Source organism: Macaca nemestrina, chromosome 14 (genome assembly GCF_043159975.1).
Source record: "Macaca nemestrina isolate mMacNem1 chromosome 14, mMacNem.hap1, whole genome shotgun sequence".
Lineage (NCBI taxonomy): Eukaryota > Metazoa > Chordata > Mammalia > Primates > Cercopithecidae > Macaca > Macaca nemestrina.
The window spans coordinates 54,841,537-54,985,715 of NC_092138.1; positions in this window are offsets into that span (position 1 = coordinate 54,841,537).

Sequence of the window (144,179 nt, forward strand, 5' to 3'; positions counted from 1 at the left end):
TAAAAATGTCCTAGAAACAATGACCAGTGCAGAAGCAGTTGGCTTCCATAACACCAATAATGGACCTGATACGTCATTTCCTATTAGAAGAAAGCAGAGCTTCATGGAGCAACAGTTGGTTCTCGCTGTGGGGCAGAAACTATACAATAATCCTGAGACATCTTGACATACAGTTATTTAAGAAAGATCTCCAAGATATAAAAGGACTCTGGACCTCTCCCCAGTATAAAAGCATTACTGAATGAAAATAACAGCAACTTATTCTTCCATTAGGTTTGTTCTTGCATTAGGTTAAAACACATAGTACCTAAAGTAAGAATTTAAGTTCAGACAAAATATTGACAATAATCAATATGTCCTTGTTAGTAATTTATTTTTTAAAAAATTTTGCTTTAAATTCTGGGATACATGTGCAGAACGTGCAGGTTTGTTAAATAGGTATATATGTGCCATGGTGGTTTGCTGCACCTATCAACCTGTCATCTAGGTTTTAACCCCCGCATGCATTAGGTATTTGTCCTAATGCTGTCCCTCCCCATGTTCCTAACCCCCTGACCGGCCCCTGTGTGTGATATTCCCCTCCCTGTGTCCATGTGTTCCCATTGTTCAATTCCTGATTATGAGTGAGAACATACAGTGTTTGTTTGTTTTTTTGTTTTTCTCAGTTAGTTTGCTGAGACTGATGGCTTCCAGCTTCATCCATGTCCCTGCAAGGGACATGAATTCATTCTTTTGTATGGCTGCGTAGTATCCCATGGTGTATATGTGACACATTTTTAAGAATACACTTCTGTGACAAAATGCAGGCTAAATTCTCAAAATATGAAAAACGTTGTGCATTCTGGACCAACTCCTAAAAAGAATGCTTAAGTATTTAGGAGGTGGGGTCATTGCTTTCACACAATGAACACCAACTGATTTTTAGACCAACTTCAAGTTAGTTGTTTATCAAACCATTTTGAAAAGGTCAGTTTTTGTGTTAGTTTTGAATTCGCATTATGCATCAAAGCAGTAGTTTATCTGGTACAGGTCATAGGATTTTGATATATTGTAAGAGAGATTTTTTTTTAAAAATTTCTCTAATGAGGCACATCTAGAATAACAGAAAGTTGTTTGTGGTTTCTGGGATTAAGCTAAACAAATAATGCTCTCCCTAGTGATTACCTATCATATCAAAATCTTAATGAACAACTGATATAGATAATATAAAGGAGTTTTTATCATAGTAGAAAACATTCATCTGTTATATATTCACAATAAATTATTAGACATCAATAAACCTATTGTTATGACAAGAATTTAATACAATGTATAATTTTAAATGGTCACAGTGAATGAACAACTGCCACTTCTAAGGCCCACCCACCAACTCAATCCAATTGCAGGAAACATGGATATTTTTATGATTCTAGTTTTGCAAATAATCGTAATATTTTTAAAAATAATTATGTGTTTACCTAGAACCCAGAACCACACTAACAGGCCCTTGGGAAAAAAAAAATCTTTCTAGCATTACTAGGTTGAGGTTTTAATCAAAAGGAGTTCAGAAATTGTGAATACCTCAGTTGACTAAGGTATAAATATTAATTTCTAAATATTAGAAGTAGCTGAAAAGTAACAGAAGTCTAGTTCATTATTGATCTCATGATCAATCCCTGCTTACTCTAGAAAAATCACTTTCCTATCTATTGGTAATTTCACTGCTTTATGGATTTGATGCCTCCTTTAATATCCCTATTGATAGCTAGATCAACACTTACTTATTTATAACTATACTTGTATTGCTTTACTTTGTGTACACAGAAGTCCCTTGAAACCTGAACACTTAATCATTCTCCTATTTTTACAATACTAAAGGGTTAAATGTCGCTGGAGAAGAACCTGTGAAATTGCTATAAAAGTTAGCAATTAGAAAAGTGGTCAACTTGCTGATATCTTCCAAGTAACAGTTGGTTATTTATTTTAAAGCATCTAAGAAGTACTCTATTGTTTATCTTGAAGCCTAGATATTTCCCATGTCTATTCAAATGTAAATACAAAGATTTATAACACATGATACCAAACAATTCTTACCTAAATCTAGCATCTTCTGAATCATATACTCAAATTTGACAAATGAAATATCATTAACCTAATGTAAATCCTCCATTTTCTGCATTGACATAAGATAAATAAAAGGAAATCCCTTCTACCAGATATCGTTTCAATCCTAGTAAATTTGTTCACACTCATGTCCATCTGGGGAATGTAGACCAGGCTTGGACTTAAGAAGATAGAACATGATGCATTTATAAAACTAGAGTTCCTAGATTAATACACTCTCAGCAGTAATTTGAAACAGAGAAAAAAATCATCCAACTAATACAATTAGAACACACTAATACTTGTCTGTACGTGGACCAAAAATGTGAGTGGTATTTGTCCTGAAAAATCATATTTTAAGCCTGAGCTTCCATGGCTACGTATGTCAAGTATATAAGATCTGCAGTGTTAAAACCAACAAATAGAAAGCTATAATAAAACTTAATCAAAGGCCTGTTTTACTTAGACATCCAAAACCAAAATGGGTTACCCAAAGTCATGAAACACAAAGGTAAAACTAACATTTAGTCTTAATTTAATTAACTTTAACTAACTTTAGTTGCTAGTCTTCCATGGAGCAGATTATATACATGACCAGAAGATTTAAGTTTTGTGTTGACATCAGATGACAAGCCAGGAGCTTGGGTTTTTTTTGTTTTTCTTTATTTTTGTGTATTTCTGTATGTATGTGTGTTTTGAGTTATTTTCTTTGGTTAATTGTTTTATCATAATTAAAATTTTAATCAAAATTTACAAAACGTAATTTAATGAAAATGATAGATTGTCATAATAAAACTTTACAGTAAAAATTCAGCCAATTGGTTATTCTGAAAGCTTGACTACTATTCAATCAATATGCTTCATTCAAAGAAAAAGAAAAAAAAAACCACTCAGCAATCACAAATTTCTTTTTTTTAAATTATTATTTTTATGGAGGTAACTTCATGTGGTACACAGGGATCACCCATTTCGGTTGCATATACTTAGTTGCCTGAGAACTGTTGCCACAAAGACTCCCTACACTTAGGCCTATTTTCTTTGGCTTCAGTATTAAGGATCACTGCTTTTGCAGATTGTGTTTCTCGTTTATCTGTATTTCATGACCAATCTGTCTTAATTCTGTTTTAACGGCCTCCTGGTCTTCTTAACTAGTGAAAGAGCTGAGGCCAGGCGTGGTGGCTCATGCCTGTAATCCCAGAACTTTGGGAGGCCAAGGTGGGCGGATCACCTGAGGTCGGGAGTTTAAGACCAGGGTGACCAATATGGCAAAACCCCATGTCTACTAAAAACACAAAAATTAGCCAGGAGTGGTGACGGGTGCCTGTAATCCTAGCTGCTGGGGATGCTGAGGCAGGAGAATTGTTTGAACCAGGGAGGCGGAAGTTGCGGTGAACCGAGATCAAGCCATTCTTTGTGCTCCAGCCTGGGTGACAAGAGCAAAACTCCGTCTCAAAAAAAAAAAAAATAAAAATAAAAGAGTTGAGTGATGGTACCTGTCTTTGACTCAAAAAACAAACGACAACACAAACAAAAAAACTTGTCATGTTTACCATATTCTGCAAAATTTTCAGAAACTGAGTCTACTTCCTCCTCATAACCAGGTCATCAAGCCAACAGTTCTAATGACTAATACTATTTTCATTTGGCTGTAAAAGGAATGATCCAATTGTCTTTTCTGTGTCTGTTTTCCTTGCAATAGTTTTTCTCATATGTACCTGTGTCTGTATTTCATTTAAACTTGTGGTTGAAGTTACCTGACGTTAGTGTTCTCTATATCTGTAAGTGAAGGAAGTCTCATTATTGTACCAGACAAAAAATAATTAGATTTTATAATGATGTGTTTTTATGTGTATCCTTCACATAGCCCCTTTGAATATGTATGGATTGTAGGAATTTGCCAATATATACATCATGCTTGTGTTTAATTAAAACAGACAGATCAAAGGAAGGGAAATGTATAGAAAGAGGTAAAAAATTAAACAAGTTTTGATTATAGAGTACAAAGGTTGTTTGGCTTGTGTAATAACACTTGTATGGAGATATTAGGTGTCGAGTTTGTACTGCACTTCATAAATTCTGAATTACTACACAAGAAATCTGAAAAGATGAGTGCATCAATTTTAATATTTCTATCTCAAGAAGTTGAGACTCCCTATAGAAATGCAAAAAGAAGTCATGTCCAGAAATGAGAAAAAGCTTACTGGACGAATTACACTCTGTTAAATATTGAACCTGAGCTTCTAGCTTTACTCAAATATGACAAATTCTGGTACTACAGAAAATGGCACAAATCAAATAGGAAGAATTTCCAAGACTAAGAACACTCTTTGATAGTCAAGTTCAGAAATATTGGCTATGCTCTTCAGAAAAAGGCAAGCCCAAGTCTCGTTACTTTCCTGCGAATTTGCTACAATTATTTTGTCGCGAGAGTGACATGTTTCTGAAAAGAGTGCTATGTCTTTGTTTACATCCAGGAAGAACTGATAACTCAGATTACAAAAACTCTTAAATTTGAAGGAGTTATTGTTCTAATTGACTTATAAAAATAAATAAGTACTAATAACTTAAATAAGAGATAATTCTTATAAAAAGAAGAAACTGAGCTTCTAATGACTTAAATATCTTGGCCCTTTAAGAAAAAAAAGTCTCATTGAAAATACCTGTCAAGAAAAAGTAAACTGTAATATCTATGGCAGATGCATAGGTAAGAAAAAAAAGCAACTTAATATTAGGCTACCAAAAAATATTCTTATCTTTAAAACCACTTAATAGTAAATAAATACCAAATCATATAAAAGTTAAAACTGATACCAGGTTTCCATTCAGGGTGAATTCTTGGACATGATCATTTGTTTGGGTTAATACATTTCATCTTGAAAGCGTTATATTTTATTTTATTCAATACATTCTTTTTCTCAGAAAGCTTTAGTTTGATTCCTTTTTCCTATAATTTATTATGCTAATTTTAACATTTGTTTTTATTTTTGTTTTTATTTACTCAAACCATACTTCATACTATGTTTTATGAATCAAAATACATCAAATTACTTAGTGTCATAATACATGTAAAATACACATATGCTTTAATAAATTAAATGTTTTGCATTGCTGTCTTCAAAATGTATTTATTCTTAGGAACTTCTGACATGCTGCAAGCATGTGGATTAAGTAAATCTATATATACCAGATATATAAAATTTTAAAGTGCCATCTTTCTGGCAAACTTTAATCAAAATAATTATAAAGAACGTGCCCCTCAGGCTACAATGGTAAAACAAGACCTTAAGTTAATTACTTATTGTGAACGTTTGAAAAATCAGATAAAATATGTAAAACAACTGTTTTCAGACATTAGACAAGCAAAACAAGACTATGATATTTGTGGAAGGGAAACAAATAAAATGAACCCATCAGCAGCCCAGGCTTTCAGACTGGAGCTGATCACTTCTTGGCAGTAGACCCAGGTAGGGAACTTACACAGCAGAGCTGGCATGGGGAACTGAGATGTAGACAGTAATGTGGGGAGGTTGAGATGCCTGGGAGTTTGGGGGCAGAATAATTCCAGAGAGTAAGGAGATATATAGAAAAAGAGTTCCAGAAACCAGTGATTCAAATAAACAATAAAATAATAAAAAGTGTCAATGAATAATGTTGGAAGTTCATTAACAAAACTGAAATAGAATCTAAATTAAAATAAATACATGAAATGAAAGGTCATTAGAATTATGACATTCTTAAGGTCATTGCATTTTTTAATTTTATTTTTTATTATACTTTAAGTTCTAGGGTACATGTGCACAACATGCAGGTTTGTTACATAAGTATACATGTGCCATGTTGGTGTGCTGCCCCCATTAACTCGTCATTTACATTAGGTATATCTCCTAATGCTATCCCTCCCCCCTCCCCCAACCCCACAACAGGCCCCAGTGTGTGATGTTCCCCTTCCTGTGTCCAAGTGTTCTCATTGTTCAATTCCCACCTATGAGTGAGAACATGTGGTGTTTGGTTTTCTGTTCTTGCAATAGTTTGCTGAGAATGATGGTTTCCAGCTGCACCCATGTCCCTACAAAGGACATGAACTCATCCTTTTTTATGGCTGCATAGTATTCCATGGTGTATATGTGCCACATTTTCTTAATCCAGTCTGTCACTGATGGACATTTGCGTCTGTTTCAAGTCTTTGCTATTGTGAATAGTGCCGCAATGAACATATGTGTGCATGTGTCTTTATAGCAGCATGATTTATAATCCTTTGGGTACATACCCAGTAATGGGATGGCTGGGTCAAATGGTATTTCTAGTTCTAGATCCTTGAGGAATCCCCACACTATCTTCCACAATGGTTGAACTAGTTTACAGTCCCACCGACAGTGGAAAAGTGTTCCTATTTCTCCACATCCTCTCCAGTACCTGTTGTTTCCTGACTTTTTAAGGATCGCCATTCTAACTGGTGTGAGATGGTATCTCATTGTGGTTTTGATTTGCATTTCTCTGATGGTGAGTGATGATGACCATTTTTGCATGTGTCTGTTGACTGCATAAATGTCTTCTTTTGACTAGTGTCTGTTCACATCCTTTGCCCACTTTTTGATGGGGTTGTTTTTTTCTTGTAAATTTGTTTGAGTTCTTTGTAGCTTCTGAATATTAGCCCTTTGTCACATAAGTAGATTGCAAAAATTTTCTCCCATTCTGTAGGTTGCCTGTTCACTCTGATGGTAGTTTCTTTTGCTGTGCAGAAGCTCTTTAGTTTAATTAGATCCCATTTGTCAATTTTGGCTTTTGTTGCCATTGCTTTTGGTGTTTTAGACATGAAGTCCTTGCCCATGCCTATGTCCTGAATGGCATTGCCTAGGTTTTCTTCTAGGGTTGTTATGGTTTTAGGTCTAACATTTAAGTCTCTAATCCATCTTGAATTAATTTTTGTATAAGGTGTAAGAAAGGGATCCAATTTCAACTTCTACTTATGCAGTGGCATGATCTTGGCTAACTGCAAGACCTGGCTCCCAGGTTCACACCATTCTCCTGCCTCAGCCTCCTGAGTAGCTGGGACTACAGTTGCCTGCCCCCACGCACGACAATTTTTTTTTTTTTTTGTATTTTTAGTAGAGACAGGGTTTCACTGTGTTAGCCAGAATGGTCTCGATCTCCTGACCTCATGATCCATCCACCTCGGCCTCTCAAAGTGCTGGGATTACAGGCATGAGCCACCACGCCTGGCCCACACCCAGGTGATTACCAAAGCCTGGCAGAGACACAACAAAAAAAGAGAATTTTAGACCAACATTCCTGATGAACATCGATGCAAAAAATCCTCAATAAAATACTGGCAAATGAAATCCGGCAACACATCAAAAAGCTTAGCCACCATGATCAAGTGGGCTTCATCCCTGGGATGCAAGGCTGGTTCAGCATATGCAAATCAATAAATGTAATCCAGCATATAAACAGAAACAAAGACAAAAACCAGATGATTATCTCAATAGATGCAGAAAAGGCTTTTGACAAAATTCAACAGCTCTTCATGATTAAAACTCTGAATAAATTCGGTATTGATGGAACATATCTCAAAATAATAAGAGCTATTTATGACAAACCCACAGCCAATATCATACTGAATGGGCAAAAACTGGAAGCATTCCCCTTGAAAACTGGCACAAGACAGGGATGCCCTCTCTCACCACTCCTATTCAACATAGTGTTGGAAATTCTGGCCAGGGCAATCAGGCAAGAGAAAGAAATAAAGGGTATTCAATTAAGAAAAGAGAAAGTCAAATTGTCCCTGTTTGCAGATGACATGATTGTGTATTTCGAAAACCCCACTGTCTCAGCCCCAAATCTCATTAAGCTGATAAGCAACTTCAGCAAAGTCTCAGGATACAAAATCAATGTGCAAAAGTCACGAGCATTCTTATACACCAATAACAGACAAACAGAGAGCCAAATCATGAGTAAACTCCCATTCACAATTGCTTCAAAGAGAATAAAATACCTAGGAATCCAACTTACAAGGGATGTGAAGGACCTCTTCAAGGAGAACTACAAACCACTGCTCGATGAGATAAAAGAGGACACAAACAAATGGAAGAACATTCTATGCTCATGGATAGGAAGAATCAATATTGTAAAAATGGCCATACTGCCCAAGGTAATTTATAGATTCAGTGCCATTCCCGTTAAGCTACCAATGACTTTCTTCGCAGCATTTGAAAAAACTGCTTTAATGTTCATATGGAACCAAAAAAGAGCCTGCATTGCCAAGACAGTCCTAAGCCAAAAGAACAAAGCTGGAGGCATCACGCTACCTGACTTCAAACTATACTACAAGGCTACAGTAACCAAAACAGCATGGTACTGGTACCAAAACAGAGATAGAGACCAATGGAACAGAACAGAGCCCTCAGAAATAACACCACACATCTACAACCATCTGATCTTTGACAAACCTGACAAAAACAAGAAATGGAGAAAGGATTCCCTATTTAATAAATGGTGCTAAGAAAACAGGTCATTGTATTTTTTAAGAAAAGAATCAAAATATTAACTTCATTGACTATCCATCTACTCAGACAACTTTTAAACACTATTTTGTTTTGTATTTTTTCATCCTATCCAAACTATTAGCCAAGACTCCAAAATTCTGCAGGATAGTATAACATTTTTCCTAAAAACAGTAACACAATTCTTATTAGCTGTGGAAAATTCTAGATAGAACATAGTAAATAAGTCTTGCCCTCCACCTTAATGGCCCTCCCCATCCCCATCCATAATGCTTTGAATTTTAAAAAAGACTGCATTTAAGATCTACATTTCTCAGAAAACATAAATTTTCATTCACATAAATCCTTTTAACATTTATCAAACACTAAGGATCTATGAATCAATCCAGTATAAGCAATGCTATCAGTTGGCTATTTTACATGCCATACCGGCATGAATCGAATCATAATTTTTATTATCTATTCTCAGATTTATTCTTCCAAATACAATTTAGCATTCTTATAATTTTCATAATTAACATCCAAGGAGCTTTTCTTGAAATTGCATAAAATTTGATATTATGTACCTAAACAAGACACATGGTGTTGCTCCTCCATTAATTATATTTTATCTACCTTTGTACTATTTTTTTATTTTCTTAAATAAGTTTTTAATATTAAATATCACTCTAGCATATATAGTTTATGATTTGATAAGTAACATTGGTAATTTTTCTTATTTTGTTTTTTAATAGATACATAGGCTATTGAGCGTTGTAGGTACATTTTTTTAACCAGAAAACATACTGAATTCTATTATTATTCTTATTATAATACTATGTGTTTTGTGACAAATTACATGATGAATAAGGCATACAAAGATGACTACAAAGATGAATAAGGCACAGCTTATTCATCAACATGCTGGACCACAATGGGTGAAAAATTGAATAAAAAATGTGTTTGTTGAAGAATAACTTAACATATCTACATTTTTTCTGTGTATAATATTATCTACCAGAAATATAGACAAAGGTTAGTGACAATTTACATAGCCTTGGTAGATAAATTGAGAGGATGTGTGGTGAAAATACAAGACATAAGACAGAAGATCAGTATGTGTATAAGGAAAAGCAAAGTTGGATCCTACTGGAAAAGTTACATCATCTTTAAACCAATTTCCTCATTAGTAAATTGAGGATAATTGCATTTTCTAAGGTCGTCATAAATATAAAATTAGACTATACATATAAAAGCACTTTAAGAAAAACAACACACTCTTAAGGCACATCATTTTAGAAATGTCTGTGAAAGAGAAACAATTCGTTTATGTTCTCCTAAATTGTCACATATTTTCTAAGGTAAGTGATAATAAATTAATAGAAGAATAAGGGCAGATTTCAATTATTTCATTTTTCTATTTTTATATGTAATGCTTACTCCTTTGTGTGGAAGTGTATATTTATTAAAACAGCTTTTGATGTTCTCTGACCAACAGTGATTACCAAGCAATCAAATTTATTGAACTGTGGAGAAAAATGGATATTCTTGAGCTCTCTATAAAAGGTACAGTAAATCTAGTAGCTGTGTAATTAACTTATAATTATGTAAGCAATAAAGGCATAATTATAAGATTGTTAATATGTTAAGATTATAAGGAATTTTCTGGCATTTAATTAACATTTACCGAGGCAGACTACAGCAAATTAAATATCAATTAATAAAAATAGTGACATTTATTTAGATACTCTATTAGTTGTCACAATTATTAGCTTGTTATCACTGGCTTTTAAAATTCTGATTAAGTGTGTAAAAATCTCTATGATTTTTATGTGTTAAAAATCTAATTATATTAGTATACTATAATTTTAAATTGATTACACATAATATCTCAATATTATCTTGTAAATTGATGCATAATGGACATACACTAGTGTATAAAGCCAAATAAACATGTTCTCAACAGCTGAGCAATCTTACAAACCCTCTCTCTCTTTGTAGTACCCAATGTTATAATCTTAAAATTTAAAAAAATATTAAACCTATGAGACAATTTATGTCTACAGCAAAACACGAAATATGGCTCTTCTATAGCTGTTCTATGTCTCTGACGTGGATCCATGACTTAGAATACGTGCTTTGAAACATATAGCTGACTGTCTAAGATACATCTATGTAAAGTCTAGCTTAACTGTTTTAGTCTTAATCATCTGGTCCTAGCAAGTACATTGAAGGTGATAGATGTCTTAACTAGTATAAAATACACATTCCATCCATATTAATTCTAAACACTCACCATTCAGTTCTTTCATTCATAATTTCCAGTTACCAACATGATATAAAATGTTTAAGAAGTATACTAACACAAAAGCCAAAACCTTTGTAAAAAATAAATTATTCTTCCATTTGTTTGTGTCCTCTTTTATTTCACTGAGCAGTGGTTTGTAGTTCTCCTTGAAGAGGTCTTTTACATCCCTTGTAAGTTGGATTCCTAGGTATTTTATTCTCTTTGAAGCAATTGTGAATGGAAGTTCATTCCTGATTTGGCTCTCTGTTTGTCTGTTACTGGTGTATAAGAATGCTTGTGATTTTTGCACATTAATTTTGTATCCTGAGACTTTGCTGAAGTTGCTTATCAGCTTAAGGAGATTTTGGGCTGAGACAATGGGGTTTTCTAAATATACAATCATGTCATCTGCAAACAGGGACAGTTTGACTTCTTCTTTTCCTAACTGAATACCCTTGATTTCTTTCTCTTGCCTAATTGCCCTAGCCAGAACATACCATGCTCATGGATAGGAAGAATCAATATCGTGAAAATGGCCATACTGCCCAAGGTAATTTATAGATTCAATGCCATCCCCATCAAGCTACCAATGAGTTTCTTCACAGAATTGGAAAAAACTGCTTTAAAGTTCATATGGAACCAAAAAAGAGCCCGCATCTCCAAGACAATCCTAAGTCAAAAGAACAAAGCTGGAGGCATCACGCTACCTGACTTCAAACTATACTACAAGGCTACAGTAACCAAAACAGCATGGTACTGGTACCAAAACAGAGATATAGACCAATGGAACAGAACAGAGTCCTCAGAAATAATACCACACATCTACAGCCATCTGATCTTTGACAAACCTGAGAGAAACAAGAAATGGGGAAAGGATTCCCTATTTAATAAATGGTGCTGGGAAAATTGGCTAGCCATAAGTAGAAAGCTGAAACTGGATCCTTTCCTTACTCCTTATACGAAAATTAATTCAAGATGGATTAGAGACTTAAATGTTAGACCTAATACCATAAAAATCCTAGAGGAAAACCTAGGTAGTACCATTCAAGACATAGGCATGGGCAAAGACTTCATGTCTAAAACACCAAAAGCAACGGCAGCAAAAGCCAAAATTGACAAATGGGATCTCATTAAACTAAAGAGCTTCTGCACAGCAAAAGAAACTACCATCAGAGTGAACAGGCAACCTACAGAATGGGAGAAAATTTTTGCAATCTACTCATCTGACAAAGGGCTAATATCCAGAACCTACAAAGAACTCAAACAAATTTACAAGAAAAAAACAAACAACCCCATCAAAAAGTGGGCAAAGGATATGAACAGACATTTCTCAAAAGAAGACATTCATACAGCCAACAGACACATGAAAAAATGCTCATCATCACTGGCCATCAGAGAAATGCAAATCAAAACCACAATGAGATACCATCTCACACCAGTTAGAATGGCGATCATTAAAAAGTCAGGAAACAACAGGTGCTGGAGAGGATGTGGAGAAATAGGAACACTTTTCCACTGTTGGTGGGATTGTAAACTAGTTCAACCATTATGGAAAACAGTATGGCGATTCCTCAAGGATCTAGAACTAGATGTACCATATGACCCAGCCATCCCATTACTGGGTATATACCCAAAGGATTATAAATTATGCTGCTATAAAGACACATGCACACGTATGTTTATTGCAGCACTATTCACAATAGCAAAGACTTGGAATCAACCCAAATGTCCATCAGTGACAGATTGGATTAAGAAAATGTGGCACATATACACCATGGAATACTATGCAGCCATCAAAAAGGATGAGTTTGCATCCTTTGTAGGGACATGGATGCAGCTGGAAACCATCATTCTTAGCAAACTATCACAAGAACAGAAAACCAAACACCGCATGTTCTCACTCATAGGTGGGAACTGAACAATAAGATCACTTGGACTCAGGAAGGGGAACATCACACACAGGGACCTATCATGGGGAGGGGGGAGGGGGGAGGGATTGCATTGGGAGTTATACCTGATGTAAATGATGAGTTGATGGGTGCAGCACACCAACATGGCACAAGTATACATATGTAACAAACCTGCACGTTATGCACATGTATCCTACAACTTAAAGTATAATAATAATAAATAAATTTAAAAAATAAAAATAAAAATAAAAAAATAAAAAAAATTAAATAAAAAAAATAAAAATAAATAAATAAATAAATAAATTATTACATTAGAAAAAAATTAAAGAAAGTGATCAGGAAAACCAACAAAAGTGATAGGTAAAATACCCTTAATTTATGACATTGTCACATAATAAGATAAATGATTGATTTATCCTGAAATAAGTTCAATTTTACCAATACATTGTGTGCACATCTTCTCCCATAAGAACTTACTTGAAAGAATGCTGCAGTTGTATATATTTGAAAATCTTTTCTTTGAATGTATAGGTATGTATTCATTTATGGAAGAGTCAGAGAAAACCTGCAGAAAAGAAATCTATACAAGTTCGTCAAACAGAACTTAAGCACAAAACTTTCAAATCATATCATACTTACTAAGTTATCAAAAAACTAGAAAACAGAAATGCTCTGTTAGAATTACTTTAAAAATAAAATAAATACTTGATACAGTGTTCCTTGGACCATCTTAGTTCTGAGAGTTTTAGTTATAAGATATGAAATGTGTGAAAATTAGTAATTAAAATGTCAGTGTTTTTCTGATTAATTAATGAAACTGATGTTGACTGTGTGTCCCTTTTAGGTAAATCTGTGACATTATAAGAAGTTAAACATCGAGTGTTATCAAAAAAAAGAATGTGCTCATTGCTTGTTTACTTAAACAATATATCCTGGCCAAAAAAAAAAAAGGATTCTTCAATATTTGGCTGTCAGGAGGTTCTCAGATATTATAAACATTTGAACAGGCTGATATCACATTAAAATACAAACTCCTTTTCAACAAGAAAATAGTTTTTAAGTTAAGCTATGTTTAAATAAATAATATCAAGAGAAACTGTGATATAGCCAATGTATAGAAATATATTTTAAATTCTAAATCAATGACAAAATAATAAGCAAATGATTATAAAACAGAGAGTACTATCCCGGTATCTGAGGTATCCATCTTTGGAACTCTGTCTTTGAATTCAATTTTAACAACTATATAAATATTTTATTTATTGTAACTGACATTTAGATTTTGTGGTTCTTATAAACTCAACTGTTTTCCTTGCTAATATCTCTTTAAATGACTTAACTTAGAAATAAAATTTTCTGAACTAAAATTGATGTAATTTACATATTGTGACACAATGTGTTATTCTCTCATTATCTGTGAATCTTCCTGTCATATTAAGAGTGCTCTTTTAATCTGAAACATATCTTAAGGAATCACATGAATATTTTTAATTTTAAACTACTTTATGAGATGTGTTATCTATATAATATATATATGATATATATTACTCAAAATGTATATACCATTCTACAAATTTTTCTGAAGGAATGCCTGCATAATACCCTTTAGGACAAGAAATAACCCTGCTAGGATTTCAGGAGGTCTTGCATGACTTTTTGCAATTAAAATTACTTTCCTCCTCACTGGATACAACCACTGTTTTAGTAGCCATAGTAAATAAGTAAAATTTTTTTTTTGGTATAGTTTTGCCAATTAAGTATGCATTGTGCAACATTAAATTTTTGTATTTCCTTTTTTAAAAATATTTATGTAGATTCATATGTACTCATCTCTAGCTTTATTCAAATTATACTTGAAATTTTATCATTTTTGTATGTTATGTGGTTTTTCAATCCTTGATAAATATATTACAATTTATTCTTTCTCTTGTTTGAAGATGTTTTTATTGTTTCAAGTGTTTTGTTGTAATAAATAAGGCTTCTAAAAATATTCCTATACATGTTCATATGCAAGCATTTCTGGAGTAAAGAGGCAGGACTGGGTCAGTGGATGTATGTTTCACGTTAGCAGATATTGCACCACCATTTCCTAAAGTTCTTTTTTTTTACCAATTTAAATTCCCAACAGATGTGCATGAAGATTTTTCATTGTTCTATATTCTCAATAAATCTTGGTTTTGTGTCATTTTTACTTAATCCATTCTTTTGGCTTTGTAGTGGCATTTAATTTATATTTAATTTTTTTAATCTGATGAATAAGCGTTTGAATATCTATTAAAGTGTATGTAGTTATTTAAAACTCCTCATTTGAGAAGATCCTCTACAAGACTTTATCCCTTTTTTATTGGCCTTTCTGTCTTTTCTTTGTATTTGTGGGGATTCATTGTATGTGATCTGGCTACAAGTATTACTTGATATAGGCATTGCAGACGTCTTTTCACACTGGCTTGAATTTCACCTTCTTAATGGTACATTTTAATTAATACCAGGTCTAAATAGAGGTTAATATATCAAACGCCATTTCACATAGTATTCTGTTAAAGAAAAGTTCACTGATCGTGAATAGGTAAGTTTTCATGTAAAGCTTCATTGTTTTTCTGTTCTTTTTAAAATCCATGAAACATCTATAATTGATTTTTGTATATGATACTAATCAAGGGTCATTATTCCCTTATAAAAATAAGGGTATCCAATTTAACTAAAACCATTTATTGAAAAGGTAATTTTCCTCTTGTTACGCTGAAGACATTAATCTAAAAACTGCTTATATATGTTCCATTGGTTATTGTCTGTTCTTACAACAAATAACACAGCTTCTAAATCATGACATGGATTTTGATACTTAATTCTGTAATTTCTCCAGCTTTGTGTTTCTTCCACAAGTTTTCCTTGACCATTCTGGACTTTTGATTGGCATGTATACTTTTGAATGAGGTTGTGAATTTACACAAATGTACAAATTTTTATAGGATTTTATAATTTCATTAAGTGTATAGACCAGATGTATAACAGAGTTTTTAAATATTTGAACATTTTTTCAATTCAAGAAAATTTACTTAAGTTTATAAAAACACATAATTATATTTAGTATTTATAAGTGTAGAATTTAAATTCCTCAGATTAGTAAAGAGTATCTAAGATTAGGAACACTCCAAGGATGTCCGCTCTCACTACTCCTATTCAACATCATACTGGAAGTCATAGCTAATGCAATTAGACAAAAAAGGAAAAAAGAACCCAAATCAGTTCACTGGTGAGTTCTAGCAAACATGTAAAGATGAAATAAACCAATTAATTTTCTACAATCTGTCCTAGAAAATAGAATCAGAGCAAATACTTGCTAAATCTTTCTGGCCAGCATTACCTTAATATCAAATCAGAAAAATACAAGAAAACACTACTACAGACCAATAACTTTTATGAATATAGATTCAAATATCCTCAACCAAACATTATCAAATTGCCAATAATGTATTAAAAGAAATCTATACCATGTGGAATTTATTACACATATGCAAGGCTGGTCTAGCATTTGAAAACTATGAAATCCATTATGTCAACAGGCTAAGGAAAAGAAGTCATATGATCTCATATTAACAGATACAAAAAAAAGTTGGCAAAATTAATCATCCATTAATCATAAACCCTTTCAGCAAACTAGTATTAGAATTTAACTTCCTCAGATTAATGAAGAATAGCTACAAAAATGTTTACAGCTAATATAATGTTTAATAGTGAGGAATGCATGCTTTCCTGCTAAGATCAGGAACACATTAAAAAATATATAAACAGAGGAAGAGATATTTCATGTAAGTGAATTTGAAATCTCAATATTGTAAACATGAAAATTCATCTCAACTTAACCTGTAGACTCAGCGTAGCCCCAATCAAAATTTCTACAAGTTGTTATATTCTCAACTTAACCTGTAGACTCAGCAAATAGCCCCAATCAAAACTTCTACAAGTTGTTATTTTGTGCATAGCAACAAACTTATTCTCAAGATTATAGAGACAGGCAAAAAAAACAAAAACAAAACAAAACAAAAAAACCAGATAGCCAAGATAATATTTAAGGAGAAAAACACAGTCAGACAACTAATATGACTAATACAACAAGACTAATATAAAACTATAATAATAAAAACAGTGGTATAATAATGGATGATTAAACAAATATTTCAATGAAACAGAATAAAGAGCCCAGAAGTAAATACAATAGTCATAACTCAACACCGTAGAGATAATAATATATAATATTAGTCTTTTCAACATATTGGATCATGATATGAGAGAAAAGAGACTAGAATTGGGGATTATGATAACTGTCCTCAAACTTGCACACTGGAAATTAAGGTAACTGGATTAAAAAGCTTTTGTGCCTTTTCTAATAATAGATCATTTTAATAAATTAAAATATTGATTATTCTCTTCTACATAGTGTATAAAGATTAGAACATATTGTTAAATCAGCAGCAATCACTTCTTCCATATTTCCATTCTTGATTTTATAAGGCAATGTTTTATTTATATATTAACTCAAATTTTATCAGAGCAACTGCTGGATCACAGAAATAATCTGCCTATTATGACCATTTAAGAAAAAATGTTTCAGTGTCATCAGTGTAGAATCTGCTACTCAACATGGGTTTCAAATTCTTTCATAATTTGATGCCACACTACTTATTTGATACGCTTCCTCAATTCTTGTCAATATACATGTAGTATTCCAATTTAATAATACTTTCATAAATTACAAATCTACAGCACTGAAAAAGATTACTCTCCCTACTTACTCTGAGTATTCAAATTGTTCTCATTTTTTAAAAAAATAATAGTCTTACATTTTATCTTCTTTATGTCACATTATCAGGCAACTGTGGCTCTCACGGATTTCCCTCAATATTAATGTACTTCAGTAAATATTACTTAGTTGATTACCTCTCTTGCATTATTTACTTGTTTGTATATTTTTAATCTTTTCCAGAGTACATCAATAATTTCTTCATATTAATGCCATAGCATCTGGTCTACTTTGTCTTTAACAGCTCCAATAATTACATTGTACTTACACTAAGTGCTAAATATCATTTAATTTAATTAATGTTTGAATCCTCTACTAGTGCAGTGGTTTTTGTTCTGTGATTTATTGGTGAAAGACAGAAAATTCCCAAGAAACTTGTTGAAATAGATTTCTCTTGCCTACCCCAGATCTGTGAACAATGAAATGAGTCCCAGGGCTTTTTAAAAAGAGCCTCACTGATTTTTTTTTTATAAATATACTTTAAGTTCTGGACTACATGTGCAGAATGTGCAGGTTTGTTACATAGGTATACACATGCCATGGTGGTTTGCTGCACCAATCAACCTGTCACCTACATTAGGTGTTTCTCCTGATGCTATCCCTTCACTAGACCCCCATTCCCCAACAGGCCCCTGTGTGTGATGTTCCCTTCCCTGTGTCCATGTGTTCTCATTGTTCAGCTGCCACTTGTGAGTGAGAACATGGAGTGTTTGGTTTTCTCCTCCTGTGTTAGTTTGCTGAGAATGATGGTTTCCAGCTTCATCCACGTCCCAGCAAATGTATGAACTCATCCTTTTTTATGGCTGCATAGTATTCCACAGGGTATATGTGCCACATTTTCTTTATCCAGTCTATCATTGAGGGGAATTTGGGTTGGTTTCAAGTCTTTGCTATTGTGAATACTGCTGCAGTAAACATAAGTGTGCATATAGTAGAATAATTTATAATCCTTTGAGTATATACCCAGTAATGGGATTGCTGGGTCAAATGGTATTTCTGGTTCTAGATCCTTGAGGAATCGCCACACTGTCTTCTACATTGGTTGAACTAATGTACACTCCCACCAACAGTATAAAAGCATTCCTATTTCCCCACATCCTCTCCACCATCTGTTGTTTCCTGACTTTTTAATGATCGCCATTCTAACTGGGTGGTGAGATGATATCTCACTGTGGTTTTGATTTGCATTTCTCTAATGACCAGTGATGGTTAGCTTTTTTTTTTTTTTCATATATTTGTTGGCCACATAAATGTCTTCTTTGAGGAAGTGTTTGCTCAAATCCTTCACCCACTTTTTGATGGGGTTTTTTTTTCTTGTAAATTTGTTTAAGTTCCTTGTAGATTCTGGATATTCGCCCTTTGTCGGCTGGGTAGATTGCAAAAATTTCCTCCCATTCTGTAGGATCCCTGTTCATGCTGATGATAGTTTCTTTTGCTGTGCAGAAGCTCTTTAGTTTAATTAGATCCCATTTTTCAGTTTTGGCTTTTGTTGCCATTGTTTTTGGTGTTTTAGTCACGAAGTCCTTGCCCATACCTATGTCTTGAATAGTATTGCCTACCTTTTCTTCTAGGGTTTTTATGGCTTTAGGTCTTACATTTAAGTCTTTAATCCATCTTGCATTATTTTTTTGTATAAGGTGTAAGGAAGGGGTCCAGTTTCAGTTTTCTGCATATAGCTAGTCAGTTTTCCTAACGCATTTCATTAAATAGGGAATCCTTTCCCCGTTGCTTGTTTTTGTCAGGTTTGTCAAAGATCAGATGGTTGTAGATGTGTGGTGTTATTTCTGAGGGCTCTGTTCTGTTCCATTGGTCTCTATCTCTGTTTTGGTACCAGTACCATGCAGTTTTGGTTACTGTAGCCTTGTAGTATAGTTTGAAGTCAGGTAGCGTGATGCCTCCAGCTTTGTTCTTTTGGCTTAGGACTGTCTTGGCAATGCGGGCTCTTTTTTGGTTCCATATGAACATTAAAGCAGTTTTTTCAAATGCTGTGAAGAAAGTCATTGGTAGCTTAATGGGGATGGCACTGAATCTATAAATTACCTTGGGCAGTATGGCCATTTTCACGATATTGATTCTTCCTATCCATGAGCATGGAATGTTCTTCCATTTGTTTGTGTCCTCTTTTATCTCATCGAGCAGTGGTTTGTAGTTCTCCTTGAAGAGGTCCTTCACATCCCTTGTAAGTTGGATTCCTAGGTATTTTATTCTCTTTGAAGCAATTGTGAATGGGAGTTTACTCATGATTTGGCTCTCTGTTTGTCTGTTATTGGTGTGTGGGAATAGTTGTGATTTTTGCACATCAATTTTGTATGCTGAGACTTTTCTGAAGTTGCTTATAAGCTTATGGAGTTTTTGGGCTGAGATGATGGGGTTTCCTAAATACACAATCATTTCAAATGCAGACAGAGATAATTTGATTTCCTCACTTCCTTTTTGAATACCCTGTATTTCTTTCTCTTGCCTGATTGCCCTGGCCAGAACTTCCAATACTATGTTGAATAGGAGTGGTGAGAGAGGGCATCCTTGTCTTCTGGCAGTTTCCAAAGGAAATGCTTCCAGCTTTTGCCCATTCAGTATTATATTGGATGTGAGTTTGTCATAAAATTCTTGTACTAGCTTGAATTACATTCCATCAATACCTCGTTTATTGGGAGTTTTTAGCATGAAGGGTGTTGAATTTTATCAAAGGCCTATTCTTCATCTATTAATATATTCATGTGTTTTTTGTCATTGGTTCTGTTTATGTGATGAATTACATTTTTTGACTTGCATATGTTGAACCAGCCTTGCATCTCAGGGATGAAGCCAACTTGATGTGGTGGATAAGTTTTTTGATGTGCTGCTGGATTTAGTTTGCCAGTATTTAATTAGGATTTTCACATCAATATTCATCAGGGATTTTGGCCTGAAGATTTTTTGTTGTTTCTGTGTCTCTGCCAGGTTTTGGTATCAGGATGATGCTGGTCTCATAAATGACTTACGGAAGAGTCCATCCTTTTCAATTGTTTGGGATTGTTTCAGAAGGAATGGTACCAGGTCGTCTTTGTACCTCTGGTAGAATTTGGCTGTGAATTTTTCTAGTCCTGAGCTTCTTTTGGTTGTTAGGCTTAATTACTGCCTCAATTTAAGAACTTGTTATTGATCTATTCAGGGGTTCGACTTCTTCCTGGTTTATTCTTGGGAGGGTATATGTGTCCAGGAGTTCACCCACTTTTCTAGATGTTCTAGTTATTTTGTAGGGTATTTACAGTATTCTCTGATGGTAGTTTGTATTTCTGTGGAATCAGTGGTGATACCCTTTATCATTTTTCTTTTTTGTCTATTTTGAGTCTTCTCTCTTTTCTTCTTTATTAGTCTAGCTAGTGGTCTATCTATTTTGCTAATATTTTTTTTAAAAAGCAACTCCTGGACTCATTGATTTTGAGGGTTTTTCGTGTCTCTATCTCTTAATTTCAGACAAAATAGACTTTAAACCAACAAAGACCAAAAAAGACACAGAAGGGAATTACATAATGGTAAAGGGATCAATGCAATGAGAAGAGCTAACTATCCTAAATATATATGCACCTAATACAGGAGCACCCAGATTAATAAAGCAAGTTCTTAGAGTCCTACAGAGAGACTTAGACTCCCACACAATAATAGTAGGAGATTTTAACACCCCACTGTTAATATTAGACAGATCAATGAGATAGAAAATTAACAAGGACATTCAGGACTTGAACTCAGCTTTGGACCAAGCAGACCTAATAGACCTCTGCAGAACTCTCCACCCCAAATCAATAGACTATGCATTCTTCTCAGTAACATATTGCACTTATTCTAAAAATGACCACATAATTGGAAGTAAAACACTCCTCAGCAAATGTAAAAAAATATGGAAATCATAACAAACAGTCTCTCAGACCACAGTGCAATCAAATTAGAACTCAGGATTAATAAATTCACTCAAAACTGCACAACTACATGGAAACTGAACAATCTGCTCCGAATAACTACTGGGTAAATAACAAAATTAAGGCAGAAATAAACAACTTTTTGAAAGCAATGAGAAAAATAACACAATGTACCAGAATCTCTGGGACACAGCTAAAGCACTGTTTAGAGGGAAATTTATAGCACTAAATGCACATAGGAGAAAGCGGGAAAGATATAAAATCAACACCCTAACATCACCCTAAAGTACTAGAGAAGCAAGAGCAAACAAATTCCAAAGCTAGCAGAAGACAAGAAGTAACTAAGATCAGAACAGAGCTGAAGGAGACAGAGACACAAAAAACCCTTTAAGAAATCAACGAATCCAGGGGCTGGTTTTTTGAAAAGATTAACAAAATAGATAGACTGCTAACCAGACTCATAAAGAACAAAAGAAGGAAAAATCAAATAGATGCAATAAAAAATGATATCATCAGTGATCCCACAGAAATACACACTACCATCAGATAATACTGTAAACATCTCTATGCAAATAAAATATAAAATATAAAAGAAATGGATAAATTCCTGGACACATGCACCCTCACAAGTCTAAACCAGGAAGAAGTCAAATCTCTGAATAGACCAATAACATGTTCTGAGATTGAGGCAGTAATTAATAGCCTACCAGCAAAGAAAAAAGCCCAGGACCAGATGAATTCACAGCCGAATTCTACCAGAGGTACAAAGAGGAGCTGGAACCACTCCTTCTGAAACTATTCCAATCAATAGAAAAAGAGGGAATCCTCCCTAACTCATTTTATGAGACTAGCATCATCCTGATGCCAAAACCTGGCAGAGACACAACAACAAAAGAAAATTTCAGGCCAATATCCCTGATGAACATTGATGTGAAAATCCTCAATAAAATACTAGCAAACTGAATTCAGTAGCACATCAAAAAGCGTATCCACCACAATCAAGTTGGCTTCATTCCTGAGATGCAAGACTGGTTCAACATACGCAAATCAATAAACATAATCTATCATATAAACAGAACCAATGACAAAAACCACATGATTATCTCAATAGATGCAGAAAAGGTCTTTGATAAGAGCCTCACTGATTTTTATGCTTGCCACAGATGGGGCAACTGAGTTTCTACATTGCTAACACACAAAACTTACTTCTCATTTTATTTTGATCTTGATGAGCTTCAAAGAGAAAAGCATTCTGCAATATTTATTAAACATTTTTAGAGTCTTCAGACTAAATAACATGACAATATTAGCAAAAGCATATGTACTTCCATTTTCACGTTTTCTCAATTGATAACATTTAAAATATCATACACAAAAAAAATAGGAAACACTAGTAACAACCCTCCTAATTATCTCATAGTGCTGTGCTTTGAAGTCTACTTTGTAGGGTGAAATACTTTAATAGTTAAATAACAAATTAATTTTAAACAATTAAAAAATAGACCTGTTTCAAAAAAAGGATTCTTAAATTCCATGTATATCATTTTGTTCTCCTAAGCATCAATTTTTACATTAGGAGAGGATGAAACTTACATAAAATATAATTGGGGGAAAAATTAAATAACGATACACTTTCCAGCTATGAGGTTAATTTGTAATTCATACCTGTGCCATTCTGAAAGCCACTGGATAGCTTCATTCTGATATAAAGTCACTGTTCCCATAGGACTGGACATTTATATACCATAAATGAACAGCTGCACAATATACTGGTTTCCAAGGCTCACATTAGCACCACATTAATCCATGTATATTTGCAAATTGTTGTGATCATTGCTCAGAAATGGCATCAGTTGCAGCTGCAGCAATTCTGAAAATATTTCAGACTTGTGATGGCTGGAACAACAACACAGAAATTATAATCATCTGACATCCATCACCACTGCTCCTTCACTTGATTACACCAGTCAACAAATCCTGGGCAGGAAGACAGTGAAATAAGGAACAACACCAACCTCATATGCTAAAGACGTTTGGGTTCTTTTCTTTGATTCTCACCATCCGAATACTTTACCATCTTTCTTCTATTTTTGAAAACTGTATAATATACAAACAGAATCATAAAAATAAATGATTTTTTAAAGTGTCCACTAGTATGCTACTTTTTAAGTTGCATATGCTCTTTATGCAACTTATAAAGAGATTAGTATGCTCTTCTTAAGTTATTTTTAGTTCTTTTAAAGAACTAATTCAACCAGGATCTTCTTAAAAATCCTAGTTCCATGTAAAGTGATGTTGTTACTAAATATTATTCTGAATATGATTTTCAATAGAAACATACTTTCTGTTTTCATCCTCCCCTTTGTTTTCTATTTTACATTGACCAAGCTATATTTTCCTGTTACTGGAAGACTAAGTATTTTCAGAGTATAGGGTAGATAGATAGGATTTCTTTTTCAATGCTACTGTTTCATGTCTTATCTCTTTATATATTATAACTCACCAATTTTATACTGAGGGCTACTCTGATAATTAATTTCTAGACATTCCCAGTAGACAATTCAGCCTCAAACATTTTATTATGTCACAGGTTTAACTTTTGTGTTAGTATTATTTTTATCCTTTCAGACAAGCTAAGCAAACTTACAAAGTCCGACACTAAGCAAGTGCTTTTAGCCAATATTGAAAATATTTATAGAATACACTAATGAGTGCATATTTATGCCCAATCAACTATTATACAATACTGTTTTCCAAGTCAAGATTTAATTAGACAAAAAATCCCAGTGTTTACCAATACAGAATCTTCAATTGGATGATTCTTGCTTATCTATTTTTCTGATCACAAACTCCACATATTATGTCTGAATATCCTTAGATTTTAAGTGTAATAGTTCATGTCTTATGCATGGTATTCTGTCCACCAGATTTTTATCTCTTAATAAGATATTTCAAATAACATTTCCTCAAGGAACCCATTTAAAGTGTATAATTCAACTATTTTTTAGCAGATTTACAGATCTGGGCAACTAACCATTATCAAAATCTAATCAAGAATATTTTCATCACACTGGTTTTTATTCTTTTAATTGTGTCCTGTACATTGGTGCTGCCATTGGTTTCCACTCTTTTACATCAACATAGTTTTATTCCCACCTGACTCCTTTAGGTTGCCATTGTATAATCTCTTTCTCTTCTCTCTCTCTCTCTCTCTCTCTCTCTCTCTCTCTCTCTCTCTCACACACACACACACACACACACACTACAAGCCCAGTTGTATAGTTACATACATATTACTTTATTCAAATGTTTAAAATAATTTAGGAAAAGAAAGACAAAATATATAAATATACTGTCATTTACTATTTTCTACATACTTCCCTTTAGCACTACTCTGTTTTTTTATGTGGCTTTAAATTAATGTCTGCTTTCATTTGTTTTGAAACTTGAAGAACTTATTTTTCATGTGTAACAGATCTGATAGCAACAAATTTTATTTCATCTTCATTTTTGAAATATTAATTTTTTAAAAATTTAGAACTTTGGATATGTCACCCACTGCTTTCTTCCTCCATTGTTTCTGTTGAGAAGCCAATTAATAGTATTAGGTTTCCAGCTGCATCCATGTCCCTACAAAGGATGCAAACTCATCCTTTTTGATGGCTGCATAGTATTCCATGGTGTATATGTGCCACATTTTCTTAATCCAACTCAAACAAATTTACAAGAAAAAAACAAACAACCCCATCAAAAAGTGGTCAAAGGATATGAACAGACATTTCTCAAAAGAGGACATTCATACAGCCAACAGACACATGAAAAAATGCTCATCATCACTGGCCATCAGAGAAATGCAAATCAAAACCACAATGAGATACCATCTCACACCAGTTAGAATGGCAATCATTAAAAAGTCAGGAAACAACAGGTGCTGGAGAGGATGTGGAGAAATAGGAACACTTTTACACTGTTGGTGGGATTGTAAACTAGTTCAACCATTATGGAAAACAGTATGGCGATTCCTCAAGGATCTAGAACTAGATGTACCATATGACCCAGCCATCCCATTACTGGGTATATACCCAAAGGATTATAAATCATGCTGCTATAAAGACACATGCACACGTATGTTTATTGCAGCACTATTCACAATAGCAAAACTGAACAATGAGATCACTTGGACTCAGGAAGGGGAACATCACACACCGGGGCCTATCATGGGGAGGGGGGAGGGGGGAGGGATTGCATTGGGAGTTATACCTGATGTAACGATGAGTTGGTGGGTGCAGCACACCAACATGGCACAAATATACATATGTAACAAACCTGCACGTTATGCACATGTACCCTACAACTTAAAGTATAATAAAAAAAAAAAAATAGTATTAGGTTTCTCTCAAATGTGATGAGTTTTTTTGTTTTATTTTGTTTAACTGCCTTCATGATCTTCTTCTTGTCTTTGGCTTTCAATATGTGATGAAGACATGTCTGAGTGTGGATCTCTTGGTGTTTGTCCTACTTGGAGTTTAATGTGTGTCTTGGAAAGATAGATTCATATTGTTCATCATCTTTGGAATGCATTTATCTATTACATTTTCAAATATTTGTTCTGCCTCCTTTTCTATATTCTTTCCTTTTTGTACTCCTATTATGCATATTTTGGAGTTCTTAATGATGCCTTACATTTTTCTAAGGCTCTGTTCCTATCATTTAATTTACTTTTTTCTATCTTTTTTAGATTGAAAAAATCTGAAGTCTATCTTCAAAACTGTATTTTAAAATAATATGTTGTGAGATGATGAACATGTTAATAAGCTTCATTGTGCTAATCATTTCACACTGTACATATATATAAAAGCATCAAGATGTACACTTTAAATATAAATTTTATTTTTCAATTATACTTCAATAAGGCTGTAAAAGCAAAGATAAAAGAAAAGCCGTTTCACCATTTAAAATAAAAGATAATATAATGACAAAACTATAAAGACTGAATACCATCCACACATACACATATGGAGAATTAATGTTTTAGTTCTTTGGTTGGTCATTTGTTTGTTTAATGACTCAATTGAACTATTTCTGTGAAATTCATTTTCACTGTAGTTTAATGTCTCTGACGTCCCTGTTCAGATTTTTTCTTGCTTTTATCTTTTAGCTTGATGACCAATAATATAACATAATCAAATGGGGCTTATTCTAAAGATATAAAGACTCCTTATTATTATTATCTCAGTAAATATAATTTGTCACAGAAATAGAGCAAAAAATGTATCTGATTTTCTCCTTGGATTGTAAAAACTCAGTGGTAAGACACATGTTAAAAGTCTCATTAAAACACTACCTCAAAAAATATTTTATAAAAATAATTTATCTCATTGATTTATTTACCTATTATTTTTAACAGACATAAAATTTAGCATCATATTTCATGAGAAAACAATGAAACTTTCTCTAGAAAAAGCAAAGAACTAGATAAAGACCTCATTTATCACCAAAAACATTTACAAATCATCTAAGGCTATGAAAATAAATGAGAGTAAAACTTAAATAGAGGAAGTAAAATTATCCTTATTTGTAGATGATTTTAATATTTACCTTGAAAATCCAATATAATTTTATAAGTTCTCAGAATTTATTATTTTTTAAATTATACTTTAAGTTCATGTGCACAACATGCAGGTTTGATACATAGGTATACATGTGCCATGTTGGTTTGCTGCACCCATCAACTCATCATTTACATTAGGTATTTTTCCTAATGCTATCCCTCCCCCAACCCCTCCCTCCATGACAGGCCCTGGTGTGTAGTATTCCCCACCCTGTGTCCAAGTGATCTGATTGTTCAATTCCCACCTATAAGTGAGAACATGTGATGTTTGGTTTTCTGTCCTTGTGATAGTTTGCTGAGCATGATGGTTTACAGCTTCATCCATGTCCCTGCAAAGGACATGAACTCATCCTTTTTTATGGCTACATAGTATTCCATGCAAGTCCAATATAAATTAATTAAAATTACAAGTAGTATGATAATTCAATAAGAAGTTGGGCAACAACAACGAGTGAATAAATAAAATTAATGAAACAAATCTATTTATATAAGCAAAATAATTGAAAGACTTAAGAATCAAGAGGAAATGTGCAAGATCTATAGGAAAAACAATTTTACATGCTACTTTAGGTGGCAAAGGAAGACTTGAACAAACATAAAGCAGAAAGCCATGGTCGTTCTTGGCTAAAGTTGCATGAGGTAGAACTAGGTTCTAAGCAGTAGGTGATTAGTTAACTGTGTAGTCAATCTGTTTGGTGACCAGATACCCTCTTACAAAAACTGAGCAGTTGCCTGAGAGCAATCTGTCACCAAACAGATATTTCATCACAATAATGGGTCATGAAAATATAGTTCTTTTTACATTAAAAAATCAAAACCAAGCATATATTGTACTATGAAGTAGCATTTACATTTCAGATGAAGAAGTTTATTCAGAAACTAAACTGTAATTGCAGGGCTGGGTATTTGTTTGTTTGTGTTAAACATCATAATTGAAATTCATAAAGATATCCCCCTAACACCATCAATCCACACAGGAATATAATAATTGATGTATCGAAATCCGAGAAGAAATAAAAATACTCCAAAGCACTGGACTGTGCTCTAGGATAAGAGAGTATATTTTGCCTAATTTTAAAAATGCATTTAGTGCACTCTATTTACTGATATTAAAAACAAAAAATATTGACTTTTGCTTGTAAGGTTAATTAACTGTATCTTACAAACGTATTCATTTTTTTATATAAATAATGTCCGAATATAATGCCTGCATGTTTGGGTAATATTAATAAAGCATTTTCTTTTGCTGGAGTCCTGAATAGAAATGTTTCTGTGGTTCTGCTTTTACAGAGGAAATTTATTGTATTAGGCCACAGCTGTAAATTTTTTCCCTCCAATCCTATAAATTTCTTCTAAATGTTTAATGGTTTATAACTGTAATTATTCTTGTGTGCCAACATTAAACTTTAAAAAGTTTAATTTGGAGACTATTCGGAGAAACTCATCTTTTTTACAGCCTCATAAATAGTCCTTTGATGAAATGAGCAGAGGCTCTGTGTCTGCCCGAGGTGAATACAAATGACACCACATAGACTATACTTATGGGGAGGAAGTAAATGCATTGATGTCTAAAGTGATCAGCCAGTGTTCAATAGCAATGGCTAGTGATGTGTTCAAAGATGAGAAATGGCACAATTCACAAGCCTTATGTCTTCCTTCTCTTCCTCATTCTATGCCTCCTTTACCTCCTCCTCCTTGTTCTAAAGGTTCTCATTATTTTCAATGAGTTCTAACAAATAGAGGATAGTGTAGAGGCAGCAAATATTGGACATACAAATTCCTAATCCAAAATATATATAGTTCATGGCTTCTATTTATTTAATGTATTTCAGTGCCACTTTTGAATACTATGTAATGGAGAGTGCATAGCTATGTTATATATTACTAAAAATATATGTTCTTTGCAAAGTTAAATTGCTACATCACACCATTTCAGAGACTAGAGTGAATGAGAACTTCTTTAGTTTCAAAGCAGCTATCAACATTGAGATAAGTAATAGAAACTTTCAAGTGAACCATATTACATAGAGTGCTTCCACATAGGAATTTATAGATAATATTTACTATATATTCAATCAAGATAAAATAACTAGTACATTTTTTGTAATTTAATTCAATTGCAACAAATCGAAAATTTCTTGCCTACAGGTACATAGAAAGACAAAAGATTATCATAAGAAAAATCAAAACTTAGTTTTCATTTTTAAATTAGTATATTATTACATTTAAACCTATATGTTACCACAAAACAATGAATTTTCATTTGAATAACTGTTTTATTTCTAATGAATTTTGAAATATATTAATATCTTGACTTAATCCAAAGCAGATTTCAGATGACAAATAATGAAATATCTACCTTAAATAATTGTTACTTCTATACATTAAAGGTACATGCATACATTCATTTGTAGCACATATTTTTTACATTTAAAACTAATATACAGCTAAATGAAAACAAATTTTAATAGATAAATAGATGTAAGAGACTTAAGCATGACTAACATCACCTATTTTCTTGTCCAGAGTAATCTGTTTATTCTGTAATTCAAATATGATGTAAATTGCTTAGCCCACTGAGACCTGTGTCAGACAGCTGACTTACAAAAAACAAAAATAATAAATTTATGTTATTTTATGTCACAAATTTTGTGGCAATTTATTAAAGGAGCAAGGGAAAAATAAAACAATAAAAATTCAGCATGAGTGCTATAATATATGTTAGGGTAAAATGTATGACAACTGTAGCACAAAGGTTGAAGCGGTAGAAATAAAGGCATAAAATTGCAAATTTCTTGTAATATACATGAAGCAGAAGAAAATCACTTATTGGTAGATTATGATGTATTCAATGATGTATTATGAATCCTACAGAAACCACTAAATAACAAAATAAAGAGTTATAAAGAATAAACCAACAAAGGAGATGAAGTAAAATCATACACACACACACATGCGCACGCACACACACACACACAGAATGATAGATAAGTGTAGGAGTTTTATTAGCAGGGTGGTGGAATAGGAGTTTCTATATTTCATCCTCCTAGAAGAACACCAATTTAAGAATCATATATGGTCTTTGCAAGGACCCCAGAATCTAGCAAAGAACTTGCAGCACCCCAGAAGAGCACAGGACCTCATTTAATTGGGTATGAAGAACGACTTCACTATGATTTTTTTTTCATCTTCCCCTCCCTGAAGTTGGCATACCTCAGAACCAAGAGAGAGATCCTCTTAGCCCATAATTTCTACCACAAGGGAAAAAAGGAGAGGGTTCCCAATGTCCACCACCTTTCAGAGCACTTCCTGAGATACCTGCTCCCGTCTCACCTCACCCAAAGTGCTGAAGGATCCAGCATAGTTGGAACACTTAGAGGCAACTAAGAACAGAGAGGAGCAGATAGCTCTCAGCAGTCAATGTAGCCCCAAGTAGCCATAGATTCCAAGCACATAGCTCACAGCACATTGTGCAGCTCCCAGTTAGCACCATAGCTCTCAGTAGCTGGTACAGTCCTAGCAGCCATCAGAGCTCAACACTTGGTGCAGATAGCTGCCACTCACATGGATTATGGCAGCTGGTGAGAATCTCAGTAGATAATGATGATCACTGTAGATGGTATGATCTTCAGCAGACTATGGATCTCAGCAGTCATCCAGGATCTCAACAGTGGCTGTGACTCTTTGTAGCTGGCTAGGCTTTGCAGAATTCAGAGAAGGCACACAATTCTGGCACTTCTCCCTCACGAGAAAGGGAAGGAGAGAAGGAGAGTTTCGCCTGATATTCTGGCCTGTCAGTTCACAATCCTAGGAGAAAGGAGATAGTGACTCTCAGTACCTGGTGTGGATCAGCAGGATTGGGAAAAGATGCACAATTCTGATTTTTATTTTTCAGGAAGGAAAGGAAAAAGTGAAACTTGTACCAGCATCTCAGCATTTTAGTATACTCTCCTAGGGAAAAGGAGTGGGCAACTTTTAGCACCCAGCTCAGTTCTGCAGATTTAGAAGAAGGCTCATGATTCTGAGATTTCTCCCAAAAGAGAGGGAGAGTACAGAAACATTCACATTCTGAGGGACTTCAAGAATCTCTAGCTGGGTTGAGTGAAGGGAAAAACTCAGCTAGAAATTCTTGAAGACTGAAATGTGTTTTATGGATGTGCATGGCTGCTGAAGCCAGTCATAAAGACTAGCAGAGGTCATTGTTCCTGTAAGTACACAGATTTACAAAACAATGCAAAGCTTCTAGGAATGTGAAGAATCAGGAAAACATGACACCATAAAAGGAACAAAATAAATCTTCAGTAACAGACCACAAATAACTGGAGAACAGTGAATTACCTTCACAGAATTCAAAATAATCGTCTCAAAGAAGCTTAATGATATGTAGGAGGATAGATGTATAAACAAAATGGGAAAAATGATACATAAGCAAAATCAGAATATTAACCAAAAAATAGCAACCAGTGAAAGGAACCAAACAGAATTCTGAAGCTGAAGAATATAATAATTGAATAGAACAATGCAATAGAAAGCTTCAGCAGGAGACTTAACCAAGTAGTAAAATGAATCAGTGAATTTGAAGACAGGTCGCAGGTATTATCCAGTCAGAGAAACAAAAGGAAAATGAATAATAAAAAATGAAAGAAAAATAAGCAACATAAGGGATATCATAAAGTTAACCAACATAAACACTATGGGGGACTCTGAAGAGAAAACAGAGAGAGAAAGCATATTTTAAAAATACACAAAAACCATGTATTTCCTATATCTAGAAAGAAAATTTGGACATCCAGATTTTTGAAGCCCAGAAGACTCCAAATGGGAAAAACCCAAAGAAGTATACACCAAGACATATTATTATCAAACTGGCAAAATTTGGAGACAAAAAATTTTGAAAACAGCAAAGAAAAACTAAACCATTGTGTAAAATAAATCCCCTCTAAAACTATCAGCAGATTTCTCAGTAGAAATCTTTCACAGCAGAAGGGAGAGGGAAATAAAAATAATGACTAACCAGTGATTGTATATGCATCAAAAGTGTCTATTAAAAAGGAAGGAGAAATAAAGTCATTTCTAGACAAAAGTTGAAGGAACTTGTTACCAGCATACACTCCTTACAAAATGCGAAGGAAATTCTTGAAGATGAAATAAAAGAAATATAAACAACAACACAAAAGCATATGAAAATATGACTCACTTTATAAAGCTAACTATAAAGACAATATAGTATACTGTTTTACTATAATGATAATATGGAAGTCATTCATAATTTTCATATAAAATTAAAAGTCAAAAGGATTAAGAATAAATATAAGTATAAATATGTTATTGAATCCATAATATTAAACAATATAAACTATGTTATCAATAACAAAGTACCGGTTGGGGGAATAAAACTATAGATATGGATGAAAGAAATATATTACCAATTTAAATTGGCCTATTATATGTACAAGGTATTTTATGTAAGCCTCATGGCCACCTTAAAAATTAATATATATGGAAGAAACACAAAAGAGAAAGAGAAAGGAGTGAAAAAAATCACTAAAAAAATCAAGAAAACACAAAAGACAATATGAGGAGAAAAAAGAAAAGAAAGAACTACAAGAAAGACAGTAAACAATCAACAAAATGTCAATAAGAAGTCCTTATTTCCCAATAATTAAGTGAATTAAAATCCTCAGTAAAAATATATAATCACTAAATTGATTAAGAAAAAAATGGAAAACACCCAACTAGATACTACCAAAAGAGATTCACTTTATGTTTAAGGTTTAGGAACATGTAGAGTGGAATTGTAGGGATAGAAAAAGATATTTATTGAAAATAGTATAATAAAGAGAGTGGGGGTAACTATACTTAGACAGAATGGTATTTCAGTTACAATTGATTCTCAGAGACAAAAAAAAGGACACTATATTAAGATAAAAGGAGCAATTTTCAGGAAGATGTAACTAATACAGCAAATATTAACATATAAATAAAGGAACAAAGGGACAGCAATTCAATAATAGTAGGAAACTTCAATGACCCACTTTCAACAACAAATAGGACCCACAAACAGAATTAATAAGGATTAATTAATATTAATTAAATTAATTAATAATAATTAAACAGAATTAATTAATAAGGCAGCAACAGTTTTGAAAAACACTGTAGAGAAAATAAACCTAACAGACATATCCAGAACATCTCATCTAATAGCTTCAGGAATAACATTCTTCTCAAGTGCATATGGAACATTCTCCATGATAGAGCATATTTTGGGCTTAAAATGAGTCCTCATAAAATTAAGAAGAATAAAATCATATCAAGTATCTTTCCTGACTACAAATGTAAGAAACTAGAAATTAATAACATAAGGAAAATTAGAAAACCAAAAAAACGTAAGTATTTAATAAAACACTTATGAACAACTAATGGGTCAAAACAAGAACAAAAAAGAAATAAGAAAATATCATAGGGAAACTGAAAATTAAAACACAACACAGAAAAACTTACAGAATACACCAAAAGCAGTACATAGATGTGTATAGTGATAAACACCTAAATTAAAAAAGAAGAAAGATCTCAAATAAACAACCTAACTTTAGACCTCAAAGAACTCAAGAAAAAGAAAAACTAAGTGAAAGTTTCAAAAGGATAAAATAATAAATGAAAGAGAAACTAGAAAAACAATAGAATAAGTCAATGTAAAACTAAGAGTTGGCTTATTGAAAAGACAAAATAGATCAACCCTTAGGTAGACTAAGAAGGAAAAGAGACAACATAAAACTTTAAAAATTAAAAATGAAGGAGGACACATTACAACTGAATGCCACAGAAATAAATAGGATCAAAAGATACTGGCATAAATAATTATATGCGAACAAATTGGATAACTCACAAGAAATTGCTAAAAGTATACACCTATGATGACTGAATCAGTAAAAAGTACAAAGTATAAACAAATTAATATTGAGTAAGAAGATTGGATCAATAATCAAAAAACTTCTGTCAAAGAAAAGTTCAGTACTAGATGGCTTTACAGGTGAATTCTATAATTTAGCAACAGTAAAAACCAATTCTTCTCAAACTCTTACAACATCACTGAAGGGGAGGGAACATGACCAAAATCATTTTATGAAGCCAGCATTATCCTGATACCAAAGCAAGAGAAAGATACCACAAGAAAATAAAAATACAGGCCAACATCCCTGATACAGATGCAAAACTATTCATCAAAATACTAGCAAACTGAATTCAACAGCGCATTAAAAGGATCATATACCATGAGCAAGTAAGATTTATCTCAGGGACTCAGCACTAGTTCAACATACATAAATCAATTCACATGATTTACTATGTTTATAAAGGATAAAAATCACAAAGTCATCTCAATAGATGCAGAAAACACATATAAATAGTCCTAATTTTTGAAATCTATAAGGAACTTAAATCAACAAGTCACACACAAATAATTCCATTACAAACAGAGTGAAGAATATAGATACTTCTCAAAAGAAGGCATACAAGCAGCCAACAACCATATGAAAAAATGTTTGCTATAATTAATTATCAGAGAAATGCAAGTCAAAACCATAATAAGATACAATTTCACACCAGTCAGAATGACCTTTGTTAAAAAGTCTGAAAACAACAGATGCTGGTGAGGCTGTGGAGAACGGGGGATGTTTATATACTACTGGTGAGAATATATATTAGTCCAACCACTGTGGAGAGCAGTTTGAAGATTTCTCAAGGAACTAAGTGTTAAACTACCACTTGATCCAGCAATGCCATTACTGGGTGTATACCCAAAGGAAAATGTGTTATTCTATCAAAAAACACATATATCCATATGCTCAACACAGCACTAGTCACAATAGTCACTAGTGCCCATCAACACTGGATTGGATAAAGAATGTGTGGAATACTACACCGCCATAAAAATGAATGAAATAATGTCATTTGCAGCAACATGGATGCAGCTGGAGATTCTTACCCTAAGTGAACAGACATAGAAACAGAAAACCAAACACTGAACATTCCTGGAAGATGGATTCATTCACACGTCAAAACTCAGCATCAATGCAATATACCTTTGTAACAAATCTGAACATATACCCTGTGAACCTGTAATAAAAGTTGAAAAAAAGCAAATAAAATATATTGCATTTGCTTGTATAAAAAAGAAGAAATAGAAAGTTTGAACAGCCCTGTAACTATTAAACAAATAAAAACCCTTCCACAAGGAAAAAATAAGAAAAGCACTTAATAAACTGTAATACCCTTTTATGCCTTTCATAATGAAAAAATTCAACAAAATAGGAATAGAGAAAAATTACCATAGTATAATAAAGACCATATATGAAAAGTCTACAGCTAATGTTATACTCAACAGTGGAAAACTGAAAGCTTTTCCAGTGAGGTCAAGAACAAAGAAAGGATGTCTATTCTTGAAACTTCTATTCAACATAGTATTGGAAGTCCTAGACAGAGAAATCACACCAGAAAAAAAATAATAAAAGTTATCCCAATTTGAAAGAAAAAATTAAGTTGTTTCTGTTTGCAGATGACATGATTTTATATAAAGAAAACCTTAATGATGCCACAAACAAGCAACAAAAAAACCTTGCTAGAACTAATAAAGAAATTAAGTAAATTTGCATAAAATTAACAAAAATCAGTTGGTTTTCTACATAATAATAACAAAGCATTTGAAAAATAAGTTAGAAAAATGATTTCATTTATAACAGCATAAAAAATTAAAATACTTCGGCATCAACTTAAGTAAGGAAGGGAAAATCTTGTACATTGAAAACTAAAAAATTTGATGAAAATAAAGAAGATACAAACAAATGGAAAGACATTCCATGATCTTGAATTAAAAGCAATATTTTTGGCCTGGTGCAGTGGCCTCTGGGAAAGCCAAGGCAGGCAGATTAACTGAGTCCTGTAGTTTGAGACTAGACGGGAAAACCCATCTCTACACAAAATGCAAAATTCAGTCTGGTATGGTGGCGTGTGCCTTTAGTGCCAGCTGCTGGGGAGGCTGAGGTCAGAGGATCACTTGAGCCTGGGAAGGGGAGGTTGCAGTGAACCAAGCCAAGATTGTGCACTGCACTCTTGCCTCGTGACAGATCAAGACTATGTCTTGAAGAGAAAAAAGAAAAGACAATATTCTTAAAATGCCCACACTACCTGAAGTGTACTACAGCTTCAATGCAATCCTTAAATTCCAATAGCATTATTTTTTACAGAAACAGAGAGAATCTGTAAAATTGATATGGACAACAAAAGTTACCAAATAGCCAAAATAATCTTGCAAAAAAGAATAAAGTACTATAGCATCACACTCTTTGATCTTAAAGATATTATAAAACGATATTAGGTAAAATAGTGAAGTATTAGCATAAAGATAGACATATAGACTAATTGAACAGAATGTAAATCACAGAAATAAATCTATGCACATATTGTCATCTGATATTTGACAAAGGTGCCAAAAATACACAATGGGGATTGGATAGTGTTTCCAATAAATGTATTGGGAAAACTGGCTATCCACATGCAAAAGAATCAAACTAAAACCTTATCTTACCCCTTACAGAAGTCAACATGAAATGGATTAAATACTTAAATATAAGAAATTGTAAATCGTCTCAAATAAAACATACTGGAAAGCCTCACAACATTGGTCCTGGCAATGATTTCATGAATGTGACAAGAGCCAGGAAAAAAAAAAAGTGTGACTACATCAAACCAAAAAAGCTTCTGCCTGATGAAGACAAATGAAAAGGGGATCTATAAAATGGTTCAATATTGTTATTCTCTGTGACTATTTGAGTTTTTTATTTGTGTTTACAATTTAAAGATTTGATAGACACAACCCAAGGTTTTGTTTATTTATTTATCTGTCAATGGATAAATGGATAAACAAAATGTGGTATATACACAAAACGTGGTATATACACAAAAAAAAGGTATTAACTGGCCTTATAAAGGAAGAAAATTTGGACTCACACGACAATATGAATAAACTTTGTGGACGTTATGCTAAATGAAATAAGTCACAACAAAAGGACATTTATTGTAGGATTCAATCGATATGAGGTATCTTGTGTAATCAAACTCATAGAAATAGAAAGCAGAATGGTAGTTGCCAGGGGCTAGGAGGAGGGAGAAAAGGGGAGCTGTCACTTAATATGTAGAGTTTCAGTTTTACGAGATGGTAAGTTCTGAAGATTGGTTCCACAACCATGTGAACATGCTTAACACTACTCAATTGTACATTTAGAAATAAGATGGTACATTTTATGTTATGTTTTTTACCACAATAAAAAAAAAGGTAAAGCAGCGAAAGAGTGTGAACAGCAGCAAAGTGTAATATTTTTGTTTGTTAAGTGTAAATTTGAGTTTATAACATTTAATATGTTACTAAAGTTGAATCATTTGGTTTTATAAATGTGCCTGATAGTCTTTTTATTTCTTATATTAACTGTATATTCTTGTACTTTATTCATTTTTTGCCTAACATTCTAATGTTTTTTAGTCAATTTGTGTAAGCTTTTTAAATATCAAAAGTCATATTTGTTGCTACAAACATAAAAGAAAAATTAAGAATTAACTATGTTCAATTCTGACTGGTTGAGACAATTTATAAAATAATTTTTATAAGTTATCGGATGATCATGAAAACCAGCTTTATTGAAACAGATTCAGGAAATAATGACATGGCAGCAACTATAAGTCACAAGAATAAATAAGAAATTCTGAGGCATTTATAGGTGACCAATGTCCAGGATTTGCATTAAGTTACCCTGCAACAAGTAGGTGGGAGTGTAAATGAAACAGGCTGAATATTGATCATTGTTTAAACTACGTTATGGGCACATGGATTAATTATGGTAGACTACATGTTTGAGAAAAGTCTGTAATACATTATTTAATTTCATAAAATTACATTATATTTAAGGGATAACTAGTGTAATAATTTTGAAGATAAAGATGCCAATAATCACATTAAATGTAAGTACTCTAAATGCTTCATTTAAATGTGAGAGATCATGATGTTGAATAAAAAAACCAAGGTCTACTTACATGCTGCCTATAAAAATGCACTTTAATTATGAACAGAGAAATAAATTAAAATAATATGTTTGAAAAAGGGTATGGCATGCTAACACCAATCATAAAAGGGCTAGTGTAACATATTAACATCAGACAAAATAGATTAAAATTAAAATTAAAGAAAAAAATATTACCAGAGATAAACAGGTTATTTTGAAGAGTAAGAGATCAATCACTCTTCAAATTTCAATAGTCCTAAAGATTTATACAGATAATCACAGAGCTTTGAAATACCCAAAGTAAAAACTGATTGAACTGAAAGGAGAAAAAGCAAATCTACAATTACAAGCAAAGATCTTAACGCCCTTTTCTCAATGATAGAAAGAACAAGTAGATAGAAGATCATCAGTAATATAGATGATCTGACCAACTTTACAAACAAAATTTGCCAATTTGATATTTATAGATTACGCACCATCAACAGAAGAACACCATTATTTTTAAGGAAACATGAGACATTTGCCAAGATAGATGATATTCTGGAACATAAGACAAATCTCAATTGTTTTAAAGGATTCAAGGCATACAAGATACATTCTCTGGACTTTTCCATCAATTAAACTAAAAGAGAAATCAATAATAAAAAAATAACCTGGAAAATCCCAAGACATATGAAGGAATAAAAGTGAAAATTAGTTGTAATTTTGAGCTGAAGCAAAATGAAACTGCAACATATCAGAATTTGTGTGGAGCTGTTAAAATAGCACATTTATAACATTTACAAAGGACATTTATAATAAAAAGCTATACCAGAAAAAAGATCTAAAGTCAATGGCCACAGTTTTCATCTTAACACACTGTAAAGAAAAGTGAGAATTAAATGCAAATAAGTTTAAAAAGGTCTGAACAAAAACATGAAATCAGTGAAATAGGAAATGGGAAAAAACCAAATTTCCAAAATCTTGAATAAAAGAGATTACATCACTGCATATTCTACTGGAAACAAAAGTGTAATGTAATAAATGTTATATACAACTTTATGCCAATATTTCTGAAGACTTAGTTAAAATGTACAAGTTTTTGAGAGACAAACTCATAGCACAATAACAAATAGATAACATGCATATATATATGTAAATATATATAAAAAAAGATATTGAATTTGTAAGTCAAACTCTTTCAACAAAAACAAACCTCCAGATGCTAACGACTTCACTGGTTAATTCTACTAAACATTTAAAAAACACAAAATGGCAATTCTACAAAATTTGGCTAGAAACTTGAAGAGAAGGAAAATCATAACTTATACTGTGAAGGCAGTATTACCCTGACATTACAACCAGAAAAATACTGTAAAGGAAAAGACAGTATGGACCAACATTTCTCACTAACATAGATTTAAAAAAAAAAAAACTGAATAAAAATCTAGCAAAGAAATCTAACACTATACAAAAACTATATAATACATTTTGAATGCAAAATTTATCATCGGAATAAAAAGTTGCCTTTACATGCAAGTGTCAGTCCAGGTAATTCACAATATTTACAGCTTTTTTTTTTTCTTTTCTTTTTTGAGACGGAGTCTTATTCTGTCATGCAGGCTGGAGTGCAGTGGCGCGATCTTGGCTCACTTGAACCTCTGCCTCCCCGGTTCAAGCGGTTCTCCTGCCTCAGCCTCCCAAGTAGCTGGGACTACAGGTGTACACCACCAGGCCCAGCTAATTTGTTATATTTTTAGTAGAGATGGTGTTTCACCATGTTGGCCAGGCTAGTCTCTAACTCCTGACCTCAGGTGATCTGCCCGCCTTGGCCGGCCAAAGTGCTGGGATTACAGGTGTGAGTCACTGTACCTGGCCACAATTTTTTTTTCTTTTAAGTAAAACTGTGATCATGTGACTAAGGCATAGAGGAAGCATTTGGCAAAACTCAACTTTTATCATGATGAAAATCTCTCATGAAAGAATAGAAAAGAAGTCTTCAACTTGATACAGGACATACACAAAAACCAGCAACTTGTGCTATACTTAATGGCAAAAGAATGAATGTTTTATAAGTTTGGTATCAAAGTAAAAATATCTGCTTTCACTACTCTATTCATCATTGTACTAGACATTTTAGCTAGTGCAATAAGGGGAGAAAAAAGAAAGTCATACAAACTGGGAAGGAAAAAACAATACTCCCTAAAATCAGATGAAATGATTATGTAGCATATTACACAATCCCAGGAAATCTACAAAAATATTATACAACTAGCGAATTTATCAAGAGCACAGAATACAAAGTAAATACACACACACACACGAAGAATATGTGTACTAGGAATGAACAATTGGAAATAAGCAGTTTTAAAACATATTCATAATGGTCCCTTAATCAATGGAATTATCACATTGTCTGAATTCTCTCTGGCATAATCTCTGTATTTTTCTATTGGCTAAGATTTTTCTGGAGTATCTGATAGAAAGAGGGGGGTTATTTAACCTCTCTGATAGAAAAAAAAAACATTTATTTATTGGAATTTAGTTAAGTATCTTTCCTGATACTCTTTGCAGGGGTTTTACTATGTATACATTTAAATCTGTCTGAATCCAATCAACACATAAATATCGCACAGCAGGTTAAACAGGGAAAGTGAGATATGAAGATTATGCAACTCTGCTAAAGAAGTAACTATAAGTGTAAGGAAACTCTGTATGGTGCCCGAGGAATGAGAGATAGTACTCAAGGAAGGACAAACTTGGAAAGAGTCCAGATTTTGTTGGAGACTTAGTTCAGCCAACTGATAGAGAAATTTACTGGTTTGCCTGATTCAGAACTGGTCTGCAGTCAGTGGGCAAACAAGCAGTGTCAGTGAAGCTTGCTGAGAACTCTGTAAAACTGCTGCACAGGGTCTGCAGAAGGAATCCCAATGCAGGTGAAGGTGGGGTTTTTTAGCCTTACTTCCATGAACAGGGCTGCTGGAAGCTTATTGACAGGCAGGACCTTGTCTGCAACATTGATGTTCTCAGTTCCACACCACTGGTAACCCATTGGGCAGCAGCAGGAAACAGCAAGAGAGCCTCTTTCTCCCCCAAGGTCCCTCTAGCTCTCTCTACTGAGAAGTATCAGATGGTGCTCACCATAAAGGAGGATGCTTTAATTCTGTCCATTATGGCAGGGCATTTACTGAAGGAAAAATTTGAATTGATAACCGGCATACTGTTTAAAGTCCTTTATCCTGCAGGTTACTTAAGTCAAATGAAGAGTATTCAACTGTGTGCTATAATAGTTCTATTTTCACAAGCTATGATCAATAAAGAAATATAAACTATTCCTGGACTTTCCAGACATAATTATGACTCTTTAAAAGTTATTTTTTTTTAATTTACCCATTTATTTTCACCAACACAAAAAACCTACCATGATCATTACATTTGTTACCTATAGTTTCACATTGTTCTTTCACGCATTTTTTTGTCTCTATATCCTTATTTTATACAACTTTCCCTTTCTGTATGCAACTTCATCCCAATTACCATTCGAATTTCTTTATGACCTCACATTGTCATCTCTTAATGCTTTAAACAGATTTATTAAAGTAGAATTGACACAAGATAATCATCCATATTTAAAATATACCATCAAATACATTTTAATATATGAATAAAACTGAGAAATCATGACACACAAGATAATAAACACAATCATCAACTCCAGAGTTTCACAGGCTTCATTGGACTCTCTTATTAACCTTTCCACTCCATACACGGATTTTCAGGTAACCACAGATCAGCTTTCAGTCACCATAAGATTCCCTTATTACCTCTTTAATATTTCTAGATTGTGTAATTAAATCATCTCTCTTATTTCTGATTTTGGAAATTTGTGAACTTTCTATTTCTTGTTGATCAGTTTGACTACAGATTTATCATGATCTTCTCAAATAACTAGGTTTCAATTTAATCTGTTTTCTCTATTTTGTGTTTTCTATTTCATTGATTCCTGATCTGGTTTTTATTATTATAATTTATCTGTTTAAATTAAATTTAATTTGTTCTTTCTATAGTGTTGCAAGATGAAATATGAGATTATCTTTTTAAAAATATCCACTTACTGATGTATTTTAAAAATGTTTCTTAAATATTAATGAAATTCTTATCATTTAAAACTGAAGCTACATCTCATACATTTCAAGTTGCATTTGTATTTTCATTTAGTTCAATATACTCCCTTATTTCCTTTTTGATTCCTTCCTTGAGACACTCATTATTTAATAATATATTTAATAAGTGTTTAATTTACTTTCTGAATATTTGGAAATTTTCTAGAGATCTTTCTGGTATTTTCTGGTATTGGTATCTTATATCTCATGTATTTATTCACACATTTATCAGTGTTCTTCATTTATTTGTGGTATCATTTTCAAAACAGTTTATCCCTGAAGATATGTCCTAACTTATATACGATTATATAGCAGAATAATTCAAAACTCAGTAAGAAATTAGTGTAAACTGTATATAATAGATGATATAAATGTAAGAGGATAACACAAAAATAGTTTAATAAAATTTATATAATATTTTTAATAGAATGAAAGTTCATATAATTTATAATTGAAGTTCCAATAACATTCATGATGAACAAGTAATCAATAAATATGTTGATATTTAGCAGTTACACAGCTCAGTCCCCCAACATGTGTTTTAGCAATGCTCATTTAATGTTAGACCATGTCACTATAACTAGATATTTATGAAATTTAATTATATTGATTAAATGGTATATTATTAATATAAGGTATTTTTGAGGATTTACAAGTATATCATGGATATATTGCTGTATACACTCATGAATGTCTTTTAAGAAATCATTAAAGTATCTATTTAACCTCCCTAATGATCCTATTAAACTTCAATTTAATGCCTAGTTAAGTATGCTTAGGGAAAATCATTTAGGCTGTGACCATACAGATTAAATGAATTAAAGAATCAAAATGTTATCTGAATAATTTTAGCCAATAGTAAATTTTAAAGTCTAAATTAGCTAGGCCAGATGTCTACTTTGATTGTATATGTTAGATACATCTATATAACTCTTACATTATTCTTTTTTCAAAGAGTAAAATTTAAATTTTATTAAAACTATGATGGAAGATCCTCAAGGTAGAAAACATTTGTTCATTTCTGTACTTCACAGTTGAACATGGACTAATTAAATTAACAGAATGTATAGAGGTTATGCATAGTAAATTCTTAATAAAAACAGCTAAACCTGAATTAGAAGCACTAAATGATATTTACATAAAATCAATTTTCATAGAGTATAAAATTTTATAGTTCTTATCACAGATTTTATAAAATATTATTATATGGTCAACCCTGGAACAATACTGGTTTTAACTGTGCGGGTACACTTAAACACAGATTTTTTTCATCCAAAGTTACACTGAGTATGTAACTCCTGCTTTCCTGTCTATTAATATCTCCTTCACCTCTTCTGCCTCTGCCACACCTGAGACAGCAAAACCAACCCTTCCTCCTCCTCATCCTCAGCCTACTCAATATGAAGACAAGAAAGATGAAGACCTTTGTGATGATCCACTTCCACTTGATGAATAGTAAATACATTTTCTGTTTCTTATGATTTGTAATAACTTTTTTAGCTTATTTTATTGGAAGAATGCAGAATGAAATACATATATGATGCATAAACTGACTTTATTTTATTAGTAAGGCTTCTTGTCAACAGTTGCTTTTAGTTCTTAAGTTTTGGGGGAGTCAAAAGTTATATGTGGATTTTTGACTGCACAAGTGTCACTCCCCTAACTTCCATGTTGTTCAAGGGTAAATTGCATGGTAGTAAAAATCTTCCAAGAGTTTTTAATGTAAAATTAACCCAGGAGACTCTCCTAGTATTGTCTGTGCTTGTATAAGTAATGAAGATTTGGACACTAAATACCTTACCTCAGACAAAAATCATGGCAACTATCTAACAAAGTAAGCAATTTTATTGATTCATTATCTCAATAAACATGTTGGTCACATTATAGATATTTTTTTTCATTCATTATGTAAATGCCACTCTTCTGGATGCCGAATCATATTTGAAGATGAAAAGTGCATAGAAACTTAACTTGTTTTTTAAAACAAAGGGTAAAGTATAAGCAAATAAAACCATTAAAAAGTACAACTATATTGTGACTAATGCAAAAAAATGTATAAGTGAAAATATTTAGATGTTCAGAAAACTAGGAAATTATTTCTAAATATTATAAACAAGGAAAAGTTTGTAATACAAATAAAATTTTACCTTGTTCTTGAAAAATTGGCAATATTTGGAAAATATGGGGATTGTAAAATGAAGAACTAGACATACTCCATTAGAGTAAAGTTATGATGGTGGTTTCCCGTCTGTCCAGGAAACCGTGGGCTGTAAGTTTGGCTGGAGTACATTAGAAGGAAAATTGTAAAGAAGATGAGTTAGCAAATTTCTGCATTTACTGGGGCAATGGGTGAATTAAGTGTCAAAATAAGGCGTTCAGACAGTGACAACATTTTCTAACGTGGATGTTTTGATAATAACTTTTCAGAGAACAAATCATGTTTGTTAATTTGAATGTTTCCATCAACTTATATAACTTAAATATCATTTGTTTAAATAAGTTTGACCATACTTTGCAGGGAAATAAATAAAACCTAAAATATTTCTTCAGAAAACTAAAAGTCCTCCTTATCCCTAACCCACCAAAAAAAAAAAAAAAAGTAATTTTATTTCTCTAACTTTTCTTCCTGTAACAGTACAACAAATGATACAGCAGTATCATTCACCTCAGGCCCCCACTGTTTTTATGATGCAGCAGATCCTCCAGTTCTCATGAATAGTGATCTATAATCCCATTGAAGTTGCTGTTAGTGACTTTACATAAAAGTTACTACTTTAGAAAAAGAAGAGCAGGAAGAATTCAATAATTCTCCATAAGAATTAAATGTTAATGTTGAACTTTTGGCATCGATAAGGTCAGTTGATATATCAGTTAGGAATTGGGTCCTAACTGGAAAGTGGCATAAAATTCAGACCAAAAGTAGCTTCAAGAGGCAATTATTGGTTGATGTGACTGTAATATTAAGTGAAAAGTTAGTTTAAGAAGCAGTTAAATGGAATGTTTATGGCCACAGTATTTATTTTCATCACACTATCACTCAGCCTCACCTTTTTGCCCAATTTATTTTTCTTCTCTTTCCTTCTTTACAAGCCACTCTTAGCAGCTTTAGATCTGACACACCACAGTTTCAATCAAGCAGTACAATGCAGGTTTCTTTCTCAGATGATCCATCAACAGTATTAATCTCGTTTCATTGGTATTTGTCAAAATGGAAAATAGATTTTGATTAAAATTTTCTGATGTATGGGTTGTTTGTGCTTTCATTATTAGTTTTAGGTAAGGGAAACTTATGTGGCAATATGAAATATTCCTAAGACTTCTCCCTCAACCAAAAAGTATTTTCATATTTTGTTCAATGTCAAATCTAAGACTTCATGAAAGGCTATACCTGCCTTCCCACTTTTGAGCCTAGGGTCAGGCATTTATAACTTACTGTAATATCCCCTTTTACTATACTCCTGAAACTGTTTTATGTAATCAGTCCAGTAAGCTCCTGGTAAAATTTCTGGATCCAAGCACTTCCCCTTATTCTTAATCTGTTCATCTTTATAGTCTACTTTCTTCTGTGTGTAGATATTAAAAAATATATTTTTACAAGAATATGCAGGAAAGTTTTTGTTGAAGAAGAAGACTGTATAATATTCATTTTGACTAGAAAGTAAAAGAAAATCACTTCTAGTCAATAATTTTGTGTAAGATAATGGACTAGCTTTCCTTTTATCTTTTATGCCTCAAAATTCATGGCGTCACAGAAAAATTCAAAGGAGATGTAGTGGAAAACATTCTTTGCAGCTTTAAGGTAAATTTCTCTCTTTTTAAAAGGTGTATGAAGACAAGATGCTATTCTTATCATCATGTTGTCTTTGAGTAGTTTTGTTATAAAGTTAGATTTCTGGAGATAGCAGTACAACTTACAGTCAGGAGTCCTGTAGGTGGAGAAAAACCAACATGGTAGAGATGCCAGAATGGTAATTAAAACAAAACAAAACAAAACAAAAAAACAAAACAAAAAAAAAACTAACACTCATGAAAGTTCAGTTTAGTTACTGAAGTACCTTGCCTTAGAAAAAGTTTATCACTAGGTATGCTAAGTAAGATACTGTGTCTATATTCCATAATCCACTTTAAATTAAAGCTATTTAAAATCTAAAGTATACTAATTATTAAAGGTGAACCTAGGGCTAACATATTACCATCCTCATATTTATATTTGTTAATTCATAAAAAATTGAAAATAGTATGACAATATGAGTCTATCAATTTCAGCTTAATTCAATATTAAGGGAGAAAAATAGTTACATTTGCCATTTTGTACTTCAGTGGGGCTCTGCTTACCTTAACCCCTGTTACTCTCGATATTTTACCTGTTTCAAGTTCTCTGACTACTGCTTTTTTCCAGGATTATTTCTAAGTGTATGCCTTATGCCTTTGCTCATGCCTTCCTCAAACACCTGAAATTCTCTGCCTCACACCTGTCACCTCTACCTGTGAAAATATAACTTTTGTTCAGTGTTCATATCAAATGTCCTCTCTATAATAAGAATTTCTTTACCTCACCCAATAAAACTGCTTTTCCTTTCCCTAATGTTTGAGAACATCTCTTTCTGTGCTTTTCTTATGCCAATTCTTACATTTTGCTTTAAACTGTACTCTTTCAGAGTTAACATTATTTCAGGTCAAATATTTCATCTTGTGTACAGTGAAATCCTTGAAGACAGCAGGATTTTCATGCATCATTATATCAGCCATTCCTGGTACATGGTAAGTGTCTGATAAGTATTTATTGAATAAAGGGTACTAGAAGACTGATTTTAAAATAGACAAATTTCTCTAAGGCACTGTATTTCCTCAGCTCCTTACCTGAAAAAATTTATATTGTGGGTGCCTCTGAGAGTAGTTACCCCTTTGGATAGAATTAATGTCTAGCTTCTGCTTGCTAGAATAATTCAGTCCTGAAAATAGCACCAGTCATAAAAATAAGGTACAAACATTAACTCTTTTAAAAAACAATTCACTTTCCCTCTAAGTGGAAACAGATAGAAAATTAAATGAAATTAACATTCTTGTCTCTTCTCCCAGCATAGATCTTTAGGTGCTGTGGATGAGTTTGCAAGATTAACATGCTAGAATCTCACATAAGAATTGTTCACAGCTCCATGGATGATTTTAAATGTAATTCAGAAATATCATGAAATAATTTAATTTCCTAAAAATAAGCACAGACATTGCAAGGAGTAGAATGCAAAATGCCACCACTTTTCAGTAAGTATTTGTTGGAATTAAGTTTTCTGTATACCAATATTCTATAATTCAGTATGCACTGGTTGCTTTTCTATCACTAATAGTACTTGGTTTAATTTTTTTCTACACACTGAGGATTCACAGTCTCCTAATTTACAGGGAAGGAGCCTACTAGTAGTACTTCCCTCTCTAAATAGCTTTATCCTAAAAGGGTTATACTTTATGTGCTTTGAGATACACAATTTCACCCCTTCTTATCAATAAGCAAGAATCCAAGGCCAATGGACTCCAAAAGGAAACAAGTTTTAGGAATGTTCAAATTATTCAATTAAGTTTTCTAACACCATCAAGAACCAAAATAAAGCTCTGAATTAATAACATTTATCAAGTGCTTACTACATCTTAGGCATCATTCTAAGCACTTGTTATGCATTATCTCACTGAAGATCACAGACACAGCCATGGGAAATAAGCTATGTACCCCTGCATTTAGTTCTTGAAAACAAAGAAGAGAAACATAGGAACACTCACTTTGCCTCCAGTGAGTCCCTAATCTCTATCCTTCACTACAAATCATTTTGTAATTGTAAAACTGAGGACAAAAAAAAATCTCAGCATAAATTTCACATAATGTTTTAATCAGTGTGCCTACCTGATAATATTCCACCATAAGGACTTAAACCCATAATATTCCATCATAATGACTTGAAAAGTAAGTAGAATTATTACATGAAAGTGATTTTTGCTTTTTCTAATTTATTCAATATCACCAAATCCATACTAGACAATTTTTAGTTATATTGTCCACAGGATTGACTAAATTATTAGCCCTTCATGTCATAAAATTGTAAAAAGTATAAGAGGAAAAAGGATAAAACAATTGAAAATGACTTAATAAAGGGCATATTGGGAGTGCAATGAAGTAAGTGGAACTGTTTACGTAGCCTTTGTATTGAGCTGCATAAATATGAGTATCTCTGAGCTTCAACTTCCCCATCTGTAAAATAAAGGGGATTGGATTCCATTTCTTCTAATATCCATTTAATTTAAAGTATTGCATGGTAGCAGACAAGAAAAAGAAAAATAAACTCATTTTTCCTAAGTCTTAATCAAAATTGAACAAGTCAGTGTTAATTTCTCATGAATATTTTTGAAAAAGACAGGGAAATGCAATTTATTTTTTGAACATTTTTTCCCAGAATAACACTGATATTTTACACGATAATCAAAGAGAGGTTAGTACACGTGGTCTTAAGAGTGCATTGAACATACAAATTTAGATATATTGAAAGAGCAAGTTATTTAAAGATACATAGACTTAAAGTCATGTGTCCCTTAATGATGAGAATATGTTCTAAGCCATGTGTCCTTAGGTGATTTCATCATTGTGCAAACATCATAGAGCATACTTACACAAACCTAGATGGTATAAGCAACTATACATGTAGGCTGTGTGATATAACCCATTGCTCCTAGGCTACAAAACTGTACAGCATGTTACTGTACTGAATACTATAGGCAATTGTGAATAATGGCATTTGTCTAAACATAGAAAAGGTATGGTAAAATATGGAATTTCAATCTTATAGAAACGTCATTATATATTCAGTCTGTCATTGACTGCAATATTATAAGGTACATGCCTGTATATGAATTCTCACTTGCTGTCATTCAGGTGTTTTACTATAATAGCACTAGAAAGGAAGTTCACTGGAGTTTTTTGCAAGAGTGAGAAAGTTTCTTCTTCTGTATGAAACAAATAAAGTCACTAAATCTGTGAATGTTGACATGTTTTGAATTACACAACCAATATGTTGAGTCATTGACTTCAGTTATCAGAGTGTGAAAACAGACTGGCCCGATTGCCATCCTCTTTTTTCACGGTCTAAGTGGGAAAGCTCTACTTTCTACAACTCCTAATGGTTTGGAGTTATGCAGCAAAAAATGTTGGCAAAACAACCTTCATTACAGTTTTGTAAATTCTTCACTTTACGGAAATAAAATGGTATTTTTAAAGACAAAAATTGCAATATACAATTACTTTACTCATCTAGAACCCACACATCTGTCATTTTCAGTTATTCAGACACTATGGAAAAAAAGAACAAAAATAACAGAAATAAGAAAATATCCCTCTAGCCACATAAACCAGTGTCACAAAAGCTATACATTAATATCCAGGCTAACAGACAAAATATGGATTTCCAGTTTAGACAACATTAAAAGTTATAGTATAGAGAGGACTGCTGGAGGCAGATGATATTGTAACACCCATATATAAACACTTAGTGAGCACTACTTAGTGTGTGTTGTCAGCATTGTTTTACATGCATTAACTTTTTACATCAGCAACATGACATAATTATTTATTTCCATTTTGTAGATTATAAACCTGAGGCACAGAAAGGTGTTATGATTTACCTCCAGTCACACAGCAGTAAGTGATGTTGTCATGGTTTAATCTTAGGCAATCTTAGTATAAAACTAATTATGTGAAACCATGACATTACACTACTTTTCTGTCAATAAAAAAGAAATAATTTTAGCCTAAAAATGGAGATGAAATAATGAAATAAGAAATATTTAAACACCAATTATGAAAGGAATAAACTGTTAAAATATAAACAAAGATTTACCTTTTAATATATTTTAGTATACTTATCAATCAATTCTTTCAGCAAATTGTTTTTGCCTTGTAATTATATAATTTGTGAGTATTGCACGATGGGCTAAGCTGCTTAATTTGCTGACCATAAGTTTTCCCATATGTAAAATAGAAATGTTTCTATTGCAAAAGATGTTGTGATTATTAAGTGTCTATAAAGAGTCTAGCACAGTGGCATATTTTTTAACACTCGATACATGGTAGTTACTACTATTGATTGTTGGTTAATGACAATGTCATCTTGAATGCGCTCAGATTCTAGTATTAAGATGTGAGTGGGTTTGATCACATTTTTTGCCTAATATGCCAATCAAAATAATTATATTTTGTGACTGTTTTATATATAAAGTGCATCAATAAGTAATACAAGAAAAATTTAAAGCAGTAATCTTTTAACAAGAGTTTACAAAAGATTTTTCCCACCTCAAAAAAATATTTAAGAATAAAATAAAATGTCACAATTTATCTCCAGGATGAAAATAAATGACTCTAAATTTATATTCATCAGTAATAGGTAGTTGGTCATTTGATGCTATATTCTAAAATGCTGATGCAATGTAAATGCTCACATTAAACATAAATTGCCTTTATCAGAGGCAAACCATTTATTTAGCAGATAATCCCAGAGTATTGACTGTTTTACAATCCCTTGGTAAAATATGTTATAAATATTGAATCTATTTAGAAAAAATACTGTTTCCCATATCAATTCAATCTCAAAAAATGACCCGTCCTTAATGAATCTTAAAGTGTAAACCATATAAATAAGTAGTTGCTAGATAGCTATTTTTACAATAAATAGTTATAGAATGATATTCACTGCAGCTATGATTTCATTTTCATCCATTTGAGATGACTACCAAAAATGCTGGATAAAAAATAGTAAAAACATCATTGTAATATATGGCTGATATGTTGACTACTAAGGAAGTTTTAGGTGGCAAGAAAGAAAATAAATATTGTATCTCGTGTTTGCCCTAAAGGTTTTTGGTAGCTTTAGTTGATTAGAACTTGAGTATAATTAAAGCTGCTTCTAGAAAACAGGGACAAAACAGAACCTTTAACTGTGTCATAATGATCTATGTGAAAACACTAGACTCATGAGGCCAGGACCGAGGACCCCCAAGAGACACCACTCTCAGTCAAAGAATACACACACACACACACACACACACACACACACACACACACTTATGAAATCAGTTTTTAAATTTTATTTTCAATTTTTTAAAATTTAGCACACCCACATACACCTAGACCTTGTGAAATCTATGAAGGGAGACTGTGTAGATACATAGTCCTCTTAGTCAAACCTTGTCATGAAATTCTAATTAGAATGTTGCACAAATGAGAGTAAACGTGAGTAAAAAGCTGGTCTCAGATTGCTAGTATTTCCAGGAGTACGGAAAAGGAACCACAAACCCACTATGAAGGAGTTTACTTTAAACTCAGCTCTCAAATGATTTCACAGAGGAAGTTTAAAAAAATATTGCTCACATTCAGGCCTCACTGAAATCATAAGAAAAATGAGCCACCATGAGTCAATAGGAAAATAAAGCTTAAAAATTAGAACTTTCAAATTCACAAATGTTGGAATATCAAGAACAGAAACAGTATATGAAAAGTTATATTTAAGATATTTTAACAAATTAAAGCAGCATTTTAAAACATAATAAAGCATGAACAACTTATAAAAAAACCCAGAAAGAATTAAAAATATGAAACAGATATTCTGAAATATAATATATGTATATATATACACATTAAACTTTGAAACACAACATGTATTAGATAACAAAGCATATGCAATTCAAGAGCAAACTAATATGGAAGATATATCTGAAAAAAACAAGTAGAAGATGCTTTAGAGAGATAAAAAGTTGGAGATACTGAGACATCCAGAAACATGAGGGTAAAATGAAGAAGCCAGGAATTCCAGAGGTGATGATAGGAAGAATAAAGAAAATATTGAGAAGATAATGGCTGAAAAGTTCCAATATGTATTAAGGAAAGCATTCTACAAGGTCAGAAATCCAATAAATATTTAATAGAATATATATTCATGAGATTGAAACTAGAAAATGTTAAAAATAAAAGAAGACATTAAAAGCTGCCAGCCAAGTGCCCATTATGTACAAAGACACGTCAATTAAACTAAAAACTTATTTGCAATAATAACAAGCCACAAGAAAGTTAAATTTCATCTTGAAAGATCTAACAGAAAAGAATGGTCAACCAGAATTCCATATTTAGCAACATCATATTCAAGACTGAGACAAAATAAGAAACATAAAAGAAGAAAGAATCTAGTAAAAAGACATCAATCGATAGATGAAGATTGGAGGGATTTACTTTATCAAGAAGAAAAATATTTACAGAAGAATGATCAGAAATGCAAGAGTTTTGAAGAAAAAAAGATCATCTGAAAGATAGTGGAAATAATGTGTAATTTATGGTATAAACTGAATATAACTAAAATCATTGATAATAAAATAAGATCGTGAATCACATTCAAAATATAGGAGAATAAAGCTAAAGATCAATTTTAGACTGTTGGGTTAAATGTGTATTTTATATATGTTACAGTCACAACAGGAAAGAGTCGAAAAACAAATCATAAATTCCAAAGGAGGAAAAAATGAAAGAAACATTCAATTAGCACAACACAAGACAGAAAAATAGAAACAATAAATATGAAAAGAAACAAAGAAACATTAACTAAAAAGGAATCAAAGAAAGACAATAGGAAGAATACATTTTTCACTTAGAGAAAAAAAATAATACAATGGATCTCTATAACCCACCATGAACAAAAATCATGGCCAGATGAATCAAGAACTTAAATACAGAAATAGTGATGTTACAACTTATCGGAAACATTGGAGGATAGTTTTAGTAGCTCAAGTTAAGGAAGGTGTTTTCAAACAAGACACAAGGAGTAAAAATACAGGAGCGGGGCCAAGATGACCCACTACAAGCAGCAGCAATCAGAGGCTCCCATCAAAAAGAACCCTAACAGCATAAGAACCTTGCACAGGAAACGGAGGTATCCAGGTTCTGTCATCAGAACTGACTAGGTGGCTGGTGTGAAACACATGAGGAAGGAAATGCAGTGTGGTGTAGTGGCCCACCTGAGAGCCACACAGGGCAGGGTAGCCCCCACCTGCCAGCCAAGGGAGGCGGTGACAAAGTGTGCTACACAGCCTGGGAAACATGCTTCCCAGCTGTGGCTGCCAGCTGTCTAAGCCTTTTGAGCTCCCTGGGGTAGGAACAACAGCCAACACTAGGACTGATAGTTGCCTGACACACTAAGGTCCAAGGGTAAAGAAAAGGCAGCAGTCATCTGTGTATCTCCAGGCCTCACTCTTTCCCTGCTGGAGCCGAGGAGGTGGGACAGCTTGGTCTCAAGAGGTATCCCCCCACATCCTGACACACTGGCTGTAGCAGACTGTGGACTGAGTGCCTCTTAAGGCCTGATCTTAACCCATCCCTCTTCACTGGGCAGGGTTTCCCTGCAGGAACTCCAACAACTCCAGCCAAGGGCTCAGGGACAGAACTGTTATCTTCCTGGGCCTGAGCCCTGGTGGGGGAGAAGTGACCACAGTCTCTGTGGACCAGCAGACTTACCCTTTCCTCCTGCTAGTTCGGAGGAATCCAGGCAGCCCAGACGAGTGGGTTTTCCCTCAGGGAAGCACACCCCCTCCACCAAGGGACAGTAAAAGTGCTTCGTTAAATGGGTGCTGCTCCCCATGCTACCCAACTGGATAAGACCCCCCCAACAGGGATTGCCAGACACCCCATGCAGGAGAGTTCTTACTGGCATCAGCTGCCCCTCGAGGTCAGAGATCCCAAAGGAAGGAGCAGTCACCCATCTTTGCTGTTCTCCAACCTCCACAAGTGACGTCTCCAGGTGCAGGAGTGAACCAGATGAATGGGGCCTGAAGTGAACCCCACAGCAGCCCTACAAAAGAGGGACCTGACCATTGAAAGAAAAACAAGCAGAAAGCAACAACAACAGCATAAAAAAAAAAAAAAATTCCCACAAAAACTCCATCCAAGGGTCAGCAGTCTCAAAGATCAATACTAGACAAACTCAGGAGGATGAGAAAAAAAATCCATGAAAAAACACTAAAAACCCAAAAAGCCAGAAGTGCCTCTTTCACTCCAAATGATTGCAATGACTCTCCAGGAAGGGCACAGAACTGGACAGAGGATGAGATGAATGAATTGACAGAAGTAGGCTTCAGAAGGTGGGTAATAACAAACTCCACTGAGCTAAAGGAGCATGTTCTAACCCAATGCAAAGAAGTTAAGAACCTTGACAAAATGTTACAGGAGCTGCTAACGAGAATAACCAGCATAAAGAGGAATATAAATGACTTGATGGAGCTGAAAAATGCAGCACAAGACCTTCATGAAGCATACACAAGTTTCAATAGCTGAATCAACCAAGTGAAAGAAAGGATATCAGTAGAAGGGTCAATTAAACAAGAAGAGCTAACTATCCTAAATATATATGCACCCAAGAAGGGAACGCTCAGATTCATAAAACAAGTTCTTAGAAACCTACAAAGAGACTTAAACTCCCACACAATAATAATGGGAAACTTTAACACTCCACTGTCAATATTAGATCCACAAGACAGAAAATTAATAAGGATATTCAGGGTTTAAAGTCAGCTCTGGACCAAGTAGACCTAATATACATTTACGGAACTCTCCACCTCAAATTAACAGAGTATACGTTCTTCTCAGTGTCACATGGCACTTAATCTAAAATCGACCACGTAATTGGAAGTAAAACACTCCTCAGCAAATGTAAAAGAATTGAAGTAATAACAGTCTGTCAGAACACATTGCAATCAAATTAGAACTCAGGATTCAGAAACTCAAAACCACACAACTATTTGGAAATTTAGCAACCTACTACTGAATGACCCCTAGGTAAATAATGAAATTAAGGCAGAAATCAAGAAGTTATTTGAAACCAATGAGAACGAAGGGACAATGTGCCAGAATCTCTGAAACACAGCTAAAGCAGTTTTAAGAGGGAAACTTGTAGCACTAAATGCTTGCATCAGAAAGCTAGAAAGATCTCAAATCGAGACCCTAACATCACAATTAAAAGAGCTAGAGAAGCAAGAGCAAACAAATCAAAAACCTAGAAGAAGACAAGAAATAACTAAGATCAGATCAGACCTGAAGGAGACAGAGATACAAAAAACCCTTTAAAAAAATCAATGAATCCAGGACCTGATTTTTGAAAAAAATAACAAAATACATTTTCAAAAAATAGCAAAATACATAGAAAGCTATCCAGGCTAATAAAGAGGAAAAGAGAGAAAAAATAAAATAGACACAACAAAAAACGATAAAGGGGATCTCATCACTTACCCCACAGAAATACAAACTATGATCAGAGAATACTATAAACTCCTCTATACAAATAAACTAGAAAATCTAGAAGAAATGGATAAATTCCTGGACATATGCAGCCTCCCAAGAATAAACCAGGAAGAAGTTGAATTTCTGAATAGATGAATAAAGAGTTCTGTAATTGAGGCAGTAATTAATAGCCTACAAAAAAATAAAATAAAAAAATTGAAAAAGCCCGGTAACAGAGGGATTCAAGGCCGAAATCTACAAGAGATACAAAGAGGAGCTGGTACCATTCCTTCTGAAACTATTCCAAAAAATTGAAAAAGAGAGACTCCTCCCTAACTCATTTTCTGAGGCCAACATCATTCTGATACCAAACCTGGCAGAGACAAAACGAAAAAAGAAAACTTCAGGCCAATATCCCTGATGAACATCAATGCAAAAATCCTCAATAAAATACTGCCAAACCAAAATTAGCAGCACATAAAAAGTTTATCCACCACTATCAAGTCAGACTCATCCCTGGGATGCAAGGCTGGTTCAATGTATGCAAATCAATAAACATAATCCATCACATAAACAGAACCAATGACAAAAACCACATGATTATCACAATAGATGCAGAAATGGCTTTCAATATAATTCAACATCTTTTTATCCTAAAAACTCTCAATAAACTAGATATTGACAGAACATACCTCAAAATAATAAGAGCTATTTATGACAAACCCACAGTCATTATCATACTGAATGAGCAAAAGCTGGAAGCATTGCTTTGAAAACTGGTACAAGACAAGAATGCCCTCTTTCACCACTCCTATTCAACATAGTATTCAAAGTTTCAGCCATGGCAATCAGGCAAAAGAAAGAAATAAGGTGTCTTCAGGTAAGAAGAGGGGAAGTCAAACTGTCTCTGTTTGCAGATGACATGACACTATATTTAGAATGCCCCATTGTCTCAGCCCAAAAACTCCTTAAGCTGACAAGCAGTTTCAGCAAAGTCTCAGCATACAAAATCAATGTGCAAAAATCATGAGCATTTCCATACACCAGCAATAGACGAACAGAGAGGCAAATCACGAATGAACTCCCATTCACAATTGCTACAAACAGAATAAAATACCTAGGAATACAGCTAACAAGGGATGTGAAGGACCTCTTCAGGAAGAACTACAAACCACTGCTCAAGGAAATAAGAGAGAATGCAAACAAATGGAAAAATATGCTATCCTCATGCATAGGAAGAATCAATGTCGTGAAAATGGCCATAATGTCCAAAGTAATTTGTAGATTCAGTGCTAATCCCATCAAACTACCATTGACATTCTCCACAGAATTATAAAATAATGTGGAACCAAAAAAGAGCCTTATAACCAAGACAATCCTAAGCAAAAAGAACAAAGCTGGATGCATCATGCTATGTGACATCAAACTACACTACAAGTATACAATAACCAAAACAGCATGGTACTGTTACCAAAACAGACATAGAGGCCAATGGAACAGAACAGAGACCCAAGAAATAACACCACACAACTACAACCATCTGATCTTTGACAAACTGGACAAAGACAAGCAATGAGGAAAGGATTCCCTATTTAATAAATGGTGCTGGGAAAAGTGGCTAGCAATATGTAGAAAACTGAAACTGGACCCCTATCTTACACCTTATACAAAAATTAAGATGATGGATTAAAATATTAATATAAAATTCTAAACTATAAAAACCCTAGAAGAAAACCTAGGCAATACCATTCAGGACATATGTAAGGGCAAAGACTTCATGATGAAAATGCCAAATGCAGTTGCAACAAATGCCAAAATTGATAAATAGGATCTAAGTAAACTAAAGAGCTCCTGCACAGCAAAATAAACTATCATCAGAGTGAACAGGCAACCTACAGAATGGGAAAAAAATTTTGTAATCTACCCATCTGACAAAAGTCTAATATCCAGAATTTACAAGAAACTTAAACAAATTTACAAGAAAAAGACAAACAACACCATCAAAAAGTGAGCAAAGTATATGAACAGACTCTTCCCAAAAGACATACAGCCAACAAACATATGAAGAAAAGATCAACATCATTAGTCATTAGAAAAATTCAAATCAAAACCACAATGAGATACCATCTCATGCCAGTTAGAATGGCAATTATTAAAAAGTTAAGAAACAATAGATGTTGGTGAGGCTGTGGAGAAATAGGAATGCTTTTACACTGTTGGTAGGAATGTACATTAGTTTAACCATTGTGGAAGACAGTGTGGTTATTCCTAAAGGATCTAGAACAAGAAATACCATTGGACCCAGCAATCCTATTACTGGTTATATACCCAAAGGAATATAAGTCATTCTACTTTAAAGGCATGTGCAAGTGTATATTTACTGCAGCACTATTTATGATAGCAAAGACATGGAACCAACCCAAATGACCATCAATAATAGACTGGATAAAGAAAATGTGATACATGTATACCATAGAATACATGCATCCATAAAAAAGAATGAGATTATGTCCATTGCAGGGACATGGATGAAGCTGGAAACTATCATCTTCAGCAAACTAACACAGAAACAGAAAACCAATCATCTCATGTTCTCACTCATAAGTGGGCATTGAACAATGAGAACACATGATGGTTACAATCAAGACTACCTGACATCTTTTGTTACCCTATGTTCTAATTTTTTTTAATTCACTTTCCTCTCATTGTAATGGATAGAAAAAAGCCTGACAAAGCATTCTCCATAAGTGGGAAACATTTTACTAGTGCATTGACGTTTTGAGTAAGACTCTAAAGATTTACATTTTAAGCTGGAGATTCTGGTTCTATCATTCTTAAGAGGAAATTCATTGGGAACAGAAGCTTGGACTTTTCCCAGATACTCTTCAGTTCATACTATAGGCATGAGTGTCTACAGCAGATTATTTTTAGACTCTAAAATATTCGTGTTAGCCACATCTGACAGCATGTGAAACAGGTTTCAATCTAAAGAGGAGTTCATGGAACTACAAGCAGGTTTTACACTGCTTTTTGCTAATACTACCTGAAGCAGAAGGAAAGCATTAATGAGATATTTCTTCAGTCTCAGTTACCAAAACCACTTGTAGTCTTGCCAAAGTACCATATTATCCCATGCCTTTGAGCCACTGAGCCTTCCATCTGGAATGTCCTTTCATGCCTCCATCTTCAAATAACATCTCACTATGTCATGGGATTCTTGGAGTGTCACTTCACCAGCTGGAAACCTCTATGCTGGTGGCACCTTCTGCTTGATTATTGCTCATGCCCACTGGACTTGTTCCACCCACTCAGACTGGCAGACTGTGCTTAGATCCCACACCTGTCAAGGGTGATCCAGGCATGGAGCCATAAGGGGTGTGTGAGTGCGTATAGGCTCTGGCCACTGTGCACAGCCAGGCTTGCTGGCTGCTGTGGTGGGGTTATCCTAAGATAACCAGAAACCATTACGCTCAACGGACAGCTTTGATTGCTATAGTGAACAGTTTTGATTTTAATTATGTTTTAGTTACTATGAGTTGGACCCCACATCCTTCTGGACCAATTTAGCATCATAAACATTTTTGCTCCTTGTTGGCACTAAATAAACTATAGAAATGCACATGTGTGGTCTGCTTAAACAGATGTTTTAATTAATAACTTCTTTAGAGCTGTTATCAATGTACATTTGGAGAGTCTGAGTATAGTTCCTCTTGATGACTTTATTATATAATAAAAGTGAAAATTTTGCAGTTGTCTCCTCAATTTAATAACCCAAACTGGCTGTATGAGATAATACATGTTTATAAATCGTGTTCAAATTTGAATTATTTGTGTCTATTAATCAAATTAATCAAAGAATTGCCAAATCCATTCTTGACTTTGTTCTCAATGGAATTGATCTCTAAATTTATACATTTACTACAAACTTTCTCTCACACGATAGCATTAAAATTGAGTGCTTTTTTTAAAGATTAGTCTAATTTTATAACAGATAGTCATACATTTAGAAAATAAAATTTCTAGCAAATAACACTATTATATTTTCTAATTTTGTAAACTGTGTTCATTTCTAGACTTTTAGGAAAGCACATTAAATCTTCAGACTTCTCAGATATCAGCTGAAAATTATGGCATTATTTATTTCTTTAGAAAATGTGGACTTAAAGTGAAGAGCGTTGAATTACTAAAGGCTTACTTTCATATGCTAAATCAAGTTTAGCCTAAAGCTGCCTCCTTATATATTTAAGTTTGGCCTAAAGGTTTTTTCTGTACATTGTGAACTCTAACAATTGGAGGTGTGCCGTAGCTCACAATTTTACCAATCCCTGAGTTTTGGCCAATCAAATGTAGCCAACTGTTCAAACTGTATTCAAATAAGGAAAACGTGGAGCTGTAACCAATCCAGTTGTTTCTGTACCTCTCTTCTATTTTCTGTACATCACTTTCCATTTGTTGTCCATAAATTTTCTTTCGCCATGTGACTGTGCTAGCATGTCTGAATCTGCTGTGATTCTGGGGGCTGCCCTATCTGCGAATTATTCATTGCTCAATTAAACTCCATAACATTAATTAATTAATTAATTTATTGAGACAGTGTCTCATTCTGTTGCCAAGGCTGGAATTGCATGGTGGGATATGGGCTCATTGCAACTTCTACCTCCCAGTAAACTCCTTTAGATTTAATTCAACGGAAGGTTGTTTTTGTTTTTGTTTTTGTTTTTGTTTTTAAACAGATGGTGGCAGTGGTGCTATCTGAAGTAGAGCTTTTAAAAACCCCCAGGAGCACTGAGTGAACAAGCAAGGTACCTACAAAGACCCTCTTGTGTCCATTGATCTACTCTCAGAGTGGCAGGGGATTGTGGGTAAGTTCTCTCAGATTTCAGAGCTACAGAGATTTGTGTTTTAAGTTATCCAAGTTTCTGTGAGCAAATTTCTGATCCAGATTGGGTTTGGAACTCGTGACAGAAATTGGGCTGCTTTCATGGTGGTATTTGGTCTGGTAATTAACTGTCTTGGATCTAGTATGAGACTTCTTACATCTGTCTAAGAAAAATTCTGGTAGTAAATGGTAATATTTTGGGGTTATAAAATTTGGCTTTTGAAAATTCACAGGGATTTTTGTGTTCTACTTCTCTGTTTCATTTTTCTTGTGCACTTTGGTCGGAAAAAAAAAAAAAAAAAAAAAAATCACTGGCTAAGTTAATCAAGGAAACCTGAAAGTAAAACCAATATTTTCAGTTAAAATAGGATTCTTAATTCCTGAAAAACTGAGTTCCTTCCAACACATACATTAGGCATAGAAAACAGCAAAGTCTTATAGAAATGGCAAAACCTCAATAAAGACAGCTTAAAATGGAATGTTCTGAATAAACAACAACACATTGAAGTGCTTTTAAAAATGAAAGCTCTCAAAAATTAAATCTGCTAACCTTTTAAGTTTAGTTACTGTCCCAATCCAAAGGAAATAGACTGCAGTACCAACTGGCTGACTTTGGATAAGTAATGGGGTACATTTACCTGAGTAAAGGATGGGATTAGGTTAGAGGCCCACCACTCAGTAAAGTCCCTCTTGGCTAAAAATTGATTAAAGATGACAGGGCCCAAGCAGAAACAAGTTTGAGCCTTGTCAATTCCATATTGGGTGCTAAGCAGAGTGGCTAATGCCTATGTTTTGTCACATGTATTTTGCTCTGGCCAGAATGGAAAAATATAATTTTCCTTTGTATTGCTGCTTGTCCACCACGGTTGTGGTGCAGCAAACTGCATCATCAGGGAGTCTTAGGGAAAGGAAACCCAATAGCCTGGCATGCCAGCAAAAGGGTAAGAATTTCTTACCAGTCAGACTTCTGACCTCCATCTCTCTCTCTCTCTCTCTCTCTCTCTCTCTCTCTCTGTCTCTCTCTCTGTACAAACCTGTTGAACAAATGGTAAAAATCACTGTTTATCTCCTCCGTAAAGTTCTGATTAATGGGAAAAAGGATTCATGAGCCTAATCGGAACCTGTAACAAATTTGGTGTGCTTTGTGTGTCTTTCTGTATTGTTCTGTTTAACGAGGAGTACCTTAGGATAGAATGCAGTTCTAAGATGCCATCAACCCACTGTTCCAGATGGCTCAGTAAACTGGTCAGTTACAAACTTTGCTGCAGGTATACAAAGGGGAAAAAAAAAAAACAGGAAAAATTGGATGAGAGCTCCATCTTGCTTTATGTCCTTGGAATCTTGACCTTGTAACCACATGGCAATACTTTCTCTTGATCTCTGCCATTTTACAGTGGCAGACTCTATTCAATTCCAGACACAGGGAGTGAGTCCTTTCTGGTTTGATACCAGCATGAGCTTTGACATTTGTTGATTCTCATCCCCTCCATAAACCATCTTGAATTTTCCTTTCGCTGAGCACAGAAATAGTGGCCATTTGGTCTGACTGAAGTCAGGTAATAAGATATTTAAAAGAACTTTTAAAGTGCTATGGCTAAAGTCAGCTTAATTAAAAGCAGATATTCAAGCTCTAACAGCCTGGGATTCCTTGGGAAAAGCAGAAGAGGCACTGCAGACCCTGTTTTAGGGAAAACATCTGTTTTCCTCATGAAATCTCAGGAATTAAAAGTAGATAGAACTCTCTCAAAATCTAAGGCTCTTCCATTTTGCATTGCATTATCTGATGTTTTTGACTTTTAGGAGTACCAGAAATTATTTTGTATTATGAGAGAGCTTTTATATTTAATAACTAGGTAGGAATATATACTTTCAGGGATGCCTAATTGTAGTTATGGGGAGATAGACTCAGCTCTGCACATTTGGATCAGAGAATAATGCTCTTGGCCATCTTGAAATTATGGAAATATCCTCAAACCCCCGTTGAGAGATAAGACTCTATGGGAGGTGGGCTTATTCCCTCTTTGTTGGATCCAGGATCTGGTGTAAGCACGGGAATGAGACCCTTAATTTCTAGAGTTCCGTTTTGCATTAAAAAAGACTTAAAAACTGGCAAATGAAAAATCTTACAACTATTGGATCTTCTTCTATCTGTCTATCTGTATAGGTATATAAGTGTGAGTGTATGATTTTTACATAAAAGAGTACTAATTAACTGGCTTAAAATAAGTGCTTAAATAAAATATTTTGAAAAATAAAACCATAATGCCTTTTATTTCACACAAATTTAGTAACTTTTGGAAAATAAAAAAATTAAAAGATTATTGGTAAAATGAAGACTTTTTTTTGTCTAAATTAGGCAGGTCAGATATTGGGTTTGCTAAATGGTTTAAGGTCACAAACTGGTTTGACTTTTGAAAATTGTTCAATGTACCTACCTTGGAGACATTAGATTCCAGATAAGGCCTAGGGAAATGTGGAATTAGCCATGCCCCCTAGCTATGCAAAGAAGGTTATAAAAAAGACTTTTTATATAAGAAAGGATCTTGTATAGTAATTCCTTGTCCTAAAATAAAATAATTGGTTGTTTAAAAAGAGAAATGTTTAGAACAAGTCAGAAAGTCCAAGCGTGTCACAAATGGTCTGGGTAAGTCATGAAAGGATTTGTGAAAGGAAAAGTATGCAAAAAAAGTAAAAATTGCTAAGAGTTATTATTATAACATGTAATTGAGACCACCGAAAAAACAGCTTTACACACAAGGTGTATAAGGGAAGTAACTTTTTTTGGCAAATATTATAAGAAGGCAAGGAAATGTAAATTTTTGCCTAGTTTAGAGGCTTAAAGAATTGTTTTAAATTAGATAAGATAAACCTAAGGTTTGAACAAGTTGTGGAAGGGTTGTAAAAATTAATCTTGTGAAATAAATTTTGTTTATGAACATACTGACTAAATTTCAAAAGCAATTATTTGGTTTTTCTGAACAATAAACATTGTAATAAAAGCACAACATGGTTTTCTTAAAACACTGATCTGCTCTTTAAGAAAAATTTATAAAGAGTTATAAAATGTTGATGAGAATCTCACCTTATGGTCAAATGATTAAGATTGGATAGATTTGTTTATAAGCTTTTATTAAAAATTTGAGTTGACATTAACAGTACACTAATGCAAGAATGAAATTTGGCTCTCTCTCTTGAACAGGATTTCATGATTTTCATGTAATATTAAAGGATAATGCAAGATTTTTGTTTGCCCTTTGAATAAATAAACTACTGGAAAAAAGAAGAGAAAAATAAGAGACAGATTTTTGGAAAGTTAAGTTTTCCCTCTGTCAATGAAGAAAGGTTTTTGCCTTTTTAAAATGTTTGACTCATCATTTTAGCTAAATGAATGACTTATGGTGACCTGGAAGTCTATTTCATAATATCAAGTGTTTTAAACCTTTAACATATTTGATAGGCTTCTCAAAATCACATTTCAGCTTCAAAAATGTCTTTTATGACCTCTAAATTTGGGATGCTACATAGGGCCCCTGAAGCATCCAAAAGAGAGGTAAACAGGATTATTTGACATGTTAAGCCATGTTACATGGGAAGCATTGTCAAAATTTAAAAAAAAATGTTTAACCCTTTTCAGGTTATATTTTAGTGGATGATATTAATATATGTTGCCAAATTGTATGGGATTTTTAAAATTGTAATATTTCTGAGTACCTCCTATCAATCATAACTGTGGTTATTATGTTATTGTAGACCACAGAAATAACCAAATTTCCTAGTAAAATGTCTTTTTAACTATGACTATTCAAAGTCATTTCCATAGTTAATTGCTTATTGCTGATGCAGTTTCTGAAAACATCACAAGCATGCAAAATCCTGCAGTATGGTGTCTTTTAGGAGGTCCATAAAAGTATGAGAAGGACCCTGAAAAACACTCTTGAATTCCGGTTTCTAATAACTTTAAAATAAAATCATAGGTAAGAATTCTGCATGAGCCGGGCGCGGTGGCTCAAGCCTGTAATCCCAGCACTTTGGGAGGCTGAGATGGGCAGATCACGAGGTCAGGAGATCGAGACCATCCTGGCTAACATGGTGAAACCCCGTCTCTACTAAAAAAATACAAAAAACTAGCTGGGCGAGGTGGCAGGCGCCTGTAGTCCCAGCTACTCAGGAGGCTGAGGCAGGAGAATGGCGTGAACCTGGGAGGCGGAGCTTGCAGTGAGCTGAGATCCAGCCACTGCACTCCAGCCCTGGCAACAGAGTGAGACTCCATCTCAAAAAAAAAAAAAAAAAAAAAAAAAAAAAAAAGAATTCTGCATGAATTGCCCCAACTCTTCAAGAACTGGACTTGGTAAGAATTCCTGAAACTTGAATGAAAAGACAGACTGGTTTATAAAACCACTAACCCAAGTAAAATAAAAATTAATTGAATACCAATTAATTGCCAGATCTTCATGCTAAATAAACCAATACTGAAGTTGTTTAGATATACAAGTTAAATAAACTCCAATATCTAAGTAAAATTACCTATGTCAACCCATCAGTTACCAGTGCTATGCACCTATTGGAATAACAACTGATATTCAAAAGAACATAAGTCCAATATTAAGCAGGGACTCTTTGAGAACAAGGAAAATTGCCTTGTCCTTCCCAAGTACTTAAAACTTTTGTTATTAATAGTTCTGCATTTCATGGCTCATCGTGGAAAAGATGATCCAAATTAAATATAAATTGGTGTGGTGACTTCTAAATTGCTAAAATATTTTATAACCAATGTTTAATTTGTCAAACCAATATTCCTGGGAAGACAATCAAAACTTCAGGTACATTTGGCTACCAGATGTGCCATTTAAAGATTTTTAAAGAGATTTTATTCAATTGCCGTTTTCAATGCATGTTTTCTAGTTGTATATAAGTTCTCCCATGCAAGAGGGCTGATGTTATAACATTAGCTTATTATGCTACAGTATATTGTCACCAGGTAAAGAAAGCTTCATATGGATCACTGATAATAATCAGTCTCTTCAAAATCTAGAACCTGAATATTGGATCTTCTGAAAACATCAGAGAAAAACTGTCCTTGCCATCCACACTGCAACAAAACTTCACGATCTTGAACTTTGGGTTTATAATCTCACAAATGAGTAGGATCCCTCCACACTCTTGGAACTGTACATCCATTAAGGTAAAGCTAATCAAGGAAGTCTGTCCTCAGATAAAGGCATCCTTGATGTGAACAGCTTTCTCAAGATCACAGATCAAGACTTGTCAGCTGTCATGAAACCCTTATCTTTAAGTATTTTTCCTTGCTTATGCCTCTATGACAATGGAAGTAAAGAAAAGGTCTGTTATGTGTACTTATGGTGTATAATTTTATTTGTGAAGGATTTTGCAGCCAACCTTATACATGGATAACCTTTTACCTTGGTAGATGAAAAATGAAGGCACAGTGTATTAGATGAGAAACTTCAATGTCACATATGTTGCCTCATAATCAGTAAGAAAAAGAACACTAGTTAATTCCTCTTAACCTACATAGTGGGTTAAAAAGTACACTGCAGGGAGGCCTTCACTCTGTTAGAAAGACATCATTTGTAAGATCTTTTGCCCATAGTTTTGAGTAAAAGAGGCAATGATTAGAAATGTATTCCTCATGATGGGCACTTTATAGCAGATTCTACTGTAGAGGCTATAGTTACACATCAGGCTTTAAATTGTGTTGTAAAAGTTATGCTAAATAATAGAATTGGCTAAACAGAAAACTACCTGTGCAGCTGCTGGCACTTGTGGCCTATGGAGAAATACATTAAACATAGATTATAGAGATTCCGTTGCAGGGGATTAATGAAGAGACTGCTTAGTTAAGCAAGTAGACTTTATCTAGCTAATTCATTAATTTATTTAATATTAGCTGGTTTTGTTTATTGGGACTGTATTAGTCCATTTTCATGCTGCTGATAAAGATATACCTGAGACAGGGTAATTTATAAAGAAAAAGAGGTTCAATGGACTCACAGTTTCACATGGCTGAGGAGGCCTCACAATCATGGCATAAAGTAAAAGACACATCCTACATGGTGGCAGACGAGAGAATGAGAGCCAAACAAAAGGGAAAACCCTTATTAAACCATCATATCTCATGAAACTTATTTACTATTATGATTACTGTATGGGAGAAACCGCCCCTATGATTCAATTATCTCCCACTGGTTTCCTCCCACAACATGTGGGAATTATGGCAGCTATAATTAAAAATGAGATTTGGGTGGGGACACAGACAAACCATATCATACCACCCCTGGCCCCTCTAAAATCTCATGTCCTCACATTTAAGTCCAATTACACCTTCCAGCAATCCCCAAAGTCTTAACTCATTTCAGCATTAACTCAGAAGTCCACAGTCCAAAGTCTCATCTAAGACAAGGCAAGTCCCTTCCACTATAAGCCTGTAAAATCAAAAGCAAGTTAGTTACTTCCTAGATACAATGGGGTACAGACATTGGATAAATAAACTCATTCCAAATGGGAGAAATTGGCCAAAACAAAGGGGCTAAAGGCTCCATGCAAGTTGAAAATCCAGCAGGGCAGTCAAATCTTAAATCTCCAAAATTATCTCCTTTGACTCCATGTGTCACATCCAGATCTCACTAATGCAAGAGGTAGGTTCTCATGGCCTTGGGAAGCTCTGCCCCTGTGGCTTTACACGGCACAGCCTCTCTCCCCACTGCTTCACAGGCTGGTATTGAGTGTCTATGGCTTTTCCAGGCACATGGTACAAGTTTTCAGTCGATCTATCATTCTGGGGCCCGGAAGATGGTGGCCCTCTTCTCATATCTCTGCTAGGCAGTGCCCAAGTGGGGACTCTGTGTGGGGGCTTCAACCCCACATTTCCCTTCTGCACTGCACTAAAAGAGGTTCTCCATAAGAGACCTACTCCTGCAACAAACTTCTTTCTGGACATCTAGGCATTTCCATACATCCTCTGAAATCTAGGCAAACGTCCCCAAATGTCAATTCTTGACTTCTATGCACCTGTGTGCTCAGTATCACATGGAAGCTGTCAAGGCTTTGGGCTTGCATCCTCTGAAGCCATGGCCTAAGCTGTACCTTGTCCCCTCTTAGGATGTCTAGAGCAGCTGGGACATAGGGCACCAACTCCCCAGGCTGCATGCAGCAGATGGAGCCTGGGTATGGCACACAAAACTGTATTTTCCTCTTAGGCCTTCAGGCCTGTGATTGGAGGGGCTGCTGCAGAGGTCTCTGACATGTCCTAAAGACATTTTCCCCATTGTCTTGGTGATTAACATTTGGCCCCTCGTTACTTATGTAAATTTCTGCAGCCAGCTTGAATTTTTCATCAGAAAATGGGGTTTTCTTTTCTATTGCATTGTCAGGTTGCAAATTTTGTAAACTTTAATGCTCTGTTTCCTTTTTAAAATGGAATGCCTTTAACAGCACCCAAGTCACTGCTTGAATTCTTAGCTGCTTAGAAATTTTTTCCACCAGATACCCTAAATCATCTCTCTCAAGTTCAAAGTTCCACAAATCCCTAGGGCAGGGGCAAAATGCTGCCAGTCTCTTTGCTAAAACATAGCAAAAGTCACCTTTTTTTTTTTTTTTTTTTTTAATTATACTTTGAGTTCTAGGGTACATGTGCATAACGTGCAGGTTTGTTACATATGTATACTTGTGCCATGTTGGTGTGCTGCACCCATCAACTCGTCAGCATCCATCAACTCTTCATTTACATCAGGTATAACTCCCAATGCAATCCCTCCCCCCTCCCCCCTCCCCAGGATAGGCCCCAGTGTGTGATGTTCCCCTTCCCGAGTCCAGGTGATCTCATTGTTCAGTTCCCACCTATGAGTGAGAACATGCGGTGTTTGGTTTTCTGTTCTTGTGATAGTTTGCTGAGAATGATGGTTTCCAGCTGCATCCATGTCCCTACAAAGGACACAAACTCATCCTTTTTTATGGCTGCATAGTATTCCATGGTGTATATGTGCCACATTTTCTTAATCCAGTCTGTCACTGATGGACATTTGGGTTGATTCCAAGTCTTTGCTATTGTGAATAGTGCCGCAATAAACATACATGTGCATGTGTCTTTATAACAGCATGATTTATAATCCTTTGGGTATATACGCAGTAATGGGATGGCTGGGTCATATGGTACATCTAGTTCTAGATCCTTGAGGAATCGCCATACTGTTTTCCATAATGGTTGAACTAATTTACAATCCCACCAACAGTGTAAAAGTGTTCCTATTTCTCCAAATCCTCTCCAGCACCTGTTGTTCCCTGACTTTTTAATGATTGCCATTCTAATTGGTGTGAGATGGTATCTCATTGTGGTTTTGATTTGCATTTCTCTGACGGCCAGTGATGATGAGCATTTTTTCATGTGTCTGTTGGCTGTATGAATGTCTTCTTTTGAGAAATGTCTGTTCATATCCTTTGCCCACTTTTTGATGGGGTTGTTTGTTTTTTTCTTGTAAATTTGTTTGAGTTCTTTGTAGGTTCTGGATATTAGCCCTTTGTCAGATGAGTAGATTGCAAAAATTTTCTCCCATTCTGTAGGTTGCCTGTTCACTCTGATGGTAGTTTCTTTTGCTGTGCAGAAGCTCTTTAGTTTAATGAGATCCCATTTGTCAATTTTGGTTTTTGCTGCCTTTGCTTTTGGTGTTTTAGAGATGAAGTCTTTGCCCATGCCTATGTCTTGAATGGTACTACCTAGGTTTTCCTCTAGGATTTTTATGGTATTAGGTCTAACATTTAAGTCTCTAATCCATCTTGAATTAATTTTCGTATAAGGAGTAAGGAAAGGATCCAGTTTCAGCTTTCTACTTATGGCTAGCCAATTTTCCCAGCACCATTTATTAAATAGGGAATCCTTTCCCCATTTCTTGTTTCTCTCAGGTTTGTCAAAGATCAGATGGCTGTAGATGTGTGGTATTATTTCTGAGGACTCTGTTCTGTTCCATTGGTCTATATCTCTGTTTTGGTACCAGTACCATGCTGTTTTGGTTACTGTAGCCTTGTAGTATAGTTTGAAGTCAGGTAGCGTGATGCCTCCAGCTTTGTTCTTTTGACTTAGGATTGTCTTGGAGATGCGGGCTCTTTTTTGGTTCCATATGAACTTTAAAGCAGTTTTTTCCAATTCTGTGAAGAAACTCATTGGTAGCTTGATGGGAATGGCATTGAATCTATAAATAACCTTGGGCAGTATGGCCATTTTCACGATATTGATTCTTCCTATCCATGAGCATGGTATGTTCTTCCATTTGTTTGTGTCCTCTTTTATTTCACTGAGCAGTGGTTTGTAGTTTTCCTTGAAGAGGTCTTTTACATCCCTTGTAAGTTGGATTCCTAGGTATTTTATTCTCTTTGGAGCAATTGTGAATGGAAGTTCATTCATGATTTGGCTCTCTGTCTGTCTGTTACTGGTGTATAAGAATGCTTGTGATTTTTGCACATTAATTTTGTATCCTGAGACTTTGCTGAAGTTGCTTATCAGCTTAAGGAGATTTTGGGCTGAGACAATGGGATTTTCTAAATATACAATCATGTCATCTGCAAAGAGGGACAATTTGACTTCTTCTTTTCCTAACTGAATAGCCTTGATTTCTTTCTCTTGCCTAATTGCCCTAGCCAGAACTTCCAACACTATGTTGAATAGGAGTGGTGAGAGAGGGCATCCCTGTCTTGTGCCAGTTTTCAAAGAGAATTTTTCCAGTTTTTGCCCATTCAGTATGATATTGGCTGTGGGTTTGTCATAAATAGCTCTTATTATTTTGAGGTACGTTCCGTCGATACCGAATCTATTGAGCGTTTTTAGCATGAAGGGCTGTTGAACTTTGTCAAAAGCCTTTTCTGCATCTATTGAGATAATCATGTGGTTCTTGTCTTTGGTTCTGTTTATATGCTGGATTTTGTTTATTGATTTGCAAATGTTGAACCAGCCTTGCATCCCAGGGATGAAGCCCACTTGATCATGGTGGATAAGCTTTTTGATGTGTTGCTGAATCTGGTTTGCCAGTATTTTATTGAGGATTTTTGCATCGATGTTCATCAGGGATATTGGTTTAAAATTTTCTTTTCTTGTTGTTTCTCTGTCAGGTTTTGGTATCAGGATGATGTTGGCCTCATAAAATGAGTTAGGGAGGATTCCCTCTTTTTCTATTGATTGGAATAGTTTCAGAAGGAATGGTACCAGTTCCTCCTTGTACCTCTGTTAGAATTCGGCTGTGAATCCATCTGGTCCTGGACTTTTTTTTGGTTGGTAGGCTATTAATTATTGCCTCAATTTCAGAGCCTGCTATTGGTCTATTCAGGGATTCAACTTCTTCCTGGTTTAGTCTTGGAAGAGTGTAAGTGTCCAGGAAATTATCCATTTCTTCTAGATTTTCCAGTTTATTTGCATAGAGGTGTTTATAGTATTCTCTGATGGTAGTTTGTATTTCTGTGGGGTCGGTGGTGATATCCCCTTTATCATTTTTTATTGCGTCTATTTGATTCTTCTCTCTTTTCTTCTTCATTAGTCTTGCTAGCGGTCTGTCAATTTTGTTGATCTTTTCAAAAAACCAACTCCTGGATTCATTGATTTTTTGGAGGGTTTTTTGTGTTTCTATCTCCTTCAGTTCTGCTCTGATCTTAGTTATTTCTTGCCTTCTGCTAGCTTTCGAATGTGTTTGCTCTTGCTTCTCTAGTTCTTTTAATTGCGATGTTAGAGTGTCAATTTTAGATCTTTCCTGCTTTCTCTTGTGGGCATTTAGTGCTATAAATTTCCCTCTACACACTGCTTTAAATGTGTCCCAGAGATTCTGGTATGTTATATCTTTGTTCTCATTGCTTTCAAAGAACATCTTTATTTCTGCCTTCATTTTGTTATGTACCCAGTAGTCATTCAGGAGCAAGTTGTTCAGTTTCCATGTAGTTGAGCGGTTTTGATTGAGTTTCTTAGTCCTGAGTTCTAGTTTGATTGCACTGTGGTCTGAGAGACAGTTTGTTATAATTTCTGTTCTTGTACATTTGCTGAGGAGTGCTTTACTTCCAATTATGTGGTCAATTTTGGAGTAAGTGCTATGTGGTGCTGAGAAGAATGTATATTCTGTTGATTTGGGGTGGAGAGTTCTATAGATGTCTATTAGGTCTGCTTGCTGCAGAGATGAGTTCAATTCCTGGATATCCTTGTTAACTTTCTGTCTCGTCGATCTGTCTAATGTTGACAGTGGGGTGTTGAAGTCTCCCATTACTATTTTATGGGAGTCTAAGTCTCTTTGTAAGTCTCTAAGGACTTGCTTTATGAATCTGGGTGCTCCTGTATTGGGTGCATATCTATTTAGGATAGTTAGCTCTTCCTGTTGAATTGATCCCTTTACCATTATGTAATGGCCTTCTTTGTCTCTTTTGATCTTTGATGGTTTAAAGTCTGTTTTATCAGAGACTAGTATTGCAACCCCTGCTTTTTTTTGTTCTCCATTTGCTTGGTAAATCTTCCTCCATCCCTTTATTTTTTGCCTATGTATGTCTCTGCATGTGAGATGGGTCTCCTGAATACAGCACACTGATGGGTCTTGACTCTTTATCCAGTTTGCCAGTCTGTGTCTTTTAATTGGAGCATTTAGTCCATTTACATTTAAGGTTAAGATTGTTATGTGTGAACTTGATCCTGCCATTATGATATTAACTGGTTATTTTGCTCGTTAGTTGATGCAGTTTCTTCCTAGCTTTGATGGTCTTTACATTTTGGCATGTTTTTGCAATGGCCGGTACCGGTTGTTCCTTTCCATGTTTAGTGCTTCCTTCAGGGTCTCTTGTAAGGCAGGCCTAGTGGTGACAAAATCTCTAAGCATTTGCTTATCTGTAAAGGATTTTATTTCTCCTTCACTTATGAAACTTAGTTTGGCTGGATATGAAATTCTGGGTTTAAAATTCTTTTCTTTAAGAATGTTGAATATTGGCCCCCACTCTCTTCTGGCTTGTAGAGTTTCTGCCGAGAGATCTGCTGTTAGTCTGATGGGCTTCCCTTTGTGGGTAACCCGACCTTTCTTTCTGGCTGCCCTTAAGATTTCTTCCTTCATTTCAACTTTGGTGAATCTGGCAATTATGTGTCTTGGAGTTGCTCTTCTCGAGGAGTATCTTTGTGGTGTTCTCTGTATTTCCTGGATTTGAATGTTGGCCTGCCCTACTAGGTTGGGGAAGTTCTCCTGGATGATATCCTGAAGAGTGTTTTCCAACATGGTTCCATTTTCCCCCTCACTTTCAGGCACCCCAATCAGACGTAGATTTGGTCTTTTTACATAATCCCATACTTCTTGCAGGCTTTGTTCATTTCTTTTTCTTCTTTTTTCTTTTGGTTTCTCTTCTCGCTTCCTTTCATTCATTTGATCCTCAATCGCTGATACTCTTTCTTCCAGTTGATCGAGTCGGTTACTGAAGCTTGTGCATTTGTCACGTATTTCTCGTGTCATGGTTTTCATCTCTTTCATTTCGTTTAGGACCTTCTCTGCATTAATTACTCTAGCCATCAATTCTTCCACTTTTTTTTCAAGATTTTTAGTTCTTTGCGCTGGGTACGTAATTCCTCCTTTAGCTCTGAAAAGTTTGATGGACTGAAGCCTTCTTCTCTCATCTCGTCAAAGTCATTCTCCGTCCAGCTTTGATCCATTGCTGGCGATGAGCTGCGCTCCTTTGCCGGGGCAGATGCGCTCTTATTTTTTGAATTTCCAGCTTTTCTGCCCTGCTTTTTCCCCATCTTTGTGGTTTTATCTGCCTCTGGTCTTTGATGATGGTGACGTACTGATGGGGTTTTGGTGTAGGTGTCCTTCCTGTTTGATAGTTTTCCTTCTAACAGTCAGGACCCTCAGCTGTAGGTCTGTTGGAGATTGCTTGAGGTCCACTCCAGACCCTGTTTGCCTGGGTGTCAGCACCAGAGGCTGCAGAAGATAGAATATTGCTGAACAGCGAGTGTACCTGTCTGATTCTTGCTTTGGAAGCTTCCTCTCAGGGGTGTACTCCACCCTGTGAGGTGTGGGGTGTCAGACTGCCCCTAGTGGGAGATGTCTCCCAGTTATGCTACTCAGGGGTCAGGGACCCACTTGAGCAGGGAGTCTGTCCCTTCTCAGATCTCAACCTCCGTGTTGGGAGATCCACTGCTCTCTTCAAAGCTGTCAGACAGAGTCGTTTGCATCTGCAGAGGTTTCTGCTGCATTCGTTATTGTTTACTGTGCCCTGTCCCCAGAGGTGGAGTCTACAGAGACAGGCAGGTTTCCTTGAGCTGCTGTGAGCTCCACCCATTTTGAGCTTCCCAGCGGCTTTGTTTACCTACTTAAGCCTCAGCAATGGCGGGCGCTCCTCCCCCAGCCTCACTGCTGCCTTGCCGGTAGATCACAGACTGCTGTGCTAGCAATGAGGGAGGCTCCGTGGGCGTGGGACCCTCCCGGCCAGGTGTGGGATATAATCTCCTGGTGTGCCTGTTTGCTTAAAGCACAGTATTGGGGTGGGAGTTACCAGATTTTCCAGGTGTTGTGTGTCTCAGTTCCCCTGGCTAGGAAAAGGGATTCCCTTCCCCCTTGCGCTTCCCAGGTGAGGCGATGCCTCGCCCTGCTTCAGCTCTCGCTGGTCAGGCTGCAGCAGCTGACCAGCACCGATTGTCCGGCACTCCCTAGTGAGATGAACCCAGTACCTCAATTGAAAATGCAGAAATCACCGGTCTTCTGTGTGGCTCGCGCTGGGAGTTGGAGACTGGAGCTGTTCTTATTCAGCCATCTTGCTCCGCCCCCAAGAGTCACCTTTATTCCAGTTCCCAACAAGTTCTTCATCTCCATCTGAGACCATCCCAACCTGGATTTCATTGTCCATATCATTATCAGCATTTTGTTCAAAATCATTCAACAAGTCTCTACAAAGTTCCAAATGTTCCCATATTTTTCTGTCTGCTTCTTAGGCGCCTAAACTGTTTCAACCTCTGTCTGTTACCCAGTACCAAAGTTGCTTCTACATTTTTGCTATCTTTTCAGCAGCATCCCATTCTCGGTACCAATTTACTGTATTAGTCCGTTTTCACACTGCTGATAATGACATACCCAAGACTGGGCCATTTATAAAGAAAACGAGGTTTAATGACTCACAGTTCTGCATGGCCAAGGAGGCCTCACAATCATGGTGGAAGGTGAAAGGCACATCTTACATGGCAACAGACAAGAGAGAATGAGAGCCAAGAGAAAGGGGAAGCCCCTTGTAAAACCATCAGATCCAGTGAGATTTATTCACCACTATGAGAACAATATGGGGGAAATTGCCCCCATAATTCAATTATCTCCCACCAGGTCCTTCACACAACACATGGGAATTATGGAGGTACAATTCAAGATGAGATTTCTTGGGGACACAGCCAAACCATATCAGGGACCGTAGGTAAGAAGCATACTCCAAACTCTTGGTATTATGCTCCCAATAGTCATAATCATTTCCCTGGTGTGCTGTCTTCTCTCAAATGTTTTAAATGTTTGAATGCTGCCTTCTCTAGAATATCAGATGGTTTCTCTTCAACTGGAATGACAAAAGCTGAAAAAAATGTGCAACCATGGGGACTCCATAAACTATCAATGATGTGCTAAGAAGGAAACCCAAAATGATAGTAACTGAGAGTGGAGCTAAGGCCCAAAGTTTTATTTACACTTTCACCTAAATTTAAAGGGTGGAATTTTTAAACAAAATTATGGGAGGTCATCATTTTGGACTGAATTCATGTGTTAGTCCCCAGCAGACCAAACCAAACAAAAATGGAGTCACTTATGCTAAATGTGATGTCATCAAACTAAGATTTTAAGGAAACACATAAATCCTAGAACAAACCAGGTTTTGTTTTTCTCCAGCAAATAGAATGTTCCTGCGTAAGGAGGTACCCTCTACTCAGTCCTTGTTCCCACCTTTGCAAAACCTACTGTTTGACTTTTTCCCCAGTGGGTTTCAAGACCAATAGTGATACTGACATCAATAACTAAAATTTTGGTCAATCTCTCAAAATTGAGAAAATGACCAAAAGCTGGGAATTGTTAAATGAAGTTTAGCCTAACGCTGCCTCCTTCATATTTAAGTTTGGCCTAAATAATTTTTCTGTATATCATGAACTACAAGTGGAGGTATAAACTGACCATAGCCCACACCTGTGTCAATCACTGAGTTTTGGCCAATCAGATGTAGCCAACTGTTTGAACCCTGTTCATATATGGCAAATGCTGAGTTGTAACCAATCCAGTTATTTTTGTACCTCACTTCGTTTTTCTGTACATCATTTTCCTTTTGCTGTCCATACATTTTCTTCTACCATGTGGCTGTCCTGGAGTCTCTGTGAATCTGCTGTGATTCTGGGGGCTGCCCAATTTGTGAATCATTCGTCGTTCAGCTAAACTCCTTTAAATTTAATTTGGCTGCAGTTTTTTCTTTTAACATATAGGATCCCAACAATATGGGTCTGTGTAAGGCCTCTTTCATGTTTTATTCATTTATTTTCCTTTATCCACATCTTTCACTCCTTTGTATATCCTTACAAACAATGGCTGAGGTATGTGGATATAAGTCCTTGAATTAGGATGCATTCTTGTAAGTATATAGTGAAGTTTTGGGGATGTATAACTTAATTTACATACACACTTTTGTTTTACATAATTTACTCGGTGTCATGCTTTTACAGTCTCTCCGTGTTGTTGTGTTTCTATCTAGTTTGTTTGTTTTAACTGCCTTCAATATTGGAAATATGACCACTTATCTTACTATTGTTGCTGTTTACACAAATGCTTCTATGGTAAACCTCTTATATATTCATTTATGTAACTTTACAAAAAAAGTTAGAGAGAGAAGGAGAAAGGAGAAAGAGAGAGAGAGAGAGATGAACCAGGAGTGAATTGCTTACTCCTACATATTTATTGATTTTGAATAAATCTTTTCTCTCCTTCAGCTGGCTTTGTTCTGGTAATTAGGATTTAAGAGTTAATTGTGTTTGAATAATAAAGGCCAGATCCTAAAGACCTGCTGTTGGAAATTTAACGTTTGTTTAAAGATCTTTAAGGTTTCCAAAAAGGATGTTCCATGTTGTCATTACTACAAATGTTTGGGAATTGTTTTTGGCTTTTCGGTATATAATGCTCCTAGAAAAACAATGTAATTTGGCTTTGACTTGGACTGAAACTATATCTGCAGCTTCCTAGGTGTGGGACATTTTGCTATGTATTAAACTGTCTCAGAAGCTTCAGTTTTATCACTTGTAGCATGATAATAAATATCTACTTTATATAATTATTGTCATGGTTAGTAGGAATGATACACAAAGAATGTCTACAACAGAACTATTTGAAATGCAAAGTCCACTTTCCTCTCACACACCTCTTTTTATCTTCTGTAGGGTGATGGCTCTTAATATTTTCAGAGTATTAACTACTTTGAAATCAAATGAAAGCAATCTGTCTGTTATATTAAAACAAGGCTCATATATGTTAAATTCAAGATTTTATATAAAATACCAGGTTAATCATGAATGTCTTGTAGAGACTAAATTTATATATATGTGTGTGTGTGTGTGTGTGTGTGTGTATTTTTTTTTTCAAAGTTTGATAAGAGCCTCCTGGCATTTACCTCTTTCCATGGAGGACAGCCCAAAACTATGAATTAGATTCACAACCCCCATGATTGTGATAAAGAAACTGTTTATTGGGAACGGATGCAACAAGACCAGGGTTAAGCCAGGCAATGGCAGAACTCCAGCCTAGCAGAACTCTTTCTGCTCCACTCTGCTGTCAGGAGATAAAGAATGAGAGTTCTCTGCATACCTTGTGCAAATTATAATTTGTTTTATATGGAATATTCATTAATGGCTTTTGTTTTCTTGTCCTAAGGCACACGTCTCTGTCTGTTTATGCCTTCGGCAAATGAGTTCATTTTTCTGCCATTATTTATTATTTGTACTTGTCAGATTTTTAATTATATAATTAAGTTGCTATTGGTCTTCACTAATAAAAAAATATTATCAAAGTGTTGCGACAGGGCTATACTAAATAAGGTCTGAGATCACTGAATATAAAGAAAATTTAAGATTCCAAGATACAGGATATGTAACCTGTTTCACTAAACAGCAAGTTTAATCAGGTCTAAGAAATTCCCATGTATGTTAACATCCATTGAAACACAGACAATATTAACCCTGCACTATTCATTATAATGGCATTATGCCAGTAGTCAATGTTTCGAATAGGAAATTTTACGAAAATACAATTAGGGGTAAACAAGCAGACCTTCTTCCTTTTTTTTCTCCAGGTCCTTCCTATGAAAACAGCAATATTGAAAAACAAATCTAAACCATTTAAAACTATGGAAGTTTTTCTTGAAATAACTGGAGAAAAAAATTGTTTATGTCATTTTTGCACAAGGTCACATACTAATTTGGTTTTCTCTATACTAGTCTCATCCCAGTTTACTTCAGTGTTTTGTTTTGTTTGTCTTTTTTTTCTTTCTTTCTTATTTTAGTGTGTTTTTCTCCCTACACTTTGTGTATGCCATTGTTTAGTCCCAGTGGTAGCTTTTATAGTTTAAGATATCCATGTCTCTAGGATATGGAGGTTTGGGAAATGTAGATTAAACCTACAGAAAATTCTATAGGCTATAAACTTTTCTTCACTGAAGTAGAATTTCTTTAAAATGAATATTGATTTAAATAATCAAAATTCCCAAATTAGAAAAAAAAATCTGAAATTATATTAACATCATCAGCCAGACCATATGTTCATAGATCAAATACTATGTAGATGGTACAGTGTATAACTATTTTATTATAGGTTATTTTTATCTTCAAGGTAAATGTTTCAGTTTTTTTCTTTTGGGGAAATTATTATATAGAGTCTTATCTTTTTTCCCCACTATTGTAAAATAAGGCTTTAAAAAATGCCTTTGTATTTCTTCTTGTACATAAGCTATAGTGTGGTTTTTGGCCTTTCATGTGAATAAGTCTGACACAGACAAGTACTGGAACAAAGCATTCCCAGTTCTCTCTGTGAAAAATCTGCTGACACCTGAACTGGCTTCTATTGGAATTTGTTCTTGGCTGATCTTTACATGACCTTTGAAATCCTGGCATCTGACCTGCCTTGGGCTTGGGCTCCATGGCTCTAAGCCTGGCTGCTTCAGGGACTCTGTCCTCCCAATCTAGTATTTGCTGGACCCCTCTATCTGTCTTAACCCTCTGAAGCCAAGATATAAGAAGCTAGTATTTCTTTGAACCTCTTCGTTAGTCTTAACCCTCTGCAGGCCAAAATATGTGAAGTAAAAAACAAACCAACAAAACAAACAACAAAAAAACACCTCTTTCTAGTGGCTGTCTGTCCCAATATATGTACCAGTGCTGAAAGATGTGCTCATTGATGGGGAACAATGGGATAAATGGAAAATGTCAGATACTGGAAAACCTTTGGCATTTGTGTACAAAAGGAGCCTCTGTCAGGTGGATTCAATACTTTTCCTAAATAGTTCTTCTAAATGAGAGATGGTTGAAGTTAGCAGATAGGCAGATTAAAATGTCCAAGATCATCAGTCCAAAACTATTATTTTTAATAATACATTCTTTCACACTCATATGTAGTTCTTGGTTCTGGCTTAGACTACTGGCAGATGTGCTAACATCCTCCTGGGGAAGAATATGAAGTCCTCTCAGGGCTTCCACCCAACTGGAAAAGGGAAGTTTCAGCCATCTCTTAATAAAGCATGAGCTCCAGAGATTTGCAACTCAATTTTGCAGACATAATGAGTTTGAAGATTATTGGAATAAACATTAAAACTTTGGTAGCAGCTTAGCCAAATTCTGCCTAATCTCTATGTCCTCTGTGGTTTGACCTTCACAGATGCAAACTCCTCACAGCTATTGCTAACCAAAATTATTAATACCATACAAAGCCAACTGAAAACATGTCAGGTAACAATCTTTGTTGTGAATCTTTAATTTACAGAGAGAAATTCTCTGGGCAGTTTTCATTAACTTCTAGCAAGTTTAATTGAATGAAAACATTGCTTTCATGATCTTTGATACAATATGTTGGTACAAATTAAAGCATAGCAGCTTCTAGTCACAGAATTTTGCTTCTCAAATGCCTCCAGGGGGTTAGGGTAGACAAAGAAGAGTCCTTAACAGAATTACTATAAATCTCTAAGGGTAAAAATTGATACTTGTGAATATCAAGATTCCATACCAAACAAAAGAACAAAAGTTCAGATAAACACATGCATGACCAAACACTCATGAGAAATATATAATGAGTTAAAGACAGGTAGTGCATTTAGGAGTCCTCTGTTACATTAAGTGGTGACAGATAGTTTTACAGAAATAATTTATTTTGATCTATCACAGTCTATTCATTCTGTTTATTTGGTATCATAACACATCAAAAGTTTTCTGATCGATTTAAATTTGTGTAATCACTTACAGCTTATTAACTGAATTTGATCAATAGGAAGCATTCATCCCTGCTTATTTTGTGTGTGATTATGTTGATTACCTTGATGAGGTAATCTGTTGGCTTGAAAAAATAATCTGCTGTAGTTAGGAGATGGTAAAGGGAGGAAAAAGAACACTAAGATTTAATATATGACCCTAATGAAAGTATCACAGAAATAGATTTATGCCCAGTATCCACTGAAACTTCTGAGGTGGTCCACATTGGTAAGCTGACACTTACTAACCAAAATCACAAATTCCTAAATCAACGTCAGTTATTAATCAGGATGTATGCCTACTCTTGCAAAGCAGAATAGTTGAACTGGCATTTAAGGACATTCACTTCCCAAAGGGAAGTCACACTTTGCTTGATAGATTCCTTAAAAAAGAGCAAAGAAAACCCTAATAGAAGTATCACAATTACGATAGTGCTCATTATCCATATTCACTACTTAGGGTTACAGCTGGTAAGCAGAATGAATATTTGAGTGAGCTGCTAATTCCTCTAGGCATTGACAGATTCTGACTTTTTTATCGTATGACTAGATTCTAGTGGGAAAGCCTGTGCCTTTGTATTGTGAAAAGGATTATCACTTTAAAAAATCTCTTTGATGAGTCAATGGATGCTTTATTGAGACATAACAAATACATATCATAAATGTCTCCACTCTTATTAAGTCGTCATGACAAATGTTTCATATCCATCACAGCATTGTGACCCAGGCATGCAAAATCCTTCATTGGAGTGTATCAGGTGGCCAATAGCAAACTAACAGGATGGATGCAAGTGTAAAAAAGTTTTGGTCCTGCCCTATGTCGTGAGTTCTGGAAATCACTTTGGTCTTATTAGGAAAGCAGCCAAACAGTCTCTTAGGAAAAGATCTCCTTGAAAATTACTAACTTCTTTCAATGATTTTTGGTACTATCAGAGTCCGATGATACAAATTTCAAGCCTGTTCCTAAATCTAGCATATATACTCACTTAAATACTGTATTTACATATTCAACAATAAGATCTTCAACCAGACAGTGGTGATTTTGGCAGAACCACAAAAAAGATGGAAAGCATTTAAGTAACATCTAGAAACTTTATTTGTATATATTATGCAAGCAATTAAAATATTGCTAATAATTCATTTGCTTGAATAGTCATAAATGTTAAACATGAGATATAGCTTTTTTATTTAACTCCATTCTTTAATTGGAAAAAATGAAATCATTTTCAGCATTAAAAATCTTTAATAATGGTATAAATGAAAGATTATGCCAGTGGTTGTAAAGAATTAATTCTAATTTCTAGAATAAATCAGCGAAACACATTTTTTCTATTTAGAAAATGTTTCCTAAAAGAAAAAAAAGAGCATTTGTATGCAAGCACATGCATTCGCTTCTTATGCAAATCTCAAATATGCTTTAATTTTCCTGAACACTTAATTGACATTATACATTGCAGCAAAAGACTCATACAGCATCACGTTTATATGAAGGTAAAGATACCTGACTGGCAGTACACACATGAAAGCCAAATCAAGAAATTAAAATAAGCAACTTAGTAAACATTTAAGTAAATTGTGTGCCACAACAGTGGTGGTATAATTTAGTATATGCAGTTGAAACAAAAGACAAGGAGAAATGTTCTTACAACCTCTGACCCTGAGCTTATTTTTCTCACTGTCCCCTAGTGTTCACAAAATAAAAGGGAATGTTTCCCTCATCTGCTCTTTTTCAATGTATGCCCAAAGGAAGAGAATAAAATTGTCATCTCTCTCGATGTTTCTGCTTCTGACACCTCACAGAACGCTCCTCAGATATCTACAGTTTTCATTGAGCAATGAATGGGAGGGGCTGGTTTGGAGGAGCTTCAGGCATTCTATAGAATTATATATTTACTATATACACTATATATAGATTTATATATCATATCTATATATACCATATATAATTATATATCTATGTATACTATATAGATTTATATATCTATATATACTATATAGATTTATGTATCTATACTATAGATAGATATTAACATATATATTCATAAGAATGATAGTTGATATGTATGTCTATATATAAACACATGTTAATGACATAAATGTTTGTAGATATGTATCTATATATACAGATCTATAGATATAGGTAGAAAGATAGATCAAGTAGGTCATATATCAATGGGCATATTTTAAATCTTTAAATCTCACCACACTGCATGTATTCTTTGGTAACTCACTTTTTCTCTCAATGTTATAATTTAATTATTGTTTTTCATGTTAAGAAACATTTATGTTAATTTTAATTTGTTGCTATGAAGACACTGCTGTTATAAATATTCTATATCATTTTTTAAATTTTTATTTGTTTATACATAATAATTATATATTTATGGAGTACATGTGATATTTTGTCTCTTCTCATGCCTCAAATTTCCTATAGTGTATATACAATAGGAATAAAATGCTGAGTCTTAGAATATCTACTTATTTTTCTTCCCTATGTATTAATAAATTATTTAATGTAGTAGTATAATTTGCACTTCTAACAGCTATATTTAAGACTTCACACGACACCACATCTTCACCAAAACCCAATACATGGCATTTTCAGAGTTTAATATTTTTGTAAATATTATTGTTTAATATTTTTGTACATATTATATGTAAAAACATATTTTGTAAAAATATTATTTTGTAAATATTGAAATGATTTTTCATTGTGTGTGCTTTTAAATATTTTTATTCTAGTCTAATTTTAGCATTTTGAATTATCTTTACTGACTATTCAAATTACTCTTATCTGAATGTCATTTGCTTGTTTTTGCATTATGTTGTCTTGCTCTCGATTTTATAGACTCTTCTATAGAGGAATCATTTGTTGTTTACATGTGTTTTAAATATCTTAGACAATAATGTGTGTTCATTTTTATTGATGTGATATATGCAGCATTTACATTTTAATATAATCATAATGATCAGTTTCTTTATAACTTAGATTTGTTATCTTGTCTAATAAATGTTTAGCTCATGCTGAACTGAAATAATACAAAAACAAAATTATGCATATGTCATGTTGTTACTTATCTGCAAAATACCCATGAAAAATTATAGTAAAAATCTAAACAAAAAGTACAAAGTTATAAAGATTAGCTGTGGTTTCTACTGTGTGATTGTGTTTTAGGCAATTTTTTCTTCCTTTGTTACTTGCTCCTAATAATAATTCTATTATTTTATAACCACTTTGCCAACTGTGGTATAAGTAAGAATAAGAACGTAAGAAACTGAGTCAATTTACAGGTACAAACAGACCTGCACACACAAAGGCTAAAGACAGCAATTGTCAAAACGGAAAACTCTGGGAAGAAAATACAATCTATGGAGTACGACTTCTTTATCACTTGGAATCCCATGAGGATCATACTTATTGAAGATCCTTCGTTGATTAACATGGCAATCTCTTTTGAATCAGTATGCAAAACACACCACACAGCCTTCATCCAGAATCTTCAAGTGTTTTGATAAATAACGTCCTTTGATTGAGTGTGTTTTGAAAAGGGGGGCTAACTGGGGAATGAGAGCTGAATGGTGACTAAACTGGAAAGAACGGTACAATTATCAAACAGCAGGCAGCCTCCATATAAATGATGTGCGTTTCTCCACCACTCAGGCTTTGACAGCTGGTATCTACTTCACTCTAGCAAGCTGAGGTCTCTCCTCCTGATTAGGTCAGCTCCCTTGATGATCATAATTCTTAGTGTCACAACAACACAGAAACAACAATAAAGCAATGATAACAACAAAGTGTTCTGATCATTGACATACCTTTCATCTCTGCAAGTTGTAAGGTTTTGTAAATTGTCTCCACTTTGTAAATGTGCAAAGGCAGACTACCAGGTTTCTTTTCAAACTGGGGCTTTTATCTAACAGATGATGCCATCAGTAGTAGAATTTCCTCCACCCCTTTCCTAGTAAAACACTTTTATCCTCATGCTACAACTGATCAAGTTTGAACTGTTTATGCCAGAGGGATTAGATAGGACATTGCTGCTTTTTAAGAATGCTCTGTTGGTGCAAGGTTAAGTGGTGTGTGGAAACTCTCTAGTGAATCTGGACAGGAAAGCAGTAATCCCAGACTCAAAGCCTCTTCTTCCTGAAACAACTCTGAATTAATCTCAGTGACTCAGTTTTGAATAAAATATGGTATGTAAATTTTATGAAGTCACACAGTCAGCTCTTTTCCTGCAAGCCCTAAAATTCCAGCTGCCTTTCCTCCTCACTTCGCTGTTCTCACTGCCCTCATATGCCTTGTGAGTTATTCTTCATGTTTAGCTATATAGAGAGACAGTGTTTCTCGTCCCTCCCTTGATGGCCATGGAACCAAACACTCAGGATATTTTTTTAATAGGGAAACCGACAGATATATAAGGAATTACAAACTTGGGGATGTTAAAAATTGTTCAGACATGCTCCTTGGTTAACAGTCCCTGACTCCCTTCTGGGAATGATAACTAGGCCCCATACTGTTTTTATGGCTCCAAGAAGACCGATTCTTCCCTAGTGTAGGCTGAAGAAGCAATCCAAGGGAAAAAAAGAAATATCTATTTTTCTCGTTTGTGTAGTTACAGGCCTGGGGACTTACACTCGATGGTATTCATTTTCTTAAGATTCTACACCTCACACACACACAAAAGGATCCAGGGAAAAATATATTCTCTGTGTCTATGTTGCCTAAGTGTTTTATTTGGGGTAAAATATATTATTGGTATCTTGAAAATTTTTTCATTGTATTTATTTAATACAAAATAGAATTTGCAACGAACAAAAGTAGGTGCCTTCTTAAACTATGCTTCACACACACATACACACACACACACATATACAATTCTGTACAAATGTAGACCTAACAATAGTGCACTATAAAGGCAAGAGAAATCTAGAGCTGTTGTATCATAAAGATTATTATAGCTATCATATAGCTCACAATTTTTATAGAACATGTTTTAATTATTTTAAGTATATAGAAACAGAGCTTCTGCACTTTATTAATCTGAATTGAAATATTTCATTTTATTTTTAGCTTATCATGTGAAATTTACTACTCATTGTCTCTGGTAAGAGCTGATATTATTTATGTTAATATTAAAATTGAGTATCATTCTCAGTTGAACCACTGATTATGAAATTGAAAACTAATTCAAATAACAATTTATTCATCCTAGTAACGCGTGTTAGCATTTTGTTACTCATGAATATTATTTATTTGGGTTGTATGGTGTGTATTCAAAAGTAAAATTGAGTTAGCAAAAAGTGCTATATGCATATTTTAATATTAATTTTTCTTGGATTCTGGGTATATTAACCTAAATTGTTTGCTAGAGAAATTGCAGTTTAAATTGCAGATGAGAAAAAAACAAGACTGCCAAAGTCCAATGGCTTTGTACAAACCTGTAACCAGAATGCTGGTTCCAGGATTTCTAGTCACCAGAAGAATATGTCTAGGAATTGATGGTTACACCTGTTCTGTTATTAATACACTGGTGTGGTCATAGAAATTCTTTTTTTCTATTGCCTTCATATCTAAATTACAAACTATGGGTCCAGCTACATACTTTCTGTAGCAGTTCTGGTCCTAATATTATGTGATTGCATTCATGCCAATTAAAGTAAAGAGCACTTCTAGCCCAGAAGGACTACTTCTGCAATTAGAGTAGGCTACTATACTTCTAAGAAAGAATAGTGACTATGTGGGCACCCAGATTAAAAATATTATTCTAACATACGCACTGCTCTGCATATGGCACAAATTTCAAAGACAAAAATATAATTCCTTTAGTTGCCTTTCCCTCCAGAGGTGAGGAGTAAGCAGTCTTTCTGTGGAATATTAAAAATGTCATATTGATTTTTGGCTAAGTTATTTGATTGTTTAGACACTTTAATCAATGCAGTTTTCAGAGTGCATTGAATAACTGGTGATCACTGGTATGGTAAGTATATTCAGTCAATGATCAAGACATGCAGCAAGATGGTGGGCAGAAAGAGTGTCAAGAAATCTGAAAGTAGTTGGTATCCCTAGAATATTGTATTACCGTTGAACCAATAAATGAAATGATTAAGGTGAAAAGAGAATATAGGAGGAATGTGCAGGCATTTCTAACTGAGGGAATGCAGGTTCATGTGGTAATACTTCAAATATTTGTCGGAAAGGAATTCAAATTAAATCCAGGCAGAAACTAGCTTATTCTTGTAGCTGACACTTAGGATAATTGTATCAAACACATACTTTGTGATGGCCAAAATGGGATTGAGTATTCAGTAACTAGATCCCTGCTGTATCAACTATGGTCCACTGAGGAGCAATATTGGCATCACCTGATAATGTGTTAGAAGTGCACAATCTCCAGCCCCAACCTTGAACTACTAAATTACAATCTTCTTAACAAGATGGATACAGATATGTGTAAACTTTGAAGTTTGTGAGACATTTGTTTGGACCCTTTGTGACTTTAAAAATCGTATTCTCCCAAAGTTAGGCCAAAATAGCTACTAATCAATGTCCCATACTATTGGATTTCATGAAAAATATCCTCAGCCCGGATAATTTTTTTTTCCACAAGAGGTATTATCTCCATCACATTGTCCCCTGAAAGCCAGAGGCCAGCAAATAAGGTGATGTCCCAGCTGCTGCTCTACCTCCATGCCTCGCATGTTTCCTGCTCTGGGGTCTGCATTTGGAAGTTTCCTTGGGGAGAGGAACAAAACTGCCAACTCCATCACTCTTCAAGTGTTTTTATGTCAAATCTTTGTCCCTAAGAACTTCCACCGCCACACATTTCAAATCTTTAAAGTAATAAAAAGTAGTTATTTTCTATGAAGAGGATAAGAAAGTGTCTTTTACCTCTTGTAAAAATCGGTGATTCAATCAATCGTAAAAGCTTTTTTTTTTTTTTTTTTTGGTCAAAATTCCATTTTATTTCTGGGATTAAGACAAATGCTTTCCCCTCTATAATACAAACTATGCCAGATTTGTTTTTGTTGAATTTCAAAGAACCATGATCCTTTTTCTAGCACTCATCTAAATGTATAATACACTTCCATTCTTGTCATTATTTGATCATTACTATCTTGACACTTGAAAGAAACAAGTATGTCGTATTTCTGTGTATTGCCTCTGCTAAGCAAAAGGTCTGACCCCTGGTAAGCATTTAATAATATTTGCTGATTAAATGAAAAAAGGAATATGAAGTTTAAAGAGAGTAATTGCTCAAAATCACATAAGCAAGAGATGTTTCTAACTATACATTCCATGTTTTTTCTTCTAAATCAATGTTTTTTTTCAAGCTGGCTGCATCCCAAACCAATTAATTAAATCAGAATCTCTGGATGTGGAGCCCTTCCGTTGGTATTGTTAAAGCTCTTCAAATATTCTAATGTGCAGATAGGGTTGAGAGCCACTCTGTACTTTGCTCACTCTTGTAATATAATGATACAAAATCTTCCAGTATAATGAAGAAGAGCAATTGAGGGAGTCAAAATAAACTTGTCAATTGGTAGGAAAACAAAAGAACAAAAGATGTTCAGCCTGAAGTAATGGAATCTAGCGAATAACTTGCTGTCTGCTTTTAACTAGCTGAAATATTTTATTTCGTAAGTGGAATTAGACTTATTCTATACACTCTCAGGGAACAAAACTCAGCCAAATTACAAGAAAGCAGTTTGGGGCTGAAGATGAGTGACAAGCCTTTTAGAACTTAAACGTTCTCCAGGTGCGGTGATTCACGCCTGTAATCCCAGCACTTTGGGAGGCTGAGGTGGGTGAATCGCTTGAGGTCAGCAGTTCAAGGCCGCCTGGCCAACATGGCAAAACTCTGTCTCTACTAAAAACACAAAAATTAGCCAGTCGTGGTGGCACGTGCCTGCAATCCCAGTTACTCAGGAGGCTGAAGCAGGAGAATCACTGGAACCCAGGAGGTAAAGTTTGCAGTGAGGCGAGATGGCATTACTGCACTCCAGCCTAGGTGACAGAGCAAGACTGTCTAGGAAAAAAAAAAAAATACAAAACTTAAATATTTAAAATATATTGGACCAATTTTGGAGATGCTGAGGATCATATTAGTGGAAGTATTTAAGGAAAGCTCAGGGGTGGGCTGGTAAGTTACAAATGCTGAATTAGGATGTTAGTTAGAATACAGCTACATGGGTTTCTGGGCTTCTGTGTATCTCAGAATATCAATACATTTTATTTAAAAATGTGGGCCAGGCGTGGTGGCTCATGCCTGTAATCCAGGCACTTTGGGAGGCCCAGGAGGGTGGATCACCTGAGGTCAAGAGTTCGAGACCAGCCTGGCCAACGTTGTAAAACCCCCATCTCTACTGAAAATATGAAATTAACCGGCATAGTGGCAATCGCCTGTAGTCCCAGCTACTCAGGAGGCTGAGACAGGAGAATCGCTTGAACCCAGGAGGCAGAAGTTGCAGTCAGTCGAGATTGGCCACTGCACTCCAGCCTGGGCCACAGAGCGAGACTCCATCTCAAAAAAAAAAAAAAAGTGATTAAGTAGTAATAATACTAAAATTACTGTAAGCCAATAAACATTCTAGTTTAATTTATATCATACTATTACTTCTGATAAGTTTCATAACATTTGATGAGGCTGGTGTAAGTAATAGCCCAAGTTTAAAGAGAAGGACACGTGGACAGAAAGAGATTGGTAAACCTGATAAAAAATTATTGAAACAGGAATTCAAATTCAAGTAGGCTGATGTTAAAGCCTGAATTCCAGATCATTTGATTCAAATTATCCACACAGAATGTTGGCGTTTATCACGCAATTGGATATTACTCTTACTTTTATAGACACACATAGGTTTAATCTGCCTACTTTCAGGTTTCAGGAATGAAACCAATTGAGAAGAAAATATTAAATAAATTATTTTCTTAAAAACAAATTGACTCCTACCCATTGTAAACATCTTAGCACAATATTTTACTCTTGTGGTGAGACTGATATAGGGAAACATACTATGCTGCCAGACACATAAAAATACAGCACATACAATTATGTATAGTACAAAATAGTTTATTTGATAATGATCATAAACAAATATGTTATTGGCTTATGTTAAAAAAAATTGAGGTTTGAAACCATACAATTATAGCAGCAAAGGAAAAACATTTGTCTTGTTGGCTTAAGGTGTTAAAGACATGTACTTGATCTCTATCTATTGAATGATTGAAAGACTAGTTGAGGACTCCCAAAACTTTATTTCAGAAGTTGCAATTAAAAAATACTTTATATTTTTCTAAATGATATTGCCAAAATATGACAACAAAATACTTGCTTTATCTGGATCTTTCTGTGTTCCCATCATTAGATAAGTACTAAACCCTCCCCCACTGAATTAGTTTGGCACAGTGCTTAAACACGCTTAAGATTTATCTCTTTTTATGTTTTTGTAAAGAAGATAGTCTAGGAATTGTATAATCTAATGGCAATTCCCAGAAATGATGTCCTCCAAATATAAATTATAAGAAATTAAAATGCCTTGCCTTTTAGGATGGGGAAAAAAGGTATCTTCCTGAATTACTTCATGAAGTTTAGTAGCTTATTCTTAGAACCTCAGTTTACTCCTCTCCAACGTGAAGGAAATTATATCAGCTTCAATAGATTTAATTATGATTAAATTTAAAATGTGTCTAAATTACCAGGTACAAGTCCTCGTTTATAACAAATGTTAAGTAGATCTTAATTGCCCTTCTTTTCCCTTCTTTAACTCTGTTACATCCTTGACTTCATCTATGGTGCAATTGTGAATATAAAGTGAACACATAAATGTTCAGATGCTATAATAACTGTAATTTCCTATAAACAGTTTTCACTATTAGATATCACCATTTTAGTTGTTTTGTTGTTTACTCTATCACTGTTGAGTTGCTCTTGTATTTTAAGTTTCCAGAAATAAATTTTAAAACATGGGCCTACTCTGTTGAATACACTATAGAAATAGTACCAAAAGAAGAAAAGTTCATAAAGTTAGATATGCACATAGGTATAAGGGAGATGAAAAAAATAGAAAATGTTGAAAAATATTGCTATAGTAATTGCTGCCTGCATCCTGTTTAGATTTATTCTTGTCCTCCTGCATCGTTCCAGTCTTAAAAAGTAAAAGAGGTCACTCCTGGGACTAAATGAAGTCTCTCTTCTCCCCTCCTTTGTCCTACCTGGGATTAAGTTCTCTGTTGCCATAGCCTACAAAGGGTGAATATTTCAGTATCAAAAAAAAAAAAAAATGACTCGTTTATCTTCTTATTTAAACTTGGTAAAGATGTGTTCTTTTATTTTTTTTCCTACAAAAATACCTGCTTCAACTACATGTATGCATTGTTTTGGTTCAATACGAAACTTTTACTCTTGGGTTTGTATTTTACTTTACTAGACACGCATTCATAGAAAGGATGCAAGTTTGGTGTAAAAGGTTAACAGGTATAATATTTATACCTGAAAGCTAAACAATGAGTATACATAATAAGTACTGGAAGCTCCAGAGGAGGGAGAGTGGAGGGGGTGAGGGATAAAATACTACTTGTCGGGTACAGTGTACACTATTTGGGTGATGGGTACACTAAAAGCTTACACTTCTCTACTATGCAATATATCCGCATAACACAATGACACGTGTACTCCCACATCCATTAAAAAAAAATTTAAAAAATGAAAACATCTTTGGAAAAAAGTAATCTAGATATCTTTTCCCAAGTAAATTATGTTTGCATTCGTCTGATATCAACAAAGAGAAAAATTATATTAAGGAAAACATTTATTTTATGAAATTTTCAATAAGTAGGGAAAAAATAAACTGTGAGATAATATGTTACATATAAGAGTATATTAAATTGTTAGTAAAAGAAATATTGACTCCTTAGTTATTTTTACATACATTATTAAGAAAAGATTGACTTCAAACAGATTTTACCCCGATATTTTATGCTGGTAGAAATAATGGACTTAAATTTTGCAAAGAGTAGGAGTGAATTCTAAAATAATTAATTTGATGAAACTAAATAAAACATAATCATGGATAAGAAGAATAGCTTGGCAAATATGTTCTTTTCTACATGACTTTTTCACACTTTTATTTACTCATTCAGCCAGTGGGTGCAGCTTATAGAACCAGGATATATTTCATTTACCGCCACATGTTGTTATTACTATTATTATTATTTTCCTGTGGGAAGCATAATTCTGCCTCGGCTTCAGGAAGAATAAGAGGGTGGGAGTTTTCTCCTGCAACTTTGGAAGTTACATTGTGGAAATATATAAATTCTGCCTAGTGTCAATGTTTTATTTTCCAGCTATTCAAACTCCCATATTAATATAAGAGCCAGTTTATAGATAGGCTCATTTGTTTAGGCCAGAGGACCTGTCTTTCTCCACAAAAGTTATTCAAACTCATCAGGACTTTAAACTTTCAACCAAGGGAAGTAACCCTCCAGTTCCACAATATATTCAGTTTGAAACAGATAAAGGGCATCTTCAGAAATCCTCAAAATATTTAGACAATGATTTTAACAATTTTAAGAGCATCTTGATAAGTTTCTCCTATGAACAGAATTTGAATTTGAGAATGTCTCTGCTATAGCATTTGGTGGTTTTTGGTGAGCTTGATCTTTTTATATATATATAAGGTAGTAGTATATTTAAAACGACAGAACACTTTTGATCAGGCATAACTGAATCCCAGCTTTACTACTAATTGTGACTTTTGACAAGCTCCCTAGACTTCCTGAATCTCAAATTTCTCAACATACAATTAAGAAAATAAAATGTGTCTTGCAATAATAGAGGTAAAAAGCTTTGCATAGCACCTGACACTTGCCAAGTCCTTGGTTATAATTATCGGAGTAAATAAAATGCAGACCACCAGAGACTTACCAGGGAACCCATGAATGTTTACTATTTTGAGGCAGAAGGGATGACAAAGGAGATAGCTATATATTTTTCAAATTAAAAAAAGCTTCCAGATCCTCAAAATATGAATTGATGTGTCACATTATTACAATAAAATTTGAAGCAATAAATTTGCATAAAAGTAGCATTTGTTTGGCCCTTGGAATTATACTGACTCTATTAAGAATTAGAGAAACTTCTCTATTCAGACTTTTCTGAAAGTTATTCCTTGTCTCACACTTTTTCCTTCAGAGCATCCTCATATCAAGCCAGTAAAAGACAATTTATCCAGAATCAGTCTAGCATGTCACAGTTCTATTTAATGTTGTGGTGAATAAAATGACAGCACACAAATCCCAGCACTGTTTTTGGTCAGGGTTTTTGATCCACAGTTCAAATGAAACTTCAACACTTTCCTTAATGTCCAAAGTAATTTGGCAAACAGAATTTGAAGAAAAGAACATTTTTGCTTCTGCTTTGCAAGGCCCATATGCTCCATAAATATTATTTATCATCTCCATGGTGCATTCTGTGTGCACTCTGCTTTATAATCATTGCTATGGCCATTAGCATAAAAATGCTTTTCTCCAGTCTTTTTTTCCATACTTTGGCTTTGAAATTTTATCCTTATTCATAGCTCAAGAACTTTGCAAACAAATTAGATGCTGCATAGAATACTTTAGGCAGCTTCAGTCCCAGTGCTAATCTGTACTGTGTGGCATGAAACTAAAGTTAAGAAAGCATATGACCAAAGAAGGGAGCAAAAATAATATTATGCCATGAGGCATAGGAGTAAACATTAAATAAGGCCATTAACTATAAAATTAATATTTATTTTATCCTTACAATATAAATGCATTTAAGGCAGAACAGAAAAATAAATTTATTTGTCCTGTATGTGCATGTGTATATTATACATGCACACACACACACACACCCCTATTTATATATTAAATTTATTATATATATTTTATGTAGTTTATATGTATTTAGTTTAGGATATGTATACCATATATAATATATTTAGACACAAATATGTTATGTGTTTTATTTGTTTTGTACTTGTATATTGATTACATATTTTATATAAAAAGAAGTATCTCAGAGAAATGGCAAAACAAAAGAACAGATAAGATTAGAGTGAACAAATGTATACATAGAGTCTTTTCTAATTTATGAATGTGGAATAACCGTTTGTTGGGAGAGAAAGGTGGGGAAATGTCAACAGTCTCCCACAAAGCCACAGTGGCCATAGAAGAAAACCAAGTCGGTTGCCCAGCATAGATTTTTCTGATTCTGAGACAAGAGAAAAACTTCTCCTGTGAGTTACCAAGAAGATAAGTGATAAGGGGAAGACAGAGAGTATTTTTTATAGATTTTGACCACTGAGATCCCATGGAAAACATATAACTAGTAATGTGTAGGTTACTTTTTCTAATATGAATCTTTTATGCAAATTAAAAGGAAGTCAAAAGTCTTTGAGTTAAATTTTCCCTTATAGAACATTATTAGCATATTGTAAAGTTTCATGTTTATTAATATAGGCATTTTTAATTCATGCAATGGACACATTTCTAAAGATTTAAGTAAGAATCAAATTTTGGTAAAAGAAATTCTATATTTTTATAAGTAAAGTGTTTTTCTTTATAATGTCTCAGTTGTGTTATTTGGTAAACAGATTTTTTAAAAATTTAATGAAGTCCATTTAAAGGCAGAAGGAGAAAAAAAATTCAGTTAGGAAAAAAAAAAACCCTAAGTTTTTACCTCATCAAAAATGATAACCAAATAATCCATTTTCCTGTCAACATGTGCTCAACGTCATCAGTCATCAGGAAACACAAATTAAAACAACCACCACATACAACTAAATGCCCATCAGAATGACAAAAATTAGCTAAAAATCCTGCATGCATTTTTTAAAAGAAACTTGTACAAGAATACTAATAGCTGCACTTAGCAGACTAGCTCCAAACTAAAAACAATCCAAATAGCCCTCAACAGTGTAATGGATAAATGTATTGTGGCATATTCATTCAATAAAATTCTATATGGCAATAAAAATTCACAAACTACTGCTACACAAAAAACATGGGTGATTCTCACAATTATAATGTTAAGCAAAACAAAGTCAGACATCAAAAAGGGTGTACTGCATGAATTCATTTATATGAAGTTTAAAAAGAGGCATCACTAATCGCTGAAGATAAAAGACAGAAAGTGGTTCCCTTTAGGCAGTGAGTGGGGAGTAATGACAAGGAAGAGACATGAGAAAGGTTTCCAAGGTGCTGGTTTTGTTTAGTTTATACTTACTCATTACTAAACCTCATCAAGCTGTACGGATATTCTTTGTGATTTTTTTCTGTAATCCAGTGAAGGTTCTAAAAACACTGGAAAATAAGGAGATTTTCTATGTGAAATCACTCACAATAAGATACTAATAAAGCAAAAATAAAACAAAAAGAATAAAGCCTCAGAAGTGTGTGCACTTTTGCTGTGTGACGTGGTTTCTCACTCTGTTGGTTGTCCTTCATATCTACCTCTTTTATAGCACTTTTTCCACGGCACTGTGTTGATCTGTTCATATTTTTGTCACTACTTCTTCGCCTAAGAATTTCTCTTATGAAAGGAAGAAAGTATTACAGATATATAATATTGTTACAGTTCTGTGCTGTGCTGTTAGAAAGTATTAGCATAGAAACAACACAGTCTTTCCTGTGATTCATGCTAGATTTTCTCTACCGAGGTCTATCCTCGTGGTGCTGAGCGGTTTGTACTCAGTCCACACCTGTAGGCAAGTTTGCACTACATGACTCTGCCTTCAAACCATACTCCATTTCTACCATCATCAAGACTGGAGAAAGTGTGGCCTCTAAAGCTAACCATCTTATCTGTGTTGGAAATTTCCGAATGGGGTTTAAGAATAGAAATGTTTGTTTTTGCTGAAAATGGAAAATAATATATTTCCTGATCTAAGACAAATAATTTCTACCAAGTATACAGTGAAGCAGAAGAACTAGTAGTAAGCATATATAATTAAGAATAACACAGAGAAACAAACATAAAAGACCATGTTACCTTGAGAGCTACAAAAAAGTACCTTCCTTGGTAACTTTTTCTCGTAGGTCCATGTGAGGCCAAACTACACTTTCATTACCAATAGATTCATCATTGACATTTAATGCAGGTTCTCCATGCCCATGTTACTTGCAAAACCAAGCAAACCCCATATATTTTAAATATATATATATAATATACATATAGTAAAAAATATATATAGTAATATATATATGTTTCAATCATACATGTTTGGAAATTTGATCTATACATACAAATATATTTTTAAAATTTATTTTTTTGTGTGTTTTTCTTCTGAATTTAAATAAAGTAGCACCATAATTTCTTGCCTTTCCCACATTAACCACAGAATAAAATTTGGTTTATTAGATGGTGAGTTTCTTGAAAGCAAGGAACTATTTCACTGGATCTTTTAACCCCAGCATTTAGTAGTAACTGACATAAAGAAAGTCTCCAATAAATGTTGACTTTTTAAATGAATGATCTTGACATGCAGAGAGTCTGTCTGACAGACTTTGGATAGCATGAGAGTTCTCTATAAGTCCTGATTGTGACAATGAGTGTTACAGGGAAAGAATATAGGACAAGGACTCAGGAATAGGGTGATGAATTGAGGTAATCCCTTAACAAGAATGAGGTGGAGACATTTGATGATTTTCTTCTCCCAAGAACTGGTTTATTCCCATAATTTCAAAAATGTCAAACTAGAAGTAAATTTAAAAAGTTCCTTTGCTATCCAAAGAGTGACCAACTTTCTTTTTACCTTCCTGGAATCAAAGAACAAAATATGGCTGTTAAAAGAGGCTATTTGGAGCTAGGCACAGTGGCTCAGGCCTGTAATTACAGTGCTTCGAGAGGCCAAGGCGGGCAGATCATTTGAGGCTGGGAGTTTGAGACCAGCCTAAGTAACACGGCAAAACTTTGTCTCTACTAAAAACACAAAAATTTGCCAGGTATGGTGGCATATGCCTGTAATCCCAGATACTAAGGAGGCTGAGGCAGGAGAATTGCTTGAACCTGGGAGGCAGAGGTGGCAGTGAACCGAGATCGTGCCACTGCACTCCAGCCTGGGTGACAGAATGAGACTCCTTAAAAAAAAAAAAAAAAAAAAAGGCTGTTTGAAAATTTCTATTTGAAAAACAAATTCCCTCTGTTATTTCTGCTTATGTTCCAGAATGCCTAATTTGAAGGCTTATGATTTGCTGAGGCAATGCAGTCAACTAGCTTGAACAGCAGCTGCATGTTTATGTCTGATCCACAGTTAGAAAGATGTGTCCATAAAATATGAAAACGTGATGATAAAAGCTCTGAAATAAGTAATATCATGTAAGTAGCACACAATTGGCTGTGCTGGACTGACCGTGAGCACAGAGTACCAAAAATGGTGCAAGACACACAGTTTCCATTTTAATTTCCAAAAGTGATTGGAAAGTAATTGATTAAAACTGATAAACCATTGCTATTTACTTGATTTCTATTCAGTCTACAGTCTTTCACTTTAACCACATTCTTTCTTAGAATTTAAAGGTGATAGATATGGAAACTCAGTGACAACAAGGTTCAATAGGCATATACTCTAAAATGGCCATAAATCATTTTCCCTGACCCGGTTCTAATCAGCCTTTTTGTTTTTGTTGCATATTAAAAAGGAAAAATATAGATGTGTTTAAGGCTTAGGAAGATAAGATGATGAAATGGAATAAGCCATCTTTGTAAACTGCAAGATCCGAAATACATTGATGCATCATTATCATTACTGAGGAGAGTGAGAATGATTTTATTACAAATAATGGCCACCTTATTAAAACTAAGATTTACTTTTTAAAATACATTCTATATATTGTTTAAAGTTAACTTTCTGTGATGCTTTCTAATTTCTATTTTTTCAAAACTTCGAGAAAAGCTGAAATTGCATTTAAATTACTAGGTAAAGAGGTAGGCCGGGAGGAGTAATGCTACTGTACTGAAAGTGAACTTCATCCTTCATACACCTGACAAGACATACAAAATTTAAGTTATTAAAATAACAGGTTTTAGGATTTCATTATGTCACAGGACCCTTCAGCTGTTGCTTCGCCAGCTGGAATCCTCTGTGGCTGGTGGCGCCTCTGCTTGAGTTTCGCTTGCACCCTCTGGGCTCCTTACAACAACTAGGCCCACCAGCTGTGCTCAGCTCATGCTACTGGCCCAGATCCCACGCCCACTGTGGGTGAGCCAGGTGCAGAGTGGCGAGAGGTCTGTGAGCGAGCAAGCACACGGTCTGGCCACTGCACACAGCCAGGTGCACTGACTGCTGTAGCAGGTGGGCAGCTCCTAGCGCTGACATAGGTGCCTGTTTCGTGTGAAGCTGTGGCTAGCCCAGGTCTACCACAAGTGGCTTCCACTGCAGGCTCCAGCATCTGGATGAGGGGAATGCAGTGGTGCCCAAAAACAGAGATGCCAGCAACTGCGAAACTCTAAATGGTGAAGGGAGTATGCTACAGCTCTCTCATTACTGCTACCGCTCGGCGAACGGGGCAGGGGATGTGTTTCAGCTTGATCAGTCCTGCCACCTCTCTCCAGCCTGCAGGTCCTGGGCTGGTCTGGCGCCACCACTGCTGTCTGTCATATGGGGTGGCCGCCCGACACTGACAGAGGGCAGGAGGGCTATAATGTTACTGTTCCTGCTAGGACAATCTAAAGTCTGGGCCCCCAGATGGGTAGCAGCTCTTCACTTCTGCAGTCTGAGAAAGGGGAGTTTGGCACCACCTGTAGTTCAGCCAGCCAGCCAGTAACGTGTTACAGCCCTTTTCACATCCACTGTTCATCAAGTCCCAAGTTCTTGTCCCACATCCAGGAAGAATGCGCTTACGGTGGACAACTGGAAGGGAACAGTTTTATTGAGTGACAGAACAGCTCTCAGCAGAGAGGAGACCAAAAGTTGGTATTTCCTATCTGTAAGTGGGTAGTCCCAACATGTGGCTGAGATAGGGCTTTTATGGGCTAGGAATGGAGAAAGTGTGTGTTGATTGGTCCGTGGGTGAGATGACTGTCTGCTGGTTGGTCCATGCACAGGCCTGGAAAAAGCACCATTTCATAAGCTGAAAGACATCAAGGAAATTCTCACTCTCGGTGGTGGATTCTACCTGGAACTAGTAGCAGGGTTTTCAGGCTTCAAGTTGCCTTTGGCTCGAAGGTCAGATTTCACTGGGGACACCCCTAACTGCTTAAGAAATTGTCTGCCTCCTGCAGCTGTCAATTAGTGTCATTTTTATGCTGAATAAATCCTTAAATCCTGTCTCAGACGCTTTCATTTGCTTTCAGAGGATTATTGACTAAGTAAAACCAACTTGATGTATCCAATGTTTGGGGAAGGTAGGTTTCTGGAATGACCAGGTTATGTGCAAACCTCATATGATTTTATTAAACTCAAATTTTATTGAAAGCTTGTTGCTTCCTACAAGTCCTCAGGAAATGTGAACACTTTTGGGTTTGAGGGCATTGTTCCTTGAAGAAAGAAAGGAGCGTTTGTGCACATACAAAAAAGGCCCGAGCTGCCTTCCCTCCACTGCCCTGCCAGGTCTGTTCCACAGGAGTTTTGACCTAAGGGATATGATGCCACACTTAGAATTCATGTGGTCGTTTTTGCTTTGTATCTTCTGAACATTCCAAAAATAATTTTTGACTCCAAGTTATGTATCTTTCTTCTGAAGAGGAGCCATGAACACAGTAGATAGATGTTGTAACTCAAAATATGAATAACAAACTTGATATGCCTGTTGCTGTGATTTTGATTTTGCCTGTATTTTAGTAAAAGAGAGAATTTGTATTAGCTCATGTTTATAAGTTTAAATATTGCATTTTTCAGGGTTATGATTTGTGAGGCCAATAGAAAGAAAATTTTTATATCAAACTTTCCTAAAATTTTCAGAATCTGAGATGTTTAGAAAAAATATTAAACAGGTATTGTTCAGGATGCAAAATTATTTAGGCAGATGTTGTTAGGTTCAAGTTGACTCATTTTTCTATGGTTCAATATATAATAATTGTACAATTGTATAGCTTGTTTTTGAATAGAAAATACAATGATTTGTTCTTGTGAGTAAAAAGGATAATGATTTTTTAGTCAAGGAGATTCAGATTTTAATCCTATCTTATTTACAAAATGGGTAAGAAAACATTTTAATATTTCAATATATTGATATAAACAAAATACTATATCTAATTCATACTATATTTAAATACAATTCTGATTCTAAAGTTTTTTATGGTAAATAAAATAATCTATTTGTACTTAAATTCTTTAAAATACAGTAACTGATCAAAAATGTCTCTTTCTATTTTCCTCACAAATAGGAAGATAATACTTACATAATCTCAAACATAAACAGGAATACTTGTGCTAATATTAGGTAACAAGAGTGGACAATTATTTATGAAACACTTATTACAAAGAGAAAATTATATAATGGAAATATCTCATTTCATCCTCATCATCACCTTATATGAATGAGCTACTTTTTTCCCCACTTCACAGAAGAGAAAAAGGAGAAAGACTTAATAAACTTGTCTGAGCTCAGACAATTTATCAGTGGTAGACAAATTTTTGGTTGTAACAATCTAATCCTAAAGCCTGTGATGCTATACAGATCATTTAGAGGTATAATAATCAAGTTCTTAAAAATATATATATAGAAAGGTTTTAAGAGTCTCAAAGTTGAAAGAATTGAGATGGATATAACATCTCACACTTACAAGTTCCCACTTCATATAGCCCACTTCATATAGAATAACTTGACAATCATAACCTTCCATTTACCACACCGTTCCTTTATTGTCACATATTTCACATGTGCATTTTTATGTCCCTTTATGTTTGTTTGCTTTAAACAGTCATTTGTGTTTCAAAAAATTATACAAAAAATACTATTATAGATGTGTCTACGTTTTTTAAAAACTTTTCTGATGTTTTTCTATCCTCCTTTTCATTTCCATATGCTATCGTTTTACTTCAGCCAAACGAATACCCTTTGACATTTCTTTTTTTTAAGTTTTAAATTATTTATTTAATTTTTTTTTTAAATAATGCTATGTTCTGTGATACATGTGCAGAATGTGCAGGCTTGTTACATAGGCATAAATGTGCCATGGTGGTTTGCTGCACTCATCAACCAGTCATCTACATTAGGTATTTCTCCTAATGCTATCCCTCCTGTAGCCCCCCACCCCATGACAGGCCCCAGTATGTGATATTCCCATCCGTGTACTTATGAGTGAGAACATGCAGTGTTTGGTTTTCCATTCCTGTGTTAGTTTACTGAGAATGATGGTTTCCAGCTTCATCCATGTCCCTGCGAAGGACATGACTCATCCTTATTTTATGGCTGCATAGTATTCCATGGTGTATATGTGCCACATTTTCTTTATCCAGTCTATCATCGATGGGCATTTGGGTTGGTTCCAAGTTTTTGCTATTGTGAACAGTGCTACAATAAACATATGCGTGCATGTATCTTTATAGCAGAATGATTAATAGTCCTTTGGGTATATACCCAGTAATGGGATTGCTGGGTCAAATGGTATTTTTGGTTCAAGATCTTTGAGGAATCGCCACACTGTCTTCCACAATGGTTGAACTAATTTACACTCCCACCAACAGTGTAAAAGTGTTCCTATTTCTCCCCATCCTCTCTAGCATCTGCTGTTTCCTGACTTTTTAATGATATACTAACTGGCGTGAGATAGTATCTCACTGTGCTTTTGATTTGCATTTCTCTAATGACTGGTGATAATGAGCCTTTTTTCATGTGTTTTTGGCCACTAAATGTCCTCTGTCGAGAAGTGTCTGTTTATATCTTTCACCCTCTTTTTGATGGGGTTGTTTGTTTTCTTCTTGCAAATTTGTTGAATTTCTTTGTGTATTCTGGATATTAGCCCTTTGTCAGACGGATGGATTACACAACTTTTCTCCCTTTCTGTAGGATGCCTCTTCACTCTGATGATAGTTTATTTTGCTGTGTAGAAGCTCTTTAGTTTAATTAGATCCCATTTGTCCATTTTGGCTTTTGTTGCCATTGCTTTTGGTGTTTTAGACATGAAGTCTTTGCCTATGTCTTTGTCCTGAATGGTATTGCCTAGGTTTTCTTCTAGGGTTTTTATGGTTTCAGGTCTTATATTCAAGTCTTTAATCCAAATCCATCTTGAGTTAACTTTTGTATAAGGTATAAAGAAGGGGTCTAGTTTCAGTTTTCTGCATATGAATAGCCAGTTTTTCAGCACTGCTTATTAAATAAGGAATCCTTTCCTCATTGCTTGTTTGTGTCAGGTTTGTCAAAGATCAGATAGTTGTAGATGTGTGGTGTTATTTCTGAGGCCTCTATTCTGTTCCATTGGTCTATATCTCTGTTTTGGTACCAGTACCATGCTGTTATGGTTACTGTTCCCTTGTAGTATAGTTTAAAGTCAGGTAGCTTGATGCCTCCAGCTTTGATCTTTTTGCTTAGGGTTGTGTTGGCTATATGGACTCCTTTTCAGCTCCATGTGGTAGCTTGGTGGGGATAACTTTGAATCTATAAATTACTTTGGGCAGTACGGCCATTTACATGATATTGATTCTTCCTATCCTTGAGTATGGAATGTTTTTTCATTTGTTTGTATTCTCTTTTATTTCCTTGAGCAGTGGTTTGTAGTTCTCCTTGGAGTTCCTTCACATCCCTTCTAAGCTGTATTCCTGGTATTTTATTCTCTTAGTAGCAATTGTGAATGGTAGTTCACTCATGATTTGGCTGTTTGTCTATTACTGGTGTATAGGAATGCTTGTGATTTTTGCACATTGATTTTGTACCCTGAGACTTTGCTGAAGTTGCTTATCAGCTTAAGGAGATTTGATGCTGAGACGGTGGGGTTTTCTAAATATACAATCATGTCATCTGCAAACAGAGACAAATTGACTTCCTCTCTTCCTATTTGAATACCCTTTCTTTCTTTCTTTTGCCTGATTGCCCTGGCCAGAACTTCCAACACTATGTTGAATAAGAGTAATAACAGCGGGCATCCTTGTCTTGTGCCAGTTTTCAAAGGGAATTGTAGTTCAGTTCCGCTGGTGGCAAATGCACTCAGCTTTTGTTTATCTTCATGTGTTGTTATAGAATGGTGTCCCCAAAAATTCATATGTTGAAATCCTAATTCCCAGTACCTCAGAATATGAACTTATTTGGAAAGAGTATATTTGCATATGTAATTAGCTAAGATGAGGTCATACTAGTATAGGGTGTGCTCCTAATTCAATATATGACTGGTGTTCTTGTGACAATAAACCATGAGAAGACATATAGACACTCACACAAGGAAAATACCATATGAAGATGCAAGCAGAAATTGGGGTGATTCTTCTACAAACAAAGTAATGCTAGAGATTTCCAGTAAACCGCTAGACATAAGCAAGAGGTATGGAGCAAATTTTCTGCCATAACTTTCAGTAAGAAGCCATCCTTCAGGCACGTTAATCTCATACTTCTTTTGTCCAGAACTGTAAAGCAATAAATTTATAACGTTTAAGCCATGGAGTTTGTGGCAATTTGTTATGGCGGCCCTAGCAAACTAATATACATGTTTTTATTTTATGTTTGTATGTAAGGATGTATTCAATGATGGAATAATGCTGTAGAATGCTAGGAATGACAAGTTTTTTTTGTTTCGTTTTGTTTAAATAATTTAAACAGCTCTTTAAAGCTGCTCTTCCAATTTTTTTGGTAAAAAATAATAATAGTTATTCTTTCTATGTTTCAGGTATATATTGTATCTTTTATTTAGCTGCTTTCAAATATTTTTCTGTATGATTGGTATTCAGTAATTTTTTTGCCATAGTATTTCTAGTTATTTTTGTTGTTGCTGATCCTTCTTGAGGTTTGCTGAGCATTTAGCATATGAAAGCAGAGGCATTTGAGAAAATTTTAGCACATTTCAATCTCTATTTTAACAAATACTCCCTTGCTGCATCCTTAATCTCATCTCCTCCTGGGATTCCTTTTAGATGTATGTCAAATTATTTAATATTCTCTTCATATTCTCTGCATCTGAGTGTCTTCATATCTTCTTCTCTTTCATCAATTTTTAAAATTGAATAGTTTTTTGAGGTCAGTCACAGGAATGCTTGTGGATTTTCATTGATTTTTAAAATCTTTTTTATTTGTATAAATGGTATAAATGTATGGGGTAAGAGCATAATTTTTATATTCATAGATTGCTTAATAGTGAAGTCATGGCTCTTAGTGTATCCATCACCTAAATAAAATGCATTGTACATGTTAAGTAATTTCTTATCATCTACCCCACTTCTACCTTCTCACCCTTCTGAGTCTTCACTGTCTATTATTCCACACCCTATGTCCATGTGTATACATTATTTAGCTCTCACTTATAGGTGAGAATTTGCAGTATTTGTCTTTCTGTAACAGACTTGTCTCACTAAAGATATTGGCCTCCAGCTTCATTCATGTCACTCCAAAATACATGATTTCATTCATTTTTTATTGCTGATTAGTATTCCAGGGAATACTTTGGAATACATTTTCAAGTTCACTGAATCTTCCGCCTACTCAAATATGCTGTTAAAACCATACAGTGATTTTTTTAAAACAGGGTAGTAAAATAAGTTTAATACAATCATAAGTAAAATATCAACAGTAGTTATCTATAGTTCAAGTGTTTTGACTTTATCCTCCTTTCTGAAATTTTGACTATAAATTTGTTTAATCTTATACCCTTAAAAATAGTTAAATACATCAAGGGAATCAAATCATACTGAAGGAATCATAATGAAATGTAACAGTTCCCTATTCCAACATTTCTGACCCAAGTCCAACTCTCAAGAGGAAACCAATATTATTGACCCAGCCATCCCATTAGTGGGTATATACCCAAAGGATTATAAATCATGCCACTATAAAGACACATGCATACAGTGAATTTTTAATTTCATTTTGTTTTAGAATTTTTATTTTCTTATAATTTTATTTTATCTGCTAAACTTCCCCAAATAATTACTCATTAAGACTGTACTTACTTTAATTTTTAAATATTTTTAAGTTTAACTTTTTAACCATTTTACATTCACAACATTGAGAAATCATTGTCACAATCTAAGTTTAGAGCACTTACATCTCCATAAAAGAAACCCCATATTCACTATCAATTACGCTCCATTATCTAACACTACCTCACAGGCAACCACTAATCTACTTTCTTGTCCATGAATTTGCCTATTCTGTACATTTAACATAAATATGATTATGTAATATTTGGTCTTACAGGACTGTCTTTCACATAGCATAACTTTCAATCCTCATGAATTATAGCAAATATTAACACTTTTTTATTGACAAATACTATTCCATTATAATCACATTTCATATTTTATTTAGCTATTCATCAGTTAAGGGACGTTTGGGTTGTTTCCACTGTTTAGCTATTATGAATAATACTACTATAAACATTTTTGTACAAGTTTTTGCATAGATATATTTTTGTTCTTTTCTCTTGCATATACACTTAGGAGTGGAATTGCTGGGTGTAATGGTTCCTTATTGCTGCTGTGACTGTGACAAATTTACTTGCTTAAATCGGTACAGATTTACTTTATTATGGTTTGACCATAAATTCAAAATGGGTATCACTAGAATAAACGTAAGATGTTGGCAGAGCTGTACTGGGTGCTCTGGATATTCTAGCAGAGAATCCATTACCCTTGCTTTTTCTAGGTTTTGGAGACCACCTGTATTTCTAAGCTTGTGCTCTCTTTTTCCGTCTTCAAAACCAGTTGAGTAACATACTTAAATCTCTCTCTGACACTTTTGCCTCCTTACTTCATTTATAAGAACGCTTGTGACTACATTGTGCCCACTCAGATAATCACCTCATCTTAAATTCGTTAACTAAATCATAACTGCAGAGTCCCGTTTGCCATGCAGATTATGGAGATTAGAACATGTACATGTTTGGAGGAGGACACATTATTCTCCCTGCCTAACTGGGTCGTATGGTAACTCTGTATCTAACTTTTCAGGAACTGCCTGTTTTTTAAAGTGGCTGCTTCATTTCACATTCCCACCTTCCCACCTGTAATTTCTGAGGTTTCTAATTTCTCCACATTGTTACCAACACTCAATTATTGTCTGTCTCTGATAATACTCATACTAGTGGGTTTGTATCACTTCTCGACCTTTTGGCCAAGATCAAGTCTAGTAGGTGTGAAGTGGTATATTATTGTAAATTTGTAAATTTGATTGGAATTTTACTTTTTTGCTTGTTTTTTTTTTTTTTTTTTTTTTTTGAGACAGAGTCTCTCTCTGTTGCCCAGGCTCGAGTGCAGTGGCGTGATCTCGGCTCACTGCAACGTCCGCCACCCGGGTTCAGGTGATTCTCCTACCTCAGCCTCCTGAGTAGCTGGAACTGCAGGTGAGTGCCATCAAGTCTGGCTAATTTTTTGTATTTTTAGTAGAGACATGTTTCACCATGTTAGCCAGGGTTGTCTCCATCTCCTGACCTCATGTTCCACCTTCCTCAGCCTCCCAAAGTGCTGGGATTACAGGAGTGAGTCACCGAGCCCGGCTTGATTTGCATTTTTCTAATGGCTAAGGTTGTTGGCGCCCATTAATGTGCTTAATAGTCTTCTGTATATCTTCTGTGAAGGAATATATATTCATATCTTTTGTTTATGTTTTAATCAGTTTATCTTTTTATTGAATTGTAACAACGATTTATATTTTGTGAATATAAGCACCTTGTCAGATACATGATTTGCAAATATTTATCCCATTATGTGGTTTTTATTTTCCCTTACTTAATGGTGTTGTTTCCAGCACAAGTATCGTTAATTTTTAGGAAATTCAATTTACCTGATTTCCTTTTGTTACTTGTGCTGTTTGTGTGGTACCTAAGAAACCACTGCCTAACTCAAATTCACAAAAATTTATTACTATATTCCCTTGAATTTCTTGAACCTATTTTTTTAGTTACTAGAAAATATTTATAATAATTACTTTAACATGTTTACCCTTTAAATGCAATAATTTGCCATTTTGAATAAATGACAATTGACTTTTTAAAATATTATAGGTCACATTTTTTTTCTGTTTGTTGATTGTGCCCTAACTCTATAATCAGTGTATTACAGAGACCATTGCTTCTCTTACCTTCCTGTGAAGATTTTTGTTTTAGCCTGTTACTCTTTTACTGTTTACTTTCCACTTTCGCTTTGTTAAGGATCTCTGGAAAACTCAAAGAATTTTCAAGCCCTTCTAACTTGTAAGTACAAAACATCCAATCCCTGGTTCCTCTTTGGTACTTAACAGGGTTTGATTTTTTTTTTTTTTTTTTTTTTTTTGAGACGGAGTCTCGCTCTGTTGCCCAGGTTAGAGTGCAATGACCGGATTTCAGCTCACTGCAACCTCCGTCCCCCGGGTTTACACCATTCTCCTGCCTCAGCCTCCCGAGTAGCTGGAACTACAGGCGCCCGCTACCTCGCCCGGCTAGTTTTTTGTATTTTTTAGTAGAGACGGGGTTTCACCGTGTAAGCCAGGATGGTCTCGGTCTCCTGACCTCGTGATCCGCCCGTCTCGGCCTCCCAAAGTGCTGGGATTACAGGCTTGAGCCACCGCCCCCGGCAACAGGGTTTGATTTTTAGGCTTCTGAAGGCTAGTGCAGAATAAACTTTACCCATTTTTTCTTTTTCTTTTTTTTTTCTTTTTTTTTTTGACGGAGTCTCGCTCTGTCGCCCAGGCAGGAATACAGTGGCGCCATCTCGGCTCACTGCAAGCTCCGCCTCCTGGGTTCACGCTATTCTCCTGCCTCAGCCTCCACTGACCTCGCGATCCACGCGCCTGGGCCTCCCAAAGTGCTGGGATTACATGCGTGAGCCGCTGCGCCTGGCCCAGAATAAACTTTATTCTACAAAATAATCTTCATTCCTAAAGCTCAGCTTTTCTGTCTCAGATAAATGCCTGAGGCATTAATGAGAAGCTAAGTATGTCTCTTCACGTTAACTGTGCTGATTCTCCAATGCCCCCACTACTGTTTGGCATCTTATGTCTCTGTTCCATTTTCAACTCTGTAGCAGTTGATTTTTGGAACACTTTTGTGTAAACTCATTCTGCAGGCTTGCAGCCCATCCGTAATCCAGGGAATTTTAGGAGAGCTTCACACCTCTGGCACCTCTCCATGTACCTCACCTCTTTGCTGCTGTATCCAATCCCTTCTGGTGCTTCAAATTCTGAATTCTTCCTCCTCAGCTCAACACAAATGCTCTGTTCTCCTCAGATTTCAACTTTCTGTACCACCATTGAAAAATTGTGCCCAGCCAGATAGTAAGGGCAATTATGGAGATCACTCAAAGTTTCCTTCCTCTGAGAAAAAGTAGTATTCTAATGCCTCTTGTCCAATGTCAGGAAACGTTTTTGCCTCATATACTTTGCCCAGGATTATGGCCACTTAAAAGTAGAGGGCTAGTCCGTTATCAATCATTTCATCATAGCTAGAAGTCAGACAGAAACTTTTGACAAATAGTATCAATGATACTCATCCCAACATTTCTCAGTGTTGGAAATTCTATAACCTTCATAAAGATACATGTATGGTAATGTATACTGACTTAAATTTCATTGTCTGGTGTATTTAGGGAAATAGTTTCATGGCAATGTTCACAGTGAACGTAGTGGAACATTTTCAGTGGAAAAAAAGTTTTCAAATCTAAGTTAAAATATAACTGTATATGCTATAAAATATAAGATAGCTAAATCTGTGTGTGTTAAAGTAATGATAAATAATTCACCACTGATCTGCTGGACCATAGCAAATCTCTTCAAAAATGAGTTTTAAATATATCCCAATTCATTAAATTGGAGCAGGGGGATAGGGAATAAATGCTTCGTGGAATACAGAATGATGTAATAATTGTGTTTCCCAGAAAGGGATTGTACCATGAATTCTTCAGTTTGGCCCCTTCCTCAGTTAACAGGTGTTAGAACCTTTATATGTCAGTTTCTGTGTATTCATAATATTCCTTTGAAAAGCTTCATAAAACTCTGTTGTATAAATACACAGTAAAATTTTATCTTTTTTGATGGATATTAAGACTACATCCATATTTTCACTATTATAGTTTTCTCAAAAATAAGATATTCTTATTATCTAACAATAAATTAAGTGTTCAATTCAATTATCTAGCAATAAATTAGAGTGACTGCTTCTATGGGCTAAAAGCAAATTGGCATTTTATGTTTCTCATCTGTCCACTCTTTTAAAGAAGGAAAAAAAGACTATCATTTTATATCATATTGCTTTAATTGTTTCTAGTTTTGACTAAGTTTTTAAATGTTTAATACCTACATGGATTTCTTTGTTAATATGTTTTATAATATTTTTCTGCTTAGTTATTGTATTTTCTCTGTTAGTATATTCTCAATTTATTACTTACTGTATAACTTTAGTAATGTTTTTTAATTAACCAAAACTTAAATATCTTCATGTATAAAATGAAAAAATGATAGATTTTTGAACACATTAATATTATAACTAAATTAGATAGCAAACACTTAGCAAATGTTACCTATTCTTTTTTTTTTCTTTTTTTTTTTTTGAGATGGAGTCTTGCACTGTTGCCCAGTCTAGAGTGCAGTGGCGCGATCTTGGCTCACTGTGAGCTCCACCTCCTGGGTTCACGCCATTCTCTTGCCTCAGCCTCCCGAGTAGCTGGGACAACCGCCACCACGCCGGGCCAATGTTTTGTACTTTTAGTAGAGACGGGGTTTCACCGTGTTAGCCAGGATGGTCTCGATTTCCTGACCTCGTGATCTGCCCGCCTTGGCCTCCCAGAGTGCTGGGATTACAGGTATGAGCCACCGCGCTGGGCCATGTTACCCATTCTTAAACTTTTTAGGAGTACGTTGTGAATGTTAATGGTTGGTTGTTAACATATATGGCAAAAATTTTCTTTTTTTGCTTTTTATTCCTCCACTTGTAAGCCTTAAATTAGTTTTAATTTGTTTATATACAACTTTATTCATCTTTCCTTAAGGATTTCTGATTTTATGCTATTATTTTGAAAGATTTCAATTCTAATCTCAAAAATATATTTAACCATGTTTTATTCTAATTCATCATTCATGTTTTACATTTAGCTATTTGATACACATGGATCTCACTTTTTACATGACGTATATGTGTGTAAGGACAAAGTTAACTCTCTGACTAATTTTTTTACTTCAGTTCAACTAGTTGCTCAAAGCCTGAATTTTCATTAATTTTAACTTATATGTATACACACATATATAAACACACACACATAAATATATACACACATATATACACACACACATATATATACATGGTTTGCTTTTCTTATACCAGGAAATAACATATATATACACACATATATATAATTACTCTGAATGTATAATATACACTAGTATTTATACAACTACTTCCCCATTATCATTTATTTTAGAATTTTATTGGCTATGTCCACTCATGGTTTTATCTAAATAAAGTTTAAAATTATTTTCTTAAGGTCCAAAAATCATTTAAAATTTTTCCTTTAAGTTGTATTAAATTGATGGATTTAGAAGAACAAATATATTTATATTATTGAGTTATCTGATGTGAGAAAAACTTATGTCTTTCACTTTTTATGAATTTTTCATGTGTGTAACTCAGCAGTATTTAATATTCTCTTTATATATGTCATAAATATTTCTTCTACATTTTTCCTAGGTATTTTACTGTTTTGTCTGTAAAATTAATATGGTCTTTTAAAATCATAGCAATAAACTTACTATCATCTCTCTCTAGAAAAAAAATTGAATTTTGTATTATTTTCAACTAGTCCCAAGATATTTTTTACATTTTCTTACAGTTTTCTCACTACCATTCTTAAAGTTTCCAAATATACAATTAGTCTACTTGTTATAATACTATATTCTACTGTCTATTTATTCCTTTGTTAGATAGTAAAATAAATTTAATTGCATGCTATTAAGTGAGTAGTATGGCATAGACGTTTGAATTAATCAAATGCCATGTGAACATCAAACCTACATCATGTGTTATTATCTTTGGCCTATAAGTTTGATATGTTCCATTAATAGATTTTCCAATATTGACACTGTTTTATAGTCTTTGAAGTGACACCTGCTTTTCCTTTCATTGCTACATATTGATACATTTATTCTTTAATTTCTTACTTCTGTAGTGATGATCTCTTATTTTGCATGTGCAGAGAGGTTCATATCTGAAGGATTCTCTCAAGTTTTTGAGAAATACCAACGTATAGTAATCATTAGTAGTTTGCATTTAGAGCCCTCATTCTCATTTTTCAGAAGTCAATTTTTTTCCCTTTATTTTAGAATTCTGTGTGTATACATTTTTGCTCTGTTCTCTGTCTAGCTATGGATGTTTCTATTAGAATTAGTTGAAAGGCTGGGTTTTGACTGTTTAGCATCTGTTCAATATGTCTTTTGCTTGGACGGCAAGGAGTGTGAGGAAATAAGCTGGAGCACCCAACGTCTTGATATGAGGATTTTGCCATAAAATATGATAAATCCTTTTCCCCTGTCTCCCCTCACCATCTGATAGTTTCTTCTTAGTTGGAAACCTAATGTTGAGGGTGGAAGTGAACACATATTGCAGAGAGACCTTTTGTTTGGTTGTTTGTTGTGTATCTAACTCTGCTAGTTATCTCTGGAAAACTGAGTTAAATGTATGTTTCTACCTTTCTCCTATCTGCTTTGACAAGCACCAATTTGGACAGCTGGTTGCGCCGGAAAACAAACAAAAAAGGAATCAAGAAGATGAATGTGCCACCACTGGGGTAAGAAGGTAGATGACCTAACTTAATCTAATTAGGTGCTTGTCAACTGAACCTCTGTATGTCCTGGAAATTATTTAGTAAACCTGATACTATATAGGATCACTGATAGTCATTATTTAATTAAATTATGTGGGACTGTGTGTTCATCGCCATTTCCCTGTGTCCTAGAATCTACAAACCTCACAGAGATGCCTGGTTCTCTCCAGAGTAAGATGATATTTTCTTTTCTAAAAACAACAAAACTCATCTAATGCAAATCTTAGTGGCAAAACATTTTTACTATTTTTCTTAAAGATAATGACATTTTTACTCTTTTTCTTATATCACTATATATCTCTTAATTTTTCTGATTTTTTTTCTTTACATTACAAAGCACTTCTTTGGAAATTATGCTTCTTTTCTCTAAATCTTTTTCTTTTCTCTGGCACATTTCTAACAAGAGCCTTGTTACAATGGGAATGGAATAGATGAAGAAATTAACATGGCCATGATCGGGTCTTCAGGGATCTTCAGGATCCAATGAAGATGTAAATAAAAAGAGAGAAGTAGGAAAGTGGAAATGTGAGAGAGCAACTGAAGACTTCCAAAATTTGTAGAAGGATTGCCTTGCAGGTATCTCAGCTGTGTATTTAAAAGGAAAAATATTTATTGAGCCCTTATTTTGTGCCAGGAATAACACCAATTACTCATTTTACACTTATTTTACAATTTTCAATCTTCTTCTTCTTCCTTTTCTTTTGGAGTGACAGAGTCTTGCTCTGTCACTCAGGCTGGAGTGCAGTGGCACGATCTCGGCTCACTGCAACCTCCGCCTCCTGGGTTCAAGCAATTCTCCTGAATCATTTTCACAAGTAGCTGGAATTACAGGTGCTTGCTACCACACCCAGTTATTTTTTGTAATTTTCGTATAGACAGGGTTTCACCATGTTGACCTGGTTGTTCTTGAACTCCTGACTTCAAGTTATCCATCTGCCTCAGCCTCCCAAAGTGCTGGAATTACAGGTGTGAGCCACAGCACCTGGCCTCATTTTGCAGTTTGTTAGTAGGCTGATTGAAGATGCAGGATTAATTGAGCCAAGACTTTCTCAATAGCCTGAAGTTTTATATATGCCAATAGACAATGCAGTTTAGCCAAATATAAGCTAAAAAGTATTAATCCAACCATCCATTCATGCAATAATCAAATATTTATTGAGCACCTCTAAGTAGCACTCATAGAATTTACCTATATTGGCGAATAAACAGACATTGTTTCTATCTTCAAAAAGCCTATAGTCTAGGGAGGGACAGTGAAATGTAAGCTTACAAGTAAGGTTGTAATTACAAGTTATGTAACTCTGGAGAAAGAAAGTGTGAGTGTCTAGTTGTTTTGAATAATACTGAAAGAAAGACATTATTCTAGGTGAAAGTATGTCACTATAGTCATGTTGATTAAAGGGATTAAGGACAAGATTCACAGACCTCTAATGACAATGAAAGGGAAGGATTCGATTATGAAAATTATCTATAAATTAAGACGTTCACTACCAAAAATAATGAAAAGAAACACAACAATATGTTAACATTTTGGGATGTGCTTGGTTAAACTAATTCTGTAGTTAGAAATTTAAGATTTTGTTATTTCATAACTTCTTTAATATAATTCCTGAGTAGTTATAAGGCTGGTGGAATTCAAAATATTATAGCAAGTTCAAGTACTAAACAATAGTGCAACATATTCTTTATGACAAAAGAAAGCACTAAGGAGAAATAAAATTGCTCCATGAATAACCCAAATGTGAGGCCCAAATGTGCGGCAGAGAAAAAGACCTAACCTTTTCCAGTGCTTTAGGTAATAGAATATCCCTGTAGCGCCAGTGGAAATGGGAATCAGTGAGTGCCGCAACATTTCAGTGACAGGTACAAGAGTATATATTATTTATATTAATTTCAGCCATCACAAAAGAACCATGTTAAGCATATGAGCATCTTTTATCACCAGATGTTTGGCAAGAGACCACAACTGATGTTTCTTATTTTAAAAATAAAACTATGAGGCTGTTTTTACTAATTAGTCTAATTAGCTGATTTTCAATAGAGGAAGAAGATGTAGACCATTTGGTCAGGTCACAAATAAGTGTTTCCTAAACTTTCTCATTCCACAACTGACACATAGATGCCCTCAATACATGTACAGGAATAAAAGAGAGAAAGAAAATACATTAGGATGAATAGGAAGATATAGTAGGAAGGAAATGTCAAGTATTTGGAGAACCTAAGGCATTATTATTATTGCTAAGTAACAGAGGTATGACTGTGGCCAAGAGGGAGGAAAGGAAGGAAAAATATTCTAAGAGCCAATTCCATATCTTTAATTATCAGGTTCATAAAAAACCCAAAGTGATAATTGCATTTAGGTGTATGAAGTGTATGTGTTATGCTAATAGTATTGGAAACAAAAGATACATGCAACTTAAAAAATAAAAATGTTGGAAAATACAGAAAATTATGAATAAAATGAGTGTTGAATGCAAATATAGTTATATAGCACATGACAATCTTCCAAGGAATCTCTCTCGATATCAGAAGCATATTGACGAAATATTCATGTAACATAAAGAATATGTCTTTATTTTTCTTGCTTTTAGACAGCACTAAATTTGTGGCAAGGACATTCATGGAAATATAGCACGACTAGATGTCTTAGTGAAGTTTCTGAATGTTTAAACATTTAAGATTGTGGCCTCCTTAGTATGAGAGCCAGATTCATTCTGGCAGTTGACAGTTTGTTGGCAGTTTACACTTGGTGAGTGCACCTGACTCTGTCAGTCTGTTTCCATGAGCTACCTACCTGTCACATTTTACGTGGCCTTTCTTCCACATTCACAAAGGTTGTCTTTTTTGTATTCTATTCTTCATGAACATTTAAAGTGACTGCGTGTGAAGGGCCACGTAATCAGTCTTTGTGATGACACCAGGTCTCTACTGTTAATATCAAAACATCTTAAATGTAATACTAAGAGAAAACAGACTAGTCCAGAATGTTTCTATAAGTTATAGCATAGTACTGAATGGACATTGAAAATCAGGCACATGGTTGAAAGTTGTGGTTTTTGCCTTTTCCCTAAGAATCTATTTTTCCATAATAAAAGTGACCCAAAAAAAGATGTAAATATACATGGAGAAACAATTATTTATAATTCTAGAGTTGGATTTATTGCTCTCCCAAGCAAACTGTGAAAGTGCTTTTTTTTTTTTTTTTTGATCCAGAGAACTGTTATATGATAAAAACAGTGAAACAGATGGAGAATTCTGATATCCTTGTGATGGCATTACTAGGAAAGTTGGACATAGCTTTGGTAACTCCAAATACAGGCTATATTATGAAGACTGGCACAACACCATGTGAGAAAAGGCTCAAAGAAGAAAGACAAGTCATCAGAAAGCCCTTGGGTCACTACAGAGAAGAAATCTTTTTCCTCTACAACACAGCCTACAAATACACAAGAGCAGTTGCAAACTGTAGATGGCACCTTGACTAGTTGAAGAATAGAAAGTATTGCCATTACTTTTCTTTTCTTTCTTCCTTTTGGTTTTTTTTTTTTTTTTTTTTTTTTTGGCAGAGTCTCACTCTGTCACCAGGCTGGAGTGCAGTGGCGTGATCTTGGCTCACTGCAACCTCCGCCTCCTGGGTTCAAGCAATTCTCCTACCTCAGCCTCTTGAGTAGCTGGGACTACCGGTGCACGCCACCATGTCCAAATAATTTTTGTATTTTTAGTAGAGGCAGGGTTTCATCATATTGGCCAGAATGGTCTCAACCTCCTGACCTCATGATCCACCTGCCTCAGCCTCCCAAAGTGCTAGGTTTACAGGCGTGAGCCACCACGCCCAGCTTGCCATTACTTTTCATGGCAAAAACTGCAGTTACTTTTGCACCAACCTAATAAATGCAGGCATCAAAAATAATGATACATATTGTACCACAAAAAAGCTAGGAGGTGTAGCAAGGGTAAAGAAGGGAGGTTTAACCTCAAAATTAACCTCTTACCTAATTAATCTTTCATGAATATAATTCCTTACTCTTGGTAAATCTAATAGAAATTCCTCTCTGAAGGCTTTTAAAGTGCCTTCCCTAGCATATAATTGGAGGAGTGTGAACAGATGTATGATTTTCATTTCACCAACATGTAGATTAGTAAGGTTCTTCTTTCTTTTGAATAGAAGTGTTTCCACAGAAGTTAAGGTTGTTAGTTAAAAACACATAAAGATATTTTTAGTACTCTTGAGGAACTCATAAAAAGTTAAAATTAAAACAAAAAGATGTATGGCTCAAAACAAATGCTTAACAAGCCTTTTTGTTTGTTTGTTTGTTTTTTGGTTTTGTTTTGTTTTGTTTTGTTTTTTGAGACAGGATCTCTCCTTGTTGCTCATGCTGGAGTGCAGTGGCGCCAACACGGCTCACTGCAACGTTGGCCTTCCAGCTCAAGGGATCCTTTCACTTCAGCTTCCTGAGTAGTGAGGACCACAGACGTGCACCACCATTTCCAGCTAATTACTATTAGTAGTAGTAGTAATGGAGACAAGTTCTTGCTGTGTTGCCTAGGCTATTCTCAAACACCTACCTCAACCGATCCTCCTGCCTTGGGCTCCCAAAGTGCTGGGATTATAGATGTGAGCCACCATGTCTGGCCCACAAGTCATTGTTTAAAAAGTAAATGGTCAGAGCTCTTAATCAAAAGTTAACATTAATATTGGAGGAGTACTTGAGCATTCAACAGACCAACTAATAGTTATTTGGTAATATCAAGTGACTGCTGTGTGTCAACTATATGCCAGGTGTGAAAAGGTTTACTTCTATGAGAATTATTTTTAATACTGAAATACATTAAATTATTATTAAATTATTATGATTAGAAATATTTTACTCTAAGAAGATAATTGAGAAATAGTAATTGTAGTTTTTTACTAACTGAATTATTAGTCTGCATTTAAGCATTAAAAATAAAATTGATAAAGATTCTACCAATAAATCATTTATTACTGCCAAGGGTGATATTATCAAAATTAAAATTGAGGATTCTCAAAAAATGATAAAACAATGTAGCAAGAAGTAGTTTATTGTAAAATTGAAAGCTATACTAAGAGAAGAGCTAAATTAGTTTCAACACAAAAAGATTATACACAAAAAGCCACTCATTTAAAAAATAAAAGTCTGAAAATTACTTCAAGTAGGCAATAAAAACTGTACAAACTGCCTGCTAAAGTTTATTATAATTAAGAAAGAATATAAAATGAAAAAGTTAAGAATCCAAGCACAAATCACAATATGTCAATTATTTAAATGTGGAGGATAGCAAGGAGATTGAAATCTTTCTAGACCTCTATCATTAACAAAACATTGAATATATTCGTTTGAAAACCGTATTTCAGAGAGGGAGCTTAGAATACATACACTTTGATGATTCTGATAGAGTATTCTGTAGTATCAGAACAGTTCAGAAGTTTTGCTCTTGTTTGTTTTTTTGTATATCCATTTTCTCAAGGACTTCTTAATAGTACAGACAGAATACAAAATGCTATTTCCACAAACAGAACCTACTATAATAGAAACTTAACTACAGTTATGTTCTGTATATATATACAGTTATATAACTGTAGATATGTTCATATTATATATGACAGGTAGAAAATGGAGGAAATGAAGGAGTACAAAAAATAAGACAAAGGAAAAACATAGGGTAAATGTAACCCAGATTGGGGATTTTAAACTCTCTGTAGCCAGGAACATTTGCCGAGATTTTAAGTAAACTATAACTACATATTTTTAGTAAACTACAGAGTAACCATCACAATGTCAGGGACTGTTTCATTGCTTATTGAAGGAGGACCATAAAAATATCTTTTGTTTGGTTGGTTTTTGTTGTTTTTTGAGATAGGGTCTTGCTCTGTCACCCAGGCTGGAGTACAGTAGCATGCTCATCACTCACTGCAGTCTTGATTTCCTGGGTTTAAGTGATTCTCCTGCCTTGGCCTCCAATGTAGCTAGGGTTACCAATGTGCCATCACACCTCTCTTTCTTTCTTTCTTTTTTAATTTTTTGTAGCTACCGGGTCTTCACAAAAGTTGTCCAGGGTGTCCAGAACTCCTGACCTTAAACAATCTTCCTGTCTCATGCGCTCAAAGCATTGGGATTACAGGCTTGAAACACCATGCCCAGCCCATAAAATATCTTATAATAAATTCTTAGAAGGGAGCAGATCTAAGAAACACAATTGAAAGGTCCCTTGGTTCCTAAATGACCTCGGATTTCACATTCAGCTTCTCAGAAAAGCAGGAATCCTTGCCATGATCTTTATAAATTATCGTTTAGTTTCTGTTTAAAGTAATTACTCATTCAGCTATATATGAAGAGATTGGAAATTTTAGTTACTGACATTTTAGCAAGTTAAGCCTTATTTTGACTAAAAATATATCTTAATGTGACTTTTCATCCTTGTTTTATTTTGAGCTAAAAAAATCTTATTACCCTCACATGACATCCTTGAAATACATGGAAATGTGTCCTTTCCAAACTTAATATCTTTGATTATTTTCTATAGTTTTTCAGTGGATTATTTTTGAATTCAGCTCAGATAACATATTGAATTGCCATACACAAAGAACATCACATTTTAAATTACATGCATCATTTGTATAAACTGAAGATGAAATTATAGAAACAAATTCAAAATGGTATTATACTCTTCCTTTCAGCTATTATGAACCAGTTTTATTAAATCAATCTTTTTCTAAGAAAAAGTAAAAATTCAGAATGTATCTCTCTTTCTCTCTGTGTGTGTGTGTTTGTGTATACAGATGTGTGTTAGTATATATGAGGGTGATTAGATGCATGCGTGTGTTTGTGTATACAGATGTGTGTTAGTATACACACACACACACACACAAATATATATACTTATACATACATACACACAAATCTATATAAAAGCAAAGAGGATTTAAAGGACAAGATGACCATGAAGAGAGAAAAGAAACACAGCTAGCATAGGAGCCTGTTGGTGATTATAAAAATGCCCCTCTGAGATTTTTTGCTAAAGGGAGAATAACTGATCATTCTACCTTCTGCTTTTATCAATTTATCATGGCGTTTATGCTGAAGACACTTTTATAATAGGCCACTTTCAGTCAATTACTTAGCATGGCAGAGATATTAATTCAGATCAATTACTGGAAGTCTTGAGGACTCCTCATCAGTGTACATGAAATATTTTTATAACTGTGGTATAGCCTGAGCTCCTTCCTACAAAGCTCTCCATCCTTCCCTTTCTTTTTCACAGGAGCTAGATCCTAAGGATCCCTCCACCTTCTTCAGTACCCACCCCCTTGCTTTGCAAACATTCTAGCCAATGTATTGGTTCAATGCCTAATCTTCTCTTTTTGTCTGATTCTTGGATGATCCAAACTAAGAACCCCATATTCAATGCCATTTCTCCTCAATTTGTAAGTGAAGGCTTAGAGATTAATTACAGCTTTCCAGTCTCCCAGGGCTAGAAAGAAAAAAAAAAGGTTTGTTACTTGGGTAAATTGTGTGTCACTGGAGTTTGGTGTACAAATGATTTTATCACCCAGGTGGTGAGCATAGTACCCTAAGAGTTAGTTTTTCAACCCTTGCCCTCCTTTCTCTCTCCCCACTCTAAATGTCCCCAGTTTCTATCACTGACAACTTTATGTCCACAGTGCCCAATGATTAGCTCCCAATTATAAGTGAAAACATGCTGTATTTGATTTTCTGTTTTTGTGTTAACTCATTTAGGGTAATGGCCTTCAGCTACATCCATGTTGCTGCAAAGAATATGGTTTTGTTTTTTATGGCTGCACAGTATTCCATGGTGTATATGTACCACATTTTCTTTACCCAGTCCACCACTGATGGGCAAGCACCTTGATTCTATGGCTTTGCTATTGTGAATAGTGCTTTGATGAACATATGCATGCAGGTATCTTTATGGTAGAACCGTTTATGTTCCTTTGGGTATATATCTGGTAATAAGATTGCTGGGTCAAATGGCAGTTCTAAGTTCTTTGAGAAATCTCGAAACTGCTTTCCACAGTGACTGAACAAATTTACATTCCCACCAGAAGTGTTTAAGTGTTCCCTTGTTTTCACAACCTCACCAGCATCATTATTTTTTGACCTTTTGATAATAGCCATTTCGACTGATGTGAAACCTCATCATTAATATCTAATGACTACTGATGTTGAGCATGTTATGTGCTTTTTGGCTGCTCATATGTCTTCTTTTGAGGTATCTGTTCATGTCTTTGCCCATTTTTAATGGGATTGTTTTTTGTTTGTTTATTTGTTCAAGTACCTTATAGATTTTGCATATTAGACCTCTGTCAGATGCACAGTTTGCAAATATTTTCTACTATTCTGTAGGTTGTATGTTCACTCTGATGACAGTTTATTTTGCTGTGCAGAGACTCTTTAGTTTAATTAGATTCTACTTATAAACTTTTGGTTTTGGTGAAATTGCCTTTGAAGTCTTCATCATGAAATCTTTGTGAGGTCCTATGTCCAGGATAGCAATTACTAGGTTTTCTTCTAGGGTTACTATAACTTTAGATTTTTCATTATATCTTTAATTCATCTTCAGTTGATTTTTCATATGATGAAAGGAAGGAGTTCAGTTTCAATCTTCTACATATGGCCAGCCAGTTATCGCAGCACCATTTATCAAATAGGGAGTCTTTTCTCCATTGCTTGTGATTGTCAACTTTGTCAAAGATCACACAATTGTAGGTATGCTTATATATTTCTGGATTCTCTAATCTATTCCATAAAAGTTGGAAGAAAAATATTTTTTTGAAACTATGAAAACTACACTCCTCATTTAAGGATATTTTTAAAAGGTATGAGTACACATGAATATATGCCAAAAAACAACTAAAATAGAAATTTCTATCAACTTCTCAAAAGAAATGATCAGCTATTCTTATTTACTTATGAATTTACCATGGATAAACATTATAGGCAATGACACTACTTCTACTTGATGATAAAATATAAAGAAAAAAAATTTCTTTATATCTACAGCATATGAAACCAAAATCTTTAAAACATGGATGAATTTGTGTTTTTGTTTAAATACTCATTTTTCCTCTTCATTAAACCTTATAAGAAATACCTCTGTCAAATTCTACTATAAATTAATTCCTGATAACTCTCATGGATGAATCTCTGTTCTCATATTTGAATCGTTTCTGGTTGTATTTTCTTTGTGATGAATGTGTTGATATAAATACTGGGACTCTGTAGTGGATACAATTTCAAAATTGAAAAATTTTTAAAGTCTGAAAGTGTATAATTGGAGTTACAGAATTGTAAGTGAAAGAAATGCAGCATATACAATAATTAAAACAATAATAATGTATTTTCTAAAATCAAAACATTTAGTGATAGGAAAAAAAAACTAATATGATACATTTACTTCTTGTATTACCATGTAATAGGAACTTGATATATTCCCACATGTTATATGACTTTTAAAAACAGAAGAAAAATGCAAAACAACTATTTTCAGACACTGGAGTATAGGCAGTGCAAGACTGATTACTGAGAGAAGTAGAACAATGTGAGCCCTGTGATTACTAAGTTGTCCTGTATAGAGCTTTCAGAGCACCTGAACCCAAACAGAGACCAATAGTTTTCCTAAGCTGGGGTGTAAGAGTTTCTATTTTGAAAATATCAAAAAAGCTACAATTTGTAAGGCAAACAGAAGATAACTACATATAGAAAAATCTCTGGAAATTTACAGAATACATGCATGAGTGGAAAATATCAAAAACAGAAACTTTTTTTCTCAGAGAAAAAAAAAATCACAAAAAAGGAGATTAAATAACATCCAAAGTTCACACAGAAATACAAATTGTTTACGTTCCCTACATACATAGAAGAAATACATACCAACATATGGGACCAACAGTAGAGTGTTCAGAAGGGGATTACTTCTTTAGTAGGGCCAAATTAGCTCTTGAATAAAGGTTGTTTTGAACTTGCCTAAAGAGGTTAAATACAAACCTCAAAAAGATAGAAGTGTTTACAAGTAATTTAACTATATCTCAGAACGATGGCCAAAAATAGTTAAAGGAATGAAAATAATCTACCACAAATAGTGTAAAATAATGTCTGACAAACAATAATTTTTTAAAAATATGAGATATGCAACAGAGGAAGATATGACCTGCAATGAGAAGAAATATCAATGAGAAACATAACTAGAAATGGTACAGATCATATACTTTAGAGATATGGATTTTAAAAATAGCTCTTATAATATATGTGTTTAAGAAGGTAGCAGGACAAAATGAGCACGAGAAAGAGAGAAAAACAAAATGCACTTCTGAAAGTGAAAGATTATAATTTCAGATACAAAATTAAACTGGTTTAGAATACCACCTGGTCTGACATTGTGGAGAAAAAAAATACTGAACTCAAAGTCACAGCATTAGACTCTAAATAAAATAAAATAGATACAATGACTAAAAATAAATTCAACAAGAGAATGTCAGTAACATATAGATAATGTCAAGTGGTCTAAAATATGATTACCAGAGTCTACAAGGAATGGTACAAAGAAAAACCTTGAAAAATTGTCTAACTTTTTCAAGTTTGATGAAATTATATCACCCACATATCCAAGAAACTCAATGAAACTCAAACAGAAGAAACAGAGAAAACACATCAAAACACTTTTGGTTAAACTTATTTGTTACTAATAAAAAATCTTAAGCAAGTAAGAGAAAAAAATGATACATTATACTCAGATGAAGAATAATACAAATTACAATTGATTTATTGTTAGAAACAATTTAAGAAAAAAAGATTATAGAACAATCTTAAAACTTCAATTTATGTCCAATGAAATTTAATTTTCAAAATAAATGCAAAAAGAAAACGTTCTCTGCCTATAAAAGTTGGGTAAATTCACTACTAACAGGTCCATATAAAAGTAATCTTAAAGAAAGGCCTTCATGCAGAAAAAATAGAACAAATGAAAATATGAATCTAAATCAGAATAAATAATTCAGAAAATGGTAAAACTATAGTTGCATTTTTTAAACATTTTAAACATTTATAAACTTAGTTAATTATTTTAAAGTAATAACAATTTATCATGGTGTTGGTAGTATATACAGATAGAAAAAAGGCTGGGAGACAGAGAATGAAACTATAATATTCAAAGATTTCTGTAGGAAGGTAAAGTGATATAATACTACTTGGAAGTTGACAAACATATTATTTTATGCCCTGGAGTACAAACCAAACCAAGCAAAGAGGTATGAAACATAATTATTAAGTCAAAAAAGTAGAGAAATAAAATTATGCAAAATATCAAAAGGAAAAGCAAAACAAGAGGAAATAAGAAACAAGGAAAAATGAGACAAGTTATTACGAAATAACATTTAGTAAATTTAAACCCAATCATGTTAATATTTGCATTAAATATAAGTGGTCTAAATATGTCAATTAAATGGAAGCGTTTGCCAGATTGGATGAAAAAGCATATAATCATACACTTTCTAGAACAGAGTTTGTAAAACCATAGCCCATGGTCTGGTTTTTTATAGTACATGAGCTCCATTCTTCCTGCCAATCCAGGTGAGCAGTTACTCCAAATGCCCAGAGACCTGCCTGGTTTTGGAGCAGAGGGGGCACCACTGCACCATAATCTGTGCCTAAGAAAAGTGTGGTTTCTCAGACTGCTGAACCAAGAGAGTAAATGCTCTGAATTCTTGGAGATCTGCCTGAATGTAAAGCAAAATGGTCTCTTCTGCACCAGGATCTCTGCACAGGAAAGGTGAGGTAGCTCAGGCTGCCAGTCAAGGTGAGTGGGTGCTCCAAGTGTCTGACTATTTACCTATGTGGAATAGGAGGGACCCACTTCACTACAATCTGTGTCCAGGAAGGACGGGTTGGTTCAGGCTGGGTTCAGCAAATGTTCAACCAGGAGAATATTTGCTCAGAATGACCTGGAAATCTGTCTGGTTGTGAAGTGGAGAGGGACCCCCTACACTAGGGTCTCAAAACAGTAAGCATGGGGTGCCTCAGGTTGTTAGTCCATGTGAGTAGTTCCGCTGAATATCTGGAGATCTTCCTGGCCATGGAGTGGAGACAGCCCCACTGCACCAGAATCTATGCTCAGGAAGAGTGAAGCAGCTCAGGTTGCTGGTCCAGGTGAGCATGTGTTCCTAGTGCTTGGAGTTCTGTGGGGGGTGGAATAGAGAGTGCCCTATTGCACCACAATCTCAGGGGAGCAGGCTGGGGCACCCAGCAATAACACATGCAAATTAGTTCCAGGTCACCAAGCTGTGCCTGGCTGCAAGTCTCGTGCAGGGAAACTGCAGCTGTAGTGGCTCTCTTCCTGCACCAGGCCTGCAATAGGGGAAAGCATAATTCCAGTGTCCACTGCTGAGGCAGTTTCTACAATTCTGGCTGTGGAGCCTACTACTCTACTACAGATCCAGCAGTCCAATTTCTAGCATGATATTAAAAACCTGCAGGGCCATGCTGCTGGGTCACCAAAGAATAGGTGACTTTGTATGCACCCAGTTTAAAAATGGGGTCCTGTTCTTGGTCCCAGGTCTGGAAAAATGCCTGAAGCTTTCCCCAGTGTCTTTTCCTCTCAATACCTCCAAACTTCTCCCAAAGATAGTTCTGGGGCTTGGGAACAACAAAGTGCTCTCTTTCAATCTGAGTTGCTTGAATTCCTGGTGGAAAAGTGAGTCACAGAGGGAAGTTCCTGCCTCTCTTCATACTTTGTCTTCACTCATTTTTACTAGTAGGAGGCCATCACGTGAGTTGTTTTCTTACATTTTCTTCCTGGGATCTGGGATATGCTTCAGGATTCTGATGAATTCCCATAGAAATATAAGTTTTATCACATTTTGACAAGTGCAGGTAATACAATACTTAAAGGAAAAATTAAAGCATCAAATATTTTAAAATTTACTCTTTAAGTTTCACTATAAGAAACAAAGAAGTGAATAACAGACTAAGCTCAAAATAAACATAATAAAAATAAGTAATGAAATCACCGAAGGAATAAATGAGGGATCAGTAAAAGCAAAGGCTGGTTCTTCAACAAAATCAATATTATTAATAAACTTCTAATCAGACTGATCAGAAAAATACAGAACAAACATAAATTACATTTTAAATTATAAACGATAATATAGTTATAATGTGAATAACTTTATATCAATACATTCTACATCATAGATTAAATAAAAATATTTTGAAGGATATAAATTAGCCAGGAGTTAAGAAGATATAGGTAAACTGAATGGCACTATGTCTTGTTACAAAACTGGAATTTTTGTTATAAACCTCCCCCATCAAAAGGCTACCACTACCACCACCACCACCACCATAACAACACACACACACACACAAACTAAAACATACAAAAAGTCTGTGATAGGCCCAAATGACTGCGCTGGAAAATTAAAACAAAAATTTAACAAAGAAATTCTAAATCTATATAAAATCTTCCCAAAAGTAAAAGGTAAAGAAACACTTTTCAACTTATTCTTATAAACAGGCATACCTGTAATCAAATCAAACAAAAGCAATGCCAGAGGTAAAAAACAGATTAACATTATTCATGAATATTGATATACACATTTTATTCAAATGCAAGCAAATGGAACTCAACAATATACAAAAAGTGTAATAGATTTTGATGAAGCAAGGTTTATCCCAGGAATTTTATGTTAAGATCCCAAAATCCAATTTTAAATAAGAACCTCAACCTTTATCTTACAATATATACAAAATTGAACTGAAATGGTTTATAAATCTAAATTTAAAAATCAAAAGTCTTAAACTGCCAGGGAAAACATTAGAGAAAATCTTAGCTACTTTAAGTTAGAAAAATAATATTTTTCATAATTTTTTATTGAGAAGTAAAAATTGTGTATATTAACGGTATACAAGATGATATTTTGATATATGTATATACTGTCACATGACTAAATTAAGCTTTTTAACATATGTATTATCTCACCTACTTATTAAAAAATATTAAGTAGGATGCAAAACACATATACCATACAGGAAGAAAGGTGCTTAATTGGACTTCATCAAAATTAAAATCTGGTATTCTTCAAAAGATTCAGTTAAGAAAATGAAGTGACAAACCACGGAATGGGAGAAAATATTTGCAAAACATGTATCTGACAAATAATTTGTATACAAAATACAGACAGTCTTTGACATAAGATGAACCAACTTAAAATTTTTCAACTTTACGATGGTACAAAAACAATACACAGTTAGTAAAAGCTGTAGTTTTGGCTTCCATACATCCATTCTGTCTTTCACTTTCAGTACAGTATTCAATAAATTACATGAGTTATTTGACAGTTTATTACAAAATAAGTTTTGTGTTAGATAATCTTGCCCAACTTTAGGTTAATGTAAATGTTCTCTGCACATTTATAGTAGGCTAGGCTAAGCTATGATGTTGCACGGGTAGTGTACTAAATACATTTTTTACTTACCCCAACAAACCAATATAAAAAAAAGACAAGATTTGAAAAGACATATCACTAAACTTATGGGTTATCTATTAAGCACATGGAAATATATTCAATATAACTAGTCTTTGGGGAAATATGAATTAAAATTATAATGAGATTATACTCATTAAAATTAGAAAGTCTGACTATTCCAAGATACACAAGCGGGCATAGCTACTGGAATCCTCATCCATTTATGGTGGTGTTATAAAATGATACAACCTCTTTGGAAAAAACATTTTGCAGTATCATAAAAAACTATACATATAACTACTATATAAGTTTTGACATTTAGCTACATCCAGCTATTACTCAAGAGTATGGAAAAAGCAGTATAAGAATATATGTACACAAGTAATTATATTTCAATGTCATGGGAGCTTTATTTGTAACAGCTTAAAGCTGGAAACAACCAAAATCTTCATCACTACAGGAATGAATACATAAAGTTTGATATATTCATTCAATGGATACTACTTAATAATAAAAAGGAACAAAGGGACAAATTATTGATGTTACAACAATATGGATACATTTCAAAGTATTAATGCTGAGTAAAAGAAACAAAAAATAATATATGGTTAAACTGAGATATAATGCATCACACATACCTTATTGTCAAAACTTACAAAATTGTACACTAAGGTATATGTGATCCATTATATCTTAAAAAAGCTAACAATAGTTATAAAATTTAATTAGAATAAATACTAAGAAAATCACAACCAGCATATGATAATTAAATGCACAGAGAGAGAGAGAGAGAGAATCTAAAGAGCCAGAGAAACAAACACATTATCTTCAAAAGAGCAATAATACAACCAGCAACTCATTTCTTAGTAAAATCAATGGAAAATAAAAAACAAAAATGGCATTTTAGAAGTCATTTTGAATAAAAGTAGCTGCCAATCTAGAATTCTATAACCATTAAAAATATTCCTCAAAAAGGAAGGCAAAAGGAGAGTATCCCAGGAAGATGCTGGAATAGGAAGCACCAGAAATCTGTTGCCACATCTTGACAACAACTACAGAATCTGTTTGATGCAAACATTTTAGAGCTCTAGAGTCTATTAAAAGGCTTGCAACTTACAGAAAAAAATCTGAGGAAGGGTAGATTACAATTAATATCTGCTATTTTAGCTTATAGCAGCTACTCATACCCATATCCTAGGGCAGGCAGCCATGCACCAGTTTCTAGAGCAGTTTGCAGGCAGCTTGGGGAGCCAGTGTAGGTAATATGAATCTTATACTACAAAAATTTTAGACCTGTGTTCTGATTGCTGCTTGCTGCTTCTCATCTTGGAGGTGTAGACACATAATCTTGCAGTTATTATCATACTGCTTCCCCAACTGTTGCAACCCCACACCCCACCCACCTCCCACCTCCAGCTGAAGCAACTTCCAGGGGATTTAAAGGGCTAGCATTATCCTGCCCTTTGTGATTCGCCTTTCCCCCATTAGCGAGCCAAAGATTTAAAGTCTAGAACATTCAAAACACCCACATGTAAGGACGAAGTTAGAAAGTGATGGTGCATGCCCAGGGAAAGGCAAAGGCTTAAAAATACCTGAAAAGAAGATTATAAATCATTCTACTATAAAGACACGTGCACATGTATGTTTGTTACAGCACTATTCACAATAGCAAAGACTTGGAACCAAATGCCCATCAATGATAGACTGGATAAAGAAAATGTGGCACACATACACCATGGAATCCTATGAAGCCATAAAAAAGAATGAGTTCATGTCCTTTGCAGGGGCATGGATGAAGCTGGAAACCATCATTCTCAGCAAACTAACAAAGGAACAGAAAACCAAACTTCACATGTTCTCACTCATAAGTGGGAGTTGAAAAATGAGCACACATGGACGCAGAGAGGGGAATATTACACACTGGGGCCTGTCATGGAGTGATGGGCTAGGAGGGTATTGCATTAGGAGAAATACCTAATGTAGATGATGGGTTGATGGGTGCAGTAAACCACCATGGCACGTGTATACCTATGTAACAAACCTGCACATTCTCCATATGTATCCCAGAACTTAAAGTATAATTTTAAAAAAATACCTGAGAAGACGTTATGTTTATACCTCAAACAGGTCCCCAGCACAGGCACAACCTGTACCAATCAAAAAACAAAAAGAAAAATCAGCAAACCTTGGGCAAGAAGGAGAATATGATTTCCACAATTACTATATTATTAGATTCAAGTGTCCAATTTAAACAACAACAGCAAAAAAATAAAATTTAGAAGACGCATGAAGAAACAGGAAAGTGTGGCTCATTTAAAGGAAAAAAAAGTAAACCAATAGAAACTTTCCCTAAGAAAGACCATGTGGTGAACTTTTAGACAAATACTATTATACAAAACTACTGTCTTAAAGATGCTTGAAGAACTGAAGGACCTTGTGGAGAAACTCAGGAAAACAATGTATGAACAAAATATAAATATAAATAAAGAAATAAGAAACTTAAAAAGCAACCAAAAATTTCTGGAGCTGAAAAGTTCAATAACTGAAATTCCTAAAGGAATTCAAAGGCATATTTAGGCAGACAGAAAAATTAGTGAACTTGAATATAAGACAATTGAAATTAAAGAGTATAAAGAACAAAAATGATTGAAGAAAAGTGAACAGAATCTAAGGTGCCTGTAGGACACCATCAAGCAGACCGATGTACACATTCTGGAATTCCCAGAAGGAAAAAATACAGAAAAAGGGACAGAGGAACTAGTTGAAGAAATAATAGACAAAAACTTCCCAAAATTGATGAAAGATGAATATAACCATTCAAGAGACTCAGTGAACTCCAAGATGATGAATTCAAAGAAACCAATAACAAGACATTGTAATCAAATTATCAAAGCCAAAGACAAAGACAGAATATTTGAAGCAGCAAGTCAATAGTGGCTCATCACATAACAAGGGACCATCAACAAGATTGTCGGCAGATTTCTCATCAGAATCTTTGCAGGTCAGAAGTCAATGGACTGACACATTCAAAATGCTGAAAGAAAAAAACAAAAGGATCCACCAAGAATCCTACAACTGGCAAAACTGTTTTTCAAAAGTGAGGGAGAAATGAAAATATTTTCAGATAAACAAAAGCTGAGGAAATTTTTTAGCATTAGACCTCCCCTGCAAGAAATCTAAAAGACTGTCATGAAAGGACCTTAGAGAAACTAGCTCAATTGTCCCATAAAACTGATTTTTATGGGATTTTTTGAAAAAAAAATAGAAATTGACCCTCCTCATCTTAAAACTTTATAAAGTTACATTTGCCTTATCTGAGTTCCTTTCTCAGGAAACCAACCATCAGGCCTCCCAGTCAATGTCAAGGAACTGAAACTTACCAGATCATCACATCTGGACAATGAGGCACTAGACACTTCATCATGACTGCCTAATGAACTACCTGCTCCGGTTGACCAATTTCTCTTCCTTACTGCTCCTTGATTCCTGCTTTCCCCACATATGGTTAAATTTATTTCCTGCTGTATAAATCCTCAATTTTAGTTGGTCAGGGAGACTGATTTTAGATTGATTTTCAATCTACTTGATTGAAGCCCTTGATTAAAGTTCCCTGGTAACACTCATTCTCTCAGTGATTGGCTTTCTGTTCAGTGACCAACAGGACCTAGACTGAATCCCTGACATTAGACAGTAACTTAAAGCTATATGAATAAAAATAGATCTGAGTAAAGGTAAATACATTGACAGTTATAAAATCAAGTATTAATTTAATATTGGTTTATAATTGCACTTTTGTGTTCTGCATAATTTAACAGGCCAATAGTTTTTAAAAAACTACTTTTATTTAAAAAATTAGAATTATTGTAACTTCAGTTGGTAGCTGCACATTTTGTTTTCTATGTAATTTAAGAGATTAGTGTATTGAAAAACAACTATTACTGTATGTATTTAGATACACAATGTATAAAGATGTAATTTTGTAACATCAATAACTGAAAGTTGGTGGGGACAGAGCTGTATAGAAGCAGAGGTTTTGTATATTCTTGAAGTTAAACTAGAGTAAATTCACATTGGAGTCAAACATTGAGACATTACATGTAATTATCATTGTACCTACACAAGAAAATAACTATTAAATTTAGACAAAACGGAATTAAAACATTTCATTGCCAAAAAGTATCTAGACACAAAAGAAAAGAATAATGTAGAAAATTAGGTACAAAAATGCTATAAGGCATATACAAAATAAACAGAAAAATGACACAAGACCCCTTTTATCAGTAATTGCTTAAATTTAAATGGATTAAACTTTCCAATCTTTTTGTAAAATGAAAAGAGTTCTGGAGATGGTTGATGGTGATGGTCACACAACAACATGAATGTATAATACAACTGAAGTGTATACTTAAAAATAGTTACTAGGGTAAATTTTATGTTATGTGCATTTTACCACAATAAAAATGTGCTATTCAAAAAATGGAGGCAAATGAAAACATTTTCAAAGAATCAAAATCTGAGCAAAATTTTTTACTAGCAAACTTGTACTTACAGAATTTTCAAAAGGAGTACCTTGTGTAGGGGAAAACTAACTCTAGATTCCAGGTCAAAAAATGAAGGAGAAATAAAGAGCTGTGAAAATGGCAATTATGTGATGAAATTTAAATAAGATTTCCTATCTAAAACAGAAGCTATGATACATTTGTAGTTTTAGATCTTTACCTTATATTCTATCGTATTACACTACAGACAGAAAAACACAACTAAAAATAAGCCAATATTATTACATTTAGAGGAGGTTAAATGGGTTCAGTTTTTGTAAGATCTTCCCATTAACTATTGAGTGATAGAATTACTTATTTATATTAAGTTGTAATAGGTTAAAATTCCACATTGTAATATATAGCGTAAACCTTAAGTGGACAGAAAAGAGTAAGTACATAATAAGCTACTAGAGGGGTAAGTGGATAATTCAACCAATTAATTTAAAAGCAATATAAAGAAGAAAAGAACAGGGAAAGAAATATAGAACAGGTGGTATAAAGAGAAAACTTACAGTAAATGGCAAATTTAAATTGATATTTATTGGTAATTACCCCAGTTAACCAGCAATAATCAGACTCAATTATACAGAAAGAAAATTATCTATATGTTGCTTAAAATAGTACATACCTTAAATAGTATTTAAAATGGTTTTACATTTGAGGCTTTAAAAATTTCAATCTTTCAGCACAACAAACACTGTTGAAGGCCCAACGTGGTCCAGGTGCACAGGTTCACAAATATACGAGGCTAAAAAAGCAACTTAGCTCAGTTTCTTCCTATAAATATTTCTAAACTTAAAATGTCGAGAATGAAATTTAGATACATGTTTTTAATTATATCAACAAATTAAATGGAATTTATTTTATTTAAATTAAATTTGCATTTGAACTCTTTTGGGCAATCATATATATGTTCAAAATGTATTCCTGTGATTCTATTTTTGAACACTGCAGGTAGCTTATTTAAGCAGATTTAACATGGATGAAGCAGTTTGCAGCATATGTTCAGTGCAATGTGGCTTTCCTCCAGGGTGAAAATGTCGACATAGTATACCAACGTTTTGGAGAAACAAAAAGTGAACTTTTATTGTTTCTAGGCTGACATAAATATCACAGGCAGTGTCATGACAGATTGATTAATAGATCAGCAAATAGTGGAGAAAATAGATCATTTTTATAATTTGACCTGTCCTGTACATTCTTTCTCAATTTCCCGGTTGTGCCAAAATGTGATATTATTTTAGATTGAAAAATTAATAGTTATTCATCGTAATCACTATGCATTACACAATGTGATGTTAGGATGCTGACATGATTTTAAGGTGTAAAGCCGACATGATTTCATGTTTTAGAAACAGGAGAATTGTTATTTTCATATGCATTAATAATATTTCATATAAATTCATATCTATGTGTATTCATGTATTCACATGCTTCCATGTATATATGGATACATATATACATGTAAGCACACTTATGTATGCATATGAGTATTTATAATCAAATAAGTCCATATATTAAAATGCATATGAATATATTATATACAAACATACAAAAATACATATATATGCATCTGTATATGTACACACACATCTGTATATATTTAGATATATATACTTTGTATCTAGCCAGAGTTTCATTACAATACATAAATATCCTAAGTATCAACAAAAATTTGCCTTATCATTTATAATGCACAATTTATTGATCTGGTGATGGTTTTTGGTGTGTGAACATTGAAGGAATCACTCTTGATATTTCTTAAATGAATATGGCTCCCTTTTAAATTAATTTTTCCTTAAAGTTACAAGGAGCTTTATTCAACCCTTAATTATCTTTTAGTCTGTGCTCCTAAATGTACCTTGCCAATCCTTCATTCTTGGTTTCAACATGAAATGTTTTCTGTCCGAATGTAAATATTTATTTTCCAGGCAAATATACTTTTAAAAAATCAGAAGTAATGTGACCTATAAGCTAACTTCTTATGCCTTGGGAATTCACAAATTAAGTATGCTTCCCCAAATCTAAAAACAATGTGATTAGTCATTGAAATTTAGATTTGATGGACAGAAAAATCATGCTCAGTTTAAAATTTTGAGGAAACTAACAAGGGAAAAAGCAATTTTTTTACTATTGCTAAGAAAGAGACATTTTGGTTACAAAAGTATAAATTATTTTCTGCTCCAATTAATTTTGATCTTAATTTTTTAATCTAAGCACTTTGCTATTTCAACCTGTTTAAAACCACTGGTAATTACCCCTTATGGCAAATGTTGTAATCGCCTGTGTGATGTAGGGAAAAGAATATAACAACTTTATAAATGGTTTGAACCTAACCGAATGCCTGAAAATTACAGCTTTTAAGTTATAACTTGGATTGGAACCTTCTAACAAAATCTTAAAGTGACTTGTTAAGACAAAATACTTCTTAAATTTGTTAAGGGGAGCAAAAATCATTTTAACATAAAGTAGTGTAAATAAATAAGAAGTTTATTGCTTAAACACAGGTAAGAATTATGTATTTTAATATTAAGGAAAATTTGGAGATAAACATGAAGTGCTTTTTATTCATTTATCAAACTGGAGATAGAAAAAATAACCTCAGTTTGGGTCATCTGCATTTATATAATTTTACTATTATCATCCCAATTTTTGTCACATTATATTGTCATATTAGGAGCTAATATAGGTCAATATGGCTTTTTTATTCATGGATTTACTGCAAGAAGAAGGGGGTAGAAATATATCATATTAAAAGGAAGAAAAGTAAAGATGGAGACATGACATGAAAACACTCTTTGTTATTAGTTATCATTCAGGAAGAGAAAATGAATGAACTCCCCCTTCCCTCCTTTCTTCTTACCTCCCTCCCTCTCTCCTTCCACTTCTTTATTCCTTTCTTTTTCATCTACATTTTCATTCTGTCTTAAAATTTTTCATCGTGAAGCTTTGGCACAATGTGAAACACATGGACTGTTTCTTTGCAATGATTTACAAGTCAAACTGTGTTTGCTTTTTCTATTGTTCATAGAAAGTAAGATAATGTCTTCATAGTTATTGGTCCTAGGATAGCAAAAATGATTCAGCAAACCTATAGAAGAAAGTAATACTTTTTTGCTAAATATAGTTAGCAATATTAATAATCTTTAACTTTTCCCTCAAAAATAATATGCCAGTATATTTCCTTCCCCACTTAGAAATAGCATCTGTTCAAAAGTTACTTATGTAAAATAGGAAGCTACGTATCAGAGTTGGGCCTCAAGAGTTCTGAGAATCTTTTAAAGGGAAGCGTTTGGTGGAACAGAGAAAGGACTTAAAGAAGAGCAGAGAGTGATGAGAAAATCTTCATGCCAAAGAAAGAAAAAAAAACATAAAACACAGCTCCTGATTATGATTTTGAGACTCAAATCTGTCTTTCTTGGCCTAGAACCAGAGATGAATGAAGCAAGCAGCACTTTTTGTTTGGCACAAGCTTCAAAGTGTGCCTCCAAAGAGCCAGACGTTTGGCAGAATGAGACCCCAAACATCCAAATCAATGACTGCATTTTTCTCTTTTCACATGTACTGAGGGATGCCATTTCAGTCTCTATGTATATAAAGCAGCCTATTCATGTGCATCATGTTCAATCCCCAAGGTAACCACACCCCCTCTCTATTTTGATTATAAAATCCAATGGCTTCCAATATTTGTTGACAGTGTGACTCTGTGTGTGTGTGTGTGTGTGTGTGTGTGTGTGTGTCTACCCATGGTCACTGCCTGGGAAACTACATTATGAAACTTGTAACATCTTGTTTTCTCAAAGCGTAAAGAAGTGTTAAAGAATGATGGGGATTAGCCAAAAGGACACATTTTGAAGGAGTTTTCACTGGCCAAATCAGAAATTATTTGAACAACAACAACAAATGAATGTAGAGATTTATACCTTTTTTATTAGAATGCAAATCTATGCATTCGCAGTGCTGTGGATGAATAAAAACGTGGAAAAGACTAAAGAGATTTTCCTTACAATGCAATGCACCCTAATGGATGTAAAAAGATTGACAGAATTATAAAATCATTTGAAAGCCATAATAGTAATAATCGATTAAGGCAAAGCTAATCAATGGATGCCAAAATAATTGGGAAATAAGATGCTTAAGGACATAAATTAAGTTTTAACTTTACAATTGAAAACCTGGCAGATACCATCTTAACCCAGTGACCAAGGTTAACATACCCGGCAGTGGGACAACTTGACATCCTGACATCCTTACAGGAAGTACTGAGAATAACACAATGTTGTTACAGTAGGTAGCTAGGCAGACATGAGCAGGGCAGGAGAGGGCTCCCCCCACCACCACCAGGAATGTAGGGTGTTGTAGGCAGTTGTTACACTGTCTTTCTAAAAGAATAATAGGCCGGGCGCGGTGGCTCAAGCCTGTAATACCAGCACTTTGGGAGGCCGAGACGGGCGGATCACGAGGTCAGGAGATCGAGACCATCCTGGGTAACACAGTGAAACCCCGTCTCTACTAAAAATACAAAAACTTAGCCGGGCGAGGTGGCAGGCGCCTGTAGTCCCAGCTACTCGGGAGGCTGAGGCAGGAGAATGGTGTGAACCCGGGAAGAGGAGCTTGCAGTGAGCTGAGATCCGGCCACTGCACTCCAGCCTGGGTGACAGAGCGAGACTCCGTCTCAAAAAAAAAAAAAAAAAAAAAGAATAATAGTAATTGGCCACAGCCAGCACCAGGGAAAGGAAGTCTCTCAAGAGATAAAAGCACCTGAAACTGGTGATCAGCAGCTTCCTGGTAAGATCTCAGGAGTTGAGCAAGTGGACTCAGGCATGTGCACTAAGAGGCAGAATGGCGGATGGAACACTGTACTAATAAGGGAAAAATGCCTCAAGTGGACATGTGTACAACTCCGGTAAACACGGTGCACATGCGCCTCTCCCAAAGGCTAGCAGGCTGCTGTGCATGCAGGCAGCCCATCCCAAGGGAAAAGTCAGGAGAAGGAACACAAGGCCCCAGAAGTATGCCAAAATATAAAACCCTGAGTCAAAGGTCAAAATGTGCACTTGAACCTCTCAAGTCACCCACTTGGCCCTCTTCCAAGTGTACTTCAAAATCCTGCTCTAAAACTTTCTTAAAAGCTTTCACTGTGCTCTAAATGGTGCTTTGGTCTCTCCCTCTGCCTTATGCCCTTCAGTCGAATTCTTTCTCTGAGGAGGCAAGAATTGAGGTTGCAGAAGGCCCGTACAGTTTTGTTACTGCTAACAATATCACTTATGATGGAAACAAGATAAAATATTATACAAATACAACTTGGGGTACATTCCACAAAATAACTACCCTGTACTCTTGAAATAGCAAGTTCATGAAAGACAAAGGATGAGAAAGGAATTATTCCAAGTTTTAAATGATGAAAAATGCATGACAACTAAATGTGATATAATCCGGGCAGCCTCATTAAAAAAAAAAAAATGCTTCAAAACGTATTGTTACCTTTGGATAAATTTAAATAATAAATTCTGTAGGTAAGATAATGCCATCATATCAAGTTGAATGCCCTGTTTTGCTTATATAATTATGTTGTGGTTGGGTAACATAATTTCTTTTTTTTTTTTCAGAAAATACATATTGTTCAAATTCAATATATATAAGAATAACTATCTGCAGCTGCCTGTCAGATAGGTATTAATACAAATAGTGATATTAATTACACACACATATACACCTATATGTAAAGATAGAGGAAGAGAGATTGATAAAGCAAATATGATGAAAGTTTAGTATTTATTGAATCCAAATGAAGACTATATTGGAATTCTTTCTGTAAATCTGTAAAGCTTTCTGTAAATTTAAAATCATTTTTAAAAAAGTTTACTAAAACATACCTTAGTATAATCCTGGATTCTCCTTTCATGACTAATTTGTCAGCATATAGGTTCTACTCCTCTTTCTAAATAAATCTTGAATTTAACCACTCGCCACCACTCCCACTCTATCCCTTTGGTTCAGGCCATCTTCCTTGGATTATTTCAGTAGCCTCTTAAAGAGTCTTTCTATTTCATCTCTTGCCCTTCTTCAGTCTACTCTTAACAAAGACATCAGACTTACTCAAGTAAAGCATATGACAGACCATGTTATCCATCTGCTCAAACCATCCAATGGCAAACCCTATTAAGATAAACGTCAAACTCCATTAACACAGTCATGGAGACATATCATCCAAACTGGAACACTTGAGAGTGAAAACAATGTTATTGACAATCACACCAAAACAACAGGCATAAACCTGGGGTATATGATCATTGATTACAAAATCACTTGTGGACCTCATTACTTCTCTGATTTCCTATTCCCCTCCCCTAATTATGCTGTTGCACTTACGCCAGCCTTTCTGCCCTTCTTTGAGCAATCCAATAATCCTCCACGATAGGGTCTTTTCAGGGGTTACTTGCCCCTGTCCTAAATGCTCTACCCACATATTTTCTTATAGAGCACTCTTACTTCTTTGAGCTATATACTTTCAGATCACTTTCTCAATTACACTTTTTTAGCCATTTTATCTCAAAGTTCAATATTTCCTCTCCTATTTATTATATTGCTCTTCTATGCCTTATTGTTAGCATACAGCAAAATAGAATATAATAGGCTGGAAAAACAAAGGGGAGAAGAGAACAGAAGCTATGCCCTCTATTGCCCTCAATTGAAACTTTGTGTGCTATGTATACACATATGTACATATATGTCACATTTGCATAATTTATTATGCTTATTGTCTGTACTTCATATTAGAATATTAGATAGCTGAGGGTAGGTAATTTTGTTCGTTGAATATGGTCATATATCCTTAGCTTCTGCAATAATGCCTAGCACCTGACAAACAACCAATAAATAACTTTTGAATGAATTAAAGAATAATTTTTATCATTTCAATAGAAAATGTTAAATGTACTGAATGTTTAAGAAAACAAATTCCTGAATTATATTAAGAGTTGACCTAGTTCTTTACTATAATGCATCTTTACGTACAGCAATAAAGATAGATAATTTGTTATATTAAAATCATTATTTATGCTAGAGTCTTAATAATAAAATATAAAGAGTGAATCCTGGGCAAAGTTTAGTGATTCTTCATCCTCAGATTAGCTTGAACCAATGCTATTTTATTGCTTTGCCTGAATTTCACTGAGTAACGGTTAGGTCAAATATTGTTATTTCATGTTTTTCCAAATATTTTATTTTCTATCTAGTATAATGTATGTGTAGATCCTTTATTTGGTTCTTAGTGACTTGTTTCTTTTCTAAGATATTATAGGAAGCTTATTCATTGTGGTTTCTCTTAAATGTACCATTTTACATTGCTCTGCTATAAAGAAAATTCAGCAGCATTTTACAAGGTTTAGAAAACAGAAAAATGTTCAAGAGATTTAAATGAAAGCTTACTACCCTAATTAGGATTTGCAGCCAGCAACCTGAGTATAAATTCCAGAACTATACTGAAATCCTGTATGATTATGAGACTTTTGTATAGAATCTTCGAGCATCAGGACTCCTTCATGTAACCATTATAAAATAAAATATAATCATGAATTTTAAGTACTTAACATTATACTGTTGTACATTAACTACACAGTAAGCTGTCACTTATTAAGGTAATCTATTATTATTTTCATTTTTATCGGTCATCACCTTTGTCCAGTAATTTCTATATGCATACGTATTTGAATATTTGCAATGATACAGCATATTCCATTTCATGTCATGTGTTTTACTTAATAGTGTATCATCAATAAGTTTAATGTTGCAACATAATATGCATAATTTTAATTGCAATGAAATGCATATTATTCCATCTAGTGATGGTATAATAACTTTATCAAATATTACAATGGTACTGGGCAGTTAATTAAAACACTTTTTAACATATAAATCTGATAGAACTCAGTGAGTGAGACAGGCCTGGTTATAAACTAATGGTGGATATACAAATTCACAAAGGCTTACGGAAGCAAATTTGGAAATATATCAAAGACCTTAAGCATATTCATTCTCTTTGACCCAGCAATTCCATTTCTGGGAATCTTTCCTAAAGAAATTATGAGAAATGAGGACAAAGATTAATGTACAGAGATTTTATCATGCCATTATTTATGGCAGCAAACAACTGGAAGCAATCCAAATGTCCTGCAATGAATGATTATATCATGGTGCATCTATAGAAATAAAGAGTAGGCACTATTATAAAATACACTTATGAAAAATTTTAAAGATATAGAAAATTCTCATAATATACTGCTAAAAGGAATACAGAATGTATTATATATTTATAAAATTGTAAGAACTTTATTAAAATATACATAGAAACAAGAGAATATTAGCAATGATAATCTCTAAATAAAGATAATTTTGCTTGCTTCAATTTTTCACATTTTCTGCAATAAGTATATGTCACTATAACAGTAAGGTGGAAACTAATTTTTAAAATAAAGTAAAACTAGTATTAAATTACTAATAGTAACATGAATGTTTCGGTGGGAAATTTTGAATGATTTGGCATGCTATATGTAAGAGTTCCACACTGATAGTATGACACGTTTGTTGATGAACATGATACCCGCATTCCAAAAGCAATGTAAGACCATATCCAACTATTTTCAGCTGCTCTCAGCTCTATGGAAACTTTCCAAATTGCAGTGTTGTAAAAGGAGAATAGAGTTAAAGTCTTATGAAGTTATAGACTAATGAACAGGAGCAGCAGGTTCATCCACAATCCAATTACTTGGAGAGTAAATGTACCATATCTAGTTAGTGATATTGTTTAATATTTAATCCTGTGAAACTAAGGCATGAACATTAAAGTTCTATAGCAAAAACTAGAAGCATGAAAATAAAATATAAAAGTAGCAGATCTTAATATTTCTACAGAAAAGCAAAACCCTATAAAATTGCCCTTACACAGACTGCATATGTGCAGTTACAAAAGGATAAATGAAAACTCATTCAGTCCTCATTTTTTCCTTCTGTCAAAAATAATTAAAACTAGATTAGGGGTGTTGTAGTACCTACAACTATCTTCTCAGATTCTGGAATCCGCGGTAGCCTATTTAAAATGAATGTTAAGGTCACAATAGTTTTGAAATTGAACTTATTATAAATAATGCTCTAATAAAAATATAGTAGAAAGATGATACTTTAGCCTCATTGTTACAGGGAGTATTGATTCTTACTTCTTCTAAGTTTTTATAGCTGGAGAAACTGAGGCCTCCAAATTATGGGCAAGGACTTAAACTAATTTTCACCTAACTAGGACAACATAAACTTTCTCATCACAAGTGGTAGTACTTGAAATTATCAATTCTGTTCTTACTCCACTATATGGTATGTGTGTGGTGAGTCTATCCCAATGTCATGTTCATCCAGTCATAGTAAGGGTTTACAGGAGTGCCATGTTTGCCTAATCATTGTAACTAGACCTGTGGCTAAAATTATGATTATATTTCAGTTCACTGGAACTCAATTGATGCCAGCTGTTTTCCTAGAATCCTCACAACATGACTAGTCCTCATCTTGCTCTTCTCTGATAGCCCATTTTATATGGGCTCAAATGCTACCTGTAAACTAGTATTAAGCTAGATAAATCACAGTGAGTTGTGAGGTTTCCCCATGAAGGCTAACTTACCTGAATTTTGTGCCCCATTCACTATATTGACCTTCTTTTTATTGCCTGGAAACAAAACAGACAAAAGCAAAATGGTTCTCTTCTGATAACATCATATACCTTTAGTTATAAACTGCTTCTCCCAAGTCCAGAACATGTAGCCTGATGGAGTTGTCTCTTCTGTTCAAGAACCCAATTCCCTAACTCATGGGAATCTATTCAAGTATTGACAAATGTCAGCTCTAATAGACTCTTTTCTTAGATTTTTAAAATTTGAACTGGAGTAAGAGCCACTTTCACTTAGATGGTGAAAGTACGAGTAATGTGACACCCAAAGCTGGCAATAGCTGTAGATATAGTATTGTAGATAATGTCAATGTTGCACCGACCTCTGCTTAACAATTACTATTTCCCTGCACACTGGCCCATCCTCCATTTGATAACACTGGGCTTCTTTGCCCGTAGATAGTTTTGTCCACTAGAGCCCTCTCTGTGCCCATGCGTAGCAGTTTGAAAATGATGAATAGTTCACCCTCTATGAAAGCAGTCCTCACTAGGAACTAACAGGAGCTGGCCCTAACTTCTTCACTCTTTGTTTGAGATAACATAATGCTATAGATTCTATATCACCTCCTTCATCTTTAGTGGAACTTAGTTATATACACTTTTTAAAATTTACTTTCTTCCCTGTTTTTCTAAAGTGTTTTGTTTTGCTTTGATTTGTTATTTCCCCTTCAGTCTCCTACAAGAGCCGCCTGGAAAAGTATTCCCAAAAATCCACATGCAATACAAATAAACTACTATGTAAGTAGGTTGGCTTCTAGAGGAACCCAGTCCATGACATCTAGAAAATGTTTTGGAGAATAAAACCATCACTCGAAGGGAAGTAGCAGTAGCACTGAAAGCTGAGAAGCTTAGTGGTACCTGACTTGCCCAAGAATCCTTGGTTATTTCCAAACATAGTCATTTTTTTTCTTTTTTTTCAGTCAACAAATCACATTAATATTCTTTCACTACCTATTCTTTTTCCTAATTGAGAAATTAGTATTTGATATTTAGATCTCAGAGAACCCAAGTGTAGATATAAGTAGTATTCTAAACTATGTCCTTGTGATGTGCTGAATAACAGCCCCCAAAAGATATCCACAACCTCATACCTGGAATCTGTTGCTCATATGACAAAATATATCCTCTATTATTTGGATGGATCCTAAACAAAATCAAATGTATCCTTTAAAGAGGAAGGTGTAAAGTGATTGGACCACATGGAGGAAGAGAAGGCCACAGTCACATTTGCTGAAGTGATGTGGTCACAAGCTGAGGAATTTCAGCAGTGAGAAGAAACAGGAAGGTACAAGAACAAATAACCCCCTAGAGTGTCTGGAAGGAGTGAGGCCCTGCTGACACTTTGATTTCAACCCAGTGATACTGATTTTGAAGTTCTGGTCTCCAGAACTGTGAGAGAATACATTTCCATTGTTTAAGCCACCACATTGGTGGTTACTTGCTACACCAGCCACAGAAAATTAACACAGCCCCACTGAACACAAACTACATAGTGTTGGTAGGAGGCCCCTAATCCTTGTTGGTCCTCTACGTTCCCTTTCTTCCTTTTTCGAACTCATTTTCTTCTCTAGCTGCTCATCCACTGGAGTCCTATCCTGAGTCCTGGCTGGATTCCAGTTTAGCCAAAACAAACTAAATTCACACTAACCAAATCGTTTTATGAACAATTTGCATAATGACTACTTTACTGAAATATAACCATACCCCCTCTTCAGTTTTGATTTGTTTGCATCAGTGTGTCTTTTTTCCTGCTACTTTGTTTGGAATTTTAAACTTACTCTAAAATAGTCGATGAGCACACTGATTATTTGTTTTAATTTCTGAATTATCCAATTTGTCACATAGTAGGATTTTTCTAATTAATATATATAGAACAGCTTAGGGACTCTTGAAACCGTGTTCGTAGGGATTCTACCTTCAAATATTAACGTAGATAAATTATATTGTGGCTTTAAGAGAGGTACCTGTAATCTTTCGTGACTCATACTATTGCTCTGGAATTTATCTCTACTAAGATATTAAAGTACAGCAAAACGCAAAAGAGTTTAAATGTTGTTTAATCATCTATTAGCTATATAAGGCTAGAGAATTTAGTTAACCTAGGCCAGGCGTGGTGGCTCATGCCTGTAATCCCAGCACTTTGGGAGGCCGAGGCGGGTGGATCACGAGGTCAGGAGATTGAGACCATCCGGGCTAACACGGTGAAACCCCGTCTCTACTAAAAATACAAAAAATTAGCCGGGTGTGGTGGCGGCACCTGTAGTCCCAGCTACTCGGGAGGCTGAGGCAGGAGAATGGCATGAACCCAGGAGGCAGAGCTTGCAGTGAGCTGACATCCGGCCACTGCACTCCAGCCTGGGCGACAGAGCGAGACTCCGTCAAAAAAAAAAAAGAGAGAATTTAGTTAACCTAAGTCTCAGTTTCCTTATCCATAAAGTGGGTATACTTTTTTCTGCCTCATTTGGTTCCTATTAGGATTACATTAATTAATGTATAATTAATGTAATGTAGATGTAGTATAATGTAGATGTAACGTAATATAGATGTATATGTATATGTAATGTAATGTAGAATGCCATACGCAAAATTCATACCCAAATATTGTGAGATGGGATTAAATTCGTACCTTAAATATCTTTTGCTGCTTTACCTCCCCTGCCAATTTAGTCATTATAGGAAGATTTAGTGTCAGTAAATGTCTTACATCTGAAAACTAAACAGAAATTCTTCATGAAGATGGTCTTAAAGTGTACCTTTAAATAAAATAGGTAAATTATAAATATCTATAATAAAGAAAAATTGAGAAAGCTACATTATGCAGCTTTTCCTGCTTTCAGGACAAAATTACATGACTCTTCAATGGAAGCAGACTTGAACTCTGGGATTGGTAATCTGCATACAAAGCAATGGCCTCAACCGTGGAGTTTATATTTTTCTAGAATCCCCTACACTCCTGACAAAAGAAAAGAAGTTCCTTTCAATATCCTGTCCATTTTGCCACCAGAACCTCAGTCTATCTTTGTGGCTATTACAGTCATCACCGCACCTTGCTATCCAACCCAACACCTCTATCCCTAAATGTACCATTTCCTAGAGACCCTTCTTCTGGGCCCACATTTCTTCTCTCAGGGAATGAGTGGAAACTCTTGCTAAACTCTGGCTCATTCTGCTCCCTTTACTATTGCCTTTCCTAATTTATCACTTCTTATCTCACCCAGCCAATATACTCATTGATTCAGAGAACTCTGGCAGCACTTCATCTAGAAATCTGTCCCTGATAGCCCAGTCTAAATTAAAGTCTTCTTTCTGCCTTCTGTTCTATCCTTTCAAAATTTCTGTTATTGAACTTACCATGTTATTATGTGAAAATAGATTAATACATAGTGCCTAGCTGAGATAAGGGACTTGGTAATCATGTTGAATAAATAAATAAGAGTCAAGGCTGATATAAGAGCTCAGTATATTGCATTTCCTAAAAACAGAAATGTTATCAATGGCATTTAGCTTTTCCAGGAGATGTTTACTAAAACTTAATTAAAACAGAATTTCACTGAAATACAGTTCTGCTATGCTGTTAATGAAGCAGAATGAGAGCACACGCATTCTAACATTTAGGTTTCATGTCATTTGCATTTTCTAGCTAGTTTACTTGGGAAGATAGCTGAGTAAAGGCTTTAGAATGGCAAACATCCCCAATCCAAAAAGTTTAGAAACACAACATAGATATTATTAATTTATTTTATGAAATTCAGTTTAATAGTTTTTCTAAGAAGAGGTGAGGAGAAACCTGTTATTCTTAGCTCAAATAACATTCTTACAAATATGTGAAATATATGAATGTTTTAGAAAGAAGAATAAAGTTGCAATGCAAGTTGTTCAGAAAGTAACTTGCAGATATCCAGCTAATGAATGAGTTAGCCAGACAAGTTCCAGTTTTTATTATTTAATAATAGACAGGATTTTGATGGTTAATACTGAGTGTCGACTTGATTGGATTGAGGGATACAAAGTATTAATCCTGGGTGTGTCTGTGTGGGTGTTGCCAAAAGAGATTAACATTTGAGTCAGTGGGCTGGTGAAGGCAGATCCAACGTTAATTTGGGGGGTCAATCTAATCAACTTCCAGCAAACATAAAGCAGGCAGAAAAAAGTGAAAAGGAGAGAGAGACAGGCCCCGCCTCTCAGTCTACATCTTTCTCCCATGCTGGATACTTCCTGCCCTCGAGCATCAGATTCCAACTTCTTCAGTTTTGGGACTCGGACTGGCTCTCTTTGCCCCTTGGCTTGTAGACAGCCTATTGCATGACCTTGCGATCATGTAAGTTAATACTTAATAAACTCTTTTGATAAATTATATATATGTGTGTATATATGTATGTATATATTATATTAATTAATGAAGTGTTAAAAAACCTTTTGCTCTTTAGACCATTGTATTAGTCAGGGTTCTCTTAGGGGGACAGAACTAATAGGATATATATATATATATATATGTGTGTGTGTATATATATTCTATTATCCTATATATAGGATATCCTATATATATCCTATTATCCTGTATATATCCTATTATCCTATATCCTATATATATGTGTATATATGTGTGTGTATGTATGTGTGTATCTGTGTGTGT